The sequence below is a fragment of the Neovison vison genome, chromosome 13, assembly GCF_020171115.1.
Source record: "Neovison vison isolate M4711 chromosome 13, ASM_NN_V1, whole genome shotgun sequence".
Classification (NCBI taxonomy): domain Eukaryota; kingdom Metazoa; phylum Chordata; class Mammalia; order Carnivora; family Mustelidae; genus Neogale; species Neogale vison.
Window position 1 is genome coordinate 147,847,851 of NC_058103.1, and position 139,854 is coordinate 147,987,704.

General features: G+C 46.6%; 4 protein-coding genes and 1 long non-coding RNA gene across 6 annotated transcripts; 2 read left to right on the top strand and 3 right to left on the bottom strand.

The window, feature by feature from the left end:
- Positions 1 to 888: 888 nt before the first annotated feature.
- ZSCAN2 (zinc finger and SCAN domain containing 2) lies at positions 889 to 22,443 on the top strand. The gene is made up of 3 exons (XM_044230361.1): positions 889 to 960; positions 3,000 to 3,510; positions 18,503 to 22,443. The coding sequence occupies exons 2-3, from the start codon at positions 3,108 to 3,110 to the stop codon at positions 19,942 to 19,944; spliced, it is 1,845 nt and encodes a 614-aa protein (XP_044086296.1). The 5' UTR covers positions 889 to 960; positions 3,000 to 3,107; the 3' UTR covers positions 19,945 to 22,443.
- A 21,858-nt stretch (positions 22,444 to 44,301) lies between these two features.
- WDR73 (WD repeat domain 73) lies at positions 44,302 to 57,734 on the bottom strand. The gene is made up of 9 exons (XM_044230113.1): positions 57,676 to 57,734; positions 57,089 to 57,156; positions 56,677 to 56,765; positions 55,205 to 55,293; positions 54,488 to 54,552; positions 48,095 to 48,259; positions 47,428 to 47,787; positions 45,685 to 45,977; positions 44,302 to 45,363 (listed from the first exon to the last, which is right to left on the bottom strand). Exons 1-8 carry the CDS (start codon positions 57,714 to 57,716, stop codon positions 45,742 to 45,744), a joined length of 1,113 nt encoding a protein of 370 aa, XP_044086048.1. The 5' UTR covers positions 57,717 to 57,734; the 3' UTR covers positions 44,302 to 45,363; positions 45,685 to 45,741.
- Positions 57,735 to 58,632: 898 nt separating this feature from the next.
- Positions 58,633 to 61,535, bottom strand: NMB (neuromedin B). 2 transcript variants are annotated; one of them, XM_044230081.1, is made up of 3 exons: positions 61,354 to 61,535; positions 60,551 to 60,723; positions 58,633 to 58,907 (listed from the first exon to the last, which is right to left on the bottom strand). In XM_044230081.1, the coding sequence occupies exons 1-3, from the start codon at positions 61,508 to 61,510 to the stop codon at positions 58,743 to 58,745; spliced, it is 495 nt and encodes a 164-aa protein (XP_044086016.1). In that variant the 5' UTR covers positions 61,511 to 61,535; the 3' UTR covers positions 58,633 to 58,742. The 2 variants fall into 2 exon arrangements, with proteins under 2 accessions (XP_044086016.1, XP_044086017.1); XM_044230082.1 differs by having other exon boundaries at positions 58,773 to 58,912.
- A 10,487-nt stretch (positions 61,536 to 72,022) lies between these two features.
- Positions 72,023 to 113,061, bottom strand: SEC11A (SEC11 homolog A, signal peptidase complex subunit). Its single transcript, XM_044229799.1, has 6 exons — positions 112,897 to 113,061; positions 90,285 to 90,394; positions 84,995 to 85,144; positions 79,256 to 79,375; positions 72,553 to 72,610; positions 72,023 to 72,360 (listed from the first exon to the last, which is right to left on the bottom strand). The coding sequence occupies exons 1-6, from the start codon at positions 112,945 to 112,947 to the stop codon at positions 72,310 to 72,312; spliced, it is 540 nt and encodes a 179-aa protein (XP_044085734.1). The 5' UTR covers positions 112,948 to 113,061; the 3' UTR covers positions 72,023 to 72,309.
- Positions 113,062 to 113,444: 383 nt separating this feature from the next.
- LOC122893345 lies at positions 113,445 to 114,802 on the top strand. Its single transcript, XR_006381617.1, has 2 exons — positions 113,445 to 113,763; positions 114,519 to 114,802. It is a non-coding gene; the product is annotated as an uncharacterized LOC122893345 (long non-coding RNA).
- Positions 114,803 to 139,854: the final 25,052 nt, after the last annotated feature.

Genomic DNA, 139,854 nt, shown 5'->3' on the forward strand with positions numbered 1-139,854 from the left:
CACAGACCGCTGAGAGCGTGCTTCCCTCCATCCTCCGGTCTCCCCCTGGGTTTCCAGACGGTTCCTCACCTGTTGTCCTGCGGCGCTGCGGCAGCTACTTCTTCAAGGGCATCGACTGTGGGAAGGACAGAGGCCGATCCGCCGCTCTCCTCTCCCGGGGCCGAGACCCACGGTCAGCAACGCTGCGACGAGGGACCGATGTGGACACGTGGACCGGGTGTGCCGGGAGCGGCGTCCGCGCGCAGGGAGGCGGCGCTGGGGCAGGCTCCGAGGAGACCAGGTGGACGAAAGAAGAGGCGGGCCTGGCTTGCCTCCAGCGGCAGGAACACCACGTGCGAAAACAAAGGGGTGTGCCAAGGCCAGGTGCGAGCGTGGACCAGCAGCTTGGGGAAGAGGGCGCCGGGCTCGGGCAGCGGACTCCTTCCAGCTCGGGGACAGCCTTCGGGGGCCTGACAACCTGCCTCAGCACACAACTCCCGCTGAAACGGACCTTCGAGCCCCTCCACACAACTTTCATTTTTCATAGCCAAATACACGGAGGCTTCAGGGAGGTGAAATGACCCGTCCAAGGTCCCTACTCCGGCCAGCCCTGGGGTCTTGAAGGCCGGTCCGCGGATTTGCCTGCCGCCGGCGCGGTAGCACCGCCCGAGCTCTCCACCCCCAGCTCTGCTCCCCGCCCGGCCGCCCGGCCGCCTCGGTGGACTACAACTCCCACAATGCCCTTGGCCCGGCCTCCCCACCCCACCGTCGGGCTGGGGGCCGGGTTCGCCAGTAGGAGAGCAGGGTTTCCAGGGGGCGTTCTCGGCGGCCAATGAGCGCGGCGGGGGGCGGGCCTCTCCCGTCCATTGTTCTCGGTGCCCCTCGGGCTTGAGCCGCGGAGAGTCCGGAGGGGCCGGGCCGTGCCCGGGGGCGCTTTGGCGCGCGGAGTGGCTGCGGAAGCCCGACCCGGTCTCCCGAGAGGTGAGCCCGGAGAGACGGGCCTGGAGCGGCGCGGGCCGGGGGGTAGCCCGCGGCGAGGGAATAACGGGCCTGGAGCCAGTGCGGGCAGCCCTGCTGGGGGAGGGGTGTCGGGGGCTCTGTCTGCGCCCGCGGGCCGGGGCCCCCGGGTTGACGCGCCCGGTCGGCTCGGCGAACGCACCCGGACCTTGCTCTGGGCTGGTGAGCTCCCTGCACATCCAGCCAGGGGCGCGGGGTTGGGACTGGAAGCCACGCTGGACGGCGTCCCGCCCAGCTGGTCGCTTACAGATGGGGAAACTGAGCTTCCGAGGGGGCGTGTCTTGCCCCGGGGCAGACAGCGAATGAGCTGACCGGGAGCAGTTTTCCCGGGCTCCCAGTCCGGACTTCTGTTATACCTGTGCCTCTCACAGCCCTTCGGTAAATACACATTGAGAGCTTCGGGGTTCCCATTCGATTTGCTTTCTTCTGTTTTTTCCTCCTTCTCTGCCCTCCCCCGCCCCATTTAAAAAAAAAGGGGGGGGGTATCTGAGTTTTTGTGATGTGGTAGTGATTTTTAAAACATGAGTTTTCATTGCTTTTATAGTCTTTATTTTAAATAGTAATTTAACTGCTGTGTACATTTTTAAACGGATTTGGGATCGTACTGTGGTGTTGTGTTTAGCTAGGTTTGTTTTTATCGCTAATTTTCATGTTTATGAAGAGTATCTCAGATTATTAATGGTTAATAATATTTATCAGCAGAATTTAAAAAAATACTTAAAACTACATGCAGCAGAATGCACAGATCTTAAATTTCATACGTATGCTTTGTGCAACCCTCATTAAATCAAGATACAGAACATTTCCAGCACCCCAAACGCTTCTCTGAGCCCCTTCTCAGTCAGTACCCCACCCCCCAAAGGTAGCCATGATTAAATCAGCATAGTTTTAAGTACAGTTTACTGTATGAATGTGGCATAATTCATTACCAATTCCTCTGCTGCTGGTTTTTAAAATGTCAATTTTTAAAAAATTTTTTTGCACTTAGAAACAAGGCTATGGTTTTGTTTACTTGCAAATAAGTTTTTCTTCAAAGATGGGTTTTTTTAAAAGATTTTATTTATTTATTTGACAGAGATCACAAGCAGACAGAGACGGAAGTGGGGTGGGGGAAGCAGGCTCCCTGCTGAGCAGAGAGCCGGATGCAGGGCTTGATCCCAGAACCCTGGGATCATGACCTGAGCTGAAGGCAGAGACTTTAAACCACTGAGCCACCCAGGCGCCCCCAAAGATGGTTATTTTTAAAGATAAATTCCCGAGGGGGCCAAGGCTGCATTGAAGAGCATGAATATTTTAAAACTTCATACTCCTATGGTAAGAATGCAGTTAAGATACTGCCTTCCTGGGCGCCTGGGTGGCTCAGTGGGTTAAGCCGCTGCCTTCGGCTCAGGTCATGATCTCAGAGTCCTGGGATCGAGTTCCGCATCGGGCTCTCTGCTCAGCAGGGAGCCTGCTTTCCCCCTCTCTCTCTGCCTGCCTCTCTGCCTACATGTGATTTCTGTCAAATAAATAAATAAAATCTTTAAAAAAAAAAAAAAAAGATACTGCCTTCCTCGAAGTGAGGCTCAAAGTATCTTGACATCTGATCCATTGCTAATCCTAAAGATGTCCCCTGAAGATAAGGATGGGTATTATTATCTCTACCTATTAAATGGTCAATGAGGTTAAGGGACTGAGTTGTATGTTAGGTCAAGGTCACTCACTCTGAACTGATTTAGGGCAGAATAACTCAGTCCTTCGTCCTTAGGAGGACTCTGAATTTCTGATACTCATTCTTTTGGAAAGAAAATTTGTGTATTTTTTGGTGCTTGTGATTCTTCTTGACTTCCTTTGCCACAGAGAGAGGTTTTTAGGAGTAAGCCATTTTTCCTTTAAGAGGGACAGGAAACTTGTGTTGATTGGCGGATGTAAGACTCACTTGGTGGCCTGACCTGGGCTCCTGTGAGTGAGATCATTGTAGGACAGTCTACTTATTGATTGTGGTTCTCTTTCTCATTTTCCAGCCAGACTACTTGTTGAAATTTGAGGCAGGAGGTGTCTCCTCCATGAGCCTCGCTCTAGAAGATTGAGGTTCAAGGTTAGAGGCCTGGGCGATCTCCCTGGGAAGGTGAATGATGGCTGCAGAGGGGCCGAGAGTAACCAGCTCCCTGAGCCCCTTGGTCCAGGTGCCTCAAGAGGAAGACGAACAGGAGGAGGTCACCACCATGATCCTGGAGGATGACTCTTGGGTGCAGGAAGCTGTATTGCAGGAAGATGGCCCTGAGTCAGAGCCCTTTCCCCAGAGTGCTGGCAAGGGTAGCCCCCACGGGGAGGCCGCCGGAGGGCCGCAGGGTGCACTTGGCCGCCTCCGAGAGCTCTGTCGGCGCTGGCTGAGGCCGGAAGTGCACACCAAGGAACAGATGCTGACCGTGCTACCAAGGGAAATTCAGGCCTGGCTGCAAGAGCATCGCCCCGAAACCAGTGAGGAGGCCGTGGCCCTGGTGGAGGACTTGACCCAGACCCTTCAGGAGGGCGGTAAGATGCTGGGCCCCATGGAGGAGGGCGGGAGCATCCCCCACCATGGAGGAGTGTGGTGTTTGTGGACAAGGAGAGGGTGGTATCCAGGATGGAGGTGGGGACAGCCTGTCCTGCTGCTGCTGTTGCAGGCAACCCGGACATGCTCACCCTTTCTAATGCCCTCGTATGCAGTGGTGGTTCCAGAGTCTCAGTATAGGAGAGCCTTATAGGACTATTCTTGGAGCTATATTTGCGTAATAAGCACAGTGTTTACTTCTTTGTTTATTCAGAGTGGTTGGGAAGCTGATAGAGGTTATGGGGAGGGGGACTGAAGACCATATAAAACGTCCCCTGGCACCCTCCCTTGATTGTGCAATAAACATCCAAATATTTGAAGTTCCAGCAATTTGAAAAACCAGATAATCCTACTTTTTAAGTGTTTATTCTTATGAAACCGAGATCAGTGACAAGTACACCAGCTAGTGACTAGGAACTTGCTATGATATAAAGTCATCGTAAGCTTTTGAGTCGTTTAAAACGTGAGCTCTTTGCCACGGTTACCGTCCGTGTCTCCTGCGTTACTGATATATTCTGGGATCCTGGCACGCCACTTAACTCCTCTGTCTCTATTCTGGTCTTCAGTTGTAGACCGGACTCCCTTGACTACCAGATGTTTCCTTCGCATCTGCCCGTGTCCCTGGGGCTGCTTCAGGACCCACGGATGATGGCTGCCTGGGCACTGATGAGAGCCGCAGAAGTGCAGAGTGAGGAGGGGAGAGGCCGGGAGAGGTCAGAGAGCACGTGGAGCTTGAGCACGAGGTTATAGGCCAGAGTGGGGTTTGCAAAGGTGCAGGGCAGCAGGGAGGGTTTGGCAGCTGAGAAGAAAGGTGGGGGTGGGGAGGGGCCGCACGAAGCTCACTGATTCAGGTGACAGGAAGGGAGGCTGGCTGGTTGGAGTAGAAAGTGTGTTTTTAGGAAGTGGTGGGATGTGGAGTTTGGGGGAAGGGTGGGTGGGGGCTTGAACTGAATGTCGTTGGCCTCAGCAGGTTCTTGAACTAGAGCCCAAGGGGCATGGGAGGAAGTGGAATTTGGCAACAGGATGTAGGTTTGATTCAAGTAGGGAGAGGCCAGCGGCAGGAGAGCAGTCAGGAAGCTGCCTAGACATCAGGCAGCTGGGAGAGGGGTTGGGCAGAGGCGGGGACAGCAGGAGAAGGGGAGGACACTGGACACAGGTAAGAAGAACCAGCAGCGACACTGGCTGACGTTTGCAGGTCCCTTTCTGGTCCGGGCCTTGTTCCTAGCATCCACTATGCAAAACTGACGGACATTTCACCATCTTGGGAGTTAAGTGACTCCCTGAGGATCGCTGAGCTAGTATGAGGCTGAACCAGGATTTGAGCCCATGGGTCTGAGGACATGGCGCACCTTCTTAAGCATTTTATTCCATCTGTGGTACACAGTGATAGTTCTCATGGGGCATTGCAGGCGAGGACTAAGACAAAGCTGTCTAACTCAGAGGCATCTGTCTGGAGGATTCGGAAGACTGGGAAGAGGAGACGGGAAAGGAGGTGGTTTGGGAGCAGAGGCTGTGACCAAGCCTGGGGACATGGGAGGTAGAGGAGTCAAGCTGGCTTTTGGAGGAAGGGACTGACGTTGATGGCCTCCTGTGGGCCCAGCCCTGCCCCTGGCTCCTCACATGTCCATCTGCTCACTATCAGTCCTGGGTGGGGGGGCTGTCATTTTACAGATGAGGAAATGAAAACTCAGCAAGGTCAAGCCCTTACTCAAGGTCACACCCTTGATGGGAGGTGGTGGAGCCGGGATTCAAACTCTGGTCTGTTTGCTTCCACATGTGTTTGGTAGGTTTTATTTGAAGCAAAGTTCCTGGTTTTCTTTGGCCCCTTCACTTTACTCTTCCTATTCAAAAGAAAACAGAAATCTCTTATCCTGTCCTAAAAACTTAAATTACTTGCCTGGTGATGAATGTGACAAGTTTATAAGGAACTTCAAAGTCTTTAGCCAGATACTGTGGAGAGGCCAAAGGGGTTGAGGGCAGAGGAGTGACCTTTCGGGTTGTTGTTTATTTTTATTTTTTTTTCAAAGATTTATTTGAGAGAGAGCAAGCGAACAGGAGTCAGGGAGGGGCGGAGAGAGAGAATCTCAAGCAGGCTCCTCGCTGAGCACAGAGCCCGATTCAGGGCTTGATCCCAGGACCCGTGAGATCATGACCTGAGCCAAAACCTGAGTTGGACACTTAACTGACTGAGCCACCCAGGCACCCCCCGGGGTTGTTGTTTTGTTGGGGAAGTCATGAAGCAGAGCTTCAGGTCTGAGCAGGCCCTCTCCTCCCGGCTGGCTGTGGGTTTGTTAGTCCTCTGGCTAGAGCTTGGCTCTGTCGGTTTCCACTCGCCTAACAAACGAGTCTCCTGACCTTCCCCGTGATTACTCGGAGGAACCTGTGCATTGTCTTCATCCCCTCAAACATTTGTTCCATGTAAACCACTTAACCTCTGTTCTATTCCTCTAGCTCGGGACCTTTGGACGCACTTAGCCAGCACTGGACATTTCAGTGCCTGTTTGGACAGTGGTTATTTAATATTTGATTAACAGGCACCTCTGGGTACTCACATTTCAAGGTTCTTAAAATTGCCATGAAGATGGGACCTGTGCTGCTGGTTTAAATGGTAAAGCTCCTATGTCCCTGTGAGTGTATCCCAAGAATGTGTTCATCCCCACACATGGTGTTTCTGCCCAGAGCTCTGCCAGCGGTCCAGTCTCTTCCCTCTCAGGGCCCCTGCCCCCTTCTACCTGAGTGGCTTAGAAATCATCCCGAGTTTCCTGGTGTCTCCAAATCAAGCATTAGCTCCTTATTCTGCTTGGAACTGGGGCCTTGTGTGACCGCCCCGAGCTGCCCTGCAGCTGCCCGTGGTCCCCCGCTGTTGCCCTGGCTCCATTCAGACCAGATCTTGCTGTGCCTTGAGCAAAGCCTATGCTTTCTAGCGTGCATCTGTGCTCTGAAGTGTTGAGTGGGGATGGCTCTATCCCATCCCCATCTGATAAAATCCTGGATGTCCTGAGTGTATGCCCTTAGAGACCCACTCCAGAAAGCCGTCCTTACTTCTGGCTTCTGGTCTCCCTTCCCTGCTGCCAGCCCCAGCCTCCTGGGAGCACCTCTAAGCCCCTCTCCCCAAAGCCATCTGCCCCAGAGCTTGTGGATTCTCCTTGTCCTTTAGCTTTTGATTATGTTCCATCTTGTTTTCTATTTATATGAATAGCTGTCTCATTTGTTCTAGCAACTTCTAAAATCCAAGAAGGCATGGAACCCGTTTTCTTCTTTCTTTCTGTTCTTCTCTCCCAGCACCGCGCACAGAGCCCCCCACACTGTGGGAGCTCAGTATTGCTGGCGCGAACACACGAACCCTTCCTGCCTACTGGCAGGTATAGAGAGGCTCCTTGCTAGCACGGTCCATGAAGGAGGCAGAAGGATCGCTTCTTTGTTCCAGGCCTTTTCCTTGAGAAAGCCATGCTAAGCTTTTGTTTTAAAACAAAATGGGGTCAAGGCCACATTTGGCAGAACACAGCCTGGCCATGGCCAAGTCTGGAAAGCAGGAGAGATGAGGCTGCAGACCAGGGGGAAGGCTCAGACCAGAGGGCAGCCTGGACAGCTCAGTCCAGCAGCAGAGCCCTTGCTGTCAGTCTCTGGCGTCTTCATTCTTGGAAGCGCCACATGAATGCTTTGTTCAGCCAACCCAGTGAATACTATCATGTTTATTCTATTAATAGAGATATTTTTAAATTTTTTTTTTTTTTTTTGTAATCTCTACCCACAATACGAGGCTAGAACTCACAACCCCGAGATTGAGAGTCAGTCCCATCCCCTTCCGACTGAGCCGGCTAGGCATCGCAAAGGTATTTGTTCATAAAACATGTTTCAAGGATGGAGGCTTGTGCTACTCCCATTCCTCAAATTCCAAAGGCTCAAGGACATCCCTCCCTGTCTGGCCTGAGTACAAACTAGAAGGTGGCCTCTCTGACTGGATGTTGTCCATCTAAAGTGCAGGGATCATGCAGGAGACCAAGGGCATTTCCTTGCGTGGGACAGGTTGTGAGTGGAAACCTTGGGTATGGAGAAGCCACACCCCCAGGGAGGACATGTGCCTTTTGTGCGGGGAAGCTGGCCACGCACCTGCACATTAATACAGGATGGAGCAAATGAACCAGGGAAGGGCATTGATTGCAGGCCTCAGGAGGGCATCACTGGTCCTGTGGAGCCTGTCTCTCCAGGGAAGAGGGTTTTCGGTTGATGTGAGATTGACCCCTGCAGTTTTTGCCTGGAGGCTGTGTGTTCACAGACCCACTGAAAGACAGTTTATGAAAAGCACCGGTTATCTCTACTACTTGTTAGAAAGTCCCAACCTAAACCCAGAACACTTCCTTTTCTTTTTTTTTTCCTGGCAGTTTGGTGAATGACAACGCAGATTGTCCAGGGTAATCCTGAATATGAAATACTTGTCCTTGCGAATCCTCAGAGTGTCTCAGTTCGATTGTGGGTGGCCAGGCCTTACCTCAGACTCCTCTATCCGTCAGCGGCCTGAGGCCGGAAATCGTTTCTCAAATTGTATGGCTCAGTTTGGGGTTCAGAAACTATGGTCACTGTAGAGCTGAGACAGCTTGCGTCTGGACTGTTGTCTGATTGCTCTGCCCAGGGTTTGTGCACCTTTCTTTAAGCGGCGAGCAGAAAGATAGCACTAGAGCCTGCAGATGGGGGGAGTCAGAGGCCCCAGTGGCCTTCCCCGGACCCCCCACCCCCACACCAGTGTGGGGGCAACACCAGGGGAAAGGTGAAATGCTCCTCTCCTGACATACAGATTTGATCTCACAGAAGCTCCACCACCCAAGAAAGAAACTGCTGATGTCAGAGGGGAACAAAGGGGAAATTCTTGGGCTCAAAGTGGATGAACTCTGCTGTGTAAATCCGTGACCCTCGGCGCAGCGTGTGGTCCCTGAGCCCACACCGTCAGCATCCTCTGCACTTGTGTCAGAAATGAACTTCCTGGGCCCCACCCCACACCTACTGCACCAGAAACTTTGGGGTTGGGGCCCCCTACCCTGTGGTTTACCAAGCCCTCCAGGTGGTCCTGATTTAGTCTCCAGTTAGCCAGCTGCTGCGCTAGACCTTTGGTTCTCAAATTTGGCCACACATCAGAATCACTCAGGGTCCCACTCCCAGGGATTCTGATTTTCTGGTTCCACTGGCATGGGGTGTGGCCCAGGCGAGGAAATTTTTGAAAATTCCCAGATGGCCCTAAGCCGCAGCCAAGTGTCAAAACCACCGCTTAGAGCCTTGTTACTCAAAGTGTGGTCCACGGACCAGTGGTGCCGGTGTCACCTGCAGCTTGTTTGGAAAGCACGCTTAGTCTCACCCCACCCCACAGGAAGCAGAACCTGCATTCAGCAAAATCTCTGGGTGATTCGCCTGCACTTTGAAGTGTGAGAAGCACTGCTCTAGCCTAGAGGGGAGTGGACGTTGTCAACTTCAAACCTCCTCTTATCCAACAGCTGAGCCCAAGTCACAGCTGACCTCCCCAGGCATCCGTAGCCCCACCTGGCTTGGGGCAAGCACAGGCAACAGGTTACCTAGCCTGCCTTTGCTGCCCCAGAAATGCTCCCTTCTTGCCAACAATGAGCAAGTGCATGCATTTTTCATAACAAGACAGGGAACAGAGAGTGTTGGGGCGTTTGGAGAGGTGTTTGTCTTTTTAAAGCTATGATTCTCAGTTTCAAAACAAAAATCACCTTTAAGTCACTGGAATATTTGCAGTGTAGACCTTACAGAGCTCTGAGAGGGATGTAATGTTCTAACTGTAGAATGTTTGGCAATCATTCATTTAAACCAATAACAGAGCCCCTTGCCGTTGTTATCAGAGGCCAATCTCTCAGGCAGCCTGAGTGCATGGGGAACAGTGCTCCCAGGCACCAGAGCGCCCTGATGGGGAGAACCCTGCCCGGGAGGAAGCTGGGTGAGAATCACACCTGCACTTCAGGCCCATGGCTCTGACCATGGCGTTGAGACACTGTGGTGTGTCCGAATCAGGTGGGCTTCGCCAGAATTTGGAGTCTAACCCACACCAACGTGCCAGAGTCTGCGACTGTTTAGTTCATTTTTCTAAATCAATCACAGTAAATTCAGGTTTATCTACCCACTGATATCTGTTTTCCTCACACTCATCATGATATGCTTTCAGCGTGAGTGAGGAAGAGCAGGCGTCTGGCTGGGCAGGGGCATGCACAGCCCTGAGAGCAGCTGTGTGGAGGTGCGAGTGAGTCCCCTGTGGAGGTCGGGGCCGGCGCGGAAGGTCCAACCACCACTGCTTTAGCCTCAGCCTGACTGTGGCTTTTGTTTACTAACCCAGAAGGGAAGGAAGAGGGCCTAAGGCAATTCAGCGACAGGTTCAGTGAATGGCCTTTGGACAGCGGTCTCACCATTTCTAAAATACGAACATTGGACCCTTACTTCTTAACTTACACAGAACTAGATCTCTGCCTCACAAGTGACAAATTTCTGGTAGATTATAGAGCTCGACTCTAAAAGACCTGGAATAACATGTAGGAAGAATGTGTTTATAATCCTGTGGTGAAGGACTTCTTAAGCAAGACAGTGATCTTCAAAGCTGGATTGGACTCAGGAAAACAGAAAAGTCCTTTATATAAAAAAGGTACCGTGAACAAAGTTAAAGACAATACACCAACTGGAAGGGAATATTTACAACAAAATCTGCAAACAGCAGATAATAGTCAAACACCGTTGATCTGGGGGCGCCTGGGTGGCCTAGGTCATGATCCTGGGATCATGATCTCAGGGTCCTGGGATGAAGGCCCCGGTGTCAGGCTCCCTGCTCAGCAGGGAGTCTGCTTCCCCTTCCCCTCTTGTCCCTCTCCTCCCCTCCACCTCCATCCAACCCCCCAAGGTTACACACGCTCTCTCTCTAAAATAAGTAAATCTTGGGACATCTGGGTGGCTCAATTTGTTAAGCATCTGCCTCCTGCTCAGGTCATGATCTTGGGGTCCTGGGACCGAGTCCTGCATCGGGCTCCCTGTTCAGTGGGGAGTCTGCTTCTCCCTCTCCCTCTACCCCTGCTTATGTGCGTTCTCTTTCTCTCTGACAAATAAATAAAATCTTTAACCAAGTAAATAAATAAATAAACAAATCTTTAACAACAGCAATAAAAAGCCCTTGATCTGTAAGAGCTTCTGTAGTCCCTAAGAAAAGTCAGTGCAGTGGAATGAAAGATAAAAGATATGAATGGGCAATTTAGAAATGTAGAAAAGTGAATTATAACTTTATGAAACCACATGTTCCACCTTAACGACTGATCAGGGAAGTACTCATTAATTCTTTTGCCTACTGGACCATCAGAAATTTAATAGAGTGTTTCTGGGAAGTCTCTGCCTTTCTGAGCATTTATTTAATCTTCTAAAACTTATTTCAGTTAGTAGGTAATATCATCTATTTTAAATTTGATAGAGTACCTAAAATTATGAGCCATGTATTATTCTCTTCTGACCGTGATAAAATTTACATGACATAAAATTTGCCATTTTTTAAAAAAAGATTTTATTCGTTATTTGACAGAGAAAGACAGCTAAGGAGGGAACATAGGCAGGGAGAGTAGAAGAAGGAGAAGCAGGCTCCCCACGGAGCAGGGAGCCCGAAGTGGGTCCTGATCCCAGGACCCTGGGATCATGACCTGAGCTGAAGGCAGACATGTAACTAACGCCTGAGCTACCCAGGCACCCCAATTTTAATCATTTTTATGTGTACAGTTCACAGGCATTAAATTATTCATATCGTTGTACGACCACCACCACCATCCATCTTCAGCACTGTTTCCTTTTCTCAAACTGAAACTCTGCCCAGGATAGAACTCCCCATTCCTCCCTCCCTCCCTTGTAGCCCCTGGCACCCACCATTCTAATTTCTCTCACTATGATAAATATGACCGCTCTAGGTACCTCATATGGAGGAATCGTACAATATTTATCCTTTTATGGCTGGCTTATTCTTTCACTTAGCATAATGTCCTCAAGGTTCATCCATGTTGAACCATGGGTCAGAATTTCATTCCATTTTAAGGCTGAATAATATTCCATTCATTCATTTGTTGATAGACCTTTGGTTTTTCAGCATTTGGTTATTATGAATAATGCAGGAACATGGATGTAAGAAAACCTGTTTGAGTCCCTGCTTTCAGTTCTTTTGGATGTGGACCCAGCTGTGGAATTATTAGATCATATGATAATTCTGTGTTTAATTTTTGGAGGAGCCACCATACTGTTTTTCATAGTGGCTACACCATTTTGCATTCCCACCAGCAATGCACAAGGGGAGAGTCATATATATATATATATATATATACACACACACATACATACACACACATATGTATGTGTGTGTGTGTACATACCTATATATATATTTAAGATTTACTCATTTATTTTGAGAGAGAGAGACACCACATCAAGAGTGGGGTGAGGGGGGGCGCCTGGGTGGCTCAGTGGGTTAAGCCGCTGCCTTCGGCTCAGGTCATGATCTCAGGGTCCTAGGATCGAGTCCTGCGTCGGGCTCTCTGCTCAGCAGGGAGCCTGCTTCCTCCTCTCTCTCTGCCTGCCTCTCTGCCTACTTGTGATCTCTGTCTGTCAAATAAATAAAATCTTAAAAAAAAAAAAAAAGAGTGGGGTGGGGGAGAGGGAGAGAGGGAGAGACAGAATCTCAAGCAGACTCCACACTGAGTGCGGAGGCCAAGTAGGGCTTGATCCCAAGACCCTGAGATCATGATGCAAGTGAAAGCCAAGAGTCCTATGCCCAACGAACTGAGCCACATGGGCAGCCCAAGAATGATATATTCTTTTAAGTCTATTTCAAGGATGCATTTCTTAAGATTTACTTATTTGAGAGAGCATGAGCAAGAGGGATAGAGGGAGAGAGAATCTCAAGCAGACTCCAGGTGGAGCAGCTGAGTGCAGAGCCCGATGCAGTCTTGCTTCTTTGTCTAGCAAAAGAAGATTCGGCTGGTCCTTAAGCCACTGACAGGGCAGGGGGGTTATTGGGTCTGGATTCTCTGCAGTGAGGTGGTAGAAAATAATCACAAAAATTAAGTATCACATCGAAAGGCTTTACAATTAGAAAAGAAGTCTCATATTTCTATCTAATAGTTGGGATGCTGTTTTTGTTTACATTTAAATCTTTGACCAATTTGGATTTTTCCCGTATGGGCTCTAACTTCAGATTTTTTTCCATTTGGCCTCACCAGTCAGTCCAGCATCATTTATTGAACATTAATTGAATGTTGTGCCTTTTTTCTGTGGATTTGAGAGGCTGTCCTTGTCAGATGTTCAAGTTCTAGTGAAAAAAAAATTCTTTAAAAAAAAATTAAAATTTTTAAAAAATATTTTATTTATTTATTTGACAGAGAGATTGCAAGTAGGCAGAGCGGCAGGCAGAGAAAGGCAAGCAGCTCCCTGCTGAGCAGAGAACCCAATGTGGGGCTTGATCTCATGATCCTGAGATCATGACCTGAGCCGAAGGCAGAGGTTTAACCCAGTGAGCCACCCAGGTGCCCCTAGCGTCACTAAATTCTTGTTTCTTTTCTGCTCATCTGTCTATTCATGTGCCACCTGTGTTCAGTTCTGAATTCACATGACTACTGAGTCTGTTTCTAGAGTGTTCTTGTTGTTTCTCTGGTCTTACTGTCTATCAGTGTTTTCGTTCCTGAGATCTATAGTATGTTTGAACATCTGACAAAGATAGTCCCTCTCCTCCCAACCCCTGGTCTCAGTGAGTAATCCTGTCTTAATGTTTTAAAGTTTTTTGTTTGTTTGTTTTGTTTTTTTTAGTTGTCTCTACACCCAATGTGGCTCACTCATGACCCTGAGGTCAAGAGTTTCATGCTTTACCACCAGAGCCAGCCAGGTGCTCCTTAAGGTTGATTTTTGCTCTGGGAGACACTTGCATACACTTTGGGTGCTTGAGTTGCCAATTTTAAATGGTACACTTTGAGGTTAGGGTTAGGGAGGCAATCCATGAACATATATCAGTCAATGAACATATCCTCTGTCCCACCTTCTCTCAATCCCGGATTTGGCTAGAGTACCATTTCTACATTGCTGGGTAGCCCCCACATTCTCTTCTCATTGTAATGGCCACAGTCATTTGAGACTTCGTTCTGAAGTCTGGTGTATCCAGTGCTCACCCCCAGCTTGTTTGCTCAAGTTCCCTTCATCTCGTGGTGGACCGAAGCTCACTTCCTAGTAGTTCCCTCTCGAAGGGCTCATAGGAACCATATTCTGAGAATTTGTGCATATTCAGTTGTTTACCTGCCAATGTGATACTTTAAGGATGTTTTTGTTGAACACAAAATCCTGGGCATCCCTTTTCTTTTCTTGTCTGCCTTGTGTCTGCAGATGTGAATGTCACTATAGAGAAGTCTGAGCCCAGGTGGTTCTCTTGCCCCGAATAAGTGATTCGAGACTTTTGCCTCATGTCCCATCTCATCACTAACCTCTGGAGTAGTCTTCCTAACACAGTGCACCTTCCCAGGGTCCTTGTAGCTTCCTACGTTCATGTTTGTTCTGTGCCTTTGGTCTAGTTCCCCTGTTTGAGAATTCCAGTTATGTGTAGATGGACTCTCCTTTAGTCCAACTTCTCTTTCCATCCTTCTCGTTAATCCCTTTGTCCTCCTCATTCCGGTTTTCTTTCCAGGCTCTTCTCGGCCCTCCTTTTCCCTTTCTGCTTGCCAGCGTACCTATCCTCCTTTGCACTCCTCCTCCTGCGCTCTGGTCTCGGGATTTCCTCTGCTTTTCCTCATCCTGCCATATCCCACTCCATCTTTTCCTGCTGTCTCCCTGTCTCTTCCAACTTTTACTGTGGGGTCTTCCTGGAAGCACTTGTTTCTCTTAATGTTTATTTCTCCCTTTTTTTTTTTTTTTTTTCTTCAGAGAAAGAGAGTGTACACAGGGAGGAGGGGGGCAGAGGGAGAGAGAGAATTCTTTTTTTTTTTTTTTAAAGATTTTATTTATTTATTTGACAGACGGAGATCACAAGTAGGCAGAGAGGCAGGCAGAGAGAGAGGAGGAAGCAGGCTCACCGCCAAGCAGAGAGCCCGATGCGGGGCTCCATCCCAGGACCCTGGGACCATGACCCGAGCCGAAGGCAGAGACTCAACCCACTGAGCTACTCAGGCACCCCGAGAGAGAGAATTCTTAAGCAGACTCCCAGCTAAGAGGGGAGCCCGAGGTGGGGCTTGATCTTGTGACCTGAGCTGCCACCAAGAGTCAGAGGCTACTCTGACTGAGCCACACAGGAGCCCCTTGTTTATTTTGATTTTAATGCGTGAAAAATGTCACCTTCTCAGTCATAATTGCCATGACTAATGTGTGAGGGTCAAAGGCTCTCTCCTTTCTGCTTTAAAGAAACAAAGCTTCCTACAGAGGATGGTCGTCTGGGGGATTCTGGCTGTAGAAGCACCTCCCGTGCTTCTCTGAACCGGAGAAGCCAGCCCTGTTGGCCCCAGTTCCTGAATGCCCTGGTGCTCTTGAGGGAGACTCCCTTACCTTCAGGAAGTGATTTTCTGCCTCAGCTTTTTTAATATCCTTTTTTTTTTTTTTTTTAAATTAAATAAGCTCCACGCCCAGTGTAGAGCCCAAGGCGGGGCTTGAACTTAGGAGATCAAGACCTGAGCTAAGGTAAAGAGTCAGATGCTCAACCAACTGAGCCACCCAGGCGCCCCCTCCGCCTGTACTTTTTGAGGTCAGCTGCCCCTCAGTTCTAGCCCCCTGCCCCTCCCCCCACACCACTTTCCACGCTCGTTCTCTTCACTTCCTGCCGCATTGGCCTCTGCCCTATCTCAGCGGTTTCTGGAAGCCCTTGTATGTATTTTGGTGTCTGCAAATTAATCTTCCTCCTAATCTCACTGCTTATGCAGTTTGAGTTTTTGTTTGTTTTCCCTGTTGCTTCTGAGTTCATTCCAGAACGTACCAACCAGTTCTTCTGATTTTAAGGCAGTGGAAAACCTTATCAGATAATGTTCCTGTTCTGAAGAGAACAATTTCTAAAGTCTTTTTTTTTTTAATGATAAAAAATGATTTATTGAGGCATTTGGGTGGCTCAGTCATTGAGCATCTGCCTTCGGCTCAGGTCATGATCCCAGGATCCTGGGATTGAGCCCACATCGGGCTCTGTGCTCAGCAGGAAGTCTGCTTCTCCCTCTCCCACGCTCCCTGCTTGTGTTCCCTCTCTCTCTGTCTCTCTCTGTCAAATAAATAAAATCTATAAATAAAAAATAAAAAATTTTAAAAGGCTGCTTTCTTAAAAAAAAAAGATTTATTTATCTGAGAGAGTGCAGAGTAAGCAGGGGGAGGGACAGAAAGAAAGAAAGAGAGGAACTTAAGCAGACTCCCCGCTGAGCTCAGAGCCCAAGACCTGGAGTTCGATCTCACAACTCTGAGATCAGACCTGAGCTGAAACCAACTGTCAGAGGCTCAATGGACTGATCCACCCAGGTGCCCCTACTGGTCACTTTAAGAAATGTTTTTGGTAGTATTCACTTGCAGAAAATAAATCAGGGTCTCTGCCTGAAGGACCCTGTAGAAGAGGGTGCGAGCCGACCTCTGTGCTAGAAACTTGCAAAACCCTGTTGCAGGAGGTCGTAGAAGTGCAGGACTCTGGGTCCTGGCCATGTGGGGGCATGCACTGTGCCCCTTGTGCCTGTATCTGTCCCCTGGATGGACACCTGGAGCCACAGATCACCAGCAGCATGTGTGTTACTGGGCATGAAGTGGAATCACAGGCCTACTTGTACGGTTAAATACAATCTGCTGTGGACCGACAGATAACTAGAACCCAGAGCTTGCCTGAGGGTATGGCAGTTTTTATCTTGTGCACCTACAGAAATTTACCTTCACCTACAGAAACTAATAATCACTGAATCGACCATCCAACTTTAAATAAACTATTAGCTTCAGTGATGGGAATGTCACTAGGATCTCGTGTAATTATTTTACTAATGGTCTTTCCTGTTATGGATGGATGTGCTTTCTCTGGAGGTCTGATGTTAGGTGCTAGGAATAATCAGGCTGTCATCCTGATCAAGAAATCATTGATTTATTTCTGTACACCCTACAGAATTCCAAAAAAAGAAGTGAAGACAACTTACAGAAAGAGAGCATAAGGGTGCTCGCTTGCAACACATACACTAAAATTGAAATAATAAAGGAAAGATTAGCCAAAGAAGGAGGGAGGCTGGGAGGGAGAGAGGGAAGAAGAAAGGGAGGTGGAGGGAGGGAGGGAGCAAGCACAAGGAAATTATAGCAGAAAATGAAATACTGGGAGGGGAAAAATGAAAGAACCTGGGCTGTACAGACATCCAGTATTCTCTCTGAGCGTGTGGCTCCAAGCTTCCAAGGAGGCAAGGCAGAGAGGGCACCACAAGTGGAGCCGTGAGGCAAACACATGAGTGGCTCAGAACAGCAATGCTGTTGGGAATGTCGGTGAGAGGGAAATTTCCTTCTTGTTCATCAAGAGGACATTGTGTTGCATAAACAGTGTTGCCAACAACTCCCTGGCAGTGTTAACATTCCTGACAGCCATTAATTTCTGATGACACTTCTCAGACTGTTCGTGACTGTTGGCTAGAGCCATGAAATCAACATGTGGCTCAGTTTCTATGGGCCTCAGAACAGTGAGGTCCAGGCTCACCGCTCTCCACGGCTGGATCCTGGAATAAAATTCAGGGTCTCTCAGTGAAGGAAGGAGACACATATGTTGTCAGCAATATGCCCTCCTGATTTCTTTCTTTCTTCATACTTCTTTTTTGTTGTTGTTTTTAAAGATTCCACTTATTTATTTGAGAGAGACAGCATGCAAGAAAGCACAAGCAAAGGGAGGAACAGAGGGCGAGGGAGAAGCCAACTCCCCACTGAACAGGGAGCCCAATGAGGGACTCGATCCCAGGACCCTGAGATCACAATCCAAGCTAAAGGCAGATACTTAACTGAGCCACTCGGGTGCCCCCTCCTGATTTCTTCCACCAAAATGTTTGAAAAGTGTTGGGCAGCAGAATTTGACAAGTTTCTGGCTGGTAGGTATTTTATATTACTGACGGGAGGTCCAACCGTAAGCTCCTACTGCAGATACATTTTAAGGCTCTTCTAACTGCCCACTTGTCATCGTATAGACACCTTGAGTCCTTGTTGCAGGGCCCTGTCATCTTGTTTGGGTCTTACTTATTATAATCTAATAAGATTATAAACACAGGATATACTGTAATGGGTGAAATTATTATATTTGCTCTTTTTGAAAGGAGACTGAGCTTTAGGGAAATTTCTCTGGTACCAATGAAAAACGCTTTCATTCATTCTCCAAATTTAATTGAGTACCTGCCATGGTGAGTATTGGGGGTCACTGTGTACCCTGTTGCTTTCCGTTGAGTAGGATTTTTAGATTCCCACCTGACTTCACTTCCCAATGGACAAACAGGTACAGACCTACAACCCAAATCTTTAAGACTTAGAAATTCTGGGTGATCACCGAGCGGGAATAAGTTCTGACTAGATAAGCACGAAGAAGGAAATGAACCTGTTTTTAAAAAGTTTTGAGGATTGGGACGCCTGGGTGGCTCAGTTGGTTAAGCAGCTGCCTTCGGCTCAGGTCGTGATCCCGGCGTCCTGGGATCGAGTCCCGCATCAGGCTCCTTGCTCGGCAGGGAGCCTGCTTCTCCCTCTGCCTCTGCCTGCCATTCTGTCTGCCTGTGCTTGCTCTCTTGCCCTCTCTCTCTCTCTGATAAATAAATAAAATCTTTAAAAAAAATTTATTAAAAAAAAAGTTTTGAGGATCCTTTAGCTTCTTAATTTTCATTAGTTTAAGTTTTTAAATATTTCACTCAGATTTCCTTTCCTTCTCTCATCATTACAGGAAATTGAGTATAAATCCTATGTCTTTCTTCACTGTTTCAGATTTTGAGATCCAGAGTGACAATGGGGAGAACTCCAATCAGGATCTTTTTGAGGACGCCGAGCCACATGAGATGTTCTCAGAAATGCCAGAAGGGGAAGGCATTCCGCAATCCGACTGGGAAAGTGACTCTGAGAGAGACTGTGGCTCCAGGGGGCCAAAGGGGAATGCCCCGAGTGGGGACCACAGGGAGGTGCCCACTCAGGGCAGGGAAGTCGGGCAGCTCATCGGCCTTCAGGGCACCTATCTGGGTGAGAAGCCCTACGAGTGTCCCCAGTGTGGGAAAACCTTCAGCCGGAAATCCCACCTGATCACCCATGAGCGGACCCACACGGGAGAGAAATATTACAAATGCAATGAATGCGGGAAAAGCTTTAGCGATGGTTCCAACTTCAGCAGACACCAAACCACCCACACGGGGGAGAAACCTTACAAATGCAGAGACTGTGGGAAAAGCTTTAGCCGGAGTGCAAACCTCATCACCCACCAGAGGATCCACACGGGAGAAAAGCCCTTCCAGTGTGCCGAGTGTGGCAAGAGTTTCAGCAGGAGCCCCAATCTTATTGCCCACCAGCGAACCCACACGGGTGAGAAGCCCTACTCGTGCCCTGAGTGTGGGAAGAGCTTCGGCAACCGGTCCAGCCTTAACACACACCAGGGCATCCACACAGGCGAAAAGCCGTACGAGTGCAAGGAGTGTGGGGAGAGCTTCAGCTATAACTCCAACCTGATCCGGCACCAGCGGATCCACACAGGCGAGAAGCCCTACAAGTGCGCCGAGTGCGGGCAGAGGTTCAGCCAGAGCTCAGCGCTCATCACACACCGGAGGACACACACTGGCGAGAAGCCCTACCAGTGCGGTGAGTGCGGCAAGAGCTTCAGCCGCAGCTCCAACCTGGCCACACACCGCCGCACACATCTGCTGGAGAAGCCCTACAAGTGCGGCGAGTGTGGCAAGAGCTTCAGCCAGAGTTCCAGCCTCATCGCGCACCAGGGCACGCACACTGGCGAGAAGCCCTATGAGTGCCTGACGTGCGGGGAGAGCTTCAGCTGGAGCTCCAACCTCCTCAAGCACCAGCGAGTTCACACTGGCGAGAAGCCATACAAGTGCACTGAGTGTGGCAAGGGCTTCAGCCAGCGCTCGCAGCTTGGGGTGCACCAGCGGACGCACACTGGCGAGAAGCCCTACCAGTGCCTAATGTGCGGCAAGAGCTTCAGCCGGGGCTCCATCCTGGTCATGCACCAGCGCGCCCACTTGGGGGACAAGCCCTACCGCTGCCCCGAGTGTGGTAAGGGCTTCAGCTGGAACTCCGTCCTCATCATCCACCAGCGCATTCACACGGGGGAGAGGCCCTATAAGTGCCCTGAGTGTGGCAAGGGCTTTAGCAACAGCTCTAACTTCATCACTCACCAGAGAACGCATGCCAAAGACAAAGCCTACTGAGCTAGCTGAGGGCCAATGGAGAGGGCGATCAGGGCCCAGCCATGATGCCCCCAAATGGTGACATCCCTCCAGGAAAGCCATTCTTCCCAAGAGGTCTCTAGGAACATGGGCCAGAATCTCACCCTCGCTCATCCCCGATTCTAATATTTGCTGCCATCTTAGTGCGTGGAGTCACACCCCCAGAGCAGAGGAGGGGAACTGAAGGCCGCAGAGTTGGGTCTCTTTCCGTTTTGTTGCATGACACGCGATTGGCTTCCTCTCTCCTGGTCCTCCAGGCCTCAGTTTCCCCTTTGGTAGCACAGGGGGAGTCTTTCTCGTGGGGGACAGAAGACAGCATGGCCCACAGCCCAGGCTGAGGCCTCAGAAATACTGGAAAATGACAGGTGCGGTCTGGTAGTTCTGCCGCCCCTTGGTCAGGCTAAGGTGCCTTCACCAGCAGCTCCTGCTGTGCCAGGCTGTTAGGTCAGAAGCGGCTCTCCCTGGCCTTGTGTCCTGGGCTTTGATTCTCAAATCAAAGGTCAAGGTAGATGGATTTTTCCAACTCTGAGTCAGCCAGAGGAAGGTAAAGCCCTTTTCTATTTGTAGAAAGTGTCAGGGACCCAGAGACTGGAGGGAGTATGGCCTGGAACCAGTGTCCCCATAGCCTTTCCACTGATAAGAGTTGAACAGCACCCACCAGGGAGGGTAGAAACTGAGGAGATGCACACCTTTGCTTGTGTCTCTGCTTACTGTCTTATGGTAAGTTGGATGCCAGGGGAATGCACTAGTTTTTGTGGGGTTTTGTTTTTTGAATGGGAAATCAGGGACCGCCAGCCACCTACTGCTGGTGGGTGGTGGGTTCTCTGAGGGTGAAACAGTCCTGCACCCTTCAGGGTTGGCTTGTGTCCTCACCCCCACAGATACTAGCCCCCAAATCATCTCTCTATGCACTTGTCATTCCCCTGTTCTTGTTTTTATTTTATATGAGCAAGTCTAGAATTCTGTCTGGTAGCTTTTGTATACTTTCATATTTTTAAGGAAGTGTTGATTCTGGGGACAGAATCTGTCCTCTGGACAGATCTGAGCTTGAAATAGAAGTTGTCCTACAGGTGTCATCCTTGATCGTGGGATGCTACCAGGGCTTTGTTCTTGGGTCCTTGAGCCTTGAAACCATAAAGACCAGGGGATGATAGCAGGTCAAGGTGTTTGTTATAAGGAAGAAGAGAACAGAGAAGGTGTTTCTGGGAAATATGAAACCACCTCCTCTAGTGCATAGAGCCTGTGCTCACAACGGGCCTTGGTTCTTATAGAATGGATGCTCAATATTTCCTAATAAAATAGAGTCCCATTCTTTTCCTGCATCTGCCTTTCAATGTGAACTTGACTGTTAACCAACCCACACCTCATTTTCCACCCACTCACCTCCTGCCATAGGCTGAAAGTGGTCCAAGACCTTCAAGGAGTAAAAATCAGTGGCTTTAAAGAATACACCTTTGGTGAACCAAGACCTATGTGCTTGACCTGTGCACACATCTGTCCACTGTCCTTTGCCAACTGTGCATTCATTCAGTCTGTCAACCAAGACTTGGAGTGGCAGCTGTGGCAGCTTTAGCTAAGGAGCCAGGTGGCCACCTAAGAATGTCATTGGGAATCATCTCTATCCAGAATCAATTAGATTAGATACAAAAAGGACATTTCTAAGCTCAGCAGTGATGGTTGTTAAACCAAACCATGAAGGCTGTGAGATCCCCATCATTAATCCCATTCCTTCACTTCCATTTAGCAAACACTAAGGACTTAAGTACCATCACTGTGCTAGGTACTAGGGAAAGGTGATGAGCAAGAAATCCCATTACCCGTCTCCATCAAGTTCTTACAGGAGGAATAATCCCATCTGTCTGGGAAGCTACAAGAAACATTCAAGGGAGAATGGATAGGGTGCTTTCCTAGCTGAAAATAAGTTCTGGGATTTGGGTTGTAGAAGATACTGGCTCTCTTCTTCCCCCAAGTCTCAACGTAAGAAAAGAACCGACATTAAGCTTTGCAAAACTTTCTGTTTTACTCCTCTCTACCTGGTAGGCACACAAAATATCTTAGAAAAAGGACACAAGATCAGGCTGGACCCACAATGGGAAATGACACACTGTGGTCCTAGAAAGGTCGGGAGTCTTTTGCTTCCCGTCCTGCTTGCCCATGAAGCTGGTCTGCTGAGGCAGGGAGGGCGTGACACATACAGGCCTTCATGCCACTCAGTGTGGGATGGGAGGGCAGAGCCTTCTTCCCTAAAAGCCGTCAGGAAGCCCTGGTCTCCTCGGCAGATCTATTACCACCATGTCATGGCTCTCAATTCAGTTATGCCTGTGTTTCTGTACCAAGAACATCTCCCCTAAATGTACATGCCTTTACGGACTGAGGTTTTGTTCCCAGTTTGTTCTGAGTTCATGGGAACAGCCTTGGGACAGTTAAACATTTATAATAAGGGCCTCCTGGATGGTTCAGTTAAGTGTCTTGACTTTTGGTTCTGGCTCAGGTCATGATGAGTCTCATCGAGGAGCCTGCTCAGCGGGGAGTCTGCTTCCCCCATCCACCCCCCTGCCACACCCCCACAGCACTTTCTCTAATACGTAATAAATGGTAAAAAGAAAACAAAGAGTGATGCTTTACCATCAGCAAGTTCCCCATGCCCATTCTGGCAGGTCTCTGTGTCTTGCCCACTTCCCTCTCCTGGGCCCTACAGGGGCTGCTTTGTACCCTTCAGGCCTCTTCCTGAGACCCAGTCAACTCCTAGGCTCGGCGCCCCTTCCTGGAGAACATGTCAGGAACTTCCCTCAGCATCCCAGGCCCAGAGCAGCAGCAACAACACAGTGCGCGCCTCACTTCCGTCCTCCTGGCTCAGCCTGGAGATGGGCATTCAGGGTGGCTGAGACCCATCTCCGCCTGTGTTAGCCTTCACTTTTCTCCTTCCCTGGTTTCCAGTTTCTACCAGGTTCATCCCGTAGCTTACGTGCCACAGTCATTTGTTCTTAGAGCCACAGACCCAGTATGTCCAGAAGCCACCTCCCTGTGGGCCTCCCTTGCATCTCTGAGCAGCACCGCCTCACCCGGCCTCGCCCAACACCAAACCTTCCCAGGTCCTCTAACACTCCTTCCTCGCTTGCCTCCCTCAGAGCCCTCAGGAATCTGGCTCTACAGATCCCGTCTCCCTATTAACACCTCCCAGCTCCCTCGTGACCGTCACCCTCTGGTCCCGGGTACAGTTCAGCCCCTTGCAACCTCAGTAACCCCCAAGGTTCCGCCAGCCCTGCCTCTACTTCATCCTCCAAGTTATCGGCAGCGTGAGTGACCTCTGACTCAGAGCACAGCCTGTCACTGCACAGTGTAACCCCCTGGGGCTCCCATCTCTACAGAAAGGCCATGTTCCTTGGAACGCGCATGAAGCCTTCCCAACAGGGCCTCTGTGGAACCTCTTGGTGGCACCCCAATACCCTGACCATCCTTGCCCCTTGACTGCTCCCCTTGAAGGTGCCCTCGCCTTGTCCTCATGATGTTCCCCTTTCCTGGAATGCCTCGTCCGCCTAGGGCATACCTGCACAGCTCTGGAAACTCAGCATGGGTACCCCCTCCTCTGAGAAGCCTTCCCTGCACTTCTCTGGCAGACCTGACCCTGTTTCCATGCCAGTGCACTGTCCAGCTTCAGAGCCTGGGACAGGATTCTGCCCCTCCGCCTTCTCTTTGTCATGTTCACACCGAACTCTGTCTCCAGCACCCAGCTCAGGGCCTGGTGTGTGACAGGAACTCCCTTAATTTTTACGAGTTGAGTTCTCTTCATGGGGATAGACGGAAATGCAAGAGGCAGGTAGAGTCCCAAATTCTGAGCTGGAAAATGGACTCTGTCTCCCACACGTCCCTTTGGTTAAGATGTTAAATGTAAGTTAGTTTTAACCTCAGTGCCTCTCACCTAAGTTATGGTTTATTGGTATTGGTGGATGAAGTTACAGCTGAAGACATTTATAAAAACCAACTAACCAGAGCTCCTGGCTGGCCCAGTCGCTAGAGCATGCAATTCTTGATCTCGAGGTGGTTAAGTTCAAGCCCCATGTTGGGTGTTAAGGATTACGTAAAAAAATAAAACATTTGCGGGGTCTGAGTGGCTCAGTCGGTTAAGTGTCTACCTTTGGCTCAGATTGTGATCTCAGGGTCCTGGGATCAGGTCCCGCATTAGGTTCCCTGCTCACCTGGGAGCCTGTTTCTCCCTCTGCCTGCCACTCCCCCTGCTTGTGCTCCCTCTCTGAAAAATAAATAAAATCTTTAAAAAATAAGAAAAATCTCTAAAAACAATCAATCAACCAGTATCCTAATGAAACAACTTATATTTTTGAAATACCACAGATATCAAAAAGGCAGTGGAAAACCAGGCATCTTCTTTACACAATCTGTTTCTCTTCCTTCTGGGCAAATGATGGAACTTGGAGACTGTCTCTAATTCTCACCCTTTGGTCCCAGTGCATTCATAGGACTATATCCTGAGACGGTGCCCCTTAATTTTTTTTTTTAATACAACACACAGATAAGTATGTGGAAGTGTAAGCTCACTGCACTTTTTAAAAAGATTTTATTTATTTAAGATTTATTTATTCATTTGACAGAGACACAGCAAAAGAGGGGGAGCGGGAGAAGGAGAAGCAGGGAACCCAATGTGGGGCTTGATCCCAGGACCCCGGGATCAAGACCTGAGCCGAAGGCAGATGCTCAACGGCTGAGCCTCCCAGGCCCCCTGACTGTGCTTTTACAAACTGAACACACCTGTGTAACCAGCACCCACATCAAGAAACAACTTAGCCACATCCCAGAAGCCCTCCTCGGGTCCTCTCCAAGCAGCACTTTGTCCACCTGCCCCTGTTCTCACGTTGGACGTAGTGGAGGGAGTGTTGGGAGCTGGACAGACCCAGTTCTAGACACTTGTACCACTAACCACACACCCTCACTTTTATTAAGAGATTTTATAGGGCGCCTGGGTGGCTCAGTGGGTTAAGCCGCTGCCTTTGGCTCAGGTCATGATCTCAGGGTCCTGGGATCGAGGCCCGCATCGGGCTCTCTGCTCGGCGGGAAGCCTGCTTCTCTCTCTCTGCCTGCCTCTCCATCTACTTGTGATTTCTCTCTGTCAAATAAATAAATAAAATCTTAAAAAAAAAAATTAAAAAAAAAAAGATTTTATAATTTGTGGCAGGTCATAATGAGACTTCACTTTTTTCATGGAATTTTACTTCCCTTTGGGTTGTGTTTATAGTTTATGATTAGACACAGTAGCTCACAGTGACAGCTTATGCTGTGGTGACCACGCAGAGGCTCTGTGCTAAGCTCGACCCACAGCTCCACTCAATCCTGATGAAGAGGCAGGGAGGTAAGTGAGGTACGTCCGTATCCCCACTTTAGGACTGAGGATGTGGAGGCTGGGAGGAGAGGTTCAGTAAGGACATTGCCCAGGGCCCATTGCACTGCCAAAGCCATGGGAAGAACAGAGAAAACAACAAAACACTGAAATACAAATGACAGATTGGCTACGAGTCTTTTCCGGAGCTGGCTTCAAGAAGATCCACAACTGTCATTGGCCCTTCCTTGCACGTGACCATGTGACCGGCTCTTCCCAGCCTTTTATCCCTAATGTCGGGTCCTGTCTCATCACAGGCTCAAAGCTGGGCTTGCCCCCACAGTCCCTCACAGACCATTCCAGAGGTTTTCAAACCCCTCCTTCAAACCCCTGTTAGGCTATTCCAAATTTGTGGACAGAACAGTCGGGTCCTTCCTTTTTCCACCCTCTTGACATGCAAAGTAGCCCCAGGCCACAGAGGAAGGGGAAGTGCCTGGGCAACAGTCAGATTTTGAGACCGAGGATTTCCGAGCCTGGTGGAGAGTGAGGGCAGGTGGAGAATTCCCTTTGCCTTTCCACCCAGTCATTGGTGCAACTGAGCTCCTGCCTCGGCATCGGCAGTGGCTGTGGCTCTAGAGCCTACTGGCCTCTGGCTCCCTGCCCCTGCTGGCTCTTCCCAGTGTCCCATTCAGAGAAACTTCCATCCCTTCCCAGGCCTGGGGCAGCTGTAGAATGGGTGTGGGGCAAGGAGTCTGGCTCCAAGGAAACACTGCCCAGGCCCCTCACACCTCCCAGGCCCTGGCAGGCGCAGCCTCTCCACTGTTTACACGGCTGGTGTTTGAGGGGTGCCTGCTGGGAGCCCTCAGTAGAGGTTAATTTACCGCAGAGTTCTGGTCCCCAGCCTTTCTGGTGCAGAGCCTGGATTTCCTCAGTACACCCAGAGATGACCAAATCCCGGGTGGGAGGCTCCTGTTAACGAAATTTCCAAGAGACCAAGAGAATCTAGAACCCCAGTTATCAATTCATAGGAGCAGATCGTCCATCGCAAGCCAGCTTCAGAGTCTTGAGTGATCAGCTAGTGCTTGAGCAGCAGGAAACGAAAGGAGGGGGTCACATGAGGGGCAGGGAGACACCAGCCACGAATCCCCTCAGGAAACAGATGCTGTGCTTCAAATCCTGCTTATCTTCTGTGCCCCCCCAGGGCCATCTGCTCAGTGCCCAGGATTCCCATGGTAATGCCTTCTTCCAGATTTCCCTGGAAACATCCCCTTGTGCAGATGAGCTGGTATCACTGGTTAACTTGGAGTCAAATGGATGTTCCAGTGGGCCTAGGGGACATTAGTCTCCACTCATCATATGTGGCTGTAATCCCCTGAATTCCTAGATCCCTAGATAAGAATTCCTTATCTCCTTCATCTGGAAATCCTCTGCTCCTCAGGCACTGCTTATAGACACCTCTTGAGCAATGTAATTCTAAATACATCCCTATAATCTAGACATCAAACTTGCTGACACTGACCTGTGCATGCCTCTTCCAGCTGTTCCAAACAGCGCTGCCCCTCAGAGCTATTAGCTCCCGTGTGTCTCCCTCCAGCTCGTGCCCTGACAGCTGTGGAGAGGTGGGAGCCAGAGAGACCTGGCCAACCCAGTTCTAGACACACTTGTGCCACGGATTAGCAGGCTGAGGAGGGCAAATCACTTCTGGAGGCCTCATTTTCCACATCTGCAAAACTGATGGCAATATGTCCCATTCCAGAATGCTGCCGAGAAGAGGCTAGTCACTCTGTGTGACAATGAACATTGAAATCCTATTCTTCATGTAACTCTAAACCGCTTTCACCAAAAAAAATGGACCTGTCTCGGTTTCCTGGGATAACGGTCCTCCGAGGGACCAGGAGGCCACAACTGGGAAAGTATCTCATCTAAGTAGACTCTTGGGGGTCCTTTAATCCCATTCTCTGAAGAGTGTGACTCACAGCTTGAGAAGTATATGCATGTCTTCTCCCATGAATACTGGGTGTGGTGTTGATGGTGAAGGGGATAGGACCTGTGTTTGGGGCTATCCTCTCCATGCTTGATTTTGCTTCCAGTGAAAGTTCCATTTGCTCAGGAGCTCCCTAAGTTAAGGTTGTGGAGTTGGATCAGTAATTTTCACTTTTTTTTTTTTTTTTAAACAGTGGCCCAGCTGCTCTCCAGGATGTCTTTCCAGCCATTCACTTTGAAGGCACCTTTTAGCCCTTACTGCACTGCATTGGAGAGATGTGGGCTCTTCAGGGCAGGGGCGCCTGGCCGGCTCAGTCGGTGAAGCATGCGACTCTTGATCTTGTGGTCGTTGAGTTCCAGCTCCACGCTGGGTGCAGAGATTACTAAAAATAAATAAAATAAAAATGTATCCTCTACTGGGCTGCATTCCCTAGAGGAAGAGGGAGGGTCTCGCTTGGGCTAACATTGATGTTCCACGACTGATCTTGAATGAATAAGCGTTGACAGTATTCATCTTGTCAACAGTATTTATCTTGAATCTCCCAAGACTGTGCGGGCAGGAACTGAGGGAGATATGTGTGTGGGGTGTGTGTGTGTGTGTGGTGTGTGTGTGTGTGTGTAAAGCATTACCATAGTGGACAACCATGCCGGAAAAGTACTCTCTTACATGGCAAAAAATCTGAATTGGAGTCTCAGCTTCATGCTCGCAGACCTCCGGCCTGCAAGGGTCCTTACCTCTCTTAGCGCCACAGGGACTAAGGGAAAGGAGAGCAAACACGCGCCCAGCTGGGCCCCTTCTTGCTGTGGCTCTGAACTCTCAAATCCAGCCTGCAGTGAGGTCCCACCCATCATTAATGATTCGTCGAAAAACAGAGACCCCTGGGCCACCCCCATAAGTTATTGGCTAACGCTGCTGTCAATCTGAGGGCACAGAAAGAGGCCTAGGGGAAATGGAGTCCGGCAAAAACCGAGTCCTCCTGGGGCTCTCGTTTCCATTCCCGGTGTTTAGTGGCTGTCCGGATGCCCAGACTATGGGCCTGGGCTCGGTGCTCGGGCGGGGACATGGCGTGGCCGCGGAGAAGGTGTCGGGAGCCCAGCTACCCGGACTTGCAGGACCTCGGCGGGCCCCCCCAACTCTCAGCTAGGGTGCTGGCCTAGCTGGCCTAAGGTTGGGGGGCGTGGCCGGACCGAATTCCGGAATCACGCAGCCTCCGGCCCAGGCACCGTGAGTGGCCACCGGGTAGGATGCGCGCCACACACCCCCCTCCCCCTGCCCCGTGCTGGCGCGGCCCTCCTTTGCGTTGCCCACCCTACCCAGAGGGGACGACCCTGGCCCTGTAGGCGCCAGGGCGACCCCGTCCCCAGGGCCCGCATTTACCCAATAAAACTTCCAGAGAAGGTCGCCCAGGGAGCAGAGTAGTCTTCCAGTGTAAGTCATGCTCTGAGGGCCAGTCCCCCAAGTCCAAGGTCAAGGGATGGAGCCCCTGTTTATTTCCTGCCCTTCACCAACTATGTGACCTTGGGCAAATCCCTGAGCCATGATCCCGCAGCCGAAGTATCTCTTAACTTTCCTGCCAGCTCTAACATCCTATGAGTTGGTGTTTTTATTGTCCGTGCTCTTAAAGCTTGTTACCTTAGCCGGGGTAAGTCTCCCTGTCTGGGAGAGAGTTACTCCAGGACTGAGACTTGGGGTGCCCAACGTCAAGAGTCCAGCCAGAGATGTAGGCGGTTAAGAGGTTGGACCTTGTGAATTGCTGAAGCCTAGAGCCGGCTCCACCTGGGTGCTGCTCTCCAAGGTGCTGCTACCTTGTGCGTGGTCTCCTACTTGTCCTGCACTCTAGCTTTTGAAGACCACCGGCTTGGGAAGGTGGGCGGTTCGTGGTCCCCATTATCTTCTCCAGCCTACCCTCATTGGTCAGTACAGATAATTGACATTTTTCGCAGTGTCTGGCAAATTGCTATACAAACACAGCTTCAAGCTCCCCTACCTTCCAACCAAATCACTAGCCCTTGACCCTCCTCTTAAACTTCTGGACCTTCCTTCCCAGTGACAGAGGGCCAGACTCCATGGACACCAGGACTTGGGAAGGGGAGAACAGGAGGGCTCTTTTCTTCACCTCAGTCCTGCTGGGCTAACACTTGCGAATGTCACTAGTGTTTACTCTGTAATGTAACTCTGGCTCTAGAATTTCAAGTTCTACTTAGTGACACCTATCCCAAGGTAGCTTCTCAGTGTGCTAAAGAAGAGGTCTGAGCTTCAGAGCCCAGTTGCAAGGTTCTTCTCTGAACAATGGCTGTAGTGGTGGACCAACAAATTCAGACTCCTCATGTGCAAGAAGAGCTTCAAATAGTGCAGCTGGAAGAGGATTCCCACTGGGAGCAGGAAATTTCCCTTCAAGGGAGTGATCCTGGACCAGAGACCTCCTGCCAGTGCTTTTGGCATTTCTGCTATCAAGAAACATCCAGACCCTGGGAGGCCCTCATCCAACTCCGGAAGCTCTGTCATCAGTGGCTGAGATCAGAAGTGTACAAAAGAGCAGATCTTGGAGTTGCCTGTGCGGGAAGAGTTCCTGACTGTCCTTCCTCAGGAGATCCAGCTCTGGGTTAGACAGAGGCATCCAGAGAGTAGGGAGTAGGCTGTGACTCTGGTGGAAGATTTGTAGAAAGAACCTGGAAGATGGGGGCTCCAGGTGAGAACCAGGAACCTTGTTCTGAGTAGTTACAAATAGGGGAGTGGGAGAGCAGATCTCCCTGGGTTTGCCAGCCAGATGGGTGATGTGTAGGTCTTTGCTCTTTGTGTCAAGTGGCATTTGCTTATTCCCCAGGTGTGGTAGCCACAGATTCCCTTCCAAGCTCACACTGACTCTTCAGGGAATGTGTAGCATTGGTTGTTCTGAGTCTTTGTCCCTGCCATTAAGTAAGAGAATGGTTTCCATGCATCCATGTTCCTTACTGCCTTGCAGTGATTTGCATAGGGCTGATTTCCTCCTTTGCTTCTTTGCATCTTGGGATGGTTAAGTTTTAGTACCTAAACAATTCTGACCACTTCTAGTCCTTGAATAGGGGCAGGAGGTACACACAGAGGAGAAGAAACCGTCATCTATTAGATCGACATCGTGACAGTATCTACCTCAATGGGAGGTTTCGAGGATCCTGGCATGTGGTTAGCACTCAGGAAATGCTCGTTTTCCTTATTGTGAGCATTGCAATTATGGTTAACATAGATGAACACCTTGCCCTATGCTCCCCACTTAAGGGGGCACATTTCCTGAGTCATTACACGTTTTCTTCTGAAAACTAGACTTTCTGGGATGTTCGTCTCAGCTCCCACTTCCAGGTAGAACAGAAAGCAGACTACATAGGAACTCCATGTCCCTTCTTGCTTTTCCTTGAGGAGGACTTCCAGTTCCCTGGCCAGATGGGGTTTCGAGGCTGGAGAGAAGTGAAGAGCTTTGGAATGACAATCTCCAGGACTTTCAGGAAACTTCTTGTGCCAGTGGGAAATGACTGAAAGTTAGTATGGCACCAATTAGGAAGTCAGACCTGGAATTCTGAACACAGACAAGGCAGCACTGGGCTGGGAGAGCACCCACTCCCTTGGCTTTCCCGGTTTACTACTCTGAGGTGCTAAAACCACAGGGCGATGGGAGAAGAAGAGAAAAGCAGGTGGCAACAGGAAAGCCTGATCCCCTTCATTACCTTTGCTCATAAATATAAACAGATTATTAGTGTTCATGATTTACCTCTTAAATTTCTTTTTTTCAAATGTCCCCTTTATTTATTTTTTTCAAGTAGACTCTACCTGCAAGGTGGGGCTCAAACTCATGACTTCTTAATCAAGAGTCACATACTCCACTGACCAAGCCAGGCTGGCACCCCTCCCAGTTAAATTTTTACCTGACTTTTAACTATAATTTACTGTCACTTGGGGTGCCTGGGTGGCTCAGTTGCTAAACATCTGCTCAGGTTATGATCCCTGGGCTTTGGGACTGAGCCCCGATTTGGGTCCCCTGCTCAACAAGAAGCCTGACTCTCCCTCTCCCTCTCCCACTCCCCCTGCTTGTGTTCCCTCTCTTGCTGTATCTCTGTCAAATAAATAAATAAAATCTTAAAAAAAAAACTGTCCCTTAATGAGGTTAATAGAAAAAGTGAGCCTTGGCAGCCCCAAATTAAACAATAGTCAACCTTAGATGATTGAACAGGTGAACTTCTCATGGTTAAGAGGAGCTTCCCTCCTTGGTGGGGCTTGGTAATTCTGCTGGAATTTTAGGGGATCCAATAAATAGTACTGTTCTTCCCTCACTCAAATTCCAGACCAACCAAGAACAATAGGAGTCAGATGTTGAGATCAAAATGGCAGCTTTCTAACTGGTAGAGCCGTTGGGCAATGTGGTTTGATGTGTGGCCACAGTGGGGTTCCTCACACAAACCTTGCATTGAGCCACGGGCAGCCCTAGATGACCACAGCCTGGCAGGCATAGAGCTGTCACTGCTGGTCTCTTTGAGCCATGAGTGCCCAGCTCCTTGTTAATCAAAGAAGTCCTTCCTCCTGTTTGAGGAGCGAGGGGACAGAGAGAGGCCAGGAGTATTCTCAGGCTTGTGCCTCTACCCAGAAGGCAGTATTAAGAAGAGAAAGGCAGCTTTTTATAACTGACTGTCAACCTATGGGTGGATGGGAAAAGAGGAGCCAAGCTTAGGGGCAGGACCTCTGAGGAATGGGGAGAGGAAGTAAAGTGTCTGGATCCTGCCCAGCTCCCTTTCTTTAGCCTTTCTCCACACAAATCTCTTGCTTAGAAGCTGGGGGATAGAGGGAGTTCTGCAGTTCTGCTGTCTTAACCGTGGTTCAGCCATAGTCCAGCTTCTTTGTTTCTGGTTAAGGGAAAGCGGACTGTGTTCTATCTGTTACCATTGAGAAATTGTTTCTGAGTGTCCAGGAGGGGCCTCTTTCACATTGTTTGCATTCTTCTGAGCTCAGAAAGAGGTCACATTTGTGGTTTCACCTCATTCTTTCAGATCTTGAAACAAGGACAGAGGACAAGGAGAAGTCAAGCCAGGACATCTCCAAGGAAGCAGAGCTATGGGGGATGCTCTTAGAGAGACCCAAAGCGGATGCTTCCCAGGCCCTTGACTGGAGGACAGACTGGGAAGGTGAATATGGGGCAGAGAGGCCATGGGAAGTACCTTTAGAAAATGGACAAGAGGCACTCTCCCCTCCAGAAGGAGACGTAGGTAAATTCTTAGGTCCTCAGGGAAGCCATGTAGGAGGAAAGTCCCATCTCTGCTGTGCATGTGGAAAACACGTCGGCCAGGGTTCATGCTTCACTGTCCATAGAGTAGCTCACACTGGGGAAAAGACACCTTTTAAGTGTGGCCATTGTGGCCGAAGCTCACATCTGGTTTGCCAGCAGAGAATCCACACCGGGGAGAAGAAGCCCTACAAATGCTCAGACTGTGGGAAGGGCTTCAGTGATCGTTCGAACCTCACAGCGCACCAGAAAGTCCACACTGGTGACAAGCCCTATACATGTGCGGAGTGCTGGAAAAGCTTCAACCAGAGCTCCAGCTTACCACGCACCGGAGATCCACAGAGGGGAGAAACCCCCTAAGTGCAGCAAGTGGGGAAAGTTTCACCGATAGCTCCCACTTCAGAACACACTGGCAAACACACACGGGTGAAAAGCCCTACCAGTGCCCTGGGTCTGGGAAGAGGTTCAGCAAGAGCTCCACGCTACCAGCCATCAGCAGGTCCACATAGGAGAGAAACCCCATGCCTGTCTCAAGTGCAGGAGAAGTTTCAGCGACCGCTCAAACCTCATTACCCACCAGTGAATTCATGCTAGAGAGAAACCCTAGGAATGTGGGGAGTGTGGGAAAAGCTTCAGCCAGAGCTCCAGCCTCATCAATCCGCCAGAGAATCCACACTGGAGAGAAACCCTATGAGTGTGCTGAGTGTGGCAGGCGATTCAACAATGGCTCCCATTTTATTTTATTTTGTTTTATTTTTTTAAAGATTTTATTTATTTATTTGACAGAGAGAGATCACAAGTAGGCAGAGAGGCAGGCAGAGAGAGAAGGAAGCAGGCTCCCCGCTGAGCAGAGAGCCCGATCGATCCGGGATCATGACCTGAGCCAAAGGTAGAGGCCCTAACCCACTGAGTCACCCAGGCACCCCAATGGCTCCCATTTTAGTGTACATCGCAGGACCCACATGATGGGGACTCCAGATGCGGTAGGAATGTCTTTAAAGTACCAGGTCTCAGAACACCACAGAATCTGTTCCAAAAACAGTTCGTACTGTCCTAATTCTGTACCATGGCACCCACATGAGATAGAGGGAAAGAGTTTAGACCCCAGTCCAACAGATGTTATTTTTGTTTCCCTCTCTAAAAGCTCACTTGGCTTACAAAATACTACTCAGGGCTTTCTTCTCCACGCCATTGAAATGGAAGCTCATGTGGAGAGGATTCAGAGACTGGTTCCGAATTTGACTGTGTCACCATCACAGTATGTCTCCACGATGATCCTGTGCCTTCATTTCCAAGCTCAGGACGCTGAGGGGGAGAGTCCTATCTCCGAGACCCTCTCCCAGGGACAGAAGCTTCTGCTGCCCTGGGCTGCTGGCACCAGGGACGGCTGGCTCAGTCCCAGGGCCAGCTACCGTTGGGCTGTGTCTCTCAGCACTGGGCAGCTAGACAGGGATTTATGACAACATACAGTGTTAAAGGACTTCCATGGCCTTCCCTATAGGAGGACTGGGGCCCGGGAATGGCCTACATTCTTCCACGTTCCTTTTCTTAAGATGTACATGGAGTTACTGGAGAGAAGAGCACTCAATCATGTCATTGGAGGAGGGAAAAGGAGAAAAGATCAATGCTGGAGGTTGGCTTTCTAAACCACAACCTACTCTTCCTCTCAGTGTATGAGGTTGAACCATAGGAGATCACCATTTTGATCTCCAAACCCAGCAATTTCATGATTCAACCTCAACAGACTTTTTGCAGAATAGAATTACTCCAGATTGCCAGCAGAGCCACTGGACAGCCTGAGAGCTCCCACTGTGTCATCAAATAGAACACCGGGTCTAGGAGATCACAAACAGGGTAAAGTAGTGGGAAAGCCTTTTCTCTCGGTAACTATGTCCTGAGCAGTAACTACAAACCACACATCGATCAAGACGACTCCCAGACAGAGGATCTGCCTGTCACCAGCCTCTCATGAGCCTCCTCGTTCCTACAGGGGATGCCATGTGTAGGTTCACAGGTTCCTGGAGATAACGGGGTATTTCTGCGAGAGCAGAGCACAATTCCTGGGGAGACTCTGACACACACACAGCAAATGGTGCTTGGAATTAAGCGGAATATAGTTTTTCCCTCTTAAAATAGTTTCCTTTGGGGCTCCTAGGTGGCTAAGTTGGCTCCTAGGTTGGTTAAGCATCCAACACTTGATGTCAGCTCATGTCTCAACTTCATGCTTGTGAGTTCAAGTCCCACAATGGGCTTTTAAAAAAAAGTTTCCTTTGTGCATATGACTTGAAAATATTTCCCCACAACTTTCCAGAAACCTACCAATTATAAAATAAAGCACTGTTGGGGCACCCGGGTGGCTCAGTGGGTTAGGGCCTCTGCCTTCAGCTCTGGTCATGATCCCGGGTCCTGGGATCGAGCCCCGCGTCGGCTTCTCTGCTCGGCGGGGAGCCTGCTTCCCCACCCCCCGCCTCCTTCTCTGCCTGCTTGTGATCTCTGTCAGATAAATAAATAAATCTTAAGACAAAAGCAAAAACAAAGCACTGTTGACACATGACAGTTTCATATAATTAGATTTATAAAATAGCATTAAGTAATGAGTTGGGTTTTTTAAAAAAGATTTTATTTATTTATTTGACAGACAGAGATCACAAGTAGGCAGAGAGGCAGGCAGAGAGAGAGGAGGAAGTAGGCTCCCTGCTGAGCAGAAAGCCCAATGCGGGGCTCGATCCCAGGACCTTGGGATCATGACCCAGGCTGAAGGTAGAGGCTTTAACCCACTGAGCCACCCAGGTGCCCCAAGTAATGAGTTTTTTTAATGAACATCAAAGAACTTTTTCAAATAAGTGTAATCTGTCAAAAGCAGTCATTCTGATGGGCTGTGGGTTTTTTATGCTATTACTATTATTGAAGACATTGAGTTTTCCTGTAAGAATGTTCTTTAAACCATCTTAGAAGGCCCCCTGTCAGTGTATTTCCAGCACAGAGTAGTGTCCTGCACATAAGCAAGGCTTAATCAACACTGACAGAACGAGTTTGTTTGTTCTCTAGGCCAATCGATCACCTCTCTTATCCATGAGACTTGGCTCTGCCCAATATCTGCTCTCTGAAAATAGATTCTCTTCAAAGACGCCAATTTACTGTCACTGAGGAGATTTCAAAGAGTCTATTTTGGGGGATGGTCTTCCAAACACTATCCCAGAAATTTGAGTTCCAGATTATTTTGTAAGGCCAGGAAATAAATCTGATATGTATTATTTTTAATCATTTCACTCTTCTGAACGAGAAAGACTCTACTTGAGTGGAAATTCGTCACACTTAAACCAGTGTGGCTATGCATTATAAAAAGACTTTGGAAATAACCGGATTCCCTTTTGGAAACTTTTGCCACCATCCTTCTCTGGAACGGAGCAAGGAGATTCAAATAGGATAGCCATCCACTTTCATCTCACGTGTATTTTCCCCTTAGCAAAGTAACAGGAAGACTGAGCTGGAGACTGTAGATCTTTCTTCTGGATTTTACGATCCCTGAAGCAGCAGGGCCTTCAAGACCACAACTCTCGGGTGCTATCTGCAGTTAGTTCTCAAGGAAAGACGAGAGCAGGGAGTTAGCACGAGCTGACACACGGAGAGGCTTCCCGGGGAACCAAATGCAGTATGGACTCCTTACAAGGTTTGGAGTTTGATTTGAAACTAGTCACCGGTTACCTTGCTCAAGAGTGTTTTGATTTACTTTTTTGTCCACCACCATACTCGGCACAAGCAAAGCTCTGGGGCCTTTCACTTTTAGCTCAACTCAGACTCATAATCACGGCTTCAAAGTTTTTGAACCAGGCAAGCAAGGTGACTTCTGGAAGCTGTCTCCTTGGAAATCCCTCAAGGTGAAAATAAGAGCGAAAATTCTAAGTGGGAATGCATAAAATTCACTTTAAAAAAAAAAAAGATATATTTATTTGTCAGAGCAAGCGAGTCAGCTAGTGCACAAGCAGGGGGAGGGCAGGAAGAGGGAGAAGCCTGATGGGGAGCTTGATGCCAGGCTCAATCCTGGCACGCCAGGATCATGACCTGTGAGACGAAGGTAGATGCTTAACCGACTGAGCCCCCCAGGCGTCCCCAAAATTCACTTCTATTATATATAACAGCTGCAATAGATAACACACAATTTAATTGAATTTTAACTGAAGCTCATAGCAAAAATAGTGGCCCTTATTCTCATTTACAGATAGCTAGAAACAGGAGGTGGTGTCAGAAGCTAATCCTGCTAGCCGAAGCCAATGCAAGTATGTTCACCCATTAAACAGATGGATACCAAGTGGATCCTGAGAGTGGAATGATCAAAGGGTGAGCCGTCTTCACCAAGTTGTCATAGACACAGCCCCAGGGCAGAAGATTTGTGAGGCTGAGGTCCCCCCAGGGCTGAACCGGCCACATGCGGCACTGTGCAGGTGACCTAGGCCTCCCCTCTCCCACCATGGGGGTCCCCCTCACTGGCTTTGATAGCTCTAGCTCTGCTCCACCTGCAAAGAACCCACCCTCTCCCGTTACTTCCCTCCGGGACTCCAGCCTCCTGATGTCCTCCCAGCTCTGGGAGTCCTTGGGACAGGAAGGCGGGGGTGGGGGGGTGAGGGGAGTGGGGGGGGTATGGGAGGACCAAGGCAGCTCCTCCTGCTGCATATTCAGGGAGGCAGGCCCTGGCCTGAGCTCTTTGCTGCTGCAGGGGGTCAGTAACTATCACAGCCACTGCAGTGTGGGCCACAGCGCAGAGCTGGGCCTTGGGTACTGATCTGTCTGACTGTACCATGGATGTGTGTTGGGGGGGGGGGGTCCTGATCGTCCAGCATTGGACCCCGGCTGTGCACTGCTTGGAGCCACAGAGGCTGTGGGGGTTGTCCTGTGAAGTCCGTACCCAAGGGAATGATTGTGTGTGCTCAGAATGACTCCTGAGAGTCCCTTTCAGAGCCCGGAGGCAAGGACAGCATCTCTCTCAGGTCTGTGAGATGCTCCTGGACTGAAGGTCCACAGGAGCAAACCCTGCGGGGAGCAGCAGGAGCCTGTTGCCCACCACCGCCCTGGATAGCTGGGCCCTTTTGCCCATGGGCCAAGGTGCCACCTCCCTGTCTGGGTCTCGTCCCCTCTCTGCACCCCCTGTACTTATCTGCAAAACAGGGAGGGGGAGGACCCGTCACTCCTGGTTCTGAAGTCTGTGTCCCCAAACAGCTCGCCATCATTCACAACCCATGAGTCCCCCCACCAGGGCACACAGTAGCCCTTGTCTAAATAGTCAGGGCTCTAAGTCAGGCTAGGCACCTGAGATTCTTAGCCTCTCCCCTTCACAGCATCCTTCAGTATGATGTGGAATGCCAGATTTGTGTGGGTTTTTTTTTTTTAAGCTTAAAATCGTTGTTTTTAGGATATTCAGAAGATTGTGCAACTGTCACCACTATCTAATTTTAGACCATGTTCTTCACCCCAGGAAGTCGCAAACTCATCATCAGGCACTCCCAGTCCCCACGGCCCACAGCCGCTGGCCACCACTCCTCTCCTTTCCGTCTCTCAGGACTGGCCTGTTCTGAACATTCCCCGGAAATGGAGTCCTACGGCAAGTGGCCTTTCGTGACTGGGCCCTCCCCCCAGCATCCTGTCTGCAGGCCCCTCTGCGCTGTGCCAGGGGTCCATGCTGCCGTCCTCCTTCTGGCCCAGTGACATCGAGGTACACAGACACGCTGCACTGAGTTAGCCCCCTCATCAGCCGGAGCCCAGCCGGCTTGTTCCACCAGGGCTTACTGAGAATCATTCGTGCACACGTTTTGACAAGTTTTGTGTGGACACATTTTTAGTTCTGGTGGATAAACGGCCGAGGAGTGGAATTGCTGGACCGTCGAGTAACTCAAGGTTTAACCTTCTGAGGAAGCGCCAACCTCATTTTCCAAATAGGCAGCACCACTTTACATTCCCACCAGCAGTGTATGAGGGTTCAGATTTTTCCACATCCTCCCCCCAAACTGGGTAGTCTTTTTTTTTTTTTTTAAGTAATCCCTACACCCAGCATGGGGCTGGAAGATCAAGATCAAGAGCTGCATGCCAGGCATGCTTAGTCTGGCTTTTGGTTCTAGTGCTTCTGGAGGGTATGAAGTGATGGAGCCAGGTTCAGAATGCACTGGGGACTCCTGCAGGTGGCAGGATGGCAGGGGGCGGTGCAGGAGGAGCAGCAGCCCTGCCGCACCTGCTCTGGGCAGGTAAGACCCCGGTGTGTGGCCGCAGCCTCTGGCCACACTCCCTGCCAATGGCCACTCCAGCCTCCTCTCAAGCCCGCGTGCACACGCCCACTGCATAGCCTGCCCTTGAGAGGACGAATGGAAGAGGGCGTGCAGGCTCTGGAAGCAGACTCTGGCCATTCGGACAAGACCTTCTGGGTCCGGGTACCTAGAAGATGGCCTGGTGGAGGGATGCAGGCTCTGTGGGCACACAGCCATGGCCCGTGGCCTTCTCAACCTGGAGGAAGGGCACAGCTAGAGGAAGGCTGGATGGGGCTGGGCATAAAATGTGCCCTCTCCCCATGTTTAAGTGCACAGTTTGGGGGGCATAAAGTACATCTGCATTTCTGTTCAGTTATCGCCACCCTCCAACACCAAGACTTCTTCATCGTCCCAAACTGGAAGTGTATCCATCCCACAGGAACTCCCAATGCCCCTGCCCCAGCCCCCAGCCACCACTATTCCACTTCCGGTCGCAGCCAACTGGTCTGTTTTGGGTCCCTGGTGGAAGCAGCATCTTTGCGTCTGGCTTACTTCCCCGCACCTGTTCTGCCCAAGTCCAAGGGGCGGTGCTGGGCAGAGAGACTCTGAACCATCTTGCTGACTGGTCATGCTTCCCAGAGGAAATATAGCGCCAACCACAAGGAAGCACAGACGGACAGATGGCCACCGATGTGGGCACTGGTCAGACCCGCGCGCTCTTCCTGCCTGGAGGAGGCCCGCAGCCCCTCATTCCGAGGTCGCAGAGCGGTCAGGGCCAGGCCACATGCCCCCTTTCTCAGTCTTACTTCCAACTTGCTTTCTCCCCAGACTGGGGCCGTGCCCTTTCTCACTTCTGTCTTTTCCCAGGTGCTCCCCTCTGCCTGGAACACCCCACCCTCTCCTTCCGCCCGAGGGAAGGACACAGCTCAAATAGCCCCTCTCCTGCTCACGCAGCGTCTCAGCCCTCTGTGCTCCCAGATCACACGACCCCCTTCCCCCAACCAGTGGTTCCCTCAGCTCCCCCACCGTGGGGCCGGGTTGTACCCCTCTGACCTCATAGGCCCGCAGCCACCCGGGCGATGCTGGAAAAGAGCTGGCCCAGAGAACCAGAACCTCCAGCCGCCCCTCCTTCTGCCACCGCCGCGCCACACCCGCTTCCCTCCCTCCCCCCAGTGCCTGCACCCGCTGGCAACAACCAGTCACAGCCACCACATGGCGGGACCGTTCGCGTTGCCGTCATTCCCGCAAACTTCACTCCGCCTCGCTGCCCACGTGTCTCGGGCTGCAGGGTCCCTCCGCACCTGCGCGCCGTGCCCGGGCTCCTTCCAGACCCTTGGCCCCGCTTGACCCCAGAAGCCCAGCCTCACACCGGTGGGGCTGACCTCGGCACTGACTCTGCTCTCCCTGTCGGACGCTCAGGAGAGAAGTGCGGAACGGATCTGGGCCCCTGGGTCACACGTCCACCCCCGAGGGCACTAGGGGACCCACTAGGCCGGAGGAGGAGGGAGTGGGAGGCGGCGCCCGAGAACCGGCTGCGACTGAGTCCCCCACCCCACCCCCGGCCGCCTTTGAGACCACCCCTTACTGCGGCCTGGTCACCTCCTTCTGGACCACGGCACATTGGGTTCCGGAACACACGCTTCGGAGCGCTCACACGCGCGACGGCTGCCCGCAGCCGCGTGACTCACCTCCGCTCCTTGGCTCTTCGCTGTATTTCTTGCTTCCTCCTTTTTAATCTCTCCAAATCTCGCTCTTGTATTGTGAATCTCCGTGAGGCCAGAACAGTTCCTGAACGCTCTTCCCCTTCCATGCTGAGCCTCCACCGTCTTTGCCCAGAGCTGGACTGAAGCGGACCCTGTGCTCATGGCGACGCGCGTCGTGGACGGTCTTCAGGTTCCTCTCGGGGTTCTCTGGGGCTTCTTTCTGGAGGAGCTGAGGGAACCCCGGGCGTTCCTCCCCGGGCACTGTGTAGGTTCCCAAAGGAGCGTTCTGGAAACTGGAGGTGAGGGTTTGTAGCTGTCGCCTCCACTGGAAGCACGGCTGGCGTGTGGTGACAGGGGCCACGCGGCCGGAACGCGATTGTGGAGCCCGCGCTGCACGACCAGCGCTACTGCGCCTGCGCGGAGGGCGGGGCCGCTCGGGCCAGGTCACGTGCTCGCAGCCCCAGCAGCACCCGGGAGCTTTCTCCAAACGCAAACTCTCGAGCTGCACCTCAGATGTGAAGTGGTTTTCTAATGTGACTTGGCCATATTCCCCTAGAAGTCATTCCCCTGTGCGTTTCCAGATAGAGTGAGCCACAAGACTCGTTCCGGGGTGAGATCTGGAGGAAGTAAAGGGGCAGCCATTTTTTTTTTTTTTTTTTTTTGACGCTTGGATCCCGGGGCAGGTGCATGTGTAGCTCCCGCTGGCGCCTGTCTGCATGCAGCGGGTCTGTCTTTCCGTGAGCTCTTCAGCTGCTGCCTTCCTTCGCCACACGTGGCGAAGGCTGCTGGCAGCTCCTGCAGGAGACCCGCATCACCAGGACTGCAGACAGAAAGAACTGACCCGTCCCAGCTGGTCCTGGCTCCCCCTCTTCCATCCACCTTCCCTTTCCAGCTGCCTGCTCAGCAGTCTGTTCTCACCAGTCCTCTGGCTGATCCTGACGTGTGTGGGAGTTTGAGAACCGCTGATTGAGGAAAACTTTTACAGTTATATGGGCCTACAATGTACCTTTTTATATCTATAGGAGGACAGTTTTTTTTAAAGATTTTATTTATTTATTTGACAGACAGAGATCACAAGTAGGCAGAGAGGCAGGCAGAGGGAGAGGGGGAAGCAGGCTCCCTGCTGAGCAGAGAGCCGGATACAGGGCTCGATCCCAGGACCCTGAGATCATGACCTGAGCCGAAGGCAGAGGCTTTAACCCACGGAGCCACCCAGGCGCCCCTATATGAGGACAGTTTTAATATACACAAATTTCCCAGAAACTTGGCTACTATATAAAACTAGGGGAGAGCATACATTCTTTTGTTCAGAATGTTCCAAAGTGTGTGTGTTTTTTTTTTTTTTTAGGCGCATTTAAGTAAACTCTACCCTGACATGGGGCTCAAACTCATGACCCCAAGATCCAGTCACATGCTCTACCAACCGCACCAGGCAGGCACCCCTCACCCGTTCAGAAAAACCATGTCATCGGGACGCCTGGGTGGCTCAGTTGGTTGGACGACTGCCTTCGGCTCAGGGCGTGATCCTGGAGTCCCGGGATCGAGTCCCGCATCAGGCCCCCAGCTCCATGGGGAGTCTGCTTCGCTCTCTGACCTTCTCCTCGCTCATGCTCTCTCTCACTGTCTCTCTCTCTCAAATAAATAAATAAAATCTTTAAAAAAAAAAAAAGAAAAACCATGTCATCAACTCTCTGGTGGATAAGTGTGAACTTAAGTGTATGGAAATACATACTCTTTTGTATTTATACTGGTTTTGAAATTATTTGTAAGAAATCTTTTTTCCCTGTAAAATTTTGTTTCAGGATAGTAAAGGGGTGTTCACATAAGGCATGTTGGGGCTGACGGTGTTGAGGTCCACTGTCTTGGATTAGTAACTGAGCTTGAGCAAGTGTGTGTGTGTGTGTCTATGAGCACACAGTTTCTGGGCCACATTTTGGTATTATATTAGGAATTGACTAGTTTCCCAGATTTTTAAAAATGAAAATGTCTCTAGTTGGGACACCTGGGTGACTTAGTTAAGCCTCTGACTTTGGTTCAGGGTCCTGGGATAGAGCCCTGCATCAAGCTCTGCGCTCAATGGGGAGTCTGAGTTTCCCTCTCCATCTGCCCCTCTCCTACTCATGCTCTTTCTTTCTCAAATAAGTAAAACCTTAAAAACAACAACAAAACCAGAAAGAAAATGTCTCTAGCAATGGGAATTGCTGTTCTTTAAAGAAGTTTGAAAAAAAGTGTACCCACAAAATTGCCCCACCCCCAACATCCTTTTTGGAGCTCCTCCTTCAGGTTTTTCTTTCTTAAGTATTGGAGAACTCAGATTATCTACTAAAAAGTAGTTTACAGTTTTTAAGAAAATTAACTGTCTTGAGCCTTTCAAATTAACATATAACTTTTACGCATTGTTCTCTTATAAACTTCATTTTTTCCCCCTTTTTCTCGCTTAATTCGTAGAGGTTTAGACGTGGTGCCTATCAGTCTGTTCTCAGATCTGTCGAGGTTCTGTCCCCTCTGCTTGGTACTGCAGGTGCAGACTCTGGCTCACTGTGCCTCCTGGGCTCCCCTGCTGGCAAGCCAGGGGACTTTTTCTGTCTCTGGACTTCTGCAGTCTCCAACTGTGTCCTCTGCAGTCCCAGCCCCTGCTCCAGGGTCCCAGGCCCCACCAGCAGGATTGCTGTGCTCCCTTTCCCGCTGGGAGGCCCCACTGCTCAGCTCTTGTCACACCCCACCCTACCCACCCCTTTGTCCCTCTGGGTAACTTCCTGCTGCTCTTCTTCTCTCATGGGCCCCACCTTCCCCTGCATCCTCTTCCAGATGCCCCCAAACTGAATTCCTGCAGCTGAATTACTCGGCGTGGGTCCAGTCTTTCTGGCTGGACCTTGACTGATAGGCATTTTATCACTATTTTTCAGCAAAGCAGCTTTTGAATCCGTCCATCAGCTCTACTATTTTCTAAATGACTCATTTCTGCTTTTACTTGGTGGATAATATAGCTTAGCCAGCAGTATGCTGTATGCTGTAGTATTTGCCAATTTCTGTGGAGTAAGTATTTCCATCATGGCCAATTTCAACCGTCAATGTGACGTCACTAATAGCTCAGAAGAGATCTACAGAATCAGCTCTCATGGGGGAATGGAGGGGGGCGGTGGTGGGGAGAAAGTACAGAAGGAAGACTTCAGAAGATGGTAAAAATGACGTCTTGAAACTGAGTATTTTAAATTAAGCTTCTCCAGTACATAACACTCCCTCAGCTTCATTGTTAAATTAAAAAATCATTTCATTTGAAAATTTCTTAGGTTTTTCTCACTTCAAAATAATTCCTAAGTGCTTTGTATTAACTTGAGCCCCTGCCCCAAATTCTTACATGGAAACCCTAACCCCCAAAGTGACAGTATTTGGAAACACAGCCTTTTAAGAGGTAAGTAAGGTTAAATGAGGTCATGAGGGTGAGGCCCTAATCTGAAAGGGCTGGGGTCCTTGTGAGACGAACAGAGACCAGACCACTCTCTTCAAGGACACAAAAGGGCCCCGTGTGCACACAGTGATGGTGGCTCTTAGAAGCCAGGAGACGAGGCCTCAGAAACGTGTTGGCCCTTGGATCTTAGACTTCCAGCCTCCAGGACTGTGAGCAGAGACTGCCTGTTGCGTGAGCCCCCAATCTGTGGTGTTCCATTAGGGCGGCCCGAGCTGATGAATACAAGTGTGCCCACTGGTTTGGCCAGCAAACCAGAGCCCATGAAGGTCACAGAGCTTGTCTGGGGTGACAGAAAAGTTTTGGAATTAGAAATAGTGATGGTTGTGCAACATGGTGAATGTAGTTAATTCTACGTAATGAATACTTAAAAATGAAGAAGACTGGCAAATTGTGACATATATTTTACCATACTCTTTAAAAATTAGTAATATACCACCAAATAGAAACCTTCAATGGGTGAATTGTATAGTGTGTGTATTATATGTAGGGTATGTGAATTATATCTCAACAAAATTCTTTTTTAAGAACTCAGAGCCCAAACTGATGAGTAATCAAGTAATTTCAAAAGCTAACTTGCTGAAAATTCCTTAAAAGATGTGCCAGTGAGAAATTCTATTAATAGGAATACACTTTAAGATTTGCTACCAAAAAGAAATGTCCCTTGGGTCAATTTCTCTGGGAGACTGGGGGCAGGCATGGGAAAGCACCACCCGGGGCCAGGTATGCCCCAGTGCAAACCACCTGAAGAGTCGGGGGAGGTCCAGTCTCTGCCGCAAGGCGTATTGGTGAGAATGCCTATCTCCTCACCCCGGCTGTTCTCATCTTTAGAAATCTTTGCCTCTGAATGTTTAACTACACAAGGAGTCTCAATTTCACACATCCAAGACGTACAGACGAAAACTACAAGTAATGATTTTTCATTGATCAGACCAGCAAAGGCAGCCACTAGAGTCACTCGGCTGGGGAGGGCAGAGAGACACCCATCACTGCTGCCTTCACAAACCGCACGGCCCCCAGCGAGGGCACACCGACAGGATTTACAGAACCTCAAAATGCGCACAGCCTCTGCCTCAGCAATTTTCACTTTAGAAGTTTATCCTACAGGCTTTTGTCCATGGGTACAAACGCTGTTCACACTATGTATAACAGTGAAAGATTAGAAAATTTTAACAGCCATTTACCAGGAGACTGGACACACAAATTCGGACTCGACTGGACGTGGCTGCGTGTCCTGCTGGGAGCAGGAACCACACTGCTGCTTCCTGCCCCCTGAGCTGGGTCATCAGGGCCCCTCCATCGGCTGTCCAAAGCACTGTTCGACAATCTGGCAACTTGGTAGGTAAAAAAGCACATCATCTTGTTTTAATTGTTATTTCCTTCATTCCTACTGGAGTTGACTTCTTTTTTCATTTTTATTGGCCCTTGTACATTTTGAGTTCTGTAAAAAAAATTCACAAAACACGTTTATAACATTTGTTGGTTTTTTTCAATCTTCACTCTGATATTGTGAATACAGACAGGGATAAACACTGTCATTCTACACTTGGGGGGAAATGGGGCTCCCGGATCTAACAGGAGCTACCAAGTATTTATTGTGCTAGGCATCCTGTGTTTTAATCCATCACTTCTAATTTTCCCAACAAGCCAGAGAAGAGGTAGCTCTTACTATTCTTATTTTACCAATAAAGAACTGAGGGTAGGAGAAGCTGGCTGACTTGCCCAAGGCCACCTGGCTGGTAACAGGGACCCAAGTCAGTACCTTGGCTCTACAGCAGCTCCTCCTCTTCTTCCAGGCCTGGGTAGGAAGATGCCGGAGTCAGCGGGCCGCGCGGGTGTCCACCCAGTCCCACACGTGCAGGGAGGCATCGTTCGCTGCCGATAACAGAGTCCGTGACTTGTGGGGGTGCCACGTGTGGGTAGTGACCAGTGGAGCAGTGTCTGTCTGATTGTCCTCTAGGAAGATGTGACCTCTGTGAGTGAAGAGAGGTTCTACTTGTCTCCCCGCTCCATCCCAAGATGTGGCATCATAGACCTGGACTGTCCCATCAAAACCTAAGGAAGAACGAGAAGAGAGGATTGACACTGAAAAGTAATTTTTTAAAAAAGATTTTATTTATCTGACAGAGAGAGACACAATGAGAGAGGGAGCACAAGCAGGGGGATGGGAGAGGGAGAAGCAGGCTTTCTGCTGAGCAGGGAGCCTAAAGCGGGGCTAGATACCAGGACCTTGGGATCACGACCTGAGCTAAAGGCAGATGCTTAATGACTGAGCCACCCAGGCAGCCCTGAAAAGTAATTTTTATTGTTTATTATTTAAGTTACCTCTCTGCCCAATATGGGGCTTGAACTCACAACCCCGAGATCAAGAATTCACACTCTGAGCCAGCCAGGTATCCCTAATTTTTAAGTTTGCTCTCTGGCACCAAAACAGGTTATAGGATGAGAAATCAAATAGTAACAAGACGCTTATGGCCAGGATGCCCAGCTAGCTAAGTCAGTAGAGCATCTGATTCTTGATCTTGAGGTCATGAATTTGAGCCCCACATTGGGTGGCAACTACTTAAAAAAGAAAAAGATACATAAGGCCAGCTGACGGGGGCGTAAGCTATGCCCCTAATGTCAGGCAGTGACGGTATACTTCTTTTGTTCATCTGTGAAGTGTCAGGCCCGAGGCTGACCCTGGACAAGCGTTCTTTTAATCCTCACCACTGCATGAAACAGGTACTATTATTCTCCCCAGGAAACTGAGGCTTAAGAGACTCTTTCAAACCTTCTCCACTTGCTTCAAAGCCTAATCCCTCTGCATCCAGATCCCTCTGGGCAGATGGCCTTGCCTCTGGCTTGATGGCAGAAACAGAAGCCTTTACAGAGGAGCGCCCACATGTCCCCCATGACCTAGCTATACCCACTCGCACTCTATCCTGCTGTCTTCTTGCTACCAAAGAGACAGTTCCTCCACCGAGCCTGGTTCTTTCCTTCTGCCCTTTTTGGATCCTGCCATTATCAATGATCTTTCTTGCTCTCTCGATTATTCTTTCAACCTCTCCCCTTCCATGGGTCCTTCCCATGGACTCTTAGATACCCTCATTATTAGACACCCTCATTCAGCTAGAAACTGCCAGGCCAGACCCAGGAGCCTGCTGACCTAGCAGCTTGCTGGAATTCGAGAAGCAAGCAGTCCAAGAAGCACTTCTGTGATCCTCTCGCCTCTTGCTGGTCCAGCCAGCACTGTCCTAGTGCCTCACTGTCTGCACGCCTCTTGACCAACCTCAGCACCGAATTCCTGCTCAGGTAGGAAAGGTCTGATACCCATGTGGAAGTTGAGTAGCTAGAACGGGGAAGGGCCTGCCCTGGAAGAACCTGGACTATTGGTCTGGAGCTTCTCTGGAAGCGACTGTCACTTCTGGGGCCAAGTTTATTATAGGGCTGCAGTCTCCTTCCCGAGCACTGTATGGTCCCCTGGGAGGTAAGTGACAAGACACCAAATACTGCTCAGCGGTACCTGAAATGGCCAAGCAGTTGTCCAGGCCTGGAGCCCAAGTCACTCGCAGCAGCTCTGGGTCAGGGCTGGGTGCAGACACCGAGCACTGGACGGAGCTCACAGGATGGCTGAGATCCCGGGGATCAAAGAGACAGAGCTGCCCGTCTGAGCCAAGGCTGGCAATGCTCGGCCCAGGGCCCCGACCCCCAACTTCGGCACACCACCTCCCTCCAGCAGCCCCAGCCCTGGGGCTGATGGTCTCTGACGGCGCCCACTTCTGGCGGATGTCAACAAGCCCCAGGCGGCCTGAGGCGCAGCAGAAGGCAAAGGTGTCTGCAGCCAGGACCTGTAGGCTGCTTAGCTCCTCACTGTCACTGACTCCTGGAAGACAGAGGGTCACAGAGAAAAGCTGCTAGAATCACAGGAATCTGACCGGTCACACGCCCCTTCCTCTGGAAGCTTCCCACCAACCCCCGGCACCTTGCCACGCTCCACCCAGCTGGGATGGCCCTGGTCCCTGGGACTGGCTCCTCCAGCCCCAGAACCATAGCCCCTTGAGGCCAGGGCCTGCCTCGCATCCAGCTGGTTCCCCCAGCAGCTGGCCAGGTGGCTGAACTCAGTTCTTCATGTGGCTGAGGAGGACGGGAGTGAGCAGGAGATGCCGGCAAGGGGTGAAGAGAAGCGGTACCTGAGGTGTATGTGGTCTTCTGGGATTCCAGGTCCACGACCTTCAGACTGCGGAGCCTCACCCCGTGGAGGACTCCGGGTGCCATGGAAGAGAAGATGGCCACCCTGGGCCAGAGACCGCCCTCCTTCTCCGGCACAGCGATGGTGCTGACTGCTTGAAGGACATCTGGGGGAAGCACAAGAGGCTAAAATCCGGGGTGCCGATGAAGGCCTGAAATATTACAAGGCCAGCCAGCAGCCTTTCCTTGTACATTTAGGTCAAGGAAGAAAGGGGGCTGACAGCTGGCAAGAGAGGACGTGAGACATAAACGCCCTGGATTACGTTCACATTTCTAAAACTGAAACTGTCAGTAGCACTTTAATTCCTTCATAATTTGTCTTATAAACAGTTTTGCAAATGGGAGCTAATGAATCACAGCGGCCATCTCAAAACCCCAAGAGCAGTCTGGCTTTTCATAGTTTTACAAAGAACACATAAAGATAGAAAAAAGCAAAGAATGCACTGAGGATGTCACTTACACCTTAAGTGAAAATAACAGGTACAGAGTTCACGAACTAATAGTATTTCTTCAAACACATGTTCCATGGCCTCAAGCGACCTGCAGACGACAAGCAGGAGGTCACGAGGCCGATGTCTCCAAATGGAGACTGGGCGGGGGGGCTCCATGGCACTGTTGCATCAGGCAGGAGCAAGGACACATGTGTCTGCTCAGCCTGCTTGGTTCTCGCCCCTGTGTTCTGGAGGCTTCTCTTGGTGGCAGCCGTTTACAGCAGAGCTCGGAACAGAACAAGTCATTTGCTGCACAAACTACTTTCCGGGAGATGCACATTTCCATTTTGTATTTTCTGGCTCCAAGAAAGGCTCATTATTTGGTCACCACTTCTCTGAAGGGACACCTAGTTATTTTTCTAGTTCTAAAGCACAGGTGAAAGTCAGGATGAGGAAGGAAGAGACGAGAAGGAATACTAGCACAGCTTGGCAAGCAGGCACAAGGCAACGAGTCCCTTGAAATGGTTCCCATCCAAGGAGGGCACAGGGCACATGTCTGGCTGGGGCTAGAATGCAGAAGGCCCTTGGGTGTTCCTCCGAAGACCCACAGACCCTCAGTGCCCTTGATCCGGACTTGCTGAACTCAACCGCTCCTTCAACGTGGGCTGTGGAGTTTTGGAGCAGACATGACAGCCGAGCTTGGGATCTGAGTCTGGGGAGTGCCGGCAAGGCTGTGAGTCAAACCCGCCCCTCCTGGGCAGCACGTGAGCAGCTCCCTCTTCCCTTTCCACACACTCTAAGGAGCTTGGACAGACTCCACGAGACCTACTGCTCTGAGCCAGGGCACGGGTCTCAGATACGATCCGTCCTCTGACAGGGGAAAGGAGGAGGCCAAGGAAAAGCCTTCAAAGACCTATTTCAAAGATGCAGTGGAAAATTTCAGAGCCTCCTGAAGGTCTCCTCGTCCTCCTCCCTCTAGCCTGTGGTAAAATGCCCTCCTCCAGGGAATCCATACCACATTTAGCAAACCAACCTCAAATGGAAAATGGAAATGACTAGGGAATCAAAGCAAAAGACACAGCGAGGCACCTCTAAGAACTTGGCCATAAAAGAAGGTTGTGTCTGAGGAGTCACCAACACAGAACAGGTCAGAGGTAGGCACACTCCCTATAGAACCAGAACAGCGCCCACACCTGCAGGAGTGAGCAAATGCCTTAACACAGCTAAGGAATGGTGGTGTCCTTGAGAGAGGGGGCTGTCCGGCCATGAAGGCAAAGAAAACACTGAGGCCTGTCCAGGGCAGAGGGAGCCACACCAGACTGAGCATTGAACTTCAAAGTGGCTACAGCAGGTGACATTCAGCTGAGACCTTCAGATATGTATTTGTCTCAAAGGCTTCCACAGCCCCAGTGAGGAGAGAAAAGGAGAGAAAAGGCCTCAGATGCTGCTCCAGGGGCCTGGATGGCACAAGGCCTGGGCAGCACTGACTTCACAAGCTTTATACTTTGTGCTGAAGACTGCGTGTGAAAACACAATTTGGAAACCTCTGAGCTGATTCCTCTTGTTATGGTTTTGTTTATCACGCAGTCTTTGGTGAGGTCAGGTCTTCTATAGGCAAAGAATTAAAGATCTAGAATAGTCTAATTTCAGGGATACTTATTTTTTCATTTATGAACGAATAAAACTGTATTCTGGTCTATACAGCAGTCTTATGAGTCTGGTGAGTGTGTCTGCCTCTATAAACACATTTGTTTAGAATGTGCTGACAAAATCAGGTTTTCAAGACATCAAAGCTGTGGGTCAACACCTGGATTTTGGAAAATTCTGGCTTCTGGAAAAACAGCTGGCTGACCTTCCCTAGGCTCTGCACTATTATCTAGGGAAAGAGAACTCCTTTTTTTTTTTTTTTTTTTGGTGGAAGATTATTTATTTATTTGACACAGAGAGAGAGAGAACACAAGTAGGCAGAGAGGCAGGGGGAAGCAGGCTCCCTGCTGAGCAGAGAGCCCGATGCGGGGCTCGATCCCAGGACCCTTAGATCCTGACCTGAGCCGAAGGCAGAGGCTTAACCCACTGAGCCACCCAGGCACCCCAGAAAGAGAACTCTTGATCTGATTTGCTACTCCCATAGGAGTGCCAAAGCAAGCCCCACTGGGCCATTAGCTCCCCTGGGCCTAGGGCTAGAGGTTCTGTGCGGCACCTGGTACCCCAGGCACCGTCAGGACAAAAGGCAGCACAGAAGGCAGCTCCGGGTGCCTCCACAGGGCTAGTGAGACTCCCCTCCCTCTCATCTTTAAACAACTACTGTCGCATACAGCCTATTTTCAGGCAAAGATAAAAAACTACAAGTTACTGGCCTAAGGACAGACATGAAGATCAATGGAAGAGAACTGAGAGTCCAAAAATAAATCCTTACATTTATGGTTAAGCAACCATCTTTCAACAAAAGCAGCAAGGCAAATCAATGGAGAAAGATAAGGCTATTTGACAAATGGCGCTGAGACAATTGGGTATTTACAGGCAAAAAGGTGACTTCACACCATACACAAAGGGGAAGTCTAACACAGGCTTAATGCTGACATGAAAACAATAAAACTGGGGGGAAAATAAAACAATGCATAGAGGAAAAAAATCTGTGGGTTAGGTAAAGATTTCTTAAATATGACACCAAGAGTACAGTTCTTAAGAGGAAACTCTGACAAATCAGACCTCCCCAAAAATGTAGAACTTTTATGCTTCAGAAGACACTATTAAGAAAACGAAAAAACAAGTAACAGACTGGGTGAAAATATTAGCAAAACATATATAGGATTAAAAACAGAGCTACTCTACGACCCAGCAATCGCACTACTGGGTATTTATCCCAAAGATACTAATGTAGTGATCCGAAGGGGCACCTGCACCCCAATGTTCATAGCAGCAATGTCCACAATAGCCAAACTATGGAAAGAGCCCAGATGTCCATGACAGATGAATGGATAAAGATGTTGTGTGTATATATATACAATGGACTATTATGCAGCCATCAGAAAAATGAAATCTTAACATTTCCCATGACATGGATAGAACTAGAGAGTATTATGCTAAGTTAAATAAGTCAACCAGAGAAAGACAACTATCAGATGATTTCACTCATATGTGGAATTTAAGAAACAAAATAGAAGATCATAGGGGAAGGGAGGGAAAAATAAAACAAGATGAAATCAAAGAGAGCGATAAACTTGACTCTTGACTTTAGGAAACAAACTGAGGGTTGCAAGAGGGGAGCTGGGTGGGAGGAAGGGGTAACTGGGGGCATTGAGGAGGGCACGTGATGTAACGCGCACTGGTGTTACATGCAAATGATGAATCACCAAACTCTACCTCTGAAACTAGTAATACATTATATGTTAATTAATTGAATTTAAAAATAAAATAAAATTTAAAAAACACTTATAGGACTCTTAAAGACGAAAAAGTCAATAAAAAAATGGGCAAAATATGTGCTCAAATATGAGCACCAAGAAAAAAGGAGCATCTAGGCTTCTGCTTGCTGTTGTAATCCCCAGAGCCTTCCCCATTGCCTGACACATCAGAAGCTCACAGCGAGTATCTCTGAATGAATGAGATGTTAACTACTGCTACAAATCATAGTAAGAACAATTTTTTCTTTTTTTAATGTAGGCTCCACACCCAATGTGGGGCTCAAACTCACGTCCCCCAGATCAAGCGTCCCATGCTCTACCCAGCAGCCAGCCCATAAATGTTCCCCATCATTGACAGATCTGCCTCCAGGGACCAGCTCGAAGCGAAATGGAGGCACAGACCCCGCTGCTGCTCAGTAAATACCCTACCACCTTTTCTTCAGAGCCCCTACACCCGCACTGAGATCAATGATTAGTATTTAATATAGTTACCACCAGATGTGGTTCCGAGCAGACCCTAACGTCAGACCAGACCCAAGGCCAGGTCAGGCTACTATCTTCGTGTCTTTCAACAACTCAGCCTCTCTGGGATGGTCTGTTCTCAGACTCCTCAGAATTTAATGAGATCAGTCACGGAAAGTCCTTGGTACAGTGCCTGGAGGACAGTATGCTTATTAATATTACTGTTACCTTGTGCAGATTATTGATTAATCTGAACAAGTATCTATTAAATGTACAGTGAATCCAGAATATCAAAGGGCCCAGGACCGCATACTGTCTTCAGCCTGTGAGGGCGTGGGAAAAAATAACAAAACTCTCTCACGAAGATACGCATAGGCATTTCCCTGAAGAAGACCGATGAATGGCTAATGAGCACAGGGAAAGATGCTCAATATTATTAGTCATTAAAAAGATGGACATGAAAGGCACAAAGAGAAAAAAATTTCACTGTCACTAGGATGCTTTAACAAATGTTGATGAGGATATGGGAAAACAGAATACCTCATACACGGTTGGTGGGAACGTAAATAATGAAGCCATTCTGGAAAACAGTTTGGAAATGTCTTTAAAAAAATCAAACATAAATTTACCACATTATCCAGCGATTTCACTCCTAAGTGTCTGTCCAAGGGAAATGAAAACATGTCCACACTGAGACTCATACACGGTAACAGCCAACAGCTGGTGGACGGATAGGCAAGTGCAGCACACACACGCAATGGAATATTACTCAGCCAATAAAAGGGAACTAGGGCTGCATGCTGGGTCCCTGCCTTTCGTCCTGACTGTGCCTGGGGAACCAGATGTCCGCCCGTGGTACGACAGGGCAGACCTCAAAGCGTGACACTGAGTGGAAGAAGCCACATACAAGAGACCACACATCGCATGATAGGAAATGTTCAGAAGAGGCAAATCTATTACAGAGGCAGAAAGTAGATTAGTGGGGCAGGGTGTGGGAATGGGGAGTAACAGGAAGTGGCAAAATAGATCTCACTCGGGTCATGAAAATGTTCTAAAACTGACTTGTAGTGATGGTTGCCCAATTAATTAAATGTACCAGAATAACTGAATTGTATGCTTAAAATGTGTGAACTTCAATACAATTATAAGAAAATAAACAATCATAACTGCAAGTCAATGATACAAAGTGGACGCTACAGCATTCATTAGACAAGTGACAAAGAGGACACAACAAAGGAAAACCCCGAGTCTGTGATCTTGCCAAAGCACAAGAACCGCCTTTCTGGATCAGCACATCCTGGGGAGAAGCCAGCAGCTACCAGCGGGCTCTAGGAAGTAGCCAAGGGAGGCCGTGCAGGGACCAGGGGCGGAGCATCACACAAGCAAAAGGGCAGTTCCAAGAACAGTGGCCTGTGCCTCCAAGGCACAATTCTGTTCTGGCCAACAATGCTCTAACTGGAGGAGGGACTGAAGGGGCTGGATCAGGGCTGCCGGCTCTTGGTGCCTGCCTGGCAGGGAAACCTGCACGCCCACTGCTGGAGGGAGGGCTATTCCGCGTGAATGAGCTCCCCTTCCCTCCTAAGGGAACAGGATTAACACTTCTGGCTCCTTTTCCTGTTCCCATTAGGGAGTAGAGTGACTTCATGAGGAGGGAGACTGGTAGGTTGTGCCTCTTGCTCCCTCATTATTTTCCATCCCTGTGACCTCCTTGCCACCGCCACCTCCTCCTTCTCCCAGAGGTGAGCTCACCTGAGTGGCCCCAGCTCTGCCCTCGCCTCTGCCCTGGCCTGGGGAGAGGCACGGAGTACACCAGGTGCTCAGCCTAGGACTGGGGAGGGGAACTGAATCCCTGAAGCAAGTTACAGGAAGCTCCATCGGGGAGCTTTGCCCACTCATCTTTGCCCACGTTCAATTAGATACTGCATTTTAATTCCCACCTGGCTCTGCGACTCCTTCTTAACTGGCCTAGATTAGGAGCCACGGTGCACAGGTATCAGGCTTTCCCACAACCCAACCCCGCCAAGTCAGATTCACTCACCACTGTCCTCTGCGACCTGCCACACGTGCAGGTAAGAACCCGGAAGACCAGTGGTTACCAGCAACCTATTCATAACAGACAGAGGATTAGTCCAGCAGTGGGGAGCTCACCCACATACCCGCCAGCCTTTTCCCTTCCCGGCCTGCTCAGCATGGGGTCCCTACACTCCCCATACCAGGAAAGCTTACTGCACAGAGAGATCATCAAGACCAGTCACCCTCATTTCACAGACGAGGAGCAGCTTCCTGCACTTGAGGGACAGACCCTGAGCTCATGGAGGGTCGTGGGACTGAGCCCAGGCATCCCCAGGGCATAATGTATCCCAGAGGACACGAGCATGGAGCCTGAACACACAACCCTAACCTGGAGACTCTCCATCTCCGCCAGCTGGGACAATTAGTCCCAACTCCCCACCACCAGTTCTTTGAGAAACTAAGGGCATCCTCCTACTCTGTATTCCTTGGGACAACTCCAGCGACCTGCGGGTTACGTTAGTTCAAAGGTCTGTGGTCTGCAAGGGACCATCAAGCTACCAATGTTTTGTTGTTTTTTTTTTTAATATTCCAAAGCCGTGTGTGTGTGTGTGTGCGTGTGTGCGTGTGCGCCTGCATGCTGAGTGGGTAGGGGGTCAAGGCGGAGCTAAAGAGGCAGGACACCCCTGACAGTTCCAGCCATTCCACCCTGAATGGAAGGTCAGGGTCACAGAGCTGACCATACCTGGTGTCTGGCACGTGCTTCAGCTCAAAGACAGACGCGTCTGAAAACCCTCCGTGGCACACCTTGAAATCTCTTTCTGGGCATAAGCCCTAAAATACAAAAGGGTGGAGCATCAGAGAGCCTGCTTTCCAAAGACAAACCTCTGATGAGCTCCGGGTCAGACGCTGGCACGAAGCCCCCCCGCTGGCAACAGATGCTTCTCCCCGCCGGACCTCGGTGTGCTGCTACCGGTAAATGTTGGTCTCAGCTGCCTACACAGCTTTCCTGGCTTCCTGCACATCCAAAACCCTTCTCCCAACCTTTCCCTGGGCCCTTTCACTATAGCACAAGTGTCATACTCCAGGCCTCCTTAGAGGAGTCAGCGAAGCTTCATAGCTTCATCCAAGACAGCTGGAATGTATCAGTCAACTACCCTATCCCCATTCCTCCCAGCTCCCACTGAAAGTCAGCTGGGTTCTTCTAGCAATAAAAATGTAGCAGCCACCAGTTATCCAGTGTCCACTGCGTCAGGCCCTGTGTTCAGGGCTTGATCTACTTTGTCACATTGAATTCTTACAACAGCCCTGTCCTATACGTACTGTAATGACCCCTATTCTAAAATGACAAATGCACAGGAAATTTCAGCAACTTTTCTAAGGTCACACAGGGATTATGTTGTGGATCTGAACCCAAGTCTGTCTAACCAAAGTTCATGCTCTCAGCCACCTGACTCCACTCTCTCCATGGGAGGGAATGGAAGCAGAAGGAAAGGAGGTAGCCACAAGAAAAAAGAGGAAAAGCCAGTGGTAAGAGGTAGGAGGTAAATAAGGTGTCTCTTCAAGGCTCAGTCTGGGTGAGGGAGCTCCTGGCTCAAGCCTCAGTGGTGGGGACTGGGAAAGGTCAAGAGCACTAGGTAGGAAATTCCCCCCAGGGCCACAGAGGCCAGGCTGTCCTCAGATGAGTGTGCGTGATTTTACAGCAACCTCACGCAGCTACTCACTCTTTTTTTCTTCACACATTCTCTTCTCTTGGCTTCTGAAACACTGCCCTTTTCTGAGACTCCTTCAAAGACTCTTCCTTCTTAGTACTTGGGGATTCCTCTTCCTCTAACCATTCCTGAGGTTTGCTCTTAACGCATCGTCTTCTTTTACTCCTTATACATGACACTGTCATCCTAGGTGATGTTAACCATTCTAAGGGTTTCAGCCACCCTCTACACGCCAATGACTCCCTAAATCTATTTTTTTTAAATCTATTTTTGATAAAGTAAAGCTGACCCCTTCTTCCAGGAGCTCTCTGTAAACCTCAGACATCCTGTAGCACTTATCTCTGTGCATCCCTGCCTCCCTGTGACACAAGCAGGCAGGACCAGGGCTTGTCCCTCTCTCTGTCTAGTATCCAGGACGACACCTAGTAGGCAGAGAAACTCTCTAAAGGTTTAATAAATGAATAAAAAGTAGATGCATATATTCCGTGTTCATATTTCAAGTTACCTGGTTTTCTTTTACAGAAAGTCTCAGAGGTAGTATGAGATGAAGAATCTCATTTTTTTTCAGGCTTTCATAGCCAGCAACGAAGACTCCTGGAAAAAGAAGCAGAAGTAGCTGTGCCAAACTTCTAGAAAGATCCTGGACTGCAGCTGTGTCCAGAAATTTCACCCAAACCTCCAAAGCAAAGGTAAATTCCTCCACTACTGGTATGCAGCGTTGTATTGGGGAATGGAAGGGATCTAGATCGTACTAAGGGAATGTGAAGTGCCCACAGGGCGGAAATTGCTACAAGACCAAGAGGAGGCCTCAGACTCCCAGAAGTGTGGGTTGGGTTCCTGCCGCTTGAGCTAGCATTAAGAGGTCCAGCCTAAGGAGTAAGAGTCCATTTCCTTCAGAACCAGGCAGGGCAGATCACCTTTGTCACCAATCCATTCGAGGACTCGAGTGGCTCCGGAAAGGTCGAATGCATGGAAATCTTGGTACCTGCATGATAAAGAAACAATGTCACACAGTGCATAGCACTACAGCTGTTAAAACTCTGAGACGGCAGCATGGTTCGGTCGGTGGGGGCCCAGACTCTGGCGCAAAGCAGACCTGGGAGCAGGTCTTGTTGCACATCATAGCCCCCGTGTGACTGCGACCAGGCCGGTCACAGCTATCCCTGAGCTTCGGTCCTCATCTGTAAAACGCAACTCCCAGAGATCCCGGGCTTCCCAAGGCTGATGTGAGGGATCACTGAGACCTTTTGCTCAAAGTCTCAATCAGGCTGGCGCAAAGTAACGGGTCGCCTAGGAGGTTATCATCTTCCACGACCACCGCTCTTCTGGCACCACACACAGGCCACGCACACGGGGAGGTGCCTCTTCCCGGATGCTGGACCCCGCCTCATGACCAGGCCTGCCCAGCCCACACCGGGGTTCCCTGCGCGCTCCACCCGGCGCCCGTCCGCCCGCCCCGCGGGCTCCAGGCCCAGAGCCCACGTCCCAGGCCCACAAGATTTACAAGCGCAAGGATTCCACCAGCCAGTCCTCCGCGGACTCCATGGCAACGCCGCTTCCGGTACCCCCACTTCCGTCGCCTCACTTCCGCCTCTGGGAACCTTCCTCGGCAGGCGCGGCCCTCTCGCGAGGACTGGGCGCGGCCGGCTCTGGCTGGGAGGCGTGGTCCCACGCCAGGGGGCGGGGCCGTGAGGAGACTGAGCGCCTTCACCAGCGTGCAGTGCTCTTGCCGGGCTGGGTCCGGGATGCTCCTGGCAAAAACTCCGGGGAAAATGACGTAAAATCAGGGGCTCCCAGGATGTCAGTTCCGGACGGGGCCTCGGGGGCCAAATACCCGCCCGTTTCATCACCGAATATTTGCAGATCAGAGGGTCAAGCCCTGATAAAATACAGGATGCTTGGTTAAATTCGAATTTTAGGTAACGAATAATTTTTTCGGGTATGTCCGTGCAATGCTTAGGACATCTCATACGAAAAACTTATTCATTGTTTATGTGAAATGAGAATTTAACTGAGTGTCCTGTATTTTTACTTGCTAAATCTGGCAACCCTACCCAAGCCTAGAGAAGAGAGTAAGCAGACAGCTAGGTCTGGATCCTAGCCCGGCTCACTCCCTTGTATGCCCTGGGCACTCCCCTCAAAGCTTGGCATAGGGATGAAATGGAATAGGGTAAGCAAAACCTCATCTTGTAGTGGAGGGCAGCTCTCTCGTCCAGGCGAGGAAACAGGAGAGACTTCCTGTGCCAGTAGGTGGCAGAGGTGAGAGTAAGAACACAGGCGTATCCAGCAGGCGCTGAGTACCTGCCTCCTGAATGAGAGACGGAATAGGAGTCCCCAGTAGGCCGGTGTCCTGAAGTTCTCTAGACTTTTTGAAGCCAGCTCTATCTCATTGAACATGCCCTCCAGCAACCCCCTTTCCCTCCCGCGCCCTCAAACGCAGCTGGAAGGAGAGGCCCAGACAGTCTATGTAAAGAGCAGGGTTTTATTCACGACTTCAACACTGAAGCATGAAATACAGCAGGGACATAATTTGTGTCTCATGGGCAGTATTCCCGGTGACACAACCAGAAATCACAGTAATGGAGTAACAGACATTTGAGCCCAGGTTTTACATCCAGATGGGGCTGCCACCAGGGTCCCGCTCAGCACCTTCCCTGGGTGTGCGCAGTCTAAGTCATGTCGGCGTCTCTTCCTCATTAGGGGCACCCCTTCTGCAGCATCTGTGCCAGCAGCCTCCTGTACTGAACGGGAACACACAGAATTGATCTGGGCAGAGGGGATACATGACAGGGGCGTCCTGACATTCCTAAGTGCTGGGCATCCACAGAGGTAGGCAGGGGCAGGCTCTTAGCTCAGGCAGGCCGCCTGGCACCTTTCTCCCTAAAGAAGGACCTGGGAAGGGTCGGTCAGTGGTTTTCTCAAAGTGGTCATGACAGGCAAGGAGATCGTGGAAGTGAAGTCCCTGTTATGTGCCTGGTCCTGGGCCAGCAACGGTGTTTTCTCTCCCTGGCCCCAGCTCTGCCCCAGACCCCACTTCTGAAGCCCCATCCCCTAGTCCCAGATACTGCTTCCTTGGAGGTTCGCTAGTTGGTGACATTGCTAGCCTCGGAGGTGACATCACCTCCCTTCAGACTCAGCCAGCCCAAGCTTCCGGCCCTCGATTCTGAGGTCCCCACGGGCTCGTGCTTCTATGCAGGAGGAGAGCCCAGGAGATTGAGTGGGGCTGGAGTTGGGCCTTCTCTAGGAAATGCCCCTCCCTTCTTTCAAAAGGTATGCCCTGTATACTAGGCACAGTGGGGGATATGAAGGTGAGTCTGTGACAGGTGCTTACTAAGTGCTTTCTACGTGCCAGGCACCACGCTGAGCACAAGACACAAATGGTCTCATTTACTACAGGATGGGCGCTATCCTCATCATCCCCATTTTATAAATGAGGAAGATGAGGCCTTTGAGGTCACACAGCTACTAAATAGCTAGGTTACGAGCTTAGCTTGCTGTCACCAGAAGCCACATTCTACCACACTACACGGCCTTCTGGGCACATTAACAAAGTACAAGGGAAGGTGGTGTGGGCTGGGGACGGCACCAGGAGCAGGGAATTGAGGAGCTGCCCTTCTACCAGACTAGAGACGGAAGCTGTCTTGGCTCTAGCTTAGGGATCTTGAATGTCTTCTCAGTGATCTACAGCCAGGGGTAATTTGGTTTCCTACCTCTTTCCCCTCATGAGAGCTCTGGCAATGTCTGGAGGCATTTTGTTGTGGTTGTCACAAATGGGGTGGGGGGGGGATGCTCCAGTGGATAGAGACAAGGGATACTACTAAACTTCCTCCAAAGCACAGGGCAGCCCCCATAACAAAGAATTATCCAGCCCAGAATGTCAGGAGTGCTGAGGTTGAGAAACCCCGCACTGAGGGTCACTGAGGCGGATGAGGGACGGGGAAAAGCACTGGTCAAGTTGAACAAGGTCTGACTCTGTCTTGGGTGCTGACTCTTCTCCTTTCTGGGTCTCAGGGTCCCAACTGTAGCCACAAGTACAAACGAGGCACAGTAAAGGTGGAGAGCTGGGGTAGGGCGAGTCTGGGGCGGGGGACGTCCTGCTGCAAGAGGCTTGCTAATTACTCCTAGGCTGTGACTTCAGACTGGGGACTAGGTGAGGGGAAATTTCTTTCCTACTTCTTGCTCTGTGAGGTTTGCTGGAAAGGTCAGTTTCTTTGAAGTCTTCTCCCTTTGGCTCTGGATCACAAGGAAAGCCTGGAATCCCTGGTTTTCTGGGGCCCATCACACCTTAGGGGTCTGTCACACCTGATGCCCAATGCTGGAACCACCAGCAGCAGCCCTGGCTAGGTCTCTCCTGGGCCTGAGGTAGGAGCTTGGCTCACCTGGGGGTGAGGTGCTGGGCTGCTAAGGCTCATGCCCAGAACTTTCTTTAGCAGGAGGATCCTGGGAAGATCATGACTCAGCTGGAGTCTCTGGTCCCTCAGGGAGATGTGGGGAGCTGTCCCCAAGAGGAATGGGCTGGGGGTTTCCAGGCTCTTCTTACCCATGAAGTGACCTAGAAAGGAGGCACCAAGGCATAAGGAAGTTGGGGAGCGAGGATCCTATCCCAGTGGGAAAGCTCCCCATCTCTCTCAACTTTCAGTTCTCATGACAGCAAGATCCGAGGTCAGCCTTCCTCCTCCTCCTCCTCACCAGGAGACACAAATGCCCCCGTGGGGTGGCAAAGCCTGTACTTCGGCTGCTCCTGAACAGGTGGAGATGGTGGAGATGGTAGAGAGGATGGCACATGGCCAGGGAGAAGGTCTGCCAGTTGTGCCGCCTGCTTGCAGGAGGGACAGGAGAGGGGAAGGAGGAAAGTGGGGAATGAAGAGGTGTCTGGAGGGTGGAGGTGCAAAGAGAAAACACACCAGAAGTCAGAACAAGGTTCAGCAGACTCCTGCCTAAGGCAAGGGGCTCCGGCTGGCAGGCAGATCGGGGATCCAGACCCAGCTCTGCTTTAACTGGCTGAGTGATCTTAGCCAAGTCACTGAACTATCCGGGTCTCAAGTTTCCCATCTATTAAATTAGACGAGTTCCAGGGTCCTCACCAGCGTGGACACTAGTGTCCCTGGCTGAGGAACGGCCTGACAAGAAAAATGGGATCAGAGCAGGGTGAGGGGCGCTTGCCCGGGTCCCGAAGACTTACCGGTGGCCCAGAGGTTGCCCCGAGGGTGCACTCGGATCTTGCTGGCCCGGCTGCGGGGCTCTGGGGGATCCCAGCTGAGCGGCGCGGCGCCGGCAGCGAGCAGAGCGAAGAGCAGGAGTCCGCCGAGCAGCCGAGAACCCCCCGCCCGCAGGGTCATGGCTGTACCCTCGCCGCGCCTCTGCCCTGGCGCGCTTCGCAGCGGCTGAAACCCGTGCAGCCGCCTTCCCTCCTTTTAAACCCTCGCCCCTGGGGGCGGAGCCTGTCCCGAGGAGCCCGCCCCTGGCGCGCTCGCCACCGCCCGGGCCCCGCCCCCACAGGACGCTGGGCTGGGCAGGACCCCCGGGGCTGGGCGCTAGCGCTCCCGCACCCACTTGGGCATCGCTGCCGCAGGGCGTTGGCGTCCGTGCGCGCCACCCGTCAGCAGAGGACCCTGACCCCGGGCAAAGCCCGCTTCCCTGGCGGCCGCCGCGCGGCTCCCACACGCTTTCGGCCCACGAGTGGTTACTTTGCCTCGGAACCTCTCTTTACAAGGGTAAAAGCGGGGGTGGCGCTACAGTGTCCAGAAAAGTGCCAGGCACCAGCCGAGCCATAAAATGCCTGCCAGCCCCTCGCTCTTAGGGAATGAGACCGTGTTCACCCTGCTCCCTGCCCTCTCCCCGCCAGCACTCCCCAGGTGCTGCAGAAACCACAGCAGGTGCTCGGGCTGGCAGCGCAGTGATGGGTGGGGAGAGGGAGCACCCCCCCACCCCAAGAATGGACGCTGTACTGGGGGGAGCCTGGCCTATCCCTTGGTTGGAGGCAGATGTCTGGGTCAGGAAGTGCGAAGAGCACCAAGAGCACCGGACCAAGAATTCATACATAAACTGTGACCTCGTTGAACCTCACTTTCTTCAACTATCAAATAGTAATAACCGTGTTGCCCTATTGTGATAATTTTACACTTTTTTTGTGGCAGGAAGGAGCAGTCCTACAGGACTGGCCTCTCACACCCAGTACTCTCTTTCTCCCAAGTCCATCCTTCTCTTGGAAAGAACTTCTGGGTCAGCACCATCACTTAATGAGCAAAAAACACTGCTCCAGAATAATACATTTATTTTTGCTCAAATGATTACTAAACACCAATGTTCAGGAGCACCATGCGAGGCATGAGAGGAGGGAGACAAAAGATCATTCTCTGCGGCCAAAGGAGTTTACCATCTCACTGGAGAAACAGAGTGCCAAAGGAGTGAAAGATGGAGGAGTGGGGTGCAGACCCACCCTGGGATTCGGGGATCTGCACCGTGCGGCTGGGACAGACCCCACTCCCCAGTCTGGCTCAGTAATGGTACTTGGGATTGCCCCTGCGTGTATCTAGCACAGCAAGGCCAGCTAGCTCGGTGGGTCACCGCTCTAAAAGGGGAAGTGTGGAGCAGAGGCTGGATGTCATGCTGGGTCCCCAGGAGCATGACATAAGGACAGGGACACTCCATTTCTGGCCCTGGCTTTTCCTTGCCCCGGTCTCCTTGCTTCTCATCCCCCTCCCTGGCGTTTACACCTCTCTGCATTCTTGTCAGTGCTCCGCCCCGGCGTACAGATATAGCTCTTATCACCTCCCCATAATAACCATTCCCTCTGTGACCCCCTTCCTCTCCTCTGGCCCACAGACGTAGAAATTCATGGGAACACACGGCAGCTGGTATTGAATGCTTCTTCACTTCAATGCTCGAAGGAACCTTATTTGGTAGGTTTCTCTCTCACTTTATAACTGAAACAGGCTCAGCGGTTGAGTCGCTCGTCCAGATGTCACACTTGGGTCCAAGCCTTGGGTCGGCTTGGAACACTCTATCGGGTTCCCAAAGTCATGCAGGGTGGACGCTATTTCCCTAAACCACACCCACTCCCGTTTTATCATCACGAGTGTAAACATGGAGCTGGTTTAGATTTCTCAGGGGAGAAGGGGAGCAGGCACTGAATTTAGAGTTTGCCCTCACTTCTGCAGGGTACTCTGGGACTGAGGGTTCTGTTCTGACCAGTCAGGCCTGCATTCACAGCTTCAAGACTGACCTCAGGTGCCCCCAGCGGGATCACTTTATCTGTCAGGCTAGCACAGCAAGCAAGGACCTCTAGGGACCCTAAAGAAGCAGGGTAGCAGCTCCACAGCTGCCAGGAAACATGTGCCTGGAATGAGAAGCATTAGGCCCAGCAGAGAGGGTGGCTGGCTCAAGACAGCACTTCCAGGGACGCCTGTGTGGCGCAGTTGGTTAAACGACTGCCTCCGGCTCAGGGCGTGATCCTGGAGTCCCGGGATCGAGTCCCACATCAGGCTCCCAGCTCCATGGGGAGTCTGCTTCGCTCTCTGACCTTCTCCTGGCTCATTCTCTCTCTCACTGTCTCTCTCTCTCAAATAAATAAAATAAAATCTTAAAAAAAAAAAAAAAAAGACAGCACTTCCAGACTCAATGTCTCAGGGAGTGTGCCAGGCTCTGAGTTTACAGTGAGACCTCACTGTCCACTGCCCATTCCCCAAGTGTACTGTGAAGGCAAGGGAAGTCTAAGGGCCTCCATCCCACTGGGAAGACTGACAGTGAGTCCGGTGGGGTCCCCCAGGGAAGCTCTCCAGCGTTCACACTGGGCCCTCCTCAGGTTTCTACAGCCTTCAAGGATAGTCACGGGAAACCTACACAGGCTTCACAAGACAATCCTAGAGATGATGAAGGGGTAAAAGATACACGGGCAACTCCTGTTACAACCAACACCAAAAAAACATCTGAACTGCACCATGGTTTTTAATTAAAGATTGCTTTAAATAAAGGACATGTGTGTTATTGTTTGCTACATTTTCATCAAACTGGAATCAATTTTAAGTAACATCTGTTCACAAGTACTAACATGCATGCTCCTTTGATCACCAACACTATTTTGATGTAGTAACAACTAGCATTATGCCTATTTCACAGATGAGTTAGTTCAAGTACAAAGCAAGTTAGTTGCAAAGAAACTACACAAATGGAGGAAACCAGAATGAACTTGATGGACATGAAAGGTGCAAAGGACAAGAGAGGAAGCGAAAAGCAGAAATTTAAATTAGACATACATGAGTCTGGTAAAAAGGATTGATAACAAATGCAGAGCTGCTCAGGAAAGGATGGTATAAAATCACTCCCCCGGCATCCCCCATCCCCCTCCCCCACCGTGGCCCTCTGTCCTCTGGGTTCTTTCTGTGTAATCTATTTTTTAAGAAGAATTTGTATTATTTTTTCATACGGCCGTAGCAGCTGCTGTCGGGGGGGCTTGGGGTTTTATTTTTCTGGCGGGCGGGGGGGAGGCCATTTTGTCACTTCGCCTCGGTTGAGCATCTAGGAAGTATTAAAACTGTAAAGCCTTCTCAGTGCACTTTGAACCTGGAAAACAATCCAAACAGGCCCATGGCATTACGAGGCCAGGAGGGGGGACACGTCCCCTCCATCCGGGAACCGTGATGTCTAAGGAACACGCATCCAGACTCAGAACAATAAAATAAATTCCATACTCCCAAAAAAAAAAAAAAAATCACTCCCCCGGCAAACGTTTGAGCACAGATCTCCACCCGTATGATTTGGGAGGATGAAGAGAAACAGGTCTTGCTCTTGAGTTTCAGGATGGGAAAGGACTGGACAATCAGGACAACAGCAGAATCTTCAAGAAGAGAGTCAGGGATATAGGATACAACTTCCCAGAGTCAGAAGGAACACAAAAGAATTAGTTAGAAAATCAGAACATTCACCATTAGTCAGGAAATGTACCAGAAACGGAAACTGCCAAAACACAAAATATTCTTTTAAGGCAATGTTAAAAAAGAGAGAGAAAACACCTACATCTAACAAGAAAGTAAGGACAATCGCACCAGTGGCTAAGGGAGCTAAGCAGCAACTTCTCCGCTCAATGGCCCAGGTGCTCAAGGAACTTAAAAAACCCAAGAAAGGGATGAGCCCCAGGCCCAGCATTCATAATTATTTGGGTGGGACAGTCATGTATTTCAGGGGACATTCAGTAACTCAAATTAATACTCTCTAAACTCCAAAGAGGTTTCAAATCTGCCTGAGAATTTTTTTTTTTTTTTTAATCTGAGTGAGTCCACAAAAGAACCACCTAGAGTCTCTACAGAGTTCCCAAGAGTCATGGCATTTATGCCAAATGAAAGAGTCTCATTAGATATTATAAAGGTACAAGGATTGGGTTATGACGCCCAACATTGTGACATGAGAAAAGCAACAGACTTGGAGTTGCGGCCGTGCCTTTCACGGGCCAAGAGATCTTGGGCAAATCTCTTAACTTGTGGTTTCTTTTTTGTAAAATGGAGTTTATTTTGAAGACTCAGTAAGAGAAAATAAAAATCTGTCATGAATTCAAAAGCACTTAGTGAAGCATGTGGCAAATACTAAGTATTCGATATTATGAGCTGGGTCCCAGGAAATGCAAAGCCTGCTTTCAATCTAAAGCCCATTACCGGGGGAAGAAAAGGCTCCCTGGACAGCCGCTAAAGCTGCGGTGTTGAGACAACACTCAACAAAATGCCTATCACACTGGGAGTTGCTGGACAGACTAAAGGGCCAGCAGATCTGCCTCAACTTTTGACCAATTCAAGAAACAAATTCTGGTCTTCTTCCACTTAAGTAAGTTGTCAGGCTGACTGCTTTGATCAAGGCTCATGCTAGTGATTTACCTCCTTGTCTGACATAAAGCCCGAGTACAAATTCTTTTAACTAGCCTCCTTGATGTAAAGGGGGAATCCAGCTTTCCAATCTAAAGAAACGGGCCAATTAAAGTAAGGGTGCTAGAGAAATGATTTTTTTTAAATATTTAATTTACTGGGGTGCCTGGGTGGCTAAGTGGGTTAAGCCTCTGCCTTCAGCTTGGGTCATGATCTCAGGATCCTGGGATCAAGCCCTGCATGGGGTTCTCTGCTCAGTGGGGAGCCTGCTCCCCCCACCCCAGCCGCCTGCCTCTCTGCCTACTGGTGATCCCTCTCTCTGTCAAATAAATAAACTCTTTAAAAAAATTTAATTTATTTATTTGACAGAGAGAGAGAGAGAGAGCATGGCAGGGGAAGCAGCAGAGGGAGAGGGAGAAGCAGGCTCCTGCTGAGCAGAGAGCCTAACATGGGGCTCAATCCCAGGACCCAGGGATCATGACCTGAGCTGAAGGCAGACACTTAACTGAGCCACCCAGGTGCTCGTAGAGAAATGATTCCTAACCAAGAGGAGGTAACCTTCCAGAAACTCCCAGGACTGGCAGAATAGGGATTTACAGTTTGAAAGTCATATTTAGTATAATAATATAACTGTATATGAGAAACAATTAACTTGTTTTCATAACATAAACTTAGAAAAAAGCACAATAAAATATTCTTGGCTGGTAAGGATGGAGGTTGGATACAACAGACCTGAGGGAGAGTTTGTGAGAATGGAGAAGAGGTAGGAGATTTTAGGCTTCTTAAGAGAGGCAATGAGTTTCGAAAGATTAAGGAACACAGTTCTTTTGTGTGGGGGGGTGGGGGGGGAGACCCGGGGGACTCAGTCCGTTTAAGCACCTGCCTTTGGCTCAGGTCGTGATCCTGGGGTCCTGGGATCCAGCCCTGAGTCGGGTTCCCTGCTCAGTCAGGAGTCTGCTTCCTCCTCTCCCTCTGACCCTCCCCACTGCTTGCACTTGCTCGCTCTCTCTCACATGAATACATTTTTTTAAAAAAATCTAAAACAAATACTTCTACAGGACAGGTGTTTGGCGGCTCCTACGTGAACAGATGGGTAGCTGGGCTGTGTGAGCTGGGCTGCAGCAGCTGCCAAGCTACACCGACACTAAAGGAACCTTCTCGGAAATCAATGAAAATCATCAGGCTACTTCATACAGACATGACGGTATGACATCACACCGTGCCCTTGCAATGAGGTCCCAGGAGAGAAATTTCTTGGTTCTCACCTCTGTATGAAGTGTCTTGGGTATCATTATAAGGTTTTTGTTAATTCCATTTTAGGCCCATTCCATAAGACATAGAAATGATGGTTTCCCTCTTCACATTCACCCCTAAGGAGTTGAAAATCAACACTATGGATCTCCTCCAGCGGACACAGAACTTTGATGTGTCTTGTGGGCGCTAACCTCACCGCTGACTTCATCTTTTTTTCCTCCCACACTTACTTCAACCTTAGATTCTTCAATTATTTTATATCTTATCTCAGAGTATTAGATGTGTCTTTAAGAGCTGCTCCAAATCCTTTTCTGGAACAATTTATTTATTAATAAATAAATCTAAAATGGGCCAAGCACTGGGATAGGGACTAGAGAATATACAAGCCTGAACCAGAGGTTGGCCGTGTCTTGACGCCTTCAAGGAGCCGGTCGGGGTATGGGCCCCACAGGAGACAGACCACTCCGAGGGCACCATTAAGAGTCACGAACAAAGTCCCGACGGCACCCCACGGGAAATGCCATACACTGGAGAGCTTGACTGAGAATAAACACCCTCATCTTCTGAGCTCCCTGTGCATCCGTCACTCCACTTAAGACCCTACATGGAAAAAACCTGTTTATGTGCTGCCCCGGTTAAGACACGGAGTTCCCAGCAGGTTTGTGCCTTCCTTATCTTTGTCCCCCAGGGGCTAGTTCAGAATCTGGCACCGAGGAGATGCTCAGTAAGCGTCTGTAGGATGAGAAAGCTTTCAGCAGGTACAGAAGTGAGCACTCCGGGCAGAGCGACCAGCATAAGTGAACACTTGGTGTCTGTACAGTGAGACCAATGTCAAGGGGACAAGAATGTGGGGACTGGGAAAAGTCCTGAACGCCTAGAATGCTACAGGAGACTTAGAAGGCAGTGTCCTCACTATTTTGGGGGGGGGGGTACCTCCTACATATTCTAGCCTTTAATTAACACATCTTGGTCACACAGAATTCCTTCCACACCCAGACTCACCAACACTTGTGTGCAAAGGGTCGTATTTGTTGTTTATTTCTAAAAGTCTATCTGGTATTACTTAACAGTTCTAGTAACAAAGATCTACCTTGCCAGAAAACAGATCCCGACTGAAGGAGCAGCTTGAGGAAGATATACAATCTATTTTGTCACCCAGAATCAGCTGGATCATTCCAGAAGCTCAACAGAATGATACATGTTCTAAGAAGGGTGCCCTCAGCTGCTGAGAGCGCCCGCACACGTTGTTCTTAGGAGCCGTAGGGACTTGGTAACACACTAAAGCAAATGACCAAGGAATGCACTTAAGGATCACAGAGCTTTTATTTATTTATTTTTAAATACTTATTTGAGAGAGAGACAAAGAGAGCAAGCCAGTGGGGGGAGGGGCAGAGAGGGAGAGAGAGAGAGAATCTCTGGGCGACTCCTTGCTGGGCCCAATGCAGGGCTCCATCCCACGACCCTGAGATCACGACCTGAGCCACAATCAAGAGTCAGACACTTAATTGAGCCACCCAGATGCCCCAGAGAGCGTTTATTTTAAGCCTGGTTTTCTGAAAAACCTGGGACTGCCCAAGAAAAGTGACAAACACCAATACTTCTCCCACTGAAAAAGAGAAGGCAAGAAGAGTCCAAGGACACACATAAAAAGAAGAAAACAGGGTTAACACGAAAAGTTCTAGAAAGAGAGCACTGTTTAAATGGAACCACAGGGAGAAAGTTTTCAGAATTACCCTTGGCTAGACCAAGATAATGTACTTACTAAATAACAGGAAAGGGCAAATCACTTTAATGATTCCTATGCTCTGCCCCTGCATGAGAGCTCAACAACAATGCTCCCCTGAGTTACTGGGTCGCCTGGGGGGTTCAGTCGGTTACGCGTCTGCCTTTGGGTCAGGTCAGGACCTCAGGGTCCTAGAATCGAGTCCAGGTCGGGCTCCCTGGTCAACAGGGAGTCTGCTTCTCCCTCTGCCTCTCCCTGTGCTTGTGCTCTCTCAGATAAATAAACGAAATCTTTAAAAAAATAACGCCTGCCTAAGTTACTGCCTCTGGTTATACAGAACGTGTAGTATGTGTGACAAGACGCTTCTGGGACAACAGGGTACAGTGTCTACAAAACGGGGCTCCTGCATAGGAGGGGCTTCTCCCATTTGCTGGGGGAACTTGAGGCCATATCCACGAACTTCCACAAACAGCGTAGGGCTGCAAATGCTGAGAGTTGGCAGAAGGACAGTTACTCTGTGCAGAAAGGGAGACTCAGACCAGCAGAAATGAGAGTGTAAGACAACGTAAGTGATGGTATAGCAGTTTACCGCAAGGGTGCTTAATGCCGGATGAATTCAAAGTCCGAACTTCCCACGTAGGTAATACCAGGCCAACACAACATTTACTGTTCAAAAAGAGACACTTGTGAAAGTAAACAGGGCACTAAAATTAATGAACACGGGGCACTGATCTCCAGTAGGCTCAGACTGGCCGGCTGCAGAGAAAAAGGCGTCCGGTCACCCCAGCAAAGGGAACCACTGACCTTTTATCTGGATTCCGGGGATGGCTATGAGCAATGGAATATTTGACAGGGGTGAATGTAGGGCTTGTAAATGACTAAATATGGTGGGAAAATGAGAAAATCGAGGGGACTACTCCTTCAAAGAGGTGCACTAGGGAGGGTTCGTTGACAGGTACTGCCATGAGCGTCAGTTGAAAGAGGGGACAACCAAGTAGAAGTGTCCGGAGAGAACAGAGAGACAGAGACGGAGTGAGGACAGGCATTTGCGAACAACTCGCAGAGACTTACTCGCTGGGAGTGAGGACAGTGGAAGAGGCAGAGCCCAGAGACGATGCGATGATCAAATTCCCACTTGCAGTTTTATCGGTCCTCATGCTCCTCCATAGCCGACGCTCACAGGGACACTCCCAACTTCCCACTGGCCCAGCCAAATCTCAGCGTACAATTCCATTCCACACCAAATCGAACATCTCTGGCCTGTCTTACATTCTCTAAGAGCTTTTAAAACACATTACACTTACTAATAAAAAACTGCCCAGCTGTTAAGTCTTGGGTTTTAGCACTAAACTGGACAATATAAAAACTGACAGCATAAAACCTCCCTCCCAAATAATCTTTATTTTTGACTAAGAGAGAAATTCAAATATTTCTGAATAATTTGATTACTTCTCAGAAAAATTTAGCTGTTGCTTCCAATGAGAGCATCCAGCAAAGGAGGAAAACCAAAACTGGGTGTGAAAATATGCAAATGAGGAAAATATTTAATGTTTCAAGTGTATACGGAGGAGAAATGTGGACAGCTGAGGAGACAAGTACTGGTCAGGCAAGCTAGAATCACAAAGACCCCCAGGATCCCAACACCGGGCAGCGAAGCACACGACTGCTCCCGACAAGCCCCAGAAAGGTTGCTGCAAAAGCAGAGCGAGGATGGTTAGGCCAAGCGGTTAGCCCCACCCTCTGCAGGTGATTAGGAGGGAAAACATGGAGAGAGTAGCAATTTTCTGCCATTCTATGCACACTCCGCGGCTCTGAGAAAATCTCAGTACTGTACAAGCCTCACAGGCAGGCTCAAAGAAGCACTTGCTAGCCTAATGGGCCAAGTTCCTTACTCGGCTGAGGTCATTCAGAGCCCACATCCAGAATTTAAAGGCTAAAGCCTAGTTAAGGGATGTCGGATGGCACTATTCTCTGCGTGGGAGAGCTTCGTAAGATTAACTGTTCTTAGCTGTAAACTGTCTCCATTTTTTAATGCTGATTCCATTAGCGTTCAAGTGTGGTCCGATTTCTACTTCAGCTGATTTCACTCAGCTGAACAAATAACAGAAGCTGCTCATTTAGCCCAACACAGAAAATCTGCTTACTTTCAGGTTTCACATTAAATACAAGAAGAGAACAAAAAGAATCCTGAGTATTTTGTACTTAAAACACACTGGCTTGCCCTACACTGGCCCTTTCCCTAACTGCCTCTATGAGAGGAAGAAAGACACAGCTGGGTTTTGCATTCACTACTTTAAACTTCTCCTTCTCCAAGTCTGCACAAGAGAAAAGTGAAGCCAGGCACTTAAGAGAACAGGCTTTGGCAAATGAGAGTTTTTAAAAGAGCAAGTGGCTCGCTGGCCTTCCAGCACCTTCCTCCTGCTTCCTCCGTATGCTGAAAACCTTCCAGCACCTTCCTCCTGCTTCCTCCGTATGCTGAGAACCACTGCCACCGTGTAGGAAGGACTGAGAGTGTCTCAAGTGCAGAAAAGGAGAGAAGCCTTTACAGCACAGTGAGGTTTTCTGAACCTTTCAGCAACACTAACTGCGTTTCTACACATCTCAGGTGCACCCCGGCAAAGAATCCATTTTATGGCTAAGAGATTTCCTATGAATGCCAACAGCCATTTCTGCTCCACAAAAACAAAAACAGACCAACAAAACACAGTTGTTAGTATGAGGACAACGTTCTTAGCTGAAGGACTGCACACATCAAAGCCTTTATCTCCCCCCAAGGGTGCTAAGAACCAGCAGAAGGCAAAGCTTTCCCGACAAACACAAGTCAGGGATAAGGGGTTCGATATGCAAAGTCTTTTATTTAAAATTTGAAAAGTTAAGACTTACGACCACCTCCGTATATGCCATTCCCATCTTATACGGAGGAATGACGGTTCCAAACTCGTGCAGAGCTGCGTTTTCCATTTCCAGAACTCTGTAGGCACTTTAGAGGTGAAGCTTGGCTTCAAAATACAAACACTGGGGGCTTTGGCTCAACCTTTTAATATAAAAAATTCACTGATGTACAAAAATGTGAAAGGGTGACAATGACAACATATGAAATCCTGTGATTGAGAGTCCCCTCGAGTGCACGCCGTGGTGCCCGTGCACCTGCCCACATGGGCCCTGGCGTGGAAACAGAAACTAATGCAAACGTTGCTACCCAGAAGCGCCGACGGGTGCGAGCTGCACTCCACCCATCACAGCCCAGTATCTACGCCAAACATCCAGGAACGAAAAGTACAGCATCTTCCAGGAACAGCGATGCAGCGTCTTACTCACGGTGGACCAGCACGAATAAACCCAGCAAGAAGAGTACTGCATACTAGAAAATAAACACAGAACGCAGGTCAGGGAAGCTTTTCCAAGTGTCCAAGTCCTCAGAGTTCAGGTATGAGCTGGTCTTGTGACCGTGACCAATGACTAAACTAACCGATCCGTCTGTAACCCATGTGACAGTTTCCAAAAGGAAGCAAAGGAGCGCATGTTTAATGAACCGTAAAGTGTAGGCTCTTACCTTAAATTTCGGATAGTCATTCATGAGGATCGTCACAATCCCAATATAAGGAACAAATCTAAACAGACAAGCAAACAGAAAACGGGTCATCACAGAACTCCCCTGTAGCCAGTCTCATTTACCGAACGGTCTCAGTGTCTTCCCGCGGAAACGGACTTGCAGTCTCCCGAGTCCCCCTGTGCAGACTCTCCTATTAGGTCCTTTCAACCACTCATGTGACAGGGAAGTTAGGAATATCACCACTGTACAGATGAGGAAACAGATGCTCGTGCCCAAGGTACGTGGTTCCGGTGCAGGAGGACCAGTACCAGACCTAAGGTCTCGGGCCTCCAGCTGGGGACTCTCAGGCTACACGCGGATTCAGTGCTCGCGGCTGGGTTTGTTGTCATAACCTTCCAGGAGCGGGCAACGTAGCTGGGGCGGCAAGGCAAACACAGCCCGATCATTACAAGGCACTTCATGTTAAGCGTCTAAGAAGTGAGCATAAGAGCTCCACGTAGTACTTAAGATTTCGCTACCCTCTCATTTCTTAGCCGCCTGTATATCTGGCTCTGACTCTCCTGATCCCAAACTTCCGAACACTTTAATCGCCACAGGCAGTAGACAGTCTCGCCTCCCGTCTTCCAGTTCATCTCTGCAGAATTTGACTTTGAGGACCACAAACTTCCCCTGAAATCCCTTCCCTCCTTGGTTTCTCGAACACCCCACGAATCTATTTTTCCACCTACCTCTTGGCTGCTATCTCTTTGTGTTTTTCACTAGCTCTTTCTTTCTCCTTGGCCCTAAAGTTTATCCCCTTAAACTCGAAAAAGATAAAACCATCCGTTAAATAATCTCATACACCAGATATATTTCCTTTGGAGTCTTTATCACATTTTTTTTTAATCACATTTTTGAAAATTGCGTAATTGGTTGCAAAATTAGCTTCACAGCGTCTGTCCCTCTGACTCGACTCTAAGCTCCATAAGGGCAAAGACGACACCAGTCTTGCTCCCACTGTATCCTCAAGGCTTGGTGTGACCCTGCACATGGCAGACCTCTGGTAAACACTGCCCGACAGAATGTCTGGATGTCCAGGCCTCTTCTCTTCCTTTCCCTTGGAGATCTCATTTACTCCTGCATTTCACGTCTCCCGCCCAACAGAAAACACTCCTCGACCTCGCAAGCATTCAGGGGGGAAAGGAAAGCTTAGCAGGGTACCGGCACTGTGGGAGGAAATGACAGTTAGCAAATGCACAACTTCCTCCTTTCTCCTCCTCTTTTCCTGCTGGATTCTAGAATAGGCCCAATGATGCTGACCTAGAGCTTGTCCTAGAGGAGGGAGGTCAGGCTGAGGTGAAGACGGAACTTCGCGTACTTTAAAATAGCCCAGATATTTCTATTCAGGGCATCCACAACCTGTGCACCATCGTCCCAAAGGTGCACAAACAGAAATCACCTCCCACATAACACCTCCATCATCAAAGCCTTAGGCAAGCTTGAAAAACAGAAATTTTGTCTTTGGTGCACTTCCTTCCTTTGAAGAACTCCTCTTACTTCCTGTCTCCTGTCCTCACCCCGTCTTGCCCCTCTCCCTTCTGGCAGCATTACCAGACCATCCCCTCCCCGCCACCAACCACCTCTCCGCATCCCCAGACTTCCATTCCGTAAGCTGATGTTTCCTAAAACCAGGCCTCCTTTGTCAGAATCGCTCGGAGAGCCTGTTACAAATGCAGATTGCTGTATCTTCCTCACATTTACCGAGTCAGCGCATCTGTGGAAGTGGGGCCCAAATAATGCTTCTGCACACGACAGCACCAGCAGCTCAGTTCTAGCTGGGGGATGCAGGCACGTGGTGGCAAATGATATGCCCTCCTAGGACCCAGGCTTTGGTTTCAACCCCTGGAACCTCTAAGAGCTGCAAAATGACAGTCTCTACATGATGGCAGAGCTAAGCTCTAGGAGGGTAGACAGGGGCTTTCTGTGTTTTTAAACACGTATTTTTTCTTTGTAATACAAAAACTTAGTTGTCTCACTTATGAGATCTTCATAAAAGCAGTAGCTTCCAGTGATCGTTAAGTCATCTAATTTAAGAAGGTGAAGGCAGATGCCTCACGGTAAGATGCAGACTAAAAGCTATAAAAGTATCTGTGATTTCAACTAAAACACTCTCAGGCTGCTGATTCTGGTCTGATGATCAACCAGCAGCCACTCTCACAGAGAGAGACTTTTCGCTGTTCCCTCCACGCAGTACCCGTGTCCCGGGAACCTTGAGCTCCCCGTGACCACCCAGCCTGGTCATGAGTTACCCATGGAGACCTTTTCCCTTCTAAGCTTGGTTTTCCCTTGCCCCACTGTAAGAGAAATGGAAGCAGCTGGGTCTTTAGGAGGAATGTAAGCGAATAATAGGACAGGCAGTCCAAAGTCAAAGAAGAGATTTAATGACTTGTCTCACTGTTTCCCTCCTCGGACAGAGACAGCAAAAGGCTGCTTATCAAGTACATGCCGCTGCCATCATTATCACCTTCAATTCAAATCTGCTGCACTTTTTTCCTACTCTGGAGAAAGTCTGCTAGAGGCAAGTTGACAATAAGCAGAAGAAGGTTTAAAAGAAGTCAAACACGCCGCCCACAAAGGCAGCTCCAACAGCAGCCTGGGCTCAGTCAACATCTAGAAGGCCGAGTGCAGAGGAACACATGCCCCCGGGCGGTGCTGGTGAGGAAGGGGCCTCCGCGGGAAGAACGACCTGCTGATGTTTGGAGAAAATAATTTGGTCAGATGTCGGAGGGGCCTCTATCTGGGAAGCCTGGAGCCCAGCGAGCTGACTGGAAAAGGATCATTGTTTCTACCCCAGAATAATCGGTTTCAAGGTAAGTAAAAGGTACATTTTAAAAGCCTCATCCATAAAACTGGTCTTAGCCCCCAGAGAGCTCAGGACTCTACTTCTGCCTTCTCCTGCGCGCCTCTCCTCCTGGTCAATAGTCTCTGTTCCCAGCCTCCGGCCTGTCTCTCTCTCTCTTCTCCTCCTGCTCCTTTTCTGTCACTCACAGCTCCTCCTGTGTTTTCAACCTTCTCAACGGAGAAAGAATCACCTCTTCTTCAATACGCAGCTGGTTCAGTATTCGTTTCATTTTCTAACACTGTTTTTATTACACACTGCGACATGAACAAGAGTCGAGGACAAGATGCCAGGTGAAAGAAGCCAGATGTAAATTAAGACCACGTGTTGTGAGATTCCGTTTAGATAACGTGTCTAGAAAGAAAGGAGATGATGAGTGGCTGCCGGGACGGCAGGGAAAGGGCGATGGGGAGCGACTGCAGGGGAGTACGGAGTTTTCCTTTGGGGTGTGGACGTGCTCCGAAATCACTGCTGACAGCTGGGCGACCTTGTGGATAGAATAAAGCCCACTGACCTGTACACTTTTAAATGGTGAATTTCAGCTCCTAATATATGTGCATTTTATCCCAATAAACTTGTTTTAGCTTGTTTTTACTTAGGGCCTTAGGCCTCAGTGTAAAATTTTTTAGTTTGCAACTGTTTGAAAAAATCTGTTTTTACTGTGTGAAGACACTGGTCCCACAGTCACAGACCAGTCTGCAGAAAAGCTGTCCTCAAGGCTTGGGCACAGTCTGACTTGGAATTACCAGTTTGTGCTTTATAAACACAATCTCCGCCAAAGGCAGTGCTCTGCCCCGCTCTGTGTCCAGGTAAGTGGCAGAATGATCGACGCAGAGCTGCCCAGGTAAGAGCCAGCGCTCCTGCTAGGTGGCTATGGGTGTCCCAGACGTTTCTACTTCATGGGAAGTTACTTAACTCAGACAGTACCAGGCCACTGCCTTTTTTTTTTTTTTTTTTTTTTAAACTAAAAGCCACAAAAATACCTCTATTTTCAATGTTGGGATTTTATTTTTGTAAAGATTTTATTTTCAAGTAATCTCTATACCTAATGTGGAGCTCCAACTCACCCCCCTGAGACTGAGCCAGCCAGGTGCCCCTCAATGCTGGGATTTTAGAAATAATATTGTATGTAGTTTGAGATTAAAAAAAAAAAAAATTCTTCAGAAAGACAAGTTACTTGAGTGAAAGTCTGGCTCCTCTACCCATGATGCATCTTCTACCCAAACAGGGGGCCAGAGTGAGTGGACAGAACTGGATTAAATACCTAAGAATCAAGATCCACATAAAGGGACACTCTGTTATACTGGTTATAGTATAAATAAAACATACTTTAAAATTTAACCAAAGCCTTAAAGTATGCATGCATAGGTTTCACCCAGTAATTCACTTCTGTGAATTTACTGAAGAAATGATTACTGGGCAGAGGCAGTGAGATGTTAAGATGTTCGTTATAGCATTATTCACATACACACATACACACACAGAAACAGTCAAAGCATCTACCAATAAGAGACCAGCTAAATAAAAATATGGTCTACCAATTCCATGGAATAGCATACAGCTATGAAAATGATGATATGGAGATATGTCTTTTGATTTGTAAAAATACTGAAAACTTTGGGAATAAAAAAGTGTTATAAACAGCATGACTATCTCTCCTCACACATAAAATGTCTTTATGTATAGATACATACATACGTTATCTGCATCCTTTACATAAAGACCAAAAGAAACTAAACCAAAAAGTTAAATACTTACAGAGCGGGAGGGGAAGGAGAGCTGTGACTTTGCCTTAAAAAAAAAAAAAAAAAAAAAAGATTTTGGGGCGCCTGGGTGGCTCAGTGGGTTAAAGCCTCTGCCTTCAGCTCAGGTCATGATCCCAGGGTCCTGGGCTCCAGCCCTGAAACGGACTCTCTGCTCAGCAGCGAGCCTGCTTTCTCCTCTCTATCTGCCTGCCTCTCTGCCTACTTGTAGTCCGTCAAATAAATAAAACCTTTTTCTTTTTTAAGATTTTATTGTATTTACTTATTTGACAGAGAGAGATCATAAGTAGACAGAGAGAGAGAGAGGAGGAAGCAGGCTCTCTGCCAAGCAGAGAGCCCGATGTGGGACTCGATCCCAGGACCCTGAGATCATGACCCGAGCTGAAGGCAGAGGCTTAACTCACTGAGCCACCCAGCACCCAATAAATAATATCTTTAAAAAAAAAAAAAAAAAAAGATTTATTTTAGAGAGAGAGAGAGAGAGAAACTCAAGCCTACTCCCTGCTGAGCTCAGACTGACACAGGGCTCAATGCCATGACCCAAGCTGAAACCAAATCAGATGCTTAACTGACTACACCACCCAGATGCCCTCTGACTTTACTTTTAGATGACTGTTATTTATGTTTCTACGTGAATCTGTACATTACAATTAAAAGAAAAACAAAAACACTCAACGAGACTGACAAGTCTGAATAATCACATTAGCAGCATCTTGGGAACTGTGGGAGATGGGAACATCATTTCTCAGAAGCACGGATGATCTGGTTTGTATTATAAAAGTGTGCCTGGGGCACCTGGCTGGCTCAGTCGATGGAGTACGTGACTCTTGATCTCAGGGTTGTAAGCCTGAGCCCCGTGTTGGGTGTAGACATTACTTAAAAATAAGTTTAAAAAGTACGTTTAGCTCTAACACGGGAGGTATGCACACAAAAGAAAAGACAAAACACACCGGTGCTTGTTCTGATCCTACCTCTCTGGCCCCAAACAGCATCTCTCATGCCATAACTAAGCAGCTTCCACTCAGAACTGCACGCGGACTTCTCTGTGGGAGGGGAATTGCTCAGTGCAGTGGCCTGATCTCTAGCAGAATCACTCTGAATTCCGTGTCTACAGAAGGAGTAGATGTTCGGACAGGGGCGAGAGCCCGTGAGGCATCTGAACAGTGAGACCCAGCAGCTCCCCGCTTTCAGAAGTACGGTACCAGTAACTCTGGCGAGAAGGTTAGGTAAGGGTGGGCTCCGGGGTCGGCCGGACCCATCTTCAGTGTGGCCTCAGATAAGCAACCTACCTCGCGTTTCCTCATCTGTAGAATGGAAATATTAGGGCTGTTTTGTGGTTAAAATGAGGTAAGACTTGTGAAGAATTTAGAATGAGTCTCTGGCACATAGGAAGCCCTGGTAAATGTGAGTTATTGTTAATACTATTAATAACATGAAGGTAGTAACAATTCTATCACGTCCTCATGTCAGTAACTTACAATTCCTGTCCTCCACTGATCTGTTCTCCTGATAAAATCCGAAATAAACAGGCTTAATATAACTTTTAAATTTCATTTGACCCCAATAGTTTGAAGGCTAGAAATAAAAACAGTATGAAATAAACATGGCAAAAGTGATTTAGATGAATACTTTCAGTTGCTGATTCAATAACTACTTAGAAATACATTTCAGGGAGCAGGATCAATAACTGGTCGAGACCCTCAAACCAGCACGGTTTGGACTCCGAGGACAAGAGGGTGCCCCATAACATTTCCTTTTTTCTTCCCCCACTAACATTTCTTGAATGAATTAAATAAACGAATTTTTTAAATTGTCACTCTGATCCATTATCTCATCACTAATATTCTACTCTTTTGTTGTACCCCATCTCCTCCCCTCTGGAGCAGTATCCCCCCGGTTTTAGATGTATTTTAAGAAGCATGCTTTTTCAAAAGACACAAGGTGATTTGGTAGAACCAGGACCAAAACATCTTATTTAACTGTGTGTGATCAAACAATATGACTGGGGGCCACATCTCCCGTGCCATGGAAGAGCTCAGTAAATGCTCCCCTCTATACTTACCCCCTTGCTCTCCCCACGACATCTTTCTTCTCTAACCAGTGTTGTCCTTGTTTATAGAGGCCTCTATCATCAACAGCATTATTATCTCCTTTGGTCAAAAACTTGATATGTCCATTTTGCCTTAAAAGAGCAAGGGGAAATAAAAGTAAGGGAAAGCCAAGTCATCAAGCACAAAATTTCCACAGCACCAAAAGTGCTGTGGCACTGTGTATTTTATCATCATTCAGAATGTCAAAATGATTATATACTTAGCTAAAAGGATGTTCCTTTGTTTATACAAGGGAAAAACCAGAAACAAGCTGAAAGTCTAACATTCAGGAGTTGAAATACGTAAGCATTGAGCACAATGTCACAGAATAGTTAAGTTACACTAGAAGATAATACACATTTATTAAGTGAAGAAAAATTTAGACAAATACAAACCACTGATTTTCTGTAAATACAAAAGAGCAAAGGAACACATTAAACTATTCCACATGATATAATCCACAACAAATACTAAGGAAACGACAGAATAACTTAGTTTCTTCAACAAGTTGTGAGGAACAAAGAAAGTTGGAAGAATTTACAGCTTAAATAAAAAAGATTATAAAGCCTTATCAGCCAACTGCAACCAAGGACTTTAAGTGAATCTAGATTCAAACAAACTGGTAAAAAAAAAAGCTATGGGGCGCCTGGGTGGCTCAGTGGGTTAAGCCGCTGCCTTCGGCTCAGGTCATGATCTCAGGGTCCTGGGATCGAGTCCCACATCGGGCTCTCTGCTCAGCAGGGAGCCTGCTTCCTCCTCTCTCTCTCTCTTTCTCTCTCTGCCTGCCTCTCCATCTACTTGTTCCCTCTCTCTGTCAAATAAACAAATAAAATCTTTAAAAAAAAAAAAAAAGCTATGTATGACACAATTGGGAATTTGAACAAAGATTGGAAACGTAATGATACAAAGGTATGGTTGTTCTTTTTTGGGGTGTAAGCATGCTAACTGTAGTTATATGTTTTTTTAAAAGCTCATTGCTTATGCTATATAGATATTTACTAATATTTACATATGACATGGTATCTAGGATCTGATCCAAATAATATAGGAGGGAGAGTGGGAAGAGGTGGTAGTCGAAGTGGGGCAGAACTGGCCATAAATTCATAATTATTGGGACTGGGTGAGAGCACATGAGAGTTCATTATACAGTTCTATGTACTTCTATGAACATTAGAAATTCTATTTATTTATTTATATTTTATTTTATTTTTAAGTAGGCCAACATGGCACTTAACATGACTCTGAGATTGTAAGTTGCAGACTCCACTGACTAAGCCAGCCAGGCACCCCAGAAATTCTACATATTTAAAAAAAAAAAAAAAGGGGGACACCTGGGTGGCTCAGTCAGTTAAGTGTCTGCCTTCAGCTCAGGTCATGATCCTGGGGTCCTAGGATCAAGTTCCTCAACAGGATCCTTGCACAGTGGGGGGCCTGCTTCTACCTCCGCCTGCTGCTCCTCCTGCTTATGCGTGCACTCTCTCTGACAAATAATAAAATCTTTAAAAAATAAAAGAAAAAAGAAGATCGTGAAAAAGATCTAAAGCGATAGACCAAAGCATAAACAGTGGCCATCTATGGCTTTCTTTAGCTTCTGACTTTTCTCTTTACTTCTAATTTTTTTCTTCAAAAACCATACATTGCTTTTATATGCCAGGGTTTTTAAGAAAAGCAGTTTACTTGATCAGGAAATTATTAGTTTAATTCTGCTAAAGAACAGGAGGTTGGGGCGCCTGGGTGGCTCAGTGGGTTAAGCCTCTGCCTTCGGCTCAGGTCATGATCTCAGGGTCCTGGGATCGAGCTCCGAATTTCAGAGAGCCTGCTTGCTTCCCAACCCCCGCCGCCTGCCTGCCTCTCTGCCTACTTGTGATCTCTGTCAAATAAATAAATAAAATCTTAAAAAAAAAAACAAAACCAGGAGGTTTCTAGTAATTTTAAAATTTAATTGAAAGCAGAGTACATTTTACTGTTTGATAAAGACTATCTTAAACCTAATTCAAGTGCATTTGGGTTAAGTATTATACAAAGAAGAAAACTGGCCTCAGACTCCTACTGACTAACATCCACTTAGATTCTAAGCCAGAAACTGGCTCACGAGACATGAAATGTGCAGATGAAACTAAATTGGAAGGTGTTGCAAACACCAAAAACAGTTAAGTGCAAAGAGTCACATTAAAAATGAGATTCTAAAAAAAAAAAAGAGATTCTAGTTAGAAAAAAACGCAAATATATACAGAGAAAAATAATCCTTAGCTGACAACTCAGTGAGGGAAAGGGGGGCTGAAGACTTCAGGAGAGTGGAAGAGGGCAGGTGCCAAGCGGGGCAGCGGCAGGAGCAAAAGGCAGGAGCCCGGGAAGGAAGAGTTCCCTGAGCCGGGCAAACAGCAGCGAGCCCACGGAAGCAGAACAGGAACGTCAGATTTCACGAAAGGAAATGGGGGTGGAGAAGCTCCCCAGGAAAGAACAGGGACGCTCCAGGAGGCTGGGGCTCTCCTCAAAGACTTGATCCGCCAACAAGGCGAAGACACACACGTGTGCACACACACACACATACACACACACACACACACTCAAGCTCCCCGCTCCGGGACGGCGTCGGGAGGCACCACTAGAGCTGGTGAAAAGGCAGCGTCTCCGTCTACGAAAGGCAGTGGCGGCACTGGCTCCTGTTAGAGCCGCTGTCAAACTACCCCAGCACTTCACCGCTCACAGCCCCAACACGGGCTGATGACCCGCGCATGCGGGGCGTTCCCCCGGCCACCACGGGGACCAAATATTCAATACCATCCATCTCCAAGGAGCTCTGCATGCTCGCACTTTAATTCAACCATCATAATACCGTGATGTTAGCAGGGAAGAATGAATCACTTTCTAGGTAAGAAAAAGTAAGACCCAGAAAGCTAAATGGGGCAACACACACTCTCTCTCTGCCCAGAAAGAGCAAAGAAGAGGACCAAGTCATCCCAATTGCAAACTTTCTCCTGCCAAATATTTGACCACATGCCAGTGTTCACCATCATCAAACCATAATAGGAATTTAGTAAGTGCCCCTCAGAGAGGACTATAAAATCAAGCAGGAATTTATATGTGGGAAAAGCGTCATCATTAAGAGGGACTTGACTAGCAGGCTAATGTGAGAACTACCCCAGAGAATTAAGTCAACTGAGAATATTTCAAAGTGATGCCGTCACTTAAATGAAAACACAAACCTCACTACGTCCTAGCTCTTTCCTGACTCGTTTCTGTTGGAAGAAAATGGAAAACAAGAGAGCAGGTAGGGGGAGAAGGACTCAAAGAAGAGAAGTTCCGCTGTCTGCCGGAGCATGTGTAACCTTGCCTGCTGGTGCTATACGGGGGGAAATGCATATTTATAAAACAAAGAGTGAATCATCCAAAATTTAACATTTTCTCTGGGTGTTATGGCTGTATGTGATTTCTGGTTGCTATATTTACCCATTTTATTTTACAAAGTGAGAGAGATCACAAGTAGGCAGAGAGACAGGCAGAGAGAGGGGGGAAGCAGGCTCCCTGCTCAGCAGAGAGCCTGACTCGGGACTTGATCCCAGGACCCTGGGATCATGACCTGAGCCGAAGGCAGAGGCTTAACCCACTGAGCCACCCAGGCGCCCTAGCAATTTTATATAGCATCTTATTATATGCTGTATAATAAGACTATTACAAGATGGAGAGTCAATATATGAAAAAATGAGCTTTTTCTGATACTGACAAATTTACAAAGGCACTGGACATAAGAAGCAGGTGGAGAAGGAAAGGAGGCATGAGACCAAAGAGAGAGGTCAGCTGAATGACTCACCTTTCTTCTCAGAGTTCAGGATTTTATTTCTTAAGACAATGTTCAGATGAAAGAAATGAGTAACAGTGCAAAAATCAGCCTGAAAATGTTCAGGGCACATTTACTAAAGCACTTCCTCCATTCTGGTCATTACTTAGTGTCATATTTAAGAACACTGTTAACACTACTAAATCAAATGATATTCACAATCGGGAAATTTAGTCCCCCCAAAAGAAAAAACGGAAATTGGAAGCTTCAGAATATTAACTGCATCTGTTATCTAAGCAGACCTTCAAGTTGAAGGCATCTCAAGAGTCTGAAATGAAATCACCAAAAACCCTAGATCAGTAGAACTCCCTGCTCTTCAGGAAGCCTGCTTCTCCCTCTGACGGCCACTCTCTCTGGTTGTGCTCGCTCTCTCTCAAATAAATAAATAAAATCTTAAAAAAAAAAAAAAAAAAAAGGGCAACAGTTGACAGTTCCCTCTTCTCTAAGTGGAAAAAATAAATGACTTTAGAGGGTGGGTAAGAATAAAATACTGTTTATTCAGGGCTCCCTCATTCTCAAGAAGTGAAATCACTGCCTCACTGTTTCCCTTCCCCTCCAGGTGTCCTTCAGGATACTTCCCTTTTCCTTTATTTCTCTTTCCTTCCCTCCTGAACGTTTTCTTTAACTAGAAACACTACAGAATTGTTAAGGGAGGGGGTGAGGAATATGGAGCTGGACAAGAAAGCATAGGTTCCAAACTCACAAATGTTGTAATTCATCTTCCTAAAATATTAATCTTAATATTGCAGATAAGGAAAAAGACCCAGAGAGGGGAGAATTTTTGCTCATTGTTATGCCCCACCTCCCCTCCAGGTGATTCTAAAGGTTCCACATACATCCCTTCCAACTCTAAAATGCAAGAGTTTATGTTCAAAAGAGTAACTTAGATTTTAAACATTTTCGTACTTTCTTTTTTTAAGATCTTATTCATTTATTTGACAGAGAGAGAGAATACATGCAGGGGAACAGCAGAGGGGAAGAGAGAGAAGCAAACTGCCCGCTGAGCACAGAGCTTGACTCGGGGCTCAATCTCAGTACCCTGGGATCATGACCAGGCAGATGCTTAACTAACTGAGCCACCCAGGCGCCCCAGATTTTAGAAATTTTCTTTGGAATTTAGAAATTCCCCACACTCAGTCAGTGGAGTGCACAACTCTTGATCTTGAGGTTGTGAGTTTGAGTCCCATGTTCGGTGTAGACATTACATAAAATTTTAAAAGAAAAAGGGGCGCTTGGGTGGCTCAGTGGGTTAAAACCTCTGCTTTCAGCTCAGGTCATGATCCCAGGATCCTGGGATCGAGCCCTGCATCGGGCTCTCTGCTCAGCAGGGAGCCTGCTTCCTCCTCTCTCTCTCTGCCTACTTGTGATCTCTCTCTGTCAAATAAATAAATAAAATCTTGAAAAAAAAAAAAGAATTTTTAAAAATTTTAAAAGAAAAAGAATTTTTCTTTGGAATTTGAAAAAGTTGGTAAATTTATTCTTACTGGATATGTCTGTCAGATTGCCATATAGCTTTTTGGTGTTTTGGTTTTTTTTTTAAGGATTACGTAGGGTTACCTCATCAATTACATTAGAAGATTCTGTTTAGAATCAACCTTCATGTAGTTTTTTGGGGGGTGATACACAGGGCTATCGATCTTGTTGGGAAGTAAAAGGAAACCAAAAAAACTTCCAGAAAAAGCTTCAGAGAAATAAATGAATTAATGAATAACTATTTAGTTTTCCAAATGTTCACCAAACCTTCAGATATTCATAAAAATGTATCTGAAGAAGGAGCTATGCTTTCCCCACTCTTCTTAATCTTCAGGTTATCAAAATTAAACACTAAAACATGTAAAGATCTTAAAACAGAGAAGATACAGTTTGCACATACTTTTCATGAATCTTCAAGACTCGGTGAACTATAGGAATCTCTCGTCCTTCTATCCTAAAAACAACAATTTCTCCCACTCGGATGGGATCTTCAACTCGATTTGTTAAAAAGAGAAGATCTCCTCTATGAAATGCTGGCTCCATGCTGCCACTACGAGGGAGAGAAGAATAGAAAAGAAAAAGTGTGAGATTAAATTTACTTTCAAAATTAGATACTCAACAAAACAATTATAAGTATCACCCTTGGAGTATACTCAATACTTTAACAAATATATCAGCATTGATGTGTGTTGTTCCCAAAGCATGGTTTCCACAGACTAATGAGTTTACAGAAGTTTCTTTAGTTATTAGCCTTTACTGACTAGATCCGTTTCAAGCATTACTATTCAAAGGAGCTTAAATCTTGAAAAGGGCAGTGTTACTAATTCCTTAACCTTTTAGAATTTCAAGTGACAAGTAGAATATAAAAGAATGAACTTTACAATCACTGCCCTTATTCCCACCTCATCTGAAAACACTAAACACATTCAAATATTCAAATGAGAGCTGGATCGCCTTCTGCCATTTATAAAGATACAGACCAAGATGACCTTCCAGTTTTGATTTGAAGAAGGAAAAACAGTTCATCAAGTCAAAGAATAGTCAGCTACAGAGATAAAACTTCTGTTAATAATTTACTTATTTTAAAAAGAAACACAAGAAAGAAAATCAGAAAAAATGCGGAGATTTTTGTTTTAGAATTTCAGAAAGGAGGAAAGGCTTCAATTCCATGGTAATGAGGACAAACTTCTAGAGTGTTTTCTCACCTCTCCCCTGTTCTACCCTATACCAAGTTCTTCAAAGAGCCCAAGATATTTGCACTAATTAATGAACCTTTTCTTGCTAAGAAGTAGCCCAACAGTATTATTTTCTGAAACTCAAACTCTAGTTTTCAGTAACAGATTTACTAAGAGAAAAATAAATAAGGGTTTAAATCCAATATAGGAATAACGACAAGTCCAAACATTTCCATGTAAGACTCTGGTACCTCAACATAAGAGAATATGGCAGTCATTCCCAAACTTACTAGAATCACCTAGGGAACTTAAAAAAATAAATAAATAAAAATAAAAATCCCGACGTCTAGGTCATAGCTCCAGCCATTTAAATCAGAATGCCTGGAGATGGAAGGCAAACATCAGTATTTTGTAGACCCCAGGTGACTCTGATATATAGCAGTATATAGAGAACCACTGGGGACATGGATTTTCAGTACGTTTATTCTTAAAACTTTTGTTAAGATTCTTCAGGGTACAATGAGTTCCCTTTTTCAGAAATTGTTCTGAAAACAGGACATATGTTTGGTGAAAATATTAGAGACAGTATTTTAGACCTGTGGTTTTCAAGTTTTTCCTTTGATTGATTTTTAAAATCAGTGACATCCTTTGTTTAAATAAAACCTTGCTTGAAAATTATACCAATAAAACAGATACAAGCTGAGCTGCTATGGTTTAATGGCTCATTTTTATTGAGCACTTACTGTGTACAAAATGCCATTCTAAGTTGTTTTTTTTTTAAATCATCTTCAGAACTCTATGATGTAGATACTCGCATTATCCCAACTTTATGGACAAGGAGATTGAGGCTTAGAAAGTTATAAGGTTTTAAATTTTTAAAAAAATGTTGAAGGTAAGATTTGAACAGAATCCACTCTCACTCTGCTAACCTGACTCTTAAGCCCTCTAGAGTTTTCAGCAGGGAATTTCATAATCACACTTACATTTAAGATTCATCACTTCAGAAGGGACAGAGTATGTAGAGGACATCTAAGTAACTATCAAGTTAATGAGTAAACCAGAAAAGATCAGAAGGTAGACTGGGAGATCAGCTGTCCAGGATATTACTTATAATTGAATTCTTGGCAATCATTAATTGTGTTATTAAAAATATGGACATAGGAGAATCGTAAGGAGACACATAAAGAAAAGGACGCACATACAGAATTACTCCAATCATGTAAGAAGTAAGAGACATGGAAAAAGAGACCAAAATGTTAGTAGTGATTATATCCCAGAACTATGGGAAACTTCATTTCATTTAGATTTTTTTCTAGGTTTTCAACATTTCATATAATGAAAATATATTAACTTTTTCAGATTATAAAAGCGTATTTTTAAAGGTCACTACAACAACCCAGGCAGGAAATGAGGGCCTGAAATAGAACAACAGTAGAGAAGACAACTATAAAGTAGAAGAGACAACGGAAATAACAAATCTGATGGCTAATCGGATAGGACAGGAAGGGGTGATCAAAGATGACTCCTGGATTCTTAACAATGGTGATGGAGCAGATGGCAGTGACAGTCACAGAAACAGGAGGAAGGAGAACAGGTGTGTGGGAAAAGGAGATGAATTTTACTTTTATTATATGGAGTTTTATTTTATTTTATTTTATTTATTTGACAGAGAGAGTCACAGTGAGAAAGGGAACACAAGCAGGGGGAGTGAGAGAGGGACAAGCAGATTTCGTGCCGAGCAAGGAGCCCGATGCGGGGCTCGATACCAGGACTCTGAGATCATAACCTAACTGAAGCAGATGTTTAATGACTGAGCCACCCAGGCGGTCCCATAACATGGAGTTTCAAGTGCCCCGTCAATATTCAGATGATGTCCAGTGTAGGGAGAAAACAAGAGTCTAGATTTCAGGGAAGAAAGCTGGATGAGACATGAAAAGATTTAAAAATTCAGATACAGGAGTGCCTATATCTGTATCAGCGGGTTAAGCATCTGCCTTCAGCTCAGGTCATGATTTCAGGGTCCTGGGATGGAGCCCCACATCGGGTTCTCAGCTAAAGGCAATCACTCAGCTTAACCAACTGTGCCACCCAGGCACCCCAATAAATCAATCTTAAAAATGGGGTGCCTGGGTGGCTCAGTGGGTTAAGCATCTGCCTTCAGCTTAGGTCATGATCTCAGGGTCCTGGGATTGAGGCCCACATTGGCCTCTCTGCTCAGCAGGGAGCCTGCTTCTCCATCTCTCTCTGCCTGCTTCTCTGCCTACATGTGATCTCTCTCTCTCTGTCAAATAAATAAATCTTTTAAAAAATAAGAAAAAGGGGTTAATGGGTGGCTCAGTGGGTTAAAGCTGCTGCCTTCAGCTCAGGTCCTGATGCCAGGGTCCTGGGATCGAGCCCCACATCGGGCTCTCTGCTCTCAGCAAGGAGCCTGCTTCCCCCCTCTCTGCCTCTCTGCCTACTTGTGATCGCCCTCTCTGTCAAATAAATAAATAAAATCTTAAAAAACATAAGAAAAAAATAAATCTTAAAAACAAAAACAAAACAGTGTGCAGTGAGAGGACCATTAAAGAAATACACTGGGGGCCACTTTTTAAACTTTAAAAGTTATTAGTAAACTTTTTACCACTGCCTGACTAAAATTTTAAAATGAACACATCAATTGTAAATTTTATAAGAAGCTATACATAGACCACTTAAATATTTTTAAACTGACTTCAGCTCTACAAAGGGGAAAAGAAGGTTTTGAACATTCACTGAAACTCCAGTTAGAAAATAAATAACAAAGTATTTGCCTTCACCTGGAACTAATATAACACTATGTGTTAAATATTGGAATTTAAAAAAAAAATATATATATATATATATTTTTTAAAGTTATTTGTTTTTATCCCCAGTGACTTCACAAAAGTCCTAAAAGTGGATTCTCAGTTAACCTGAACCCTCTGAGGCATATTCAGTTCCAGGTAATTATTATATTCCTCGAAGTTACATGAAACCCAGGCCGCCTGGTTTTACTCGGTCACCCAGTCATGCACGTTACCTTTCTCTAATGACTGCTCCTTCTAGTCTTGACCAGATTCCCTCTCACTAGGACCTGGTCTCTTTTAATTTTCCTCTCTTTATTCCATATTGGTAATCAGAAAAGCTTAGTATACAAATAAACCTACTTGCGAAATAACTTGTCCAAACACCACTTTTAAGCCCCAATTTCCAGCCGCAGCAGAAGGGAACCGTTTTCAGGACCACTGTGTTGAACAGGTCCTCAGCCGAATCCCTTGCTCACTCCAACATCCCCAGCTTACAGGCTATTAGACTGTCCTTAAGCATCTCCACTGAAGGGAACTCAATCTGAAATAATCCCAGAAGAATCCCTAAAAGAAGCCTCCCCTGGGCCCTCGGTCTCTCCACCTTTTCCCCACAGTGCCAATTAGTGTGGCTTCTCCTTCTGTCAGTGTTTGAAGCCGAAGCTCTCCACTGAATTTAAAACTGTCTGGCAACTTGGGGCCACGTCTCTGTACTCCCAGAGAAGTACATTAAATGCTTTCCCAGCTTGTAAAATACATACATGCCTTTGGATCTGTCAAGTCACAGCTAGATGTGTTCACCAATAAACACAGAACAAAGGTATGAGTAAGAGTAGGCGTAAGGTAAGCGTAAGACGCTGGAGAGCCAGTGCCTTGCTGGGGAAGCACTTGATGCCGATGTATGCAAATCCCAAGGTGACAATGAAGGAACCAAACTGATCTTGTTAAGGGCAATGTACTGTTATCTAAGCTGTAGATGACGTTAATGATTATTTTATATTTATACACAGCTATCTCCAGAAAAGATCTGAAATAGCTTGTATAAGTAAGCCCCAAATTAGACGAAACTATAATGATTCAATTATACAACCAAGTGGTAATTCTCCAAAAAGGAGTTAGTTACTAAATCTGGTTTTTAAACCACCAGAGTATGAGTTCAAGGGTAGAGAAGGAAATACAGTGGGCAAAGATTCAGTACTGTCACTTTAAGAGGCAGCACTAATGTCTTCAAAATTCCAGAAGTCTGTTTAGAAGTGATATTTAAAGGTCAGCAGGAAGCCTGGAAATAATTAGTGATGCTTCTGTACTGACACTGAGAACATGCTGCAGAAAAACTCTTAATTAATTTGTCGAGATGATACCTAATCTAGCAAACTAACAACTAATAGCCAGCCCAATGTATCAAAATGAGGAATATAAGAAGACAGAATTATCTCAGGAAAATACAGCACATTGGAACACTTTCTTACAAGATGTGCCAAAAATAAAACTCACATAGTAAACGTTTTGGAGAAAAGTCTTGAGCCTGTTGGGGGTCTGAATCCTAAGTGACTAACAAGGCTGCGCATTTCTCACAGTTGAAAAATGGTAACTGATTTTCTCTCGGGCCCGAAAGCATGGTTTCCCCAAAAATACAATAGTTATCCAATTTCTCATTTTTTTCCTCAAGTAATGCCATGCAATTCTATGCCTTGAAAAGAAAAATTGTTACCTGAGCACCACTACAATTGGACTTTCACTTCCAGTTATGACCATTAGCCCCTTCCAGATCATTAGTGCCGACGAGACAATCATTCCAAAATTTAGGACTTGATAATACAGCTGTAAGAACAAAAGAGAAGAAAGGAGATCCATAATTATCCCCACTCAAGAAAGCAACTGAGTAGTATCAATTTAAAAGTTTAACAAAGAAAATGTTTCAGGTAGTACTATTACGGCAGCTGAAGTTCTATGACATTCTTTAAAATTACATTAAAAATTAAAACTAAAAATTAAATTCTTTAAATTACACCGTCAGCATCCAGCACAGCCGATAACCCTTATCACCCAATAACCCTTCTCCCATTTGGTCGCTCAATGTGCTACCATTACATAATAACTTGTGTTCAAAACTCTTCACAGATGTTTTAATTTAGTTTTCACCACAATTCACCTTAAGTTCAATCACATCTGTGATACCTACCACTGTTTCTCAACTCCTGTAGGACTTACTTTTCTACAGTGTTTATCCCTTGACAACAATGGGCTATTCCATGATTTAACTCCCCTCCTCATCTTACAGTTGAGGAAGCTTAGGGTCAGAAAGAGAAAATGGCTTCGCCAAAGTCATACAGCGGGTCAGTTACATAATTAGGACTTGAAAGCCAGCCTTTTCTGTCTTACTACATTTCTACTACTAGACAAATTTTAAGATTCTACCTCAAAAAGCAGGTATGACACCAGAAAGGCATTTCAGGTGAGAGAAATAATGGGAGCTTACCATGTTGGACTAAGGCCGAGTAAGAGGATGATTGACTCATTTTTTGTTGTTTTAAAAAATATACGTGCATGTGGACATTCTATAAGACAACTATTCTAGTCTTCAAAAATTCAATGTCATGAAAATAAAGGTAGGAGACTGTTCTAGATCAAAAAGGACTATCGAGACATAACCAAATGTAAGGCATAAACTTTGGATCTTGGTTCAAAAGAACAAAATGCATGTAAGAAAAAAAATCCCAACTATTGAAGACATTTTGCCTGGCTGGCTTAGTTGGTAGAGCAAGTGACTACTGATCTCGGGGTCGCCAGCTCAAGCCCTGTACTGGCCATAGCAGGGATTACTTAAAAAAAAAAAAAAAAAAAAAAGGACATGTTTTGGGGTCAGTTGGGGAAACTCAAACATGAAAGGACAGCAGGAAATAAGTGTTAATTTTCTTAGGTATGATAACAGTATTATGGTTATGTAGGATACTGCATGCTAGCAGTAGTTAGCCAACAGGAGTAGTTGGGGGTAAACTGTCGTATGTGCAACCCATTTGAAACAATTCAGAAAAAAAATTGTATGCACACGTAAGTACACATGGAGCAAATACGGCAAAATGCTAACAACTGCTGAATCTATGTGGCACAGCTTACAGGTGTTTGTGTACTATTCTTTCAAGTTTTTTCAGCCTTATTGAAATATAATTGACAAATACAAATGCAAGGTTTTTGTTTTTTGTTTTTTGTTTTTTTTTAAAGATTTTATTTATTTAGTTGAGAGAGAGAGAGACAGTGAGAGAGAGCACTAGCGAGGAGAAGGTCAGAGAGCGAAGCAGACTCCCCATGGAGCTGGGAGCCCGATGCGGGACTCGATCCCGGGACTCCAGGATCACGCCCTGAGCCGAAGGCAGTCGTCCAACCAACTGAGCCACCCAGGCGTCCCTGGTTTTTTTTTTGAAGTAGGATACATGCCGCATGTGGGGCTTAAACTCAAAACCCTGAGATCAAGAGTTGCATGCTCTACCAACTAAGCCAGCCAGGTGCCTCCAAAGTGTAGGATATTTCAAGTGTATAACATGAGGGGGTGTCTGGGTGGCTCAGCTGATTAAATGTTTGACTTCTGATTTCAGCTAAGGTCATGATCTCAGGGTCCTGGTTTTGAGCCCTACATTAGGCTCCGTGCTGGGCATGGAGCCTGCTTGGGATTCTCTCTCTTCCTCTCCCTTTGCCCCTCCCTCCCCACCCTCCATAAGTGGATCTTTAAAAAAAAAAAAAAAAAAAAGGATAGACATGATGATCCGATATATGTATACCCTGTAAAAGGGTTCCCCCATGGAGGGGGAACACATCCACCACCTCACATAACAGCCCCTTCTGGCAGGGAGGGAGGTTAGGTCTTTAGATTTTTCTTGAAACAAAGGTACAGGGGTGCCTGGGTAGCTCAGTCGTTAAACGGCTGCCTTCGGCCCGGGTCATGATCCTGGAGTACTGGGATCCAGCCCTGAATTGGGCTGCTTGCTCAGCATGGAGCCGGCTTCTCCCTCTCCCTCTCCCCCCACCCCCTGCTTGTCCACGCTCTCTCTCCTCTCTCTCTGTCAAATAAATAAATGAAATCTTAAAAAAAAAAAAAAAAAAAGAAAGAAAGAAACAAAGGTATAAAAAACTGGAAGAACATAAATCTTTGAGTGGGGCTCAATACTAGCCCATCTGGGGCTACAATACTAGCCCATTTGGTGTTATTTTGTTTATCTGTATTTACAATTTTTATTTCTATCAAAATATAATTTAAAAACCAGCCATTTGGGGCACCTGAGTGGCTCAGTGGGTTAAAGCCTCTGGCTTTGGCTCGGGTCATGGTCCTGGGGTCCTGGGATCGAGCCCTGCATCGGGCGCTCTGCTCAGCGGGAAGCCTGCTTCCTCCTCTCTCTCTGCCTGCCTCTCTGCCTGCTTGTGATCTCTGTCTGTCAAATAAATAAATAAATAACATCTTTAAAAAAAAAAAAAGCCATTATCCTGGTCTTGGGAGGCCACCCCAACAATCATTTTTGTTTCTTTTAACTATTTCTTGTGCTATTTACCCTCATACTCCTAAAAACTAATTTTACTCCTATTTTGGTTGCCCTAGATGAAAATATGAACACTTTCTAACAGATACAAATATTTCCTATTCTTTGAGTAATGGAGTAATAGGAGCATACAGGTATAATCTGATACCTAGTTTGACATTCCCAACTGGGGACATTTCTTCCCATTCACAGGGAAGGAAACTGAGGCACAGAGAGGTTAAGTGGTATGCTCATAGCTGCACAGCTATTGGCAGGCAAAGCAGCAACTATCAGAACGCACGTCTCCTAAATTCTACCTCTTCAAGATGGTAGCTTTTTTTAAAAGATCAAAAAAAAAAAAAAATGGTCCTCTCACTCAGAAAACAGAATTGAGGAAGTGGAGGGAGAGGTTAGAAGCAAGAAAGCTAATTTCTAAGAAGTAATTCTGGCTAACCAGTGGATACACAGACAGGAATCCAGCTAAAGGTCCTACCTTCCAAGCTTTTGATCCTGAAAAATCACCTACAGTATTGGTTAGAACAGCAAAATCTGGACCCCACCCGAGTCTCTGGGGGGAAGGGCTGTGAGATTCCACATAACTACCAAATATAAAATATAGCTCCATGATTCCTTACCTGGTGGTCAGACAGGTTTCTTATTTCAAAACCAGCCAGATTCTGAAAAGGTAACCCTTACATGTACCACCTATTCACATAACATCCCTGACAGGGTCTACGGCAATATTCCATAACCAACCATGATAATATTTCTGCAGCAAAACGTTAAAAATTCACACTGACATAAGTAAAATCTAAAAATAGCCACATGTCTATCATTCAGGTCTGTTTCATTGATGAAAATCTTTCCATTTTCAGAAGGGTACTGAGGTAACGTTCTCAGAACAGGTATGGGATACCTAATAACTATTCTTTATGAGAAAAACGAAAGACAAAAATTACAACTTCGGGACGCCTGGGTGGCGCAGTTGGTTGGACGATTGCCTTCGGCTCAGGGCGTGATCCTGGAGTCCCGGGATCGAGTCCCACATCGGGCTCCCAGCTCCATGGGGAGTCTGCTTCGCTCTCTGACCTTCTTCCCTCTCATGCTCTCTCTCACTGTCTCTCTCTCTCAAATAAATAAATAAAATCTTTAAAAAAAAAAAAAAATTACAACTTCCCAGGTCCCTGCAAGGAGGTCACTATTCTCCTCCCCATAATTAGCCTTCTCTAATACTACCTTTCACTACAGAGTCATTGTTGTGAAATGTATCTAATCACCAAAATCACCACCATCATTCCTCTTAGTGAGAAAGAGGTTAAAAGTCCCTTGCTGTGTATACCTGGTATGTTCCTTAAAATGTGCCTGCCTGCACACTGCTAAGTCAGTCTGTGAGCCAAAGCCGAGACAGAAGCACACTATTTGATGAAACAAATACTGCAAAAGTCTCTTTCTGGTATTAGCAGAAATAAGGTGGCGGCTACCTAACCTCTTACCGTCTGACAACATCATGCTAACTATTAATAAGACATTGTGACATATGTAGAAAAACAACCACAGAAGTGAATAGCCCTGTCACTGTCTCTAAGAAGTGACTGGAACAATTTGCTCTTCAGTGCTCAAGGTGAAACTAGAAAAGAATGTTATTAAAATCAATCAAAGCAGGAGCGTTGGGTAGCTCAGCTGGTTCATCGTTGATCTTGGAGTCCTGGGACTGAGCCCCACATTGGGCTCCCTGCTCAGTGGGAAGCCTTCTTCTCCCTCCGCCTCTGCCCCTCCCCCTGCTGATTCTCTCTCTCTCTCAAATAAATAAATAAAATCTTTAAAAAAAAAAAATCAGCTCTTGGTAAGCATGGTTATGGGGATTTGTGTGTGCTATTTTACTTTTGTAGTTTTAGGAAGCAGAACCCTCCCCTGCAAGTTCTGTGACAATTTAAAACACTGTAAGAGGGGCGCCTGGGTGGCTCAGTGGGTTAAGCCGCTGCCTTCGGCTCAGGTCATGATCTCAGGGTCCTGGGATCGAGTCCCATATCAGGCTCTCTGCTCGGTGGGGAGCCTGCTTCCTCCTCTCTCTCTCTGCCTGCCTCTCTGCCTACTTGTAATCTCTCTCTGTTGAATAAATAAATAAAATCTTTAAAAAATAAATAAATAAAATAAAACACTGTAAGAAATAAGTAACAAGAGTTTTAAAAAATGTTGGACAGAAAATACAGCAAAATAAAAGCTGACAAATTTATCAGCCATAATCTGGAAGTCATGTACTGTGCATTTATCTACTATAGTTATCAAATACCCCATTATATTTCCTATTCTTGCAAGAGATATTTGAAGTGCAACGCATAGGTTATTTTCATAGAAGTCACACTTGCAGCAATCCAGCAAAGACAGAAGTGACCATGGAAGCAAAAATGTGACTCAGACCTACAGAATTACGGCTGGCCTAAGTTTTCTACTCCTCTTAAGACCTCAAAGGAAGAGACTCCTCAATCCATAACCACAATTCTCCTGCTTCCTAAGTCACAAAAGAGGAAGCGATTAGAAGCTGGGGTTATGAAAGGCAGATACCTCCACAGCAACTAGAAGTAAAACTGATGTTGTTGGAAAAACTGAAGCATATTCAGAGTATCTGCCATTAGTATGGACCAATAAAGTCACTGACAGTCCCAGTGATGATCTTAAATAATAATAGTAAAACAAAAAAATCCTGAATATCTAAACAGGCATAATATCATTAACAGAAGACAGATTTCATTTAAAAAATCTGGTCAGGGGCACCTGGGTGGCTCAGTGGGTTAAGCCACTGCCTTCGGCTCAGGTCATGATCTCAGGGTCCTGGGATCAAGTCCCGCATCGGGCTCCCTGCTCAGCAGGGAGCCTGCTTCCCTCTCTCTCTCTCTCTGCCTGCCTCTCTGTCTACTGTGATCTCTCTCTGTCAAATAAATAAATTAAATCTTTTAAAAAATAAATAAATAAATAATAAATAAAAAAATAAAAAATCTGCTCAATCTTTTGGGACACCTGGGTGGCTCAGCCAGTTAAGCATCTATCTTCGGCTCAGGTTATGATTTGAGGTTCCTGGGATGGAGCCCCACGTTGGGCTTCCTGGGCTTCTTGCTCAGAGGGGAACTGGTTCCTCCCTTTCCCTCTGCCATTCCCGATTGTGCTCTCCTGCTCACTCTCTCTCAAATAAGTAAAATCTTGGGGCGCCTGGGTGGCTCAGTGGGTTAAGTCGCTGCCTTCGGCTCAGGTCATGATCTCAGGGTCCTGGGATCAAGCCCCGCATCGGGCTCTCTGCTCAGCAGGGAGCCTGCTTCCTCCTCTCTCTCTGCCTGCCTCTCTGCCTACTTGTGATCTCTCTCTGTCAAATAAATAAATAAAATCTTAAAAAAAAAAATAAGTAAAATCTTTTTTAAAAAATTGGGGGGGGGGCTGGGTGGCTCAGTGGGTAAAGCCTCTGCCTTTGGCTCCAGGTCATGATCCCAGGGTCCTGGGATCGAGCCCCAAGTCGGGCTCTCTGCTCAGTGGCGAGCCTGCTTCCTCCTCTCTCTCTGCCTGCCTCTCTGCCTATTTGTGATCTCTGTCAAATTAATAAAATCTTAAAAAAAAAAAATTGGGGGGACGCCTGGGTAGCTGAGTTGGTTAAAGCAGCTGCCTTTGGCTCAGGTCATGATCCCAGGGTCCTGGGATCCAGCCCCACATTGGGGTCCTTGCTTCACGGGGAGCCTGCTTCTCCCTCTCTCTCTGCTGCCCCCTCACTTATGGTTCACTCTCGCTCTCTCTCAAATAAATAAATAAATAAAACCTTTAAAAAATTTTTTTTTAAAAAACGTAATTGACTAAAGCAAAAATAGGGGCACCTGGGTGGTGCAGTCGATTGGGCATCCAACTCTTGGTTTTGGCTCAGGTCGTGGTCTCAAGGTCGTGGATCCAGCCGTACTTGGGCTCTGCATTCAGCACAGAGTCTGGGATTCTCCCTTTCCTTCTGGCCCAGCCCAGCTTGTGTGTGCTCTCTCTCTCTCAATAAATAAATAAATCTTTAAAAAAAAATAATAAAGCATGATAACAATAAGGTATTCTGGCAACATGTACAGAGGTAAAATACACAACAGCACAAAGGCCAGAGGAGGGGAAATAGAAATATAGTACTGCAATGCTTTCATACTATACATGAAGTCATATAATAGAAATTGAAGATAGGCTGAGGCAAGTTAAAAAAAAAAACAAAAACAAAAAACACATGATGGGACGCCTGGGTGGCACAGTCAGTTAAGCATCCAACTCTTGGTTTTGGCTTGGGTCGTGATCTCAGGGTCAGGAGATGGAGTCCTGCGTGGGGCTCTGCTTGGGACTCTCTCTGCCCAGCTTCTCCCCCCAAAGTAAATTAAGTCTTTAAAAAAAAAAGAAGATAAACCTTAAAACAAACAAATAAGGTATACCAAACAATACAACAAAAGAAATAAAATGGAAACATTGGGAAAAAAAAAAAACTCAACTAATCCAAAATAGGCAGAAAAAAGAGGAATAGGGAACAATAAACAAAGGGGAGAAATAGAAAATTAAGATGGGAAATTCTTAAACACACTAATAATCACATAAAAAATAATGACCTAAGTATCATACTTTAAAAAGTAACTATTGTCCAATTAGATTAGGAAAAGAAGCTCAATTATACATTGCCTACAAGAAATGCATTCTTTTTTTTTTTTTAAGATTTTATTTATTTATTTGACAGAGAGAGATCACAAGTAGGCAGAGAGGCAGGCAGAGAGAGAGAGAGGAGGAAGCAGGCTCCCTGCTGAGCAGAGAGCCTGATGTGGGACTCGATCCCAGGACCCTGAGATCATGACCTGAGCCAAAGGCAGCGGCTTAACCCACTGAGCCACCCAGACGCCCCAAAATGCATTCTAAATATAGATACAAATATTGTAAAAGTAAAAAGACAGGAAATCATACCATGCTAACATTAATCAAAAGAAAACTGAAGATCAGACAGATGGATCAAGTGGCCATATTAATATTACAAAAAGCAGATTTTTTAAAAAGATTTTATTTATTTATTTGACAGAGAGATCACAAGTAGGCAGAAGAGTCAGGCAGAGAGAAAGAAAGGAGGAAGCAGGCTCCCTGCCGAGCAGAGAGCCCGATGCGGGACTTGGTCCCAGGACCCTGAGATCATGACCTGAGCTGAAGGCAGAGACTTAACCCACTGTGCCACCCAGGCGCCCCCACAAAGCAGATTTTATAGTAAGTAATATTACCAAGAATACGAGGGTCATTTCATAATGATAAAGAGGTGAGTTCACCATTAAGACATACTCTTAAACATCTATGCAACTAATAACTTCAAAATACAGGAAACAAATACTGACAGAACTGCAAGTAGAAACAGACAAATCCACCACAGTTGTGGTTAGAAATTTCCAAATCCCAGGGCACCTGCGTGCCTCAGTCAGTTAAGCATCTGCCTTCAGCTCAGGTCATTATTCAGGGTCCTGGGACTGAGTCCAGCATTGGGCTCCTTGCTCAGGAAGGAGCCTTCCAAGGACCCTGCTTCCCCCCAACCCTCGCTCTGCCTGCTGGTCCCTCTCCTTGTGCTCACTCTCTCTCTGTCTCGGTCAAATAGATAAAAATAAAAATAAAAAAAAAGAAGAAGAAATTTCCAAACCTCTCTATCAATACTGATACAGCAAGACAGAAAATCATTAAGGATAAAGAAAAGGTGAACAACACTTCCAACCAATTTTACCTAATCGGTATTTACAGAACATTTTGCCCATTGGCAGATACACATTCCTTTTAGGTCTACATTGAATGTTTACCAAGATAGACCATATTCAGGACCATAAAAGAAGTCTTAATAAACAGAAAAGGATTTGCATTATGCCAAGCGTATTATCCAATCACCATGGAATGAAAACAGGAATCAGTAACAGAAAGACACCTGAACCCCCCTCCAATATTTAAAAATCAAATAACAGATTTCTAAATAACCCAGAGTAAAAGAAGAACTCAAAAAAAAGAAAGTATTCTGACCTGAATAAAAATGAAAATACATCAAAATCTGTGGGATGCACCTAAAATGCTAAACAGAAGGAATTTTATAGCAATAAAGGCCTATGTTAAGAAAAAAAGAAAAGTCTCAAATTACATGTTGTATTTTTGTTTATATTCAGTTCAAATTATTTTGTAACTTCTCTTGTGATTCTTCTTTGACCCCATAGGTTGTTTTGAAACTGTTTAATTTCCAAATATCTGTACACGTCCTAAATTAAGCTTCTACCTTAAAACAAAAGAAAAAGCATATGAAACCCAAAGTAACTCACTGCAAGCGAACACAAAAAATAAGAGGGGCGCCTCGGTGGCTCAGGCAGGTAAGCATCTGCCTTCAGCTCAGGTCATGATCCTGGAGTCATAAGATCGAGCCCCAGGGACAGAACCCCACGTCAGGCTCCCTATTCATCAAGAAGCCTGCTTCTCCCTCTGCCCCACCCCTCTTGCTTGTGTGTGCGCTCTCGCTCTCTCTCTCTCATGCTCTCCCAAACAAATACAACCTTAAAAACCAAAAATAGAAAAACCAGAAAGGATACAGAAAACATGAGTACCATCAACCAACTAAACACCTAGAAAACACTCCACCCAACAGAGCAGAATACACATTCTTTTCAAACACACATGAAGCATTCTCCAGGGATCAGGCTCTTGACGTAGAAAAAAAGAGCCTCAAATTTTAAAAGATTGTGGTCATAAAAACTATGCTTTCCAACCACAATGGAATTAAATTAGAAATCAGCACTGGAAAGAATTTGGAAAATCTACAGATATTCAGAAATTAAACAACATTTTTCTAGATAACCTGTGGGTCAAAAAAGAGATCACAAGGGAAATCATAAAATATTTTGAGAACCGAGTGTAAACAAAAACACGACGTATCAAAATTTATGGAATGAAGCTAAAGCACTGCTTTGAGGGAAATTTATAGCTTTAAATACATGTATCAGAAAAGATTTTAAATCAATAACCCAAGATTCCACTTTAAGAAACTAGAAAACATAGCAAACTAAACACACAGCAACCAGGAAAGAAATACAGCTTAGTTTTAAAATATATATATAGTTTTTTTTTAAATCTTAAAAAAAAAAGAAAATATGGTTGAGACAATACATTTTATGTGTATTTCACCACAATTTTTAAAAATTATGCTAAATGAAAGTAGCCTGCTGCAAAAGACTACGTTTTAGATTATTCCATTTATACAAACTATCCAGCTAAAGCAAACTGTAAGAGACAGAAAGCAGATTAGTAGGTGCTGGGGGCTGGGAATGGCAACAGGCATCAACTGTAAAAGGGCACAAAGGATCTTTCTGGAATGATGGAAATGTTCTAAAACTGGTTTGTAGTGATTGTTGCACGATTCTAGAAATGTACTGAAAAAATGAACTATACACTTAAAATGGGTGAATTTTATAAACTATATGTTAATAAAGCTTTTTTAAAAGGATTTTACTTATTTACTTGTCAGAGAGAGCGCGCGCGCACGCACAAGCTGGGGGAATGACAGGCACAGGGAGAAGCAGGCTCCCCACTCAGCAGGGACCCTGATGTGGGACTCGATCCCAGGACCTTGGGATCGTGACCTAAGCCGAGATAGACACTTACTGACTGAGCCACCCAAGTACCCCAAAGCTTTTTTTTTTTAAAGCACACACACACAAAATAGAAGCAGAATGTGAAAGGCCTCAGAGTAAAGGAGGTCTTTTTAATTGACCTGAAATCCAGAAGCTATAAAGAAAATACAGGTAAATGTGACTACCAAAACAAAATAAAAAAGCAAACAATAATCAAAAAACCCTACAACTATGCATGGCAAATTATACTATCAGTCAAAAGACAGATGACAAACTCTGAGAAAATATTTACCATGATATGGAAACAAAAGACCAATCTCCCCATAAACAACTCTGAGAAATCAGTAAGAAAATAATCACCCAAAAAAGGAAAATAGGCAAAGGCTTATGAACTGCTAGTTCACGGAAAATGAAGTAAAAATGACCTCCAAATCATATGAAAATACACTCAACCAAGCCCAGACTAAGGGAAATACAAAGTAGAACTATCTCGCGGTACCACTCTTCACTTACTAGAGCAGCAGAAACTCAAAGCTGGAAAGCGTACAATGCCGGCAAGGCTACAGGAAAAAGTCACTTTCACTTTTTAAATTTTTGAACAATGTAAATATAATATCTACTCATCACTCATTAAACTACTCATTACAAAATGGGTAAAAACAAACTTATTTCAACTACCTTAGTTGTCTCTCTGAGGCATCTGATTAACTGTCTCACCCCCTGGTTTGTTACATCAGACCCGTAAAGACAAGTGTTCTAAGATCCAACCTTGGTTCTTTTCTCTTCCCATCCTGCATGCAATCTTGTCTCTTTGTGGCTTCAATGACAATATATATGCTGATGACACCCAAATCTCTATCTTCTTATCACACCACATACATTCCCTAGGTAAATCCATTCAGTTACTTACTGAAAATCACCCCAATGTTACACACACCGTAAATTCAGCAGGTCCAAAGCTGAACTCAATCCCTTTCCTCAATTCTCTTCCTTCTTCCACACTCTCCAGCATAGCGACTGGTGCCATCATCAGCTCGAGGCCTCTGGATTTCACCTCCCCAACACCTCTCACCTCCGTCTGTGGGCTCCCTGTCGCTGCTGCTTTATCAGGTCTTGTTTCCTCTCACCAAGATGAAAATAATTCCACAGGTTAACAGTTCTACCTCTAGACTTGCATCCATATAACTCATCTGCCTATGTATTATTTTTTTAAGGTTAAAATGAAATTATTGTACTGTCTGCTCCAATTTTTTTTTTTTTAAAGATTTGTCAGACAGAGAGAGAGCACACAAGCAGGGGGAGTGACAGGCAGAGGGAGAGGGAGAAGTAGGCTCCCTGAGAAGTGAGGAGCATGATGCGGGGCTCGATTCCAGGACTCCGGGACCATGAGTCAAAGGCAGACACCCAACCGACTGAGCCACCCAGGCGCCCCTGTCGGCTCCATTTCTCACGACTTATAAAGTCTGAACTCCTCAGCGTTAAAGGCCTTCCATGATTTGGTCCTTGCTGCCCTCTTCAACCTCACTCCTTGCCACGAGTGATATTCCAGGCCCGTAATCATAATCATAATCTAGCTTAGAATGCGGGATATCACAGCCCCTCAACAATACTACTCCATGTGGCAATCAAAACCACAAGGTACTTTTTTTTTTCCCCCAAAGTAGGCTTCATGCCCAGCATGGAGCCCAACATGGGGCCCAAATCACAATCCTGAGATCAAGACCTGAGTGGAGATCAAAAGTCAGAACACTCAACTGACTGATCCACCTGCACCCCAGTGCATATTCTTACTTAGGTCTTAATGATGAAAATCAGGGGTTAGGTGCCCTTTCTTAGTAAGACAATCAGCTTCTAGAAATGCCAACTTAAAAGAGGCTCATTCCATGTTTTTGTGACAATTCCCTATCTCTGAGGACCCCTGCAGCAAGAGAAATAAGACCACTAGGTATGCTTTTGTTAACAAGGCTTACTCGAAGGCTGCATCAGCTCTAGAGCTTTCTATCAAAATCTGGTCAAGGGGACCCTTGACTGGCCTTCCATTCCAGAGTAAATTTGTTTACTATATTGATGATGTCAGACTGACGACTTGGTAGCTGAACCTCGTGACCTAGATTCCCTGGTAAAATACATATACAGCCAGAGTGTGGGAAATAAATTCCACAAAAATTCCCGACCCAGTGAAAATTCTTGGGGTCGGGTGGTCCCTGCTAAGATATCCCTCCGAAGACAAAGGCTAAGTTGCTGCATCTGGTTCCTGCTACCACTAATAAACAAAGCCTAGGGGGCCTCTCTGGATTTGGGAGGCAACATATACCTCATTTGGGTGAACTACTCGTCTCTTACCCAGTAAACGCATTCTGAGCCAGTTCTGAGTGGAGCTCCACAACAGGTCTGAGCTGCCATGAAAGCTGTTCTAGCACTTGGGCCATATGACCTAGATGTCATGGTGACTGAAGTATCTGTGACACACAGGGAGCCTCTGGCCATTCTCTATAGGTGAAATGACAGTACAGGTCTTTGAATTAGGGACGGAGCTATGCTATGCTCTGAACCATTCTCTTGAGTAATAGCTTCTAGCTTGTTACTAAGTTCTAGTAGAGATCGCGCAGTTGATCACAGGTCACCAAGTTACCATGTGACCTGAACGCCAAGGCTTGAACTGGATGTTGCCAGATACACCAAGCCATGAAGCTGGGCATTCACAAGGCACTCCACCGTCAAGTGGGAGTGGTCTGTACAAGTCTGGGCTTGAGCAGGTCCTGAAGACGTAAGTAAACTGTATGAGCAAGAGACGCAGACACTCACAGTTACGCTCATGTTACACTGCTTCACCTCTCTCCTCCTATACCTGTCACCTCCTGGGGAGCTCCCTATGGCCAGCTGACTAAGGTAGACTTTGGGTTCTACATGAACCATCTAGCACCACCTGAAAACAGCTGTGGCATTACACGCCCACTCAGAGTTGTCCACCAGGGCCTGTGATTAAGGGACAACCCCTCAGCCAGCAGAACTTTGAGTGATACAACAGTTGTTCATTTTACCCGGAATGAGAGATGACCACAGGTGCGGCTTTAACTGATTCAGGAGTGACCAGCAGTGTGGCTGGACGGCCAGGGACTTAGAAGGGACAAGACTGAAAAGCCAGAGACAAGAAGTTTGGGGAAGAGGTATATTGAATGAGCTCTCCAAGCAGGTACTCAGCATGCGAAGACAGCTGGGTTCCATATAAAAGTTCACCAAAGAATGACGTCAGCAGAGCAGGATCTTAATGCTTAGGTAGATAAAATTCCCTATTCTCTGGATATCAGTCCCCCACTCTACCCAGCTACTCCTGTCTTGCACAGTGATCAAAATGGCTGTCTGTAGCAACCAAGCTGAAGGTTAGCAACATGGATTTTCACTCACCAAAACCAACTTGGTTCTAGCCATGATGAGTGCCTAGTCTGCCAACTGCAAAAACTCAACAATGACACCACTCCTGATGCTGGTTCAATTCCATCATGGGAAGGGCAGCAATTTCTCCTTACTAGAATATATTCTGGAAATGGATCTGTCTTCTTTGTCCTTGGTATTTGTCAAACCACCATCCATGAACTAATGGAATGCCTTATTTCCCCATCATGGTATCCCATTCAACACTGCGTGTGATCAGGAAACTTATTTTATGGAAAATTAGAGCTCTGCCCCAATCCAAAGGTCTGTGCTATCACTTCACCATTTCCATTTTATGGAAAATTAGAGGCATACAGGCCGTGAAACTCACTGGTCTTACTATGTCTCCCATTACCTTGAAAGAACAGCAGAACAGTAGGCTAGTTATCCGTTCACTGTCTGGGAGCTCCAAATCCATCCTTGTGTTACCTAAGCAGATTCTTTCCCAACTGGCTCAATGATGTTACGTTTTATTAATAAAAGGCATGAGGGGGACCACTGCAAGGTGATGAAAGGGCTTCTCCTATCAGTTCCATGTTTTATTTCACACAGTAGCAAGCGCATCTGTGTGCAGGTCTGACAGGGCTCAGTTACTATCACAGTCTGCTGCTGGCCACATGATCTCCGGCAAGCTTCTCAGCCTCCCGGCGGGCCACTGCTGTGGACCAGCTCCAGCTCACTGCCATGCAAATGTCACTGCCACGGCAGAGCGCATGTTCCCACACCCTCTCCAAAGAGGTCTGACTCTCGGGCTTGGGAGGGGGGTTGGAGAGAGGTTATTTTCTTATTCCTTTCCACTCCCTCATCCTAGAGGGTAGTAGTTGTTTTCTGGATATGCTATTTCCTGAACCTCTTATGAGTGCTCTTGTACCCGTTTTTAGTAGTTAACCATCTTTTACTCGTTAATGGTTTTTTAAAAATATTAAACTTGTCTCTGTTCAATTACTGATAAGGTTTCTACCCTCTGAGTGATACAGATGGTCTTTTGAGAATAGTTACAGCACCAGCAGCACTTTGTGGCGCTGGGATGATGTCTAACGCCTTCCAGTATATTCTGAACCAGAAACGAACCTATGGGATTATTTCTTCGACAGGTACAATTCAGGAGTCTGGAATTAAAGGGTGACTGGGATGCCTGGGTGGCTCAGTTAGTTGTGCGCTTGTCTCAGATCACGAGCTCAGGGTCCTGGGATGGAGTCCCACACTGGGCTCCTTGCTCAGGGGGGAACCTACTTCTCCCTCTGCCTACCAATCCCCCTGTTTGTGTTCGCACTCTCTCTGACAAATACATAGAATCTTTTAAAAGAAAATGGAATTAAAGGGTGAGAATGGGAGCGATCCTTCTCACTATAACCCCAATAATCCGCTAGTGAAAATTCTGCTTTCTATTTTTACAACTTTGGGTGATGCTGGCTTAGAAATTTTTATTCCCAAAGGAAATATCCTTCCATCAGGGGACACAATGGTTCCATTAAACTGGAAGTCAAGACTACTACCTAGCCACTTTGGGCTTCTCGTGCCAGTGAACCAAATGCAAAGGCTGGGGGTTATTTACTGGCAAGGGTGACTGATGCTGACTTTCTGAAAAAAATAAGACTGTTTCTAAATAATGAGGGAAGTGAGTATAACTGGACTACAGAATCCTCTGAGGCCTCTTAGTCCTCTCATGTCCTGTGATAAAAGTTAGTGAAAACTACAACAATCCACTTCAGGCAGGACTACTCTTGACATTAACCATTCAGTAATGAAGGTTTGGGTCACTCCGCCAAACAAGAAACTATGACCACTTGAGCTCTTGCTAAGAGCAGAAGGTTTATGGCAATTTTTAAAAATATTTTATTTATTTATTTGACAGAGATCACAAGTAGGCAGAGAGGCAGGCAGATGGAGAGAGAGGGGGAGGAAGCAGGCTCCCTGGGGAGCAGAGAGCCTGATGCAGGGCTGGATCCCAGGACCCTGGGATCACAACCTGAGCCGAAAGCAGAGGCTTTAACCCACTGAGCCACCCAGGAACCCCAGATTATGGATTTTTTTTTTTTTTAAAGGAGAGAGTCTTTTTTTTTTTTTTTTTAAGATTTTTTATTTTTTATTTGACAGACAGAGATCACAAGCAGGCAGAGAGGCAGGCAGAGAGAGGAAGGAAAGCAGGCTCCTTGCTGAGCAGAGAGCCTGATGCGGGGCTCGATCCCACGACCCTGAGATCATGATCTGAGCCGAAGGCAGAGGCTTTATCCCACTGAGCCACCCAGGCGCCCCAGATTATGGAATTCTTTTTTTTTTTTTTTTAAAAGATTTTTATTTTATTTATTTGAGAGAGAGACAGTGAGAGAGAGCATGAGCGAGGAGAAGGTCAGAGAGTGAAGCAGACTCCCCATGGAGCTGGGAGCCTGATGTGGGACTCGATCCCGGGACTCCAGGATCACGCCCTGAGCCGGAGGCAGTCGTCCAACCAACTGCGCCACCCAGGCGTCCCCAGATTATGGAATTCTTAATGGAAGAAAGAATACAGCTAAAACCACATGACCAATTACTGAAACAAAGGACAGCTGCATATTAGACAGAAGCCTAACTTGGCCTTTACCTTTATTTGAAAAATTAAATACAATTAGAAGAGGTGTATACAGTTGCCGACTGGACAAAGGGTAGACTACAGCAGTTTTGCTCCTCGCTAACTTGGTTGGCTAAGATCCCTGTAGGGCTCTGGGGTAAAGTTGGCCAAAAAAGGAAATGTGCCCAAGATCTGGAAGGTGAAAGGGAAGCAGCTGCGACTATGCTGAAGGCCACTGTGGTTAGAGGTGGTGAGCAACAGACGTCAAGAGCCTACCTCAATCTGGTTTGTCCTCGCTGCCTCCTGTCCACGCCCGGCTCTTCCGGCTGGCTGACAGAGCCTGACGCAGAGGCAGCAGACACCCCCACTTCATCTACTCTCCTTCCGGGCGGTCCCACTCCATCAGCAAGACAAGGAATCCATCCCCAGATGCCGTGGGAGGCTTGCCTTTGTCCGCCCACAACAGTGCTTCAGAAACGCTGGTTAATGACATTTCTCTGATTCTCCGTCTCTCAGTTTTAGACTATTACTTACCCAGCTTCTCCCACAATTGTGTAAGATCTAATTCCTACGACAAATCCTTAATTCCATAACAGTCATAGCGGTTCTGCTTCCAGACTAAACTTGGACCGGATAAACCATGTTTTTCGGATAAAGCTTTCTATCTCTGTGCACAAGCTGTGTTTGATACCACACGTCACCTTGTTCCCTGAAGTCAGAAAAGACAACTCTTTAACGTTAAAATCACAATTTCTGCGTAACTTGTAGGCTTGTGCCATTTGGCCACGGGAATGAACTATCATGCTTGTCTTTGTGTCCTTAGAGAGGAATATTACGAAAAAGACCCCCCCAAACTCAGAAATATGAACTATCTAGAAACCATTGCCAATAAATGCCTTAATCCTTACTATGGTGCTATATTCCAGATTTTGCTTGAAGTTACATAGGATAAAGAGTGGTTTTTGGATGCTTGAGAATATGCTCATGGACGGTAAGTACATTTTATAATTTACTTGGGATTTCCCTGTCTATTGAGACAGAAGTTAGTATTTCTACACTGAAACTTGAAAGTTATTTACTGAATGCAGACACCCTGTCAATAACATTTTTCAGATCCTAAATAAAACTATTAGTTTTCAAAAATCTGGATAGATCTGTCCTCTGCACGTATATTCCACCTATTTGTTGCACACTTACTCGTATTTGGTTGAAGACTAAGAAAAATCTCCTAGGTTTCTGTGTGCTTTACTGGAGGGCCAACTTATTTTAAAAAAAATTATCGAAGCTATCTAGAATTCAATCAGGTATCATTACAACAGCCACTAGGAGTTGAGTAATCCTAAGCGATAAGAAGATATAAAAAGAATGAAGGATTCCACTAAGTCCTAAGGTCTTTAGATTTAGGCAGGAAGACATACAGATAATTAAAATCCAAAGAAATGCAAAATTCAATCAAGTAATATGAGGAGCTAATAAGCAAATATCATGAAAGTTGGATTCATCTCATCAGGGCTCAAACATGAATCTAAATAAATAAATAAACTCTTAAAAAGGAGGGGGGGGGCACCTGGGTGGCTCAGTGGGTTAAAGCCTCTGCCTTAGACTCAGGTCATGATCCCAGGGTCCTGGCATCGAGCCCCGCATCAGGCTCTCTGCTCAGCGGGGAGCCTGTTCCCCCTCCCCCACCTGCCTCTCTACTTGTGATCTCTGTCAAATAAATAAACTCTTTAAAAAAACAAAACAAAAAATAACATGAATCTAGTCACATCCTGGCCAATATCCTCTGGTGATTAAGAATTCTCAGCAAGGGGTGCCTAGGGAGCTCAGTGGGTTAAAGCCTCTGCATTCCGCTCAGGTCATGATCCCAGGACCCTGGGATCAAGCCCCGCATTGGGCTCTTTGCTCAGCAGGGAGTCTGCTTCTCCCTCTCTCTGCCTGCCTCTCTACTTGTGATCTCTCTCTGTCAAATAAAATCTTTAAAAAAAAAAAAAGAATTCTCAGCAAGCAGAGAAGACAATCCCAAAAATTACATGTGAAAGCAACCTAAAAGTTATTCGGCATGACATACTCATTTTCTTAGCAGGTAAACATCTTTTAACCCAAGGAAAATTTGTAATTAAGAACAGAAATGCGGGGCGCCTGGGTGGCTCAGTGGGTTAAGCCGCTGCCTTCGGCTCGGGTCATGATCTCAGGGTCTTGGGATCGAGTCCCGCATCGGGGTCTCTGCTCAGCAGGGAGCTTGCTTCCCTTCCTCTCTCTCTGCCTGCCTCTCTGTCTACTTGTGATCTCTCTCTGTCAAATAAATAAATAAATAAAAATCTTTAAAAAAAAAAAGAACAGAAATGCTTAAAGGAAATGATGTATAGTGTTAATATTTTAATGTTAAAAACTCTGTGCATGTTTAGTGTTTTAAGTACTTAAAAATTTTTGAGGGGGCGCCTGGGTGGCTCAGTGGGTTAAGCCGCTGCCTTCGGCTCAGGTCGTGATCTCAGGGTCCTGGGATCGAGTCCCACATCGGGCTCTCTGCTCGGCAGGGAGCCTGCTTCCTCCTCTCTCTCTCTGCTTGCCTCTCTGCCTACTTGTGATCTCTCTCTCTGTCAAATAAATAAATAAGTAAAAATCTTTAAAAAAAAATTTTTTTAAGAGAATTTGCCCTATTAAAGTAATAGGTCAGATTTGCAGTTTCAATTTGAAATATATAATCAATTGTTGCAGATTTATTATTTTAATCAGAAAGTTTACTATCTATACAGAATTGAACCATTTCAGAAAACTTAAGTAGCCCCAGACACATAAATATATAAGTATGCAGTGGTTTGTTGAATAATGGATAAGGAAATTTTTAAATTCATAGTATTTTTAAGATGCTTGTTTGTAAATTAGCCCAAATATTCAAAGGCCCTTAAAACGGACTGTTAAAATTTCCTATACTTTCTTCTTCTTTCTTTCGTCGTCAGGCTTCCTGCTTGGTGGGAAGCCTGCTTCTCCCTCTCCCACTCCCCCTGCTTGTGTTCCTGCTTCTGCTCTCTATCAAATAAATAAAATCCTAAAAAAAGATTTTAGGGAAGCCTGGGTGGCTCAGTTCTTGAGTGTCTGCCTTCAGCTCAGGTCATGATCTCAGGGTCCTAGGATTGAGCCCTGTGTTGGGCTCCCTGCTCAGCAGGAGGCCCGCTTCTCCCTCTTCCACTCCCCCTGCTTGTGTTTCCTCTCTCGCTGTGTCTCCCTCTGTCAAATAAATAAATAAAGTCTTTTAAAAAAATTTTAGCTTTTACAAACTGAACATCATAGTTTAAAATGAAAGATAACTATAAACGGGTTTTTCTGGACACAAAGGCCACCTCAATGGGCATCAAAAAACTAACTTATTACCAGGGGTACCTGGCTGGCTCAGTCGGTAGAGCATATGACTCTTGATCTTGGGATTGTTAAGTCTGACCCCCACACTAGGTATAGAGATTACTTAAAAATAAAATCTTAAAAACAAAAACAAAAACTAACCTATAACCAGTCAATCTGCCAAATTTTCAGTTTTACAAGCTGTGTTGTTAAGCAATGTTATTAAAAATAAGTACGATTAAATTACATTAAAAACAAAAAAAAAATTACATTAAAAACAAAGATAATAAATAATTTAAATGCCTCAGTTCCTGGCTACTTTACTACATTTTCTCATCATCTACGTGCTTGAGGTTATTTTTTCTATGTTATCTCTAAGGTGGAAGGTTTAGTTGCATGCTACCTCCTTTCTTCCTAATTCCAGATTCAGTGACGTCATGTTAGTAGTGTGAAATCAGCCATGTTGCGTGTATCTGCCATGGAAATAGGCAAACTTGATCAATCAGGGTTTCATGGATTAAGAAAAGCCTCAGGGAAACAGTGACCCCATACTTCAGTAAAGGAGCCACACACCAAAGGGGAGAAGACAAATGAAATAGTACACAAGTGCTAAAAGGACTGCAGAGCTCACCTTATATCCTAGGACAGTCCATAAAGACTCACAAAGAACACAAGAGGAGTTCTCCAGACAGCTGAGAATGCGATGTTTGAATAGAACAAGGTTCACAGAAACAGTGACATGAAATATGTAGGAAAAGTAAACTGGGACAAGACTGAAACAGTGAGAAATGGCAGCCTGTAACCGACTGGGACTTACAGCAAATGCCTTTCTAAGGGTTTGGGCCGTTACCTACAAGGCAAGGAGGAGCTACTATAGGTGTGAGGGTAGGAGAGAGGACTTTAATATGGCAACAACATATAGGATTCAGTAAAGACAGTGAAACACTTCACTCTTGGAAACTGTGACGCCGACCAAAAAAAAGCTGCATTACATATAATAACCAAAAGTCTTGAGTCAGGTGTTAAAGAACCAATGAAAACTCAAAGCTCCAAAGAACACAAGCTCTGTGATTCTCTGTATATAAAATGCAAGGTCATCTACACTGACAAAAAGCAAATATGTGGTTGCCAGGTGCTAGAGAGATGAACTACAAAGGAGCACATGGGCTCCTGTGGTTGACAGAAATGTTCTGTTATCTTAAGTGAGCTGGGTGCATAGAACTGTGGAAACTTATCGAACGGTCCACTTTAAATGGATGAAGCTCATCACACTCACACGCATTCCCCTTGAACCTGATAAGAAAAAGAATTACAACTCAACTTAATCAAACATTTGATGTTATTTAGACATAAACGGAAAAGTTATGCAAATGACAGCCGTTTTAGAAGAGTGGAACCAAACTGGTTTTCCTCCTTCCACCTGATTAGCTCTCAGTTATCCACAGTCACTGCCAGAACCATGTACAGGTAAAACCTCAGTTCCAAACTTCCCCTCGCCCCGCCCCACGACCATGCCATCCAATCCCTTCCATCCCCTCCTAACGACCTCCAGGTTGCTCGTTTTCTTCATCTGTATTATGGGAGTAATATGACCTACCTTGCTGTTATACAAAACACTCCACATACAGCAAGAGCTCAAAATAGTTATTTTTTTGCCTTAGTCATTCTCTACACACTCATGCTCCTTGAAGGCAGAGTTGTCTCATTGAACTTTTCATCTCTCTGTGTACCTAGCACACGTTACAACGAACAGTCGGCCCAAAGCACGTATTTCTTCAGAGAAATGTCTGCAGCACCTAGAAATTCAGATATGAAGAAAACACTTTGCCACAAGTGAGAAGCGGAACGGTCACCATAAAGACACAAACCTTTCGTGCCATTTGAAAAGAATGATCACTTATGACTGAAGGAATTACGAAACAGGTCTAGGAGGGGACACTGAGCTAGGTGAAGTCTGAAGCGGAGAAAGGGAAAGGTGCATATCCACTTCCCTAACTGGTAATTTTAAATAGTGTAAAATAAGGCCACGAGAAACATCTTCAATGGTGACATGTTAAATTCTTAACCGTGAAATACTACAAAAAGGTCCAAGGCGAGCAAAGCCAGGCTCTGCGAGCAGAAGAGGAACCTTCTCTAAAGACTGAACAACTGCAGCCGTGTTCCAGTACCGCCTGGCACACGGTCTAGAAGTTCAAGATGGAGTAAGGAAGGTTTAAGGACAAAATCAGAAGATCTGAATTTCAAGATCCCGGTGCCATTAATACTGGGCAGTAACCCCGAGGGTTCATGAGGGCTGCCACCTGCCTGCGAAGCGGTCTCAAGGACAAGCGTCACTACCGTCCCAACTCTTGAGTCAGGGGTGGTCCAGGGAAAGGCACGGCAGCCCGCTGGGGCCCAGCTGTCCTAGAAGGGTTGCTCCAGGCTGAAGGCAGCACAGCGGCGGCCTACACCGCCTTCCCGAGCATCCCAAAAGCCAGCGCAGTCCTGAACTGCTAAACCTTGTCGCCGGAACTGATCTGGAGCCGCGGCGATAGCAGGAAACACGCGTTTGCCGCCTTCCCAAGTCTCAGATGTTAAGCAGCCCCAACTCCCACAGAGAAAGCGCCCTGCGGTTTCCATTTGCTCTCCTGCCTCCTTAGCAGGAGCGGAACGTGAGGAGCGGCTGCCCGCTCCGCCCCTGGCAGGCCCGGGCGCAGCTCGGGGCTAAACCCAGGGGGCGGACAAAGCGACCTCTGGCCACACGCCCCACAAAGACAAGGGATGATCCCGGCGTCAGACCCACTCAGGCCCTCGCACAGGCGAGCAGAGGTCTCTGCCGGGCTCCGCAGGGGCGGCGTCAAAGGGAGACCGGGAGCCCCGTGAGGCGGCCAACCTCACCTGCCGCTTGTTCATTCGCCGCACATCGTCCAGAAAGTCTAGAGACAGCATGGCGCGGCCGGCGAGGGGGACTCGAGCAGCGGAGAGGGCGCGAAGGGACCAGCGGGCGGAACGGCTGGCGCACCGGCCGGGCTCGCACTGGACGGGACCCCGCGGCGCCCGCACTTCCGCTTCCGGGGCGGGAACCGGCGCTCCCTTCTTCCCTCCCGCCCCCGCCCCGCGCGTCGCTGCGGAGAGCAGACAAAGGGACCCGCGACTCTTCTAATCGGGTCTCCCGGCCCCGTCTCGATGCGGGAGGGCGCTCCCACGCCGAGCCGAGCCTGCCGAGAACCCAGCGGATCCCTGTTCCGGGCGGAGGCGGCGGCCCGGGCTCTCCGGGAGGCCGCCCTACGACCTCCGGAAGGCGGGCTCTCGCGCACGCCCGGCCAATCGCGAGCGGGTCTCCGGCGTCCTGGCGGCCGCGGCGGCCCTGGAGTGGCCGGCGGCTCCAGTCGGGCCGAGGGTCTGGGTGTGGCCCTGGGCGTGTGCGGCGGGTGCTGCCTTCGCCGCCGGGGCTGGTCTCCCGCGCTGCGGGAAGTGGCGGCCGAGGGGGGTTGCTTACCCGCTTTACGGGGAAAGGTGGAGGCTAGGAGCGCCTTTCGAAGCTCTGCCTGAACCCCCGAGAGTTAGGAGGCTGCTGGGGGAGGAGGGAACAACCGAAGAAGGCTACGGTGTGATGCGACCGCCGAGGTGCGGGGTGTCAGGAAGTCCCTAGCTCCCCCGAACGTGACCTCGCTCACAGGACCTGCCCTCTCCTTGAACTCTGCCTCCTGCTTTTGCTACCTTGGGCACCTGGACGCGACCCTCCTCTCGCTGCCCCTGACTCAGGTTGCTAATATGCACGGCGGACAAGAAGGACCGAAGCTGGTCTCTTACCTGTATTTTTCTATCTTTTTCAAAATACTAATCTCACGTTAGGGTGAAGGATCTACTGGAACTTTTCATACGCTCTTTGCAAATTCTTTACTTCGAAAATTATCTTGGGATAAAAATTTAAATATTTTGGAGGATGGCTGTAATGAAAATGATAGGTGATACATTTGGGGGAGGAGGGAAGCCTCCTAGGCTGCAGGTGGGAATGTGAACCGAGACAGCCATTTTGGAAAATGGACTGGTAGTTCCTCAAAAGGTTAAATATGGAGTTTTTAATCATATTAACTAGCAGCTCCACTGCTAGTATGTATCTAAGAGAATTGAAAACATATGTCCAAGCAAAAACTTGTACATGAATATTCATGACAGCATTATTCATAAACCAAAACGTACAAATAACCCAGACGTGCATTAACTCATGAATGGATAAGCAGAATGTGGTATAGCCATACAATGCAATATTGTCAATAAAAAGAAATACAGCAACATGGATTGAACCTTGATAACATTAGGCTTAGTGAAAAAAAGTCAGTTATAAAAAAAAAAGTCAGTTATAAAAGTCACATACTGTATGATTCCAATTACATAAAATGTCTAGAATAGTCAAATTGATAGAGATAGAATGAAGTGGTTGCCTAGGGCTGGGAGGGTTGAGAGAAATGGGGAGTGACTGCTACTGGTTACAGCGCTTTCTTTCTTTCTTTTTAAAGATTTTATTTATTCGAGAGAGGAGAAACGCAAAGGGAGACTGAAAGGGAGAAACAGACTGATGTGGGACTCCATCCCAGGACCCTGGTTCATGACCTGAGCCAAAGGCAGATGCTTAACGGACTGAGCCACCCAGGCGCCCCTGGTGTATGAATTATGTCACAGTAAAGCTGTTATGAGAAAGAAAAAAAAAATTGACGTCTTGTTCACTGTTAAATTTCCAGTGGCGAACATACAATCTGGCACATACTAGGTACCCAATAAATATTTGTTGAATTTAAAATGAGCGTATGTGTATGTATGTGATGATCTCCAACTGCTGCTTGTAGGCACCCCATACTGAGTAAGTTGAAAGATGAATTCCTGATTTCCCCAAATTAGGAAGGCCTGTCTAAGAAAATAGATTCCATGTGGGCAGGGACCTGGTCCACCCCTTTATCCCTGGCTCTCATAACAGTGCCAAATTCATAGCAAATACTTAATAAGTATTTGTTAACAAATGTTGAATATGGAGTCTAAGCTAAATTCTGGCTAATAGAGTGCTTGGACTATGCTTGTTAATGTTGAATTCAAATCTAAAGATAAGGCTCTATAGCCATCTAAATGAGTATGAGCCTTGGTCAGTCTTCATATTGTGAAGAAAAGATCCAGAAGAGAAGCACAAAGTTCTGGGGGCTTCAGATGTACCAGGAGTCAGTGTAGTTGGGGATGTTCAAAGGGACCTCAGAAGGGAAAGAACTTCTGATATATGGGTAAAATTGATTTGTTATGTGGGTCAAGTTGGCAGGTGAAAAGGATATACCCAGTGGAAGGAACTGTAGAAATAAAGGTATAGGCGCAGGAAACTGGGAAATGTGTTTGGAAAATCCAGTTTGATTTTCCAACTTTGCTTGTAACTAGTTGGGTCTGTAGGTGCTCTTTTGTCACTGAGGAAACCTGAGCGTGCCTAAGACGTCGTGTGTTGGATTTGCACAGTTCATATTTAGGGCCACATTTAGGTACTGCTGCACATCTGAAATCTTACACGTCCATAACCCACTTTCTGAGAGTTACTTCTTTTTTGTTTCTCTGTATATTTTAAATTGAACAAATAATACATGAGTACATTCTCATCATAAAAGTTAAAATAAGACAGACAATCCAGCCATTCCACTTCTGGGTACATACCTAAAAGAACTGAAAGCAGGGATTTAGGGGTACTTGGCTGGCTCAGTTGGAAGAGCAGGCAAGTTTTGATCTCAGGGTCATGAGTTTGAGCCCCTGCATTGGGTGTAAATGTTACTTAAATAATTTTTTTAAAAAAAGCAGGGTCTTGAATAGATATTTGCACACCCATGTTCATACCAGCATTACTTAAATACCCAAAAAGTGGAAGCAACTCAAGTGTCCATGAAGGAAGAAAGAAAGAAAGGAAGGAAGTAATAAACAAAATGTGATATAAACACACAACAGAATATTATTCAATCTTAAAGAAGTTTTTCTTTTTCAAAGATTTTTATTGATTTATTTGAGAGGGAGCAAGAGAGAGAGCCCAAACTGGGGGTAGGGGCAGGGGCAGAGGGAGAAGGAGAAGCAGACTCTCTGCTGAGCAAGAAGCCTGATGCGGGACTTGATCCCAGGACCCCGGGATCATGACCCCAGCCAAAGGCAGATCCTTAACCAACTGAGCGACCTAGGTGCCCCCGTCATTTTGCTCTTCAGGTTTAGGTTGTGTTGGCTCTGTAGTTTTCTCAGCTAATGTTCTATTATTAGGGCGTAGTTAATCTAAACTAATGGATTGTTTCACAATATGCATTGTTTACGTGTTCAATGTGAAATTTCATTGTGTTGCATTTTATTTTAAATTTGCAAAAATAGATCAGTAATTCAATTAGTTAGTGGAAAGTTAATTAAATCAGGATGCTGAATGCTTTTAAACTTGGTGGGGGAAAAAGTTATAAGTGAAACAATGACCAGGAATCCAGTGTAAATAACGATATAGTGTGACTGACTATGCTGGGGCCAGGCAATCCACAAGCGTGATGAATTATGATGAGCTTCTGAAAAAGAAAAGGGCTATTAAGAAATACGATGAACCTCTAGGACATATGTTTTATTAAACTGGTAATCTATTTTCCCCTGGTTCCCAGTACCTTAGGTTATGAAACTAACCAAATAGTGGCATAAAGCCAATGAAGTCTTAGTGCCATTTTTAAGAAAAGCTCAGTGGCCAATCTGATAATCAAAACCAACTTTCTAGAGGAGGAGAAGGCCATAAAATAATGCTTCTTAATAAGACACTGATAACACTTACCCTCAAAGATAAGAAAAGTGGTCAAAACTATAAAGGCATCCTTTAAAGTTGCACTTTTCAGAGCCAAAACAGTGACAGGTATATTCTTGCCAAGAAGCTTTTAAAGTCAGTCATGACATTAATGATAAACATGCAGAGTAAGAAAGGTAAATAAGCTTTTGGCAAAATTCCTTTATCAAAAGATGATGTTGGGGGAAGAAAGATGCTGTTGGACATTGCATAATATCAATGGCATATAAAGTAGATGAGCACATCATCTGGAGTTGTCTGGGGATGCCAGAGAAAGTCATCCAATCATGCGAGGCCCTGGAAACCTATCTCAGCACATTCCCCTCATTTTCATTGATCTGATGACTTAGTTGCCTATTTCTGCATAAAAAATCACCCCCAAACTTAGTGAATTAACACAACAAACTTTATCTCACAATGTCTATGGGTCAGAAATTTGGGACCATCACAGCTGGGTGGCTTGAGCTCCAAGTTGTCCATGACATTATAGTCAAGCTGTCCAGAGGGGCTGCAGTCTCATCTGAAGGCTTAACTGAAGGACGTGCTTCCAAGCTCCACTCATGGGGCTGTCGGTGGGTCTCAATTATTCTTGGATTACTGGATGGAAGCCTCAGTTCCTTGTTGGCTGTTGAGGGAGACTCCAGGTCTCCCTCAGTTTCATGCCATCTGGGCCTCTGTTTAGGGCAACTTACAACATGGCAGCCAGCTCCCATCAAAGTAAATGATCCAAGAGAGAAAGAACCAGGTCAAGAATAAGATTACCAATGCATCCTGTTTTTGCACTGAAATTTCTGCCTCTTAGAAAACCCTTCAGTCCCAGGAAAAGCAGGATGGATGGTGACTGCACCAAGACAAAATTTGCAGGGTTTTTTTTTTAAGATTTTATTTATTTATTTGACAGACAGAGATCACAAGTAGTCAGAGAGGTAGGCAGAGAGAGAGAGAGAGAGGAGAAGGAGGAAGCAGGCTCCCCACAGAGCAGGGAGCCCGATGCAGGGTTTGATCCCAGGACCCCGGGATCTTGACCTGAGCAGAAGGCAGAAGCTTTAACCCACTGAGTCACTCAGGGCCCCTGCAGTGTTTTTTTGAGCCTAATCTCTAAAATGACATATCATTATTTCTTCCACGTTTTGTTCATTAGAAATTAGTTCAGTACAGACTCAAAGGGAGGGAATGAAGTTCTACATTTTGAAGGAAGGCGTTTATCAAAGAATGTGTAGGCGTATTTTTAAAACCATCACATATGGAGTCCAGTTTTATGGTGAAAAAAAAATATTACAGAGAAACTAAACTTTCTAACTTACTCCCTACCCAACTTATCTGCTCCCGTAAACATTGCTTTCTCCTTTTCTCTCCCTCCATCAGTGAAAGAGGCATCCCTACTCCTGTGTAAAGCTACCCTCTTCCACCCACTCAAAACCGTTCTCTCATTCCCGCAATTTCTTCCCATTAACTTTCTCTTTTCCTAGCATCTGATCATGTTCAAATAGATCTTACAAAATTTATATGCTGAGTGTTTTATGGTGGCATAATACACAAACAGTAAAATGTGTAAATAGTGTGTGTATACAGCTCGATAAATTTCAACAGACAGACCTACCCATTCATCATCTATATCCTTCTTTAGCTCACTGAATGCTGGTTTCTGCTCCCAACCCATGGCTGAAAGCCATAAAATAGCCTCTTTAAATCCCGTTAGGTCCACTGGGTCCCCTTTCAGTTTCAGGTCCATTGTCTCCTGCCTCTCTGGCTTGTTGTTCTCAATCTCCAACATGGACTCGTTAGCTTACTACTTATGGAGGAGCCCTGCACCACTTCTCACTCTGCAGTGCCTCTGCGTGATTTTTCTCTGTCCTCCCAACTTCAACTACCTTCTCTATGCATTCACGTCTCCAATATCTATAGCTCTGACCTCCTCCTGGATGTCGACTTTTATATCAACTGCTTCTGGACATCTCCACTTGGATGTCCAACAGACACCTCAAACTCCCTGGGCCCCAAATGTCACAGATCCCCATCCTCATTACTCCCCACTGAAGAACTGTCCTTTCTCTTATGTTTCAAATCTCTATAAAAGGCACCACCTCGGGGCACCTAGGTGGCTCAGTCAGTTAAGCATCTGCCTTCGGCTCAGGTCATGATCTCAGGGTCCTGGGATCGAGCCCCACATTAGGCTCCCTGCTCAGTGGGGAGCCTGCTTCTCCCTCTGCCTCTGCCCTCGCACACACTTCCCTCCCCGCTCAGCTCATGCTCTCTCTGTCTCTAACAAAAAAAAAAAAAAAAAAGACACCACCCAATCACAAAAGTAGTTGTCATCCTTGATTCTTCCTTCTTACTCACTTGTCAAATCCAATTAGTCACCAGGCTTGTTATTCTACTTTCTTAATGTCTCTCTTATTCATCTGCTTTCTCCAACCCCACTGTCCCTACCTTGGTTCATGCTACTTATCCTGATTGTTGCAACGAATTCCCAACCAGTCTTTCAGCCTGTAGTCTTGTTCCCACATCTTGCCTCACTCCAATCTCTTCTCTGCATTGCAACCAGAGTGATTTATACAAACCATCAATGTGATGATGCTACTTCCTTACATAAAACCTTTCAGTAGATCTTCCTGACTTTCAGGATATGGCCAAATTCCTTGGATATGGCCAAATTCCTTGGCGTGCTACAAAAGGCATTTTGTGTTCTGGCTCCTGCCTACCGCTCATGCTGGTCTTACTCTCCTCCTGTTTGAGAGTATATAGTTCCCTAAATGCTGCCTGTTCTCACTTAAGTGGAAGTTGCTTCCACTGCCTGGAAAGTTCTCCATCTCACCCCAACACCTTTTATTCCTCCTTGCCTTTCAAATTAAGCTCATGCCTCATGTCCTCTGGGAAGCCTCCACTCTACTTCTGCAAACTCACCATCTAATTATGTGTTTGTTGCTCTCACCAGACTGTGAGTTTCCTGGGAGCAAGGACCTTCTTATTTTTTACCCCCAGAATATTACATGAAATAAACACTCGACAAAAATTGTCAAATGAATGAATGGAGATGTTAAAGCCTGGGAGACTCAGTCCGCAAACCAAACTCTAAGGTTAAGGCTATCTTCATTCAGATTACTAGGGATGGTATGTGTGCTGTGTGTGCTCAAGGCTGAAGGAGGATTTTTTGAAGTAAATAGCAGAAGACATAGCCCTAGTCCTTGAAGAATTTTCAATATCATGTGCAGCAGAAAAATATAAAATAAAATAAAACAGGGGCACCTGGGTGGCTCAGTCAGTTAAGCGTCTGCCTTTGGCTCAGGTCATGATCCTGGGGTCCTGGGATCGAGCCCTGCCATCAGGCTCCCTGCTCAGTGGGGAGCCTGCTTCTCCCTCTCCCTCTGCCCCTCCCTCCACCCTCCTCTCTCTCTAAAATAAAGAAATAAAATGTTTCAAAAATACAAATGAAAACAAAAGCTCTCTTTATGAAAGCAAACAAGTTAAGGGGTAACTCTCAGCCTATACATTCTATAGAAAGTCAAGAGAGGAGGCAGAATTTTGCAGGTACCATCAAAGGACACTCTCATCTGTATCTCAAAGGAGATTTCCAAGGGATCCTGGGCTAGAGTTGGGCCAGTCTTGCAGTGTAAAAGAGGAAGCATACTGTCCAGCACAAACTAGAAATGGGGTGAAGTGTGGGGTGCTTCCTTCCCGGGAGCTTACAGTCTTGAAGAACAGACAGATTGAGCAAGAAATAATTGGGATGAAAAGAATCTGGTAGGAAGGACTAGGACCCAGAGAGATTAATATAAACTGGGTGGATCTGGAAAGGCTTAACGAAGGTTCCCTGCCAGTGTTAGAGTGGAAACAGTGTGTCTTGGGAAAATAATTCAGATATTTAGGACAGTTGATTCCAGACTAGACAAAGATATAAAGCTTAAGGCATTACATTTTCCAAATGTGGGACTCTGCCATGCTATTTTCTCTGCTCACTGGGCTGCCAGTCTTCCCAACATATAAGTCTTTTAGACCTCATCCATCACAATGACATGTCTGGTATTTTCTTTCATAGATAGCCTGCTGGTCTGCCTGAAGAAAGCTGCTTCTTCTTTTTTAAGATTTTATTTATTTATTTATTTGACAGAGAGAGACAGAGCAAGAGAGGAAAAACAAGCGGGGGTGGGGATGGGAGAGGAAGAAGCAGGCTTCCCGCCAAGCAGGAGCCTGATGCCGGGCTCAATCCCAGGGCTCTGGGATCATGACCTGAGCTGAAGGCAGCCACTTAACACTTGAGCCCAGGTGCCCAAGGAAGCATCTTCTTATAGAAGTTAAGTCAGACCCACCCGTTTTATTTTATTTTATTTTAAGATTTTATTTATTTATTTGACAGACAGAGATCACAAGTAGGCAGAGAGGCAGGGAGAGAGAGAGGAGGAAGCAGGCTCCCTGCTGAGCAGAGAGCCCGATGTGGGGCTCGATCCCAGGGCTCTGGGACCATGACCTGAGCTGAAGGCAGAGGCTTTAACCCACTGAGCCACCCAGGCGCCCCAGCTACCTGGTTTTAAATCACATAACCGCTCACTAGCTGCATGATTTGGGGTCATGAGTTAATGCTCTTTTTTTAAAGTTTATTTTTATTTATTTAAGTAATCCCTATACCCAGTGTGGGGCTCAAGTTCACAACCCCAAGGTCACGAGTGGTATGTTTTTCTGACTGAGCCAGTCAGTTGTCCCAGGATAACTCATCTTTAAAATAAATTGTCCTATTTGAAAAAAAATTTTATTTTTTTATTTGTTTGTTTGTTTATTTATCTGAGAGAGAGAGAGTATGGGAAGAGGTCAGAGGGAGAGAGAAGCTCAAAGAGACTCTGTGCTGAGTGTGGAGCCCTTTGTGGGGCTCGATCTCACATCCCTGAGATCATGACTTGAGACAAAATCAAGAGTTGGATGCTTAACCCACTGAGCCACCCAGGCGCTCCTAAGTTAACTCTTATTTTATCTTCAGTTTTCTGGGTGTAAAGTGGGACTAGAAGATCATTTTCATCATTTGAACATTAAATAAGATAGCAGATGTTAATAGAGCCGTCAGATGACGAATGGCAAGTGGACAATAGATGTTAATAATTATTAAGAACAAGAAGTGGGTTCAAACTGATGTCCAAATGCTCGGAAAGTCAATCTGTCATTAGAGCTGAACCCTGGTCAATCACTTTGGTACAAATAAAACATGTCTACCAGCAAAGGCAAAGTTGACTCCATTTAAAAACAAAAAACAAAAAACAACTACTGAAAAAACCATGATCTTACCATTTTCTCCGTGACCTTCCCCATGAAGGAAGTGGTGGGTAGAAGGAGAAGGTTCTTGTAAAACCCTGCCAGGAAGGGAAGTGGTCTAGGAATATCAAGGCAAACCAGTGCACAGGCCACCCTGAGAGCTTCATTCTTCCCTGGGGTCACTTCCCAGAAGGACCTATGGGGGTTTGCTGGGAGGACACATCCATCCCAGCCTCCTTTGGGTCAGCTCAGGGGCTAAAGAAATGAGACTCTCTGCCTACCAACCCAATAGCTATGGACATCAGAGAGCCTGGCTTTTATTTTATTTTATTTATCTTTTTTTTTTTTTTTTTTGAGAGCCTGGCTTTTAAAAGATGCAGCAGCTCTGTGTCACATAGGGTGTTAAGAAGAAATCTCATTCCCCCAAATTAAAAGTTTCTTCTGTGCAGAGAGGTTACCAGAGCCACTCAAGTCTTCCTGGGAGGTTTTGGGGGGAGTTCCCTTAAGAAATCCTGGATAGCTGCCTCTGCAGCCTTCTGAGTTGGTACGTGTGTCTATGCAGTGGGGGTGGGGAGACACCAGTTTTCCTGTTTGGACATTCTGCCTTGGCTCAAAGAAGAAAGGGACCATACTGTTGGTTCTATAGGTTCTTAGAGAGGAGATGGGCTGTTGTCAGTGTGGAGGTCCTGCAGGGGAAGGGCCAAGCGTGGGGACAAACTTAGCCTCTCTCCTCTAACTAGGGCTTCTACCTCCTCCCTCACTGATGCATTGTCTTTGGAGCTTTTGCCTTCTGTAGTTAATAATAGGGACACTGAAGGGACTCCATTTTTAGAAAGGCTCTGTCTCTGCTGTTTTTCTGCGAGGCCCCATTTATTCATGTTCTATATTTCACTTTGCATCTGAATAAACCAAAGAAACTATGTTCCCACTCCAAAGGGGGGATGCAAGAAAGTTAATCATTTTCTGAGTTTGGTCCTCAGCCCCCAAACGCCTGATCACATCTAAAAAGTACTGGATCTCAAACGTTCCAGGACGTTAGGTTTGAACAAACCCCATCTGATGCTGGCATTGACACCTCTCACCCTCCACGAGTTATGAAATAACACATGTTGTTCACCTGAAACTTGCCTTCGATCAGACCCTACCCTGGATTCCTGAAGGAACACGTACCCTGAACCGCTTTCCAGTACTACCTCCTGAACCCAAGCACCGAAGAGGCTCCCTCTCCTTTCCTGACTCAGCCAGGCACTTCATCTGTTATACTTTGTCCCTTACTCTATTCGGTAAACTCTGTTCTCCCTTCCTCCTGGCTTGTGTTTGATTTCTATCCTGCACATAGCCAGAGACCCTCTTGGCTGGTCCTGCGGGACCCTTCTGGGTCCTCAGATCTGGCCTGCCTACATCAACCCAATGGTTTCAAGGATCCTTTGGGAATCTGTTGAGGCACTGAATCACCACTGGAAATGTGGTTTGTGTAAATCTGGATTGAATATAATGTTCTCTTAATGTAACCACATTCAAAAATACAATCATTAGCAATCATTTATATATGCACTCAAGTAATAAAAAAACATTTACCTAAAGGCTGCTACGGAGCCTGTCTTCAAGGTGCTGGTGCAGAAACGCTGCATGATTTGGCCACTCCCTCCTTCATCAGTCTGATCTGACATTCGATGCTAATCCCTCCTCCTGCCATGCCGGCATCTGCAAACACTTGCAGCCCCAAGAGATGGCAGAGGGGTTAATGAAGCGAGCTCTGCAGCCAGACCCTTCTACCCCTTCCAAACTGTGTGATTCTAGACAAGTCACTTTATTTTTTTTAAAATATTTTATTTATTTATTTGTCAGAGAGCGAGAACAAGCAGGGGGAGCAGCAGGCAGAGGGAGAAGCAGACTCCCCACTGAGCAAAGAGCACGATGCGGGGCTCCATCCCAGGACCCCGGGATCATGACCTGAGCAGAAGACCCACGCTTAACCTATGGAGCTCCCCAGGCATCCCGACAAGTCACTTTAATTTATGTCTCTGTACCTCTTTTCCTGTAAAGAAGGATTGTGGGATCTAGGGGGTTTTATGGAGCTAAAGTGAGCTCAGAATGTAAACCATGAGAACAGTGCCTGCCTGACACTTAATAAATAATGATCATTCTTATCATCAGAACCTCCTTCCATCTGGAGACCTGACAGTCCTACTTCTTCTTCCAGACCCTGCTGAAGTGTCATCCGCCGTGGGAAGCCTCCGCAGACCTCCCCTGGGCAGAGTCAACACCCGCTCATTAGTCCCACTCCTGTATTTTATATGTACTTTTATATGACCTTGATTACATGGAACTTCGGTCGTGTCCAATTTTCTGAATCAAAACAAAGGCTTCAAGGCCTGAGAGAATCGGAAAAGAGAATAATCACTGTAGGAGAGAATCTTGCTTCTACAAAGAACAGCTCTCCAAAACACAGACCCTTCACTCCAGAGAACTAGTGGCTCCCAGAGGGGAGGTGGGTGGGGGGATGGGAGCAATAGGGGAAGGGCTCAAGAGGGACGTGTCCTGATGAGTGCGGGACGTAGGGAAGTGGTGAATCACGGCACTGCACGCCTGAAACTAACATCACACTGTGTGTTAACTATACTGGAATCTAAAAAAAAAAGGAGAGTGAGAAAGAACACGAGAGCAGCTCACGAACGCATCTGAGTGTAACTAGTGGACTTGAACCGAGCTAGCTGCCGAAGGAGTGTTTTCAGGGTGGAGTACTTCCTGTCTTGGGCCTGTCTATTCCCAATTTGTCAACATCCTGCCTCCCAGCTCCACCACTCACAGGGCCGCCCAGAGAATGATGCCTGAAACCGGCATTCCCACCCCCCACCCCCCGCCCCCGGAGGTCCCAGTCATGGGGAACCCCTTTCAGCTCCACAAAAGGCTTCTGGGCCTGCCTTATAGCTGCTCTTTCTCCTTCTAGCATTTTCCAGCTCTCCCTTCTCCCTTTTGCTCAGCTGTTCTTCCTTCAGTCTGCCTTCCTTCCTCCATCCCTACAGCCTTCTCCTCTCTAATCTCATCTCCAGAGATGGATTCCACGATTCCCCCAGGTGGCCGCTCAGCAGCTCAGACTTCCCTTTCCTAACACCGACTACATTTTTATGGTGACAATTTCTCTGGCTTTCCTGCCAAATCGTAGGTTTCAGAAGCCAGGGACTATGCCTGGAAGACTAACCTCAGACTCTGTCCCTACCGGTAGGTGAAGAGCAGTAATTGCTGTTACAAGCAAACGTGAATGAATGAATGAATGAATGAGGAATTAATGCTCGGTAGTCGGCACCCACCTGTGTCACATTATCTTCCCAGGGATTTCTGTGCATCGTGGGGCTTAAAAAAGAGGAGAAGAAGAAGGAGGAGAAGGAGAAGAAGAAGAAGAAGAAGAGGAAAAAAAGCAGCAGCAGCAGCAGCAGCATCTCTCAAGGAAAGGAAAGAAACTGACGAGCAGAGCAATACTTGAATCGTTTAAAATTTCACACTAGGGGCGCCTGGGTGGCTCAGTGGGTTAAAGCCTCTGCCTTCGGCTCAGGTCGTGATCCCAGGGTCCTGGGATCGAGCCCCACATCGGGCTCTCTGCTCAGCAGGGAGCCTGCTTCCTCCTCTCTCTCTGCCTGCTCCTCTGCCTGCTTGTGATCTCGTCTGTCAAATAAATAAATAAAATCTTAAAAAAAAAAAAATTTCACACTAGATGGACGCCTGGGTGGCTCAGTCAGTTAAGCACGGCCTTTGGCTCTGGTCATGATCCCAGGGTCCTGGGATTGAGACCCTCATCGGGCTCCCCGCTCAGTGGGAAGCCTGCTTCTCCCTCTGCCTGCCTTTCTCTCTCTGTGCCAAATAAATAAATAAAATCTTTTAAAAATAATCAATAAAATTTCACAGTAGAGATTCTCAGCGTCTGAGAGTTTTCTCCCACTCCCCTCAAAATCCAGCCCTTCCCAACTGAACATGTTTTAAAAGGAAGAAAGATAGAAGGAAAAAGAGAGAGAGAAAATACTTTAATGCTAGAATGTGAAGTATGGTTTTCTCTAAACCTGTGCTGACTGACACAAAGACCACTAGCCCCAGAAGACACCGACCCCTCAGAAGGAGGCTAGTTCAGACTGAGACGTACTGCAAGTACAAGACGCGTTGCAGGGGCCCCTGGGTGGCTCAGATCTCATGAGCTCAAGGTCCTGGGATCAAGTCCCACGTCAGACTCTCAACTCAGTGGAGAGTCTGCTTCTTCTTCTCTCTCTGCCCCTTCCCCTGCTTGTGCTCTCTCTGTCTCTCTCTCAAATAAATAAAATCTTAAAAAAAAAAAAGTCATATTCTAGATCTTGAAGACTTAGCATGAAAAAGGGATTTAAACTATTGGCCATTTGATTACAATGTGAAATGATAATTCTTTTTCTTCTTCTTCTAATGAAGTAGTCTCCATATCCATGTGGGACTTGAACTCAGGACCCTGAGATCAAGAGTCACGTGCTCCACTGATTGAGCCGGCTGGGCACCCCACTAATAATTCTGATATATTCAGTTAAGTGAAGTTTGATTTCACTTGTTGCTTTTCACTTGTTTTTAATAGGCCACTAGGTGACTTAAAATGGCCTTTGTGGGTATGTAGAGGTTAGTTTGCAAATGAGGTCAGGTGACTACCACCTTTCTGCTCAGAGCTGCTTTTTCTGTCCTTTCCTGGTCTGCTAAATGCCCTTGAACCCTGGCATTTTCTCCACTGCTTTTGGTGTGACCTCTGGAGCTGGGACATTGGTGTGGCAATAGGGTCTGCTGCCTGCGTCCTGACCTTGGGTCCTGTTTGCCTAGTTACCACAGCTCTCAGTTTCTGTCTCAGGCCCTGGCCTGTGACCTGATCATAACACTACACAGTTCCCTTTGGGCTCTGGTTTGGTTTTGGTTTTCTCTGTGTTCCCTGCATGTGGGATTTGGCAAAAAGAAATGAGATCTGTTCTTTAGGCAGTTATTTTTGAAATCACCTACCAGAAAATATTGATGGGCAGCTGGGTGGCTCAGTTGGTTAAAGGTCTGCCTTCATTTAGCTCAGGTCATGATCCCCAGGGACCTGGGATCGAGCCCCACATCGTTGTCATAGGCCTCGTTTGCTTTTCCCTCTCCCTCTGTCAGTCCCCCTGCATATGCTCTCTCTCTCTCACTCTCTGACAAATAAATGAGTAAAATCTTAAAAAAAGAGAAAATATTGATAGATGAAGAATACATCATAAAATGCCTCAAGTCCATCATTGCAATAAACAACTTGTGAACATATGCAAATTTCCCTCCTCTTTTCTTGAATTAAGGGAAGATTGATTCTCCCAGAAAGCAACCATTTGGGTAGAGGGTTGGGTGAATCAGGTAGCCACACACCTGCCCTGGGTCTTCAGCTTTAACTCTCTTGGCCATGTCCAATCAGTTCTCTCGCTGCAGAAAGGTCAACTCAGTCCTCTGGCTCAATCTTTTTCTATGTCAAGTTAGGCTTCCTCAACGATGCCAACTTTAAAAGTCCATATGCTTATTCATGTGAGTGGGAAGGAGAATAACTCTAAATAAACACAAGATCTTCAGCACACACATGTCTTCCAAGTCTTTCTTCCTTTCCTGGGTGCCAAGAGAAGTACCCCTCCTCCCTTTCAGTAGTGTCAACATTTCCGCCTGTCTGTGGAATAGGGGTCGGAAGTACTGGCGCTTTGGAGTGATGTGATCTGGTTTTAAATCCTGGCTCCGTCACAGAATAGCAGTGTGATTTGGGGCAAGTAACTTTTCTGAGCCTCAGTTTTCTCCTCTGCATATTGGGGACGACAGAGTCTTCTGGAAAACACCTGGCCCAGAGCAGCTGTTTATTACCATATGCTTGTGTCATACCCCACTGAACTGGGGCTTCCCTCCTCCCTTTCCCGCCAGTATCTACAACCGCTGCCTTTGCCTTAAAAAATACTGCATATACATAGGTGTACATATAAGTACCTCTCCTGACTTTTAGAAAGAAAAATAAGCCCCACTTGACTCTCTCTTTGGTTAATGTCTGACTTTCCCCTTCATTGCATAGTCAGATCTCAAATTACGGGTAGTTTACTGCTGTCCCGTTCTTTCCTTCCTTTCTTCCCAGCCATGTGTCTGTCATCTGCTCTGACACTCACTAGAGTGATCCTCAAGGTACCGTTTCAGCAGTGACCAGTGGGTTGGCCAATCCAGCGGTCTCCTGCAGTTCCCATTCCTCCTGACTTCACTCAGCTCTCACTGCTCCTTCTTTGGATGATCTTCTCCTCCTGCGATGACCACCAGAAGTTCCCCAGCCAGGCGGAGGATCCGTGTCCTTATAAACTCATCCTGAGTGATCCCTGGGCATTTCCTCCCTTCCTCTACTCTCTGGCCAGCCCCTCTTTAAAATGCTCAGCCAGCTGGCCACTTGTTCCCTCTCCTCAGACGTCCCACCAGCCCCTGCTCGCCGCCCCTCCCCCATGGGTGGCATTCCTTCTCGGTGGCCTGTGGTTACTTCGGAGCCCAGAGCCCAGAGCCTGCACCTGCAACCACACCACAGTCGACTCCTCCCCTCCAGCTCACAAGCGGAAGTGGCTTCCCAGCTAAAGCCAGACCCTCCACCTCTGCCCTAGAGCCCTCCCGTCTGCCTTCTGGGCAGCTTTAGGGGAAAAAAACAGATCATCAGTGATTTGCCTTCAGCTTCTCCCACTCCGCGGTGTCCTCCCCATAGCATAGCATTTAGGATCTCACCCATCTTTAAAAAAAATTTTTCTCCCCCTCGCCCTCACTTCCCCTCTAGTTACTGCCTATCTCCCCTCCTCCATTTTAGCCCAAGCTCTTGAAATCAAGCCTGCACTCTCTGCTTCCTCCTTTTGCTCTCCACTCTGGTTTCTGCCTTAAGGCTCTGCCAAGGGCTCCCTCCATGCCTTGAATTCTAAGTGTTTTATTGGGATGTGGATTCCCTTAACAATGAGGGTGGTGATAGAACAGTCTCTGTGAGATACCTGCAGAGGGCCGATGGCTTCTGCAAATTAGCGAAGGTCACCTGGCAGCGGTTTTGGAAGCAGGCAGTTGGGCTCAGAGTCTGAGCTGTTGACCACCGTGCCACACCGTACTCCATGCTTGAAACCGGACGGCATGTGTGCCTAGCAGTCAGCACGGTGCCTTGCGTCTAGCTGGAGACAGATCAGCATGTCTGAGTGAATAAACACATTCTGCCATCACGGTTCAGGTTCTTTGTCTCTTGTTCTTAGAACAGCCCACTGATCACAGGTTCTTAAAAAGTGCAGGGGCTGGGACGCCTAGCTGACTTGCCTAGCATGGAACTCCTGATCTCAGGGTTGCAAGTTAAAGCCCCACATTGGGTGTTGAGATGACTTAAATAAAACGAAACAGGGGCGCCTGGGTGGCTCAGTGGGTTAAAGCCTCTGCCTTCGGCTCAGGTCATGATCCCAAGGTCCTGGGATCGAGCCCCGCATCGGGCTCTCTGCTCAGCGGGGAGCCTGCTTCCCTCTCTCTCTCTCTCTGCCTGCCTCTCTGCCTACTTGTGTCTACTACTACTGTCTGTCCAATGGATAAATAAAAAATCTTAAAAAATAAAATAAAATAAAGTAAAACAACAAAAAAAAGCCTTAAAAAAGTGCAAAGGCTGATGTTTAGGTCTATTTTTCTGAAAAAAGGCCCAGTTTTCATGACTTTTTCATAGGAGTCTGACTCCCCCCCGCCAAAGTTGATAACTTCTAGATTCACTCATTCCTCCGTCTTCCGTCTTATTTTCCCCAACCCCCAACTTACATCCCGCACTCTGACGACGTTAGATGACTAGATTGTCGATGTTTTATTTTAATTCTGTCGCTGATAAAAAAAAAAACTTCCCTGCACCCAAAGTGGCCTTGAGTGCCTCCTCAGCTGGCTGCCTCCAAGATATAAACCAGATACTTCAGCCCGATGGCTAAGTCTTTAAGTAATCAAGCCCCAGAGCATGTTACAAGTATGAGCCTCCGTTTTTCTCCGACCTGAGTCTTCTAGTCTTCTGGTCAAACTGAAGTGTTGTACCTTAAAAACTTATTCTGACCCACCTTTCAGGAGTGAGTTCAACAGTGATGTGCTACATTGCTGATCTAAGCCAGGACTTTGCCTCGGGCTAAGAGTGTGAGGACAACTACCACACAGTCCTTTCTTTTGAGAACCTATTGGGTTTGGGAGACATAGGTGAAAACAAAATCCCCAAAGTATGGGGCAACAAACTTGTGGGAGTTCTTCCTGCTCAGAGGTGGGGTGGAGCTGACCTAAATTTAGGAGACTTTCTCTAAGCTAGACATGTCTGTATTCTTTACATGTTTCTTTTATGACAAGCATGCCTTAGTTTTGTAACCAGAAAAAAGGTCTTATTGGGTAAAGACTGTGATTAATTAAATTCTGAGCACCTGATTGCCAAGGGGGGAAAACCCCATAACTGTCCCAGAATTAGTAAAATTAGGGGCGTCTGGCTGGTTGGGTTGCTGAAGCATGTGACTCTTGATCTTGGGGTTGTGAGTTCGAGTCCTATGTTGGAGGTAGAGATGACTTAAATACATTAATAAAAATTAAAAAAAAGGATTAGTGAAATTAATGAGGAAAGGACAATCAATCAATGGAAAAATGGGCAAAAGCTAAGAATTTCCCAGAAGATGAAACATTTATGGTCCATAAGTATAGGAGGCCCTGTTCAATCTCATGAATCATCAGGAAATACAAATTGAGACCACAATGAGATTTCATTTGATACCCATGTTATAAGTGGTGAAAATTAAGAAATCTGACAATCCCAAATGCCGGAGAGGATGTGGAGCGGTAGGGCCCCATATACGATGTTGCTGAAACTGTGAACTGGTAAAAAGCACTTTGGCAAACAGTCTGGAATTATCTCGTAGAGCTGAAAGTCCCCAGCATCTCTGCTCCTGTATAGATACACGGGAGAAATTCCTGCACTTGTGCACCAGTGGGTTTACACGATTTTCTTAGCAGCACTTTTGCAACAGCAAAAACCTGCAACAGTCCAAACGCTCATTATCAGCACATTGGCTGTATTAGTTTGAGTTCCTCAAAAGCAGAGACTGGGTCAAGGACTTGGGTGCAGGCTGTTTATTCGGGAAGTGATCTCAGGCAGCGGGAGTGAAGGACAGGAGGATGAGGCAGAGGAGGAAGAAGAGCTGACTCAGAGCATGTGGTTCCACAGACGCCTCTAGGAAGCATACAAAGTGCCTTCCAGAACTGCCCTCTGAAGGATGGGAGCCTGGGGCTTTTATCCTTTGGCGCGCATCCCGCATTAGTTGAGGGTTAATTCTCCTTACTATCAGGCTGTGCCTGAGGGGATGCTGAGAAGCTCTCCTAGCAGAAAGGGCCTGGGCCCGAAACTGGAGAAACCCAAGGCCTAACAGTAGGAATTCCTAACAGTAGGAATTGTCAGTGTTTGGGAGCTCCCAGGAAACTGGCCAGGATGTATTTGGCTAAAATCAGAGGTGAGCCAAGGGGAAAATACAGTATACTAAGGACCTCTGCTACAAGGGGCAAAGTAGTATTAGTGTAATCACATTCTAGAATAACCTGTAACAGCCACAGTAAATAAACTCAGCTACTCGCAGCATGCCCGAGATAAATCTTAGCAATATCACATGGAAAGTGAAAAAGAAGTCCCAGGATAGGGGCACCTTGGTGGCTCAGCCGGTTAAGCATCTGCCTTTGGCTTGGGTCATGGTCCCAGCGTCCTGGGATTGAGTCCTGTGTTGGGCTCCCTGCTCAGCGGGGGGCCTGCTTCTCCCTCTGCTCCTCCCCCTGCTAGTGCTCTCACTCCCTCTGTGAAATAAATAAATAAAATCTTTTTTTTTTTAAAGATTTTATTTATTTATTTGACAGAGAGAAATCACAAATAGATGGAGAGGCAGGCAGAGAGAGAGAGGGGAAGCAGGTTCCCTGCTGAGCAGAGCGCCCGATGCGGGACTCGATCCCAGGACCCTGAGATCATGACCAATAAATAAAATCTTAAAAAAAAAAGAAGTCCCAGGATATTATGTAGGGAATGATGCTCTTTAATAAAGAAAGCAACTAAAATACATGTGTTGGGACTATGTTTGTAGGCTCACATACACAAATATATACTTACGTGTATATGCAAATACATAGACATACACACAGTTCTAGAAATTAAACTTTTCTGTTTACTTGAATTCTAAGGGAAAAAAAACTCTACAGGAATATTAAAAGAACACATAAGGAAATTCTGAAAATTAATGAGAAAAAGATAAAAAACTAATAGAAAATGGGCAAAAAGATATGATATTTCACAAGAGGAAATGTATATAGTTCGTAAAGATACATAAACACATTCAATCTCAACTTTTTTTTAAAAAAGCAAGACTTTTAAAATTTTATAAAGCTAGGGTCATTTTTTTTAAATATTTTATTTACTTATTTGACAGAGAGAGATCACAAGTAGGCAGAGAGGCAGGCAGAGAGAGAGAGGAGGAAGCAGGCTCCCTACTGAGCAGAGAGCCTGATGTGGGACTCGATCCCAGGACCCTGAGATCATGACCTGAGCCGAAGGCAGCGGCTTAACCCACTGAGCCACCCAGGCGCCCTCATTTTTTTTTTTTTAAAGATTTTATTTATTCATTGGAGAGAGAGCGAGCACAGGCAGACAGAATGGCAGGCAGAGTCAGAGGGAAGAGCAGGCTCCCTGCCGAGAAAGGAGCCCGATGTGGGACTCGATCCCAGGACGCTGGGATCATGACCTGAGCCGAAGGCAGCCACTTAACCAACTGAGCCACCCAGGCGTCCCGCTAGGGTCATTTTTTAAATTGAAGTACAGTTGACACACTGAATATTACATTTGGTTTCAGGTGTTCAATACAGTGATTTGACAACTCTGTTCCTTATGCTTGGCTCATCACGCAAGTGTTGTTACCATCTGTCACTACATAAAGGCCACTACCATACTATTGACTACATTCCCTACCCTGTACCTTTCATCCTTGTGACTTATTTATCCCATAACCGGAAGCCTGTATCTTCTACTCCTTTCATCCGTTTTGTCCTCCCCCCAGCCCCTCCCTGCTGGCAATCTTCCATTCTCTGTATTTACCAGTCTGTTTCTGCTTTTTGTTTGTTCATTTGTTTTGTTTTGTTTTTTTGTTTTGTCTTTTTAGATTCCACATATCCATGAAATCAAAGCTAGGGCAATTTAAAAAATTGATTTAAAAAAATATTTTCTTGGGGCGTCTGGGTGGCTCAGTGGGTTGAGCCTCTGCCTTCAGCTCAGGTCATGATCTCAGGGTCCTGGGATCAAGTCCCGCATTGCGGGCTCTCTGCTCAGCGGGGAGCCTGCTTCCCCCCCCTCCCCGCCTGCCTCTCTGCCTACTTGTGAGCTCTTTCTCTGTCAAATAAATAAACTCTTAAAAATTTTTTTTCTAGCTAAAAATATTTTTAGAAGCCAGAAAATGATAAACACAAGATTAAGCATTGGGGGTCGGGTGTGGGGGGATATATGTCAGTTGTCAATATAAGTTTTTAGGCTGGATGATTAGTAATACAAGAGAGACACACGTGAACCAATGAACATAGGATTATGACCCATAGATTATATATATATATTTTTTAAGATTTTATTTATTTATTTGTCAGAGAGAGAGGGAGAGAGAGTGAGCACAGGCAGACAGAGGCAGAGGGAGAATCAGGCTCCCTGCCGAGCAAGGAGCCCGATGTGGGACTCGATCCCAGGACGCTGGGATCATGACCTGAGCCGAAGGCAGCTGCTTAACCAACTGAGCCACCCAGGCGTCCCCATAGATTATATTTTAAGATATTATTTATATGGGGGGGGGCAGAGGGAAAGGGAGAGAGAAGCAGGCTCTCCCCTGAGCAGGGAGCTGGATTCCAGGCTCGATCTCAGGATGCCAAGATTATGACCTGAGCCGAAGACAGAGGCTCAACCAACTGAGCCACCCACGTGTCCCAAACCCATTTCTGCACATCTTGAGATCCAGTAAATAAGATTATACGATGTGATAAATGTATTCATAGGTACCTATAAGATACACTGGTAACATGAAGGAGGGAGCTGGGAGGTGCTCCTTTCCACCTGGGAAAGCCAGGGGAGCTTGACCAAAGAGGTGATAACTAAGAGGTTTAGAAGAATAAAGAGGGAATTGCCAAATTCTGGGGAAGGGGGGAGGGCATGGGAAGGCCCTTGCAGTGGTAAGAGCAGCATGAACAAACATACAGATCTGACCAGTAAACTGCATGTGGCAGTGCGGGCAGAAGAGGAGAGTGGGAGAGGTAGAGGCACGTGATGGACAGAGAAGATAAGAAAAGATCCACGGTGAGGAGCTTAGACAGTATTCCACACTGTGGGCAAATAAGAGCTTTGGAGGATTTTAAGCAGGGTACTGACATGATTCATTTCAGGAAGCTCCTCCCCACAGAGAGCAGAACTGGCTGGGGTGCTGGAGGGAGGAAGGTATCATGATCTTTGTCCAGGTGAGAGATACACACAGCCTAATTTACTCAGGAGCTCAGGTGTGTGTGGGGGGGAGGGGGCTGTGTGGTCTAAATCGAGAGGTTTTTAAGATATAGAAAGGGCAGAATTTTATTTCCCTGCTCTCCCCCATTTTTTCTTTATAACACTTATCATTCCTTGACATATTTGCTTATCTATGGTCTGTCTCCCCCCACCGGGATGTAACCTGCAGGATGGCAAGGATGTTAATTTTGTTCTCTCCTCAATCCCCAGGGCCTAACAGTTCCTGGAACATGATAGGTACTAAGCAATTATTTGTTGAATGCATGCAGTTTAGCGAGGAAGGAGAAATATAGGGTAATAGCCAATAGGGGAAGATTTTCCAGAGCTCTAGTCTAATTTAGTTCCTGTATCTCCTATTAATCTCTTTCAGAGCTCAGTCTCCAGCTAAGTATTTGGCCAAAAAATAAAATGCACCTGCTTCTGCCTCTCATCCTTGTCTCAGTCCGAGTTAATGATCTTTCCTATTCCCTCCACCTACCCTACCTACTCTCCAGCTACCTTCACTTATTCTCTCTGGAACCCTGGTTTCTGGATTCCTTGAAGCTCCTTGGCCATACGCTTAGACAGTTCTCACATTGTTCTATGACCACACACCTGCTAGATATTCTGCCTTTGTCTTTCCAGATCTACCCTCTGTCCTTTTCCAGCAGCTGGCCTTGAAGGACACTGTCATCTCGGCTTAGTTCCCCTGGGCTTCTTCTTGGGTTCAGCCAGTGGGGGAGTTTCCACAGGAGACCTGAGGGCAGGAGAGAGAGGTAGGGTTGATTTTCTGCAAGTTCCTAGGGGCTCTCTCTTTCCCGAAGCTATTTTTCTCACTTAGCCTATGGCTGATAATGGCTTCTCAGCAGATGTGAGCCCTAGGGTGCTTCACTATCCCTTGTTGGTTTCCCTCAACCCTGCTGGCCTCTTTGTACACTATCCCTTCTTCAACTCTCTTCAGTTACACATTTTGAGCAGGCCATCTGTTTCCTGCTGATCTTGGCTGATACAAAAGCAAAAATACAGAATTGTATCTTTTTTGAAAAGTTGAGCTATGATTCACAAAATTCACCCTTTTAAAGTATACAGTTCAGTTTCAGGCTCTTAGTGTAGTAGAACAAATTGTATCTTTTTCCAAATAATCTGTAATCAGATGTTTTCCAAGTTACTCCTTTCTGTTTACTCAGTGGTAAGTTACACAATGTTACATACCATAAGTTGCTCCAACTTTCATGACCGCAAATAAGGGTATAGTAAATATTGTACATGTGGCCATTCTCTTGGGGGGAGGGTTATCTCCCAAAGAAAATTTCCAGGAGTGGTATTGATGAGTCAAAAGGGCCCCATCTCTTTTAAGGCTCTTTAGAAGTATGATTAATCCTTTCTTAAAGCGATGATACCAATTCACATCGCCACAGTTTTCTCTGAATGTCCCAATTACATCATCTCAGTAGCACTGGAAAGTGTATAAGGTATGCGTATTTTGCTAGTGCAGTATGCAATGTTATCATTTGAAGTTCTTTGATAGCCATACCAACCCTAAGTCATTTAAAGCCATGTTTAGCTAAATGGGAATGGAGGGACAGTGATTTTGAGGGGATTATAAAATGGATAAATATGGAAGAAGAATGTTAAAATATATGCACAAGGAGTTGGCTATACTAGTCTATGAGCATTAATGGCTCTCTTTCAATGGACTCTCTGGAATCAACACTTTCTATTCCCTCCAATTAAACATATTGACTACACTATACTACCCATGACCTACTGAATGCTTTCATCTCTGGAATTCCTACACACTTCTTCCTACCAATTGAGTTAAATGCCTAACAAGAGTCTATTGTGTTTGGTCCCAAACTTCCTTATGACAGCTGTATGCCAGAGTGTAATTAATTTAAGTTACACAAACTGATGAAACATAAGCATGAAAAGAAAGAGTTGTTTCTATGAAATGTCAGTTGAATGCTCTGGAAGTATTAGCTAACAACCAGTTGAAAATTACTGTCAAACCAGATGTGGGTGAGACAATTACAAAGGATTTTTTTTTTTTTTTTAAGAATCAGCCTTCATGTATACTGCTTTGCAAGAAGTTTTAAGTCCTTAGACAACTTTAGAAACAAATTGCAAAGCACAGAAAATACACTGTGGATAGGATTTATGTAAGAAAGGGCCCAAGAACACTCTAATCAGCACTCTTGCTCAAAGAAAAATTTTGGCCTCACATCAGAAGAATGGCAAATAGGTGTTCTTTATAGGTTTTAAGGGACAATGAGATGGGAAGGTATGGATTTGCCATTTTTTATAATTCACTGCATTAATATACTCTTCTGCTCAACTGCCTAACTATTGGGTCAGATCCCATTTGTTTGGGTGGGGATAGATCCTATTCCCTATTTTTTTTTTTTTTTTTTAAATACGAGGGCAGGTAGGAGAGAATTTGTCTTGGACTCACCTAACTGGTGAATTCAGATCTGCCTGCCCTCAGAGTGCAATCTTCTCTATCAGAACACAGTGAAAGTTGCTAGGCCCCTGCAAGGGGGAGGTTGGAGTTTTGGAGGAGATAATTTAAATTCGGGGAACACTAAAAAGCCTACCAGTCATCAGCCAGGCCACAGTCTTGAGTTCAGCTCAATTGGATAGAGTTTAGTTTCATTTTCTCATTGGTTCTAGACTTAGAAGAAAGGGATGATACTTACTGTCACTATCATATTCCAACAGTGGTGGGTAAGATAGCCTCCACATACTGTCACAATCAAGATACATTACTTTCCCTTTTATTTTAGTTCATGATTCTGTTCATTCAAATGACAAGTTGTCTCTGGTTTACAGGTGGTAATCCAGCCTTGTCTGAAATTCCTAGGACCTTGAAATTCCTAGGACCTGAGCCGAAGGCAGTCTGCCTCTCAAGCTAAACAAAGAAGAAAACATTTATGGTTCCTGAGAAATACTGATATCAGGAAATATTTGCTTAGAAGGGAAGAGGAACCCAACCTGGTTTGTGTCAACCCTTCTCTCCCTGCCCCCTCCATATCCTGAGAGAGTCTTGACTGTCCTGTTGATTTTTGGGGCATGTAAATATGGCAAACTTACGGTCACAAACTATATGGCTATTTAAATGAGAACTGTAAACATGGCAGGGAATACTCTAGCCTCTCTTCGATGTCCTTTGAGGCATTTTGTAACTCTATACTGGGTCATAAAATCAATGTAGCAGATCCTGACCAGTGTTGGGAAAGAAATAAAAATAATCAAGCTGAAAGGATCAGCGAGCAGTACGTAAGAGTAATACTTCATGAAACTTCTGTCTCAGAGGCGTATTTATGTACATGCATGTGTATATTCTAGGTTGAGATGTGCAATAGATTTTGTAAAGGGGGTCACAGTCAAAAAAGTTTGCCAAGAATATTATTCAGCAATAAAAAAAAAAGAAGGAAATCCTGCCATTTTTGACAACATAGATGGATCTCGAGGGCATTATGCTACATGAAATTAGTCAGACAGAGAAAGACAAATATTGTATGACCTCACTCATCTGTGGAATCTAAAAAAGGCCAAACTCATAGAAAGTTGTAAAAAAAAAAAAAAACCCACACAAAACACTGGTTTAAGGTGCACATTTCTTCTTTCTCTCATCCCCACTCTTTGCTAATTGGTTCTTTCTGAAACTCTGGTGCCTTGTGAATCAAAATTGTAGTAATTAACAGGTAGAGAAGCAGGGGCCAATTCTCATTCTGTAGAGTTGGAATGCAAAGCCTGTTGCCCCTACCTCACTGCTCTCATTCAATAAAAAATCCAAATATCATTAAGTTAGAAGGGCTGAGATCCAGAACCTCATTAAGGAAGAGTTTACAGGAAAATTTACTTTGAAATTTATCACCTACACAGTTCAAGCTCCAAGGGTTCTTCTCAACCACAAATTACAAAGGGTTTAGCTTGGCATTCAGGACCATGGCCCCATCTTATTTTTCCAGACTGAGTCTCCTGCTTTTCTTCACCTCAAATCCTATACTTCAATCAAAATGACCTCTGGTGTTCCGTGAACACTCCATCCATTTTTTATTTTGTGTCCTTGATTGTAGGGTTCCTCCAGCTGAGGGCTGCCTCCCCAGTTAGCCCATCTCTGCTGACCTAAGTCCCTTTCATCTTTCAAAGACCCATTCGCAATTTCCTTTCTTCCTGATTTTTTAAAAAAAAGATTATATTTATTTATTTGACAGAGAGAGAGATCACAAGTAGACAGAGAGGCAGGCAGAGAGAGAGGGAAGCAGGCTCCCTGCTGAGCAGAGAGCCAGATGCAGGACTCGATCCCAGGGACCTGAGATCATGACTTGAGCCAAAGGCAGAGGCTTAACCCACTGAGCCACCCAGGTTCCCCTCTTCCTGATTTTTTAAAGGCGGCTCCATGCCCAACGTGGGGCTTCAACTCAAGACACTGAGATTGGGAATCCCATGCTCTGTCAACTGAGCCAGCCAGGCGCCCCTCCTCTCTTAATTCTTAATATCTCTTTTCAACTCCATAAAGATCTCTTAAAAAACACCCTTCTTAAAAATACTTTAAAATATAATTTATTCCTGAGTTAAAGAGAAATATTAATGTACTGTGAAAATAAGAAGATGAAGAAGTCACAGAAGGAAATAAAAACCCAATTTATCTAGGAATGATATCTATGTGTGATATGCATAGTATATTTATATATTACAAGCTAGTATTATAACATCTTACAATGTACTTTTCAATTACAAATATTTCCCATGTCATTAATCTTTTCCTTCAACACGATTTTTAATGGTTACAGATAAACTAGAATTTATTTAACAATCATAACATTGGATACTTTGTTTTCACATATGGTGGTATATTTGGGGGCATATAAATGGGGAGGTATCCAGGGTACAACGACAAATTTCCTAAAATAGCATAATAGAATTTTGGGAATAGAAAATTGGGGCCAATAGGACAATTAAGAGAAATTTAAGTTTCCCTGTGAATCTTTGGAAATACTGGCAGGTATGCTGGCTTTCCCCACTCTAAGTAAAATAGTGGTTTGAGCCAACTGCACTTAAGTTTTAAAGGACAGTAACTCCAGAAGGCCTACGGATGACTTTGGGGGTGATCTATGCAGCTGATTCAGGGAAACATGGAGGACCAGTATGTATGCCTCCCCATCTCAAAGTATTTCCATCTTTATGCATCCTTTAATTCTTGTAGGAAGAGCTGAGCCTCTTCTCTGATTTCTTCCTCCCCCTCCACCATCCCTATCTAATCATT

Coding starts and splice junctions, on each gene's coding strand:
- ZSCAN2 (XM_044230361.1), top strand. CDS start 3,108: ATGATGGCTGCAGAGGGGCCGAGAGTAACCAGCTCCCTGAGCCCCTTG. Junction 3,511..18,502: donor CCAGACCCTTCAGGAGGGCG/GTAAGATGCTGG, acceptor TCACTGTTTCAG/ATTTTGAGATCCAGAGTGAC.
- WDR73 (XM_044230113.1), bottom strand. CDS start 57,716: ATGGAGTCCGCGGAGGACTGGCTGGTGGAATCCTTGCGCTT. Junction 54,553..55,204: donor AAGCACGTGCCAGACACCAG/GTATGGTCAGCT, acceptor TGTTATGAATAG/GTTGCTGGTAACCACTGGTC. Junction 47,788..48,094: donor GAAGACCACATACACCTCAG/GTACCGCTTCTC, acceptor TCTGTCTTCCAG/GAGTCAGTGACAGTGAGGAG.
- NMB (XM_044230081.1), bottom strand. CDS start 61,510: ATGACCCTGCGGGCGGGGGGTTCTCGGCTGCTCGGCGGACTCCTGCTC. Junction 60,724..61,353: donor GGGCAACCTCTGGGCCACCG/GTAAGTCTTCGG, acceptor CCTCCTTTCTAG/GTCACTTCATGGGTAAGAAG. Junction 58,908..60,550: donor GCCCAGCACCTCACCCCCAG/GTGAGCCAAGCT, acceptor CGTTCAGTACAG/GAGGCTGCTGGCACAGATGC.
- SEC11A (XM_044229799.1), bottom strand. CDS start 112,947: ATGCTGTCTCTAGACTTTCTGGACGATGTGCGGCGAATGAACAAGCGG. Junction 90,395..112,896: donor GGCGAATGAACAAGCGGCAG/GTGAGGTTGGCC, acceptor TTGTTCTTACAG/CTGTATTATCAAGTCCTAAA. Junction 85,145..90,284: donor CCAATTGTAGTGGTGCTCAG/GTAACAATTTTT, acceptor TCTCCCTCGTAG/TGGCAGCATGGAGCCAGCAT.